Source organism: Bombyx mori, chromosome 5 (assembly GCF_030269925.1).
Source record: "Bombyx mori chromosome 5, ASM3026992v2".
Taxonomy (NCBI): domain Eukaryota; kingdom Metazoa; phylum Arthropoda; class Insecta; order Lepidoptera; family Bombycidae; genus Bombyx; species Bombyx mori.
The window spans coordinates 6,195,609-6,337,063 of NC_085111.1; the positions used below are offsets into that span (position 1 = coordinate 6,195,609).

Consider the following 141,455-nt stretch of genomic DNA (forward strand, 5'->3'; position numbering starts at 1 on the left):
ATAAACGATCTGTATTTTTCTGTCGGAGAGCAATCACACATTACATTCTGAAAGGCAATATCCTGATTCATTTAATCGAGCTGATACCTAAAATTCAAGACGAGATTTATCTTATAGACTCCAAAAATTCCTTAAGCTAAAGCGGGCCAAAGGATCGTCTTCGAATCTAAGCTGATACAAAATCATTAAAACTAACTTAGTTCACGAAGTCTAGTTTTCATAATTCGTATTAAAGTTATTGATATTAGATAATTCGAACGAACATTCAATATTTGAAGCCTAGATTAATCTGCAGAAGTGTTTCGACAGAAACAAACGGATTTCATAACGTATCAATGATCTTTACATGAGTAATTTCCGAAAGCAATATACTTCAATTGAATCATATTAACATCTTTGACCGCACGGTTTCTGTCCCGGAAATTGTAACGAATTGAATTTATTTTTACTAGCTATGCAGTTACAGTGTGCTCATAAAGAAAATGATTCGTTTGAGATACGTTCTTCTATATGATTCATTTACGGAGGACGACGTCCTTAGAAACGCCATACCTCATACAAGACGCACTGAAATCTTATCTATCTATCCTACTCTAACTTGTCAAGCCTTGAATAAGCAAGACCGAAACACAGTACAGTCTGATGACGACTTATACCTCTTTGTTCATTGTGACATGTGATGCTTATAATCAGTTATCTGGGTCAAATGCATGTGCATATCACGCGGTCCGTGTCGTGGGTATTGTTAGAATTTTCACAAGCATATTCATCAGGAATGTTTTTATAGTTTTCCTGTTAAAAAATATATAGAAAAAACCTACTGAAAAATGTTACTCAAAAAGGTTTATCGGCTTAAATGAATTGATAAATGTATGATTATTACTTTTTTATAATACAAATTGATAACCTTTTTAAGAAAACCATATTATTATCATACGAACGGTGCCAACTACAATCAAAGAGTGCGAGCGGAGAGCTGTTGTCGAATCTAATTATTTAAAAATCTAGTGCAGTCACAAATTAAAATCATAAAAATATTATATGTAATATTTTATTAAAAATTACCGATCGAATTTACCGTTGTGTGTCGCGCCATCTTTTTGTTGCAACACAATTTGTCCAATTACTTTCACTAAAGCCGTGTAGCCCGTGTTGAAACACGTCTCGATACTTCTATTGCCTTTGCCTATTTTAGCTTCTTTCAGTTTCTTTGGATTTCATTATTCAAAGGTAGCGGCTTGACTCTGACCCTTTTTTTAACGTAACGAACCGGGTTGTGTCGGACTCCGGCGCCTCTTGAGAGGAAGAGGGGGACGAGGAGGGCCAAGGTAACATTGCTGAAGTCCATGGGCGACGGTAAACACTTACCAGATGGGCCGTATGCTCATCTGCCTATACGGGCAATAAAAAAAAAGAAAAAAACCTTCCACCGCATCATATACGAGTAAATATCAAGGTTGGCAGCCCTAAAACATGAGGCGATCATCCGGTGAGGAGTTATCCATGCAAAGAAAGTAGCTTATAAATCGGTTTACAGAAACATTTCGTCGCTTAAAAACAATGTAATACACACAGAAACGACTTACTCGGTGTTATTAAACTGAAGTGTATGGATAAATGAGGATATTAATCTTCTTTATTCAAATATCCGAGACAATGTATCGTTCCAATTGATATCAATAAACAGCTCTTAGACAAAAAATGCATTTGATATCAGTATCTACTTGCTATATAATCCAAGTATAGCAACTGTATATACCAAGATGTTGTTTTAATAAGAGAGGGTACGCACACGATTTCATACATGCTTTAAAATTGATAAATTCCATTTTTCCAAGCAATTTGTATTCTTTGAATATGTATATTCTTTGAATTTCTTTGAATATGATGATGATGTCATATTCTTTGAATATGATTTAAATTATCAGTGAAAGTGTTTATCTTTGTCTTCAAATCTCGCTATTGAGACGGATTATGTTGACGTTTCGTACTTGCCTTTTGGTAGATAACGGTCATTCGCTTCGAACTTTCTAGAAAACCGCCCAAATCTCTATGGTCGTGGTATGTGTAAAACAAACTTAATTTGACGGTCAATTGAATAGCAATGAGGCATTTCAGCTTTGACTACAAGGAACCTATACAATAGCGGCGTCATGCTGGTTGATTCCGTTGAAAGGTCGACCGTGAATTTTGTTCATTTACAGTTTCCATAGTTACGTGAACAGAATCATTGCAAACAAGTATTTAAAATGGATTTCAATTTGCCTAAGTAAGGATTACAGTTTTAGCATTGACGATCTTATGCAATGTGACGTCTTCGCAGATGAAAGGTTTAAATACATTGTAAACTGCGTCACCGTTTTCCAAGGTATCTCTACCCGATGATATGTAGGCGAAGTAAAATGTCCCTTAGAAATAAGGTGACACTCTACAAAAATTGCATACGCCCCGTCATGACCTATGCAAGTGTAGTGTTCGCTCACGCGGCCCGCATACGCCTAAAAACATTTCAAATTATTCAATCCCGTTTTTGCAGGATAGCCGTCGGAGCCCCGTGGTTCGTCAGGAACGTCGACCTCCATGACGACCTGGACTTAGAGTCCATCAGTAAGTATCTTCAGTCGGCGTCCATGCGCCACTTCGATAAAGCGGCACGACACGAGAACCCTCTCATCGTGGCCGCCGGTAACTACATTCCCGATCCTGCGGACAGAATGGAAAGCAGTCGACGTCGCCCAAAACACGTCATCTCGGATCCTCCTGATCCACTAACGGTGCTTTTAGGTACTTCAAGCACCGGTCACCGTTCTCGTCGAACCCGTCGCTCGCGACGAAGGGCTCGACGAGTAAATTAACTCTCAGACACAGCCCACTGAGTTTCTCGCCGGATCTTCTCAGTGGGTCGCGTTTCCGATCCGGTGGTAGATTCTGCGAAGCACGGCTCTTGCTAGGGTTCGTGTTAGCAACATCGTCAGGTTTGAGCCCCGTGAGCTCACCTACTAAAGTTAGGGTTACGCTGACATAGCCGCTAGGGCTATCAGCTTAGGTAGGAAAAAAAAAAAAAAAACCAAGGTATAGGTAATATTATAAAGAGGAAAGATTTGTTTGTTTGTTTGTATTGAATAGGCTCCGAAACTACTGAACCGATTAGAAAAATTCTTTCACTGTTTGGAAGCTACACTATTCCCGAGTGACATAGGGTATAATCTTTTCTGAAAAAAATTAGGGATCCTTACTAAAACTCTAATAATGTAACCCAAGGTGTAAAAAAAGTTACCTAAAATATTCTTTACATCGCGTGCCCTGCGAAAACTATTGATGATAGAATAAAGTAATGTACTTCGACTTTGTAGAACTTGCCTATGAATGTAGCCTTTGTACATAATTTTCCTATTACTCTGTACTATGTCATCTTTTCTGTGTGTACATAAATAAATAAAATAAATAGAACACATTATTATTTATAAAAGTGTCGCGACAGCATATGTCTAACTATTATAGTATGCCGCAATGAGTGTTCTTTTATTTAAAAAAATAAAACAACGTCAAATATCGTTGAAATTTTTGTTAAAGATCCGAGCGGAGCCGGAGCGGGCCGCTTGTATTTCATAAATGTTATCGGACACACAAGTTCGTCACATTTTTAAATCGTTCAATCTATTTATTTTCCTCATCGCTTTACCGTGCCAACTACTTTCTCAGAAATTTACAATTTGTTTCAAAAACATTTGCGATTTGTATACTCCCGCTTGGATATTGGTAAATACAATGCTTAGTGGTTAATACATTACAGAAGGCAAACGGCACGTGCAACGCAATTACTTATTAGTCACTTTATTTATGGAATGAATAACCGTCGCATTCAAAAGCAGCGTTGTTTTAAATTGCATTGAGAACATTAAAACACGTATACAATTTCCCCCAACACTGTACGAGGGTGTTTAATTTAGAAATCCAAAACACATTTCTTTTCTCGTTCAACTAAGTGTATTTGTAGTTGGTCGAGTTCAGAGACGTGTACTTTATTTCTGGTGGGCGTCCATGGCAATAAGTAATAAGGTAAACATCGAACGAGTGTCGGTTGTCGCGACGCTAAGCACTATGTTTTTTGTTTCATTTTAAATAATTCAATATACTGAATTATTTTTACCCTTTTCTCATCCAAGTCGTCTAAGCAAAACAAGTGAGCGTGAATGGACGTCAATCATTTTGTGAAGACTATGCAATAGGTTGGGGAAAAAGTCGTTTAGCATTATAGTATGTATGAACTTTTAATAAAATCTCTTTGGCTATATTAAATGTATATGGCTGGTTTTGGTATCATTAAAAGTTTAAATATTAAAGAAGATAACTTCAAATTCAAATTAGGAAAATGTGTGACTTTTATTTATTTTTCGTACTGTCAAAATGAGTGAATCTAATGAGGTAATACGATACATTTTAAAATTTTGCTACAAAAAAGGTAAAAATGCAACGCAAGCCGTGAAAAAAATTTGCGATGCTATGGACCTAGTGCAGTGTCTATGAGAGTAGCACAAATTTGGTTTAAGCGTTTTCAATCCGGAAATTTTGATGTCAAAGATGCACGTCGCTCTTGTCGCCCTATTGGGGATAAAATGGATGCCATTTTTGGAAAACTGGAGCAAGATCGGCATATCGGTAGTTAAGACGTAGCTGCAGAACTGGGAATTGACCACAAAACAGTTTTGGCGCATTTGAAAAAAACTGGGTACACAAAAAAGCTGGATATTTAGGTACCTCACGAGCTCACTGAAAGAAACCTAATGAACTGTGTACTCATTTGTGATTCTTTATTACGACGTAATGAAACGGAACCATTTTTGAAGAAGCTGATTACTGGTGATGAAAAGTGGATCACGTACGACAAGAATGTGCGAAAACGGCCGTGGTCAAAGGCCGGTCAGGCTTCACGGACTGGCGAAGCCCGGGTTAACTCGCAACAAGGTGATGCTGTGTGTGTGGTGAGATTGGAAAGGAATTCATTATGAGCTGTTACCACCAGGCAGGACCATCGATTCTGAACTCTACTGCGAACAACTGATGAGATCAAAGCCAGAAGCTGAGAGAAAGCGGCCGGAATTAAACAGAAGGGGTGCGTTTTTTATAATGATAACACTAGACCTCACACATCATTAGCCACTCAGCAAAAATTAAGAGAGCTTGGCTGGGAGGTGTTCATGCATCCGCCGTATAGTCCTGACCTTGCACCTTCAGATTTCCACCTGTTTCGGGCTCTTCAGAATTCTGTAGGCAGTGTCAGGTTAACATCACGAGAGGACTGCCAAAATCAATTATCGCAGTATTTTGATCAGAAGCCCCAACATTTCTATAGCAATGGGATCATGTCCCTACAAGATGGCAAAAAATTATCGAACAAAATGGTACCTACATGCTTTAATTAAATGTAAATAAACTATTTCAAAAAATGTTGTGCATTTTCTTAAAAAATGCGAAGAAACTTTTTCCCCAACCTTATATTATAGATATTTATATACTAGAGATTTTACTGTTAGCATAAATAACTTTAGACAGGTACTTCAATACTGTAATCATTGAAGAGTTAGATGCACAATATAATACGGTAAACAGTATAGGAGATTCACAAGTCTGCTATTATTTTTATTTATTTATTTTTATACTTATTGTACACAAAAGAAAATACAATAAAAACAGATTTAAAGAATTCTAAATACTATGTACAAAGGCGAACTTAACTCATTCATGAGTTTTCTTCCAGCAAACCATTATCAGAGAGAAATACGATGTATAAGAGGGGAATAGTGTACAATATAAGAGCTATTAAAGCATGATTTTTAACTAAGCATTAAAAAAATAATCTAACATTAAATGAAAAATACATATAAATAAAAATTATCTACTTTACTCTCATCAACTTGAGACAACGTCATCAACTTGCTTTCGTCTATTCGGTTATCCTTGTTCTAAGTATGAATACGTCATCAAGTTTGATTTAAAGTAATTTAAATCGAACCATGACTTTCAGAAAGTTTAAGGTCTCACTTTTTGTATCATTTAATGATTTAAAATGAATTACTTAGTGCGTGACCATTATAATTTATGTACAATCAACGCTTAATTATAATGTTATCAAGTTGTTTCCTTTATACCTTGAAAATTCACACAAAACAGTAAGCTATATATCAGATATCCATAATCAGTCATAATCAGTCAGAGGTTATCCTCATAAATAACCAAATAGATTTTTTCAAAGAGCAAAAATATTTCCTTCCTATTTCAATGTATTTTTGTTTGGCGGTAACTCGCTCTATATACATAACAAGCCTATTGTTCTCGTTAATTTGTCAAACGTGTTTACAAGGACTTTTCTGAGAATGTTAACGTCTAAGTTAATTACACTATACAACCAAAAATAGTTCAGATAAGCTCCAAGACAAAGACCGTGAACTTAATAATACTATTCTTTCACCTCAATTTGAGCTTTTTTATAGTTTTGAGGAATAACACAAAAATAAATTAATTTCCCCTTTATACTCCCCTATTAATAGCAAACTTGATAGCTTTAGAACTTTTCTTTTCACATCTTTTTATATTACACATTGTCCAAGTAACCGTGCGTTTTATATCTTTGCTTTTTTCTCTTTGCTCTCATAAAACTCATACACCAGTATATACTTGTATTTATGATGCGCATTGTTTGTGCAACTGCTTAAAGAATGCATCAGACTCTTCATATATACACCATTTATTAGTGATCTAACCTTTTTTGGCGTCAAATATTTGTCGACAGACCCTTTTGTCTAGGCTTTCATTAACTCGTATGACATAACTTTTGACACTTCAACACTTTCCAAGTTAATGTAAACAATGTGTAAACAATAAGAGTGTGATTCTCCTACAAAGTTTCTCCAAGTACTCTAGCATCAGAGAGTAAATAGAATAAGATATCAGCGGCTCGAGGTCGGAGGTGTACAAGTATCTTCTGATTGACAAACTCACCGAGTAAGATCCTTTGGTTCAAATCTGATTATACATATAAACCCTAAAGTAACACGTGGAGATTGATAATATCAGGGCGAAAGGTAATGTAGGTACCAAATAAGTAAATTCCTAAGAGAATGTTTATACAGTTGTCAAAGACTTTAGCTGTGTGTGTTTCTAGATTTGTCGTTGTCCATGGCCGTCAACTAACAATTACTTCGTTTGCGTACTTAAGTAAGAAGGGTTTTGTAATATATGTAGATAGTTGAATAAAACTTGTTTCATCGCGCAGCACTTTATTTTTTTTAACCAAAATACATATATGGTCTTACTTCAATTTATCAAGATGCTTTCTTTAATATTAGAAGTTAGAATATTAGAACTTTGGAAGTTGTTTATTTTATAACTAAGATTTTTTTTCGTGCTTCGCTAATCTTCTGTACAACAGGTAGAAAGAAACCTTGATAATAATACATAAAAAATTGATTATCTAACTAAATAAACAGAATAAAAACTTTTTAAATTGTCGTTTACTTAACGTTTCTTGTGATCTGGTTGCCAGTGACGCGTTTTATATCCATTGTAAATTGGCAAGGGCAATATAAATTGTTAAAACGCTCAGTCGTAATGGAAGTTATCCTTTCCGTATCGCTGACCCGGTGGAAAGTTTTATAACAAAATGCGAACGAAAAACGTATCTTTAAAATAGCAATAAAACAGTTTTAACATTTTTTCCTACCTAATCGCTGGTCGGCTATTTGAATCGGAATCAAAACTAATAAAATTAGCCGCATTCGCATTAATAAAAATTTGAGAATCACCTTTCTCATTTAATTTAATTTCAAACAGTCATACAATAACTTTATCATAGATTTAATATTCAATAAGGCAGTAATTAAGGGATTGCAAGCATGAAAATCAGACGTTTCCGCGTATTCCTTTTATTTCATCAATTTAGTTATCCATAATAATTTAGTTTACCATAGCCATTAAAATTGTTTTTAGTTGGTTTACGTAAAAGGCCAAAAAGATGAAACGGGGCAGAAAAATTATTAAATTATCTATTATATTGCAAAAGCGAAGGGACCAAGGCCATTTAATTTCGTTATGGGGTGAGACTTTGAGGGGTTTTCATCCCCACATTATCACCCTCGCTCGGATATGACCGTGACCTCGATGAAACCTTGAAATACGACGAAATTCAACCATACTGGTATAAGTAATTTTTGTTAGTAAGAATAAGAAAATAACAAACCTTGCTATTTTTATTGATTGTTCACATTACAGATATGTGTAAATTGATTCAACCAACTCGCTTAAGAAATATTTATAAAATTCCGTAATCACATCATGTTATTATTTGTCTACATATGGCATCATACATACATTTATATTATCTATTTCGTCTCGGTACTGTAATAAAATGTCACCTTTCGATGTTAATGAAAAGGATTTTATTTTATTCTGTCATAATTTTACTTTTTTTTTATTTGTTTATAACTACAAATGGCTATATATGTATGTACATATTATATAATACAATAATAGCTCCTTTAAGAAAATTACTTGTAACAAAGTTCCGTTTTTTTGACGAGGCGTCTATTGACAAGACATTTTGTAAGTCGATTTTTTATATTTTTGTCGGTCAATCACAAGATAAATAATACGCAGTTGACATTACATAAAAATATGATTTCACAAAAGAAACTTACAAACTCCTGTTCTACTTCATACATATCTTCAATTTACTATTGCCATACACAATTATAAAAAGAAAATATTCCGTGAGCACTTGGTGCATATTGGCAAATTTCATTTAAAAAAAATAATAATTAGAATTTCGCGAAACTGTTTTATTTAAATCAGCTAGTTCCACTTGCAATAACTATAGAAGAAACCTTGGATCTATAATTTTTATTTTATATAAATTTTATCTTTAAAGCATTAATAAATATATTTTTGCCACGGATAGATAGGAATCTCTAAGTCCTAGAAGGGTCTAACAAAAAGTATATTCTCCCTGTGTTTTCCAGGATCTCTGCAGGATAATAACAATCTCGACTATTTCGTCCCTATTACCTAAAACAAAGTCATCAGACGTTCATATCAAATTTGTTTTTCCAAAAATCATCGCTCTATATAGGGAAATCTCCTCAATATTTCCTGAATGCTAACAAAATGTAGTGTTCTTACTACCACAATAACACATGATCTGGTACTTTATTCTGATAGGAGACCTTTTAAATAGTCTAGTCTTAGTCATCGACTTCGTTTCACGAATGCCGATGACAAATCACGATCTGTGTGCTTAGTACGAGTTTTTTAACGTTCTCGATAGCGTAAAAGTTAAGCCAATTTTGTATGCAGTTGGAACAGCGCCCCTAGCGACAAACGTACGCAAACGATCCCATTCCATACAAATATGAACTAACTTTTACGCTATCGAGAACGTTAAAAAACTCGCACTAAGCACACTGGTCTACGATGACTATAAATATAAATCTTTTGTTTTATTTAGATATTGTACGGTATGCAATTGGATTAATGCTCATTGTTTTCACGCAAAAAAAAAGCAATTTGTACGGCGTTACAAAAATAAATTGTATCATCAGTAGCTAATTTTATTATTACATCTAATTTTACTTTCTGCTACGTTCATTTCCTTCAGCAACTTCCGTTTTATTTTCATTTGGCACGTTCGTTATCACATACATCATCATAGTATAAAACAAAGTCGCTTTCTCTGTCCCTATATCCCTATATATGCTTAAATATTTAAAACTACGCAACGGATTTTGATGCGGTTTTTTTTAAATAGATAGAGTGATTGAATAGGAAGGTTTATATTATGTATAATAACATCCATTAAATAGTGGAAAAATCAATAATAAATTACAGTTTCGGAAGCGAAGCGAGGGCGGGTCAATATATTCAAAAAAATCTCCAATGCGCTTAGGTTATTCATAATAAATTATGTTAAAATGTTAATATTGTAAATCAGTAACACAATTAAAGACTTTCTTTATTTTCAAAATTATAAATAGCATAAAACGTTATAAACAAAAATAAAATTCGAACAAACTGTTTGAATGTATCAAACACTGACAGCCGTCACGAGCATTGACTTACGTAATTGCAGTCTTATTTAGGAGTAATACTTGTACGCGGCTAACCCGCCATAAAATTTATTTTAGTCGATGACGTGGTTGATGGTGAACGACAGATATCTTCATTCAATCGTCATTGGTTCAAGGGCGTTTCGAATCTAAATAAATCGTCCGCAACGTTAGAGAGTTATTTAAATACAGAACGTTTTCAAAAATAAACTGATCATAGCGACGGAGTGATTTCAAATGAAAACAAAGAGAAAAAAAATAGACATGTAAAATTCTAATGCTGTAGGTACATATACTGGTGGTAGGTCCTCTTGTGAGTCCGCGCGGGTGGTTACCACCACCCTGCCTATTTCTGCCGTGAAGCAGTAATGCGTTTCGGTTTAAAGGGTGGGGCAGCCGTTGTAACTATACTTGAGACCTTAGAACTTATATCTCAAGGTGGGTGGCGCATTCGCGTGATTTCTATGGTCTCCAGTAACCACTTAACATCAGGTGGGCTGTGAGCTCTTCCACCCAACTAAGCAATAAAATATATACATATATATATAATATATATTATATGCGTAAAGTAAACAATTTTCAAACGTTAATTTCCGATATGTGTCATCCAAAATCGGAGGAAATATCTATCAACATTATTAGCGGTATGCGAACCATTGACATATTAATTTAAGAAGTCAACCCTATCCGATTACAAAATCGAAATGTCAAAACTATCCGATTACAAAATCGAAATGTCAAGAGAAGTAAGTATATGATAAAAAAAAATACGCACAACAACAACGGAACCAAATAAATATATTGATGGCCTTTTAAATTGTAATCGTTTTAACCTAAATTATTAACAATATAAACAAAATAGGTAAGTATTTATTTCGGTCTTGCCGAGAAGAAGACAACAAAACTATCCTATAAATTAAATCGAATGTTTACACAAAAATTACACTTTTAAAGGCCCTCACTCATATTGTGGATGCCGTAACCAGACACAAAATAAACAAGAAAAAGTACCCAAATCTCGAATGCGACCATCTTAAAGAACGATACTCACCTGACGAAGAATCAAACCCGAATTCTGGGCGGTAAAACTTACATCATTAAGAATAATAAAAGCATTTACAAGTTTATTTAAATGAAGCAGCACACGGTAGTGGGTGACGTCGTCGCGCTAACAATAAATCAGAGAGACCTTTATTTTTAAAGTAACAAAATTTTACATTCAAATCACAGTCACAGAAGGATTTACGTTCGGAGACCAAATCAGCAGTACATGTTATTATAATTTGGCGCCTCGTAATTTATTAGACAAACTGTTTTAAAAACACAAACTGGGCATCCTGATACATTGAAATTATATTATATATTATATGTCATGCAATGAATTATTAAAAAAAAATTGTACCGATTTAATTTTAACAGTGCCCATACTATTTCTGTAGCAAAACTTATGCTTTTTTTATATTCAATATAGTGACTATACGAATAGTATGTGGTTCAATGCTGCTGAGCTTTCGACTTAATGGCTCGAGTTGGTGATGTCTATGGGCTTCAGTAATGGCTCGGACTTTGCTGTCAACACGAAACAATTAAATTCAACCATCGTTTGTCAAATTTTAAAGGTCTTGTGGATTGTAACCACTTTCTGTAATAATATGTAGTTGTCAGTTGACGTAAGGCGACGTCGGATATACTTTGGAAAAATTTGTATTCAAAATAACTAACGCCCTTGAGTCCTGTTGTTTGCAACATAATTAAAGAACAAAACATGACCAAAACGACTGATTTATTACTTACCGTTTTTTTTTTTTTTTTTTTTTCCTACCTATGCTGATAGCCTTGAGAGGCTATTTCAGCTTCACCCTAACGTTTGTAGGTGAGCTCGCGGGGCTCAACCGGAGAGTTGCTAACACTGACCCTAGCAAGAGCAGTGCTTCGCAGAATCTACCACCGGATCGGAAACGCGACCCACTGAGAAGATCCGGCGAGAAACTCAGTGGGCTGTGTCTATGGGTTAGTTCGCTCGTCGAGCCCTTCGTCGCAAGCGACGGGTTCGACGAGGACGGTGACCGGTGCTTGTGGTGCCTAAGAGCACCGTTAATGGATCAGGAGGATCCGTAATGACGTGCTTTGGGCGACGTCGACGGTTTACCATTCGGTCTACTGGGTCGGGTATGTAATTTCCAGCGGCTACGATGAGAGGGTTCTCATGTCGTGCCGCCTTCTCAAAATGGCGCAGCGATGCCGACTGTAGATACTTACTAAATGAGTCGAGCTCCAGGTCATCGTGGAGATCCACATTCCTAAGGAACCATGGCGCTCCGACGGCTATCCTGCAGAATTTTGATTGAATAACCTGAAGGGATTTCAAGTTGGTGCGGGCTGCGTGAGCGAACACTACGCTTGCATACGTCATGACGGGGCGTATACAAGTTTTGTAGAGAGTTACCTTATTACGGAGGGACAGTTTGCTTCGACTACAAAGCATTGGATAGAGTCGTCCTAGAATAAACGCGGCGCGGTCGCGTACCGTTTTTATATGGGGACGGAATGTCATCCCTCTGTCGAGGGTGACGCCTAGATATTTGACCTTCGAGACCCACGGTATGGGCTGGCCAAAGAGAGTGATGGGACTAACGGCGGAGGTGTTTGCGCGCCTACTACGGAGTGGGATGCTCGAAGTGATGTTCGGAGGGCGACCCCTTTTGAAGAGCACCGCTGCGCTTTTCGTGGGGTTGATGTCAATTCGCCACTTCCGGAACCACTGTCCCATGGTGGCTACTGCGATCTGGAGTCGCCGATGAAGCAGCGACATCTTCCTACACGAGTAGTAGATAGCCGTGTCATCGGCGAAGAGCGCTAGATGGGTCTCCGGAGACCGGGGTATATCATTGATATACAAACTAAATAATAACGGGGAGAGCGCGGAGCCTTGCGGGACTCCGGCAGTCAGTTGACGGGGACGAGAACGAGTTCCCTCTACTCGATATCGAAACGAACGGTTCGACAAGAAGTCTCGTATGATGAGCACAAGTCTGTCTGGCACTCCCATGTTGTACAGTTTGTAAATTAAACCGTTGTGCCAGACTTTGTCGAACGCCTTCGCGATGTCGAAGAAGAGGGCGCCGGTCGGGATTTGTTTACGCCTATTTAGTCCTATCAGGATGTGCTCCGTGAGGCGGTGCACTTGTTGTACGCACGAGTGTTTAGAGCGGAATCCGAACTGTTCGTCTATGAGAATTTTGTTCGCGGTAACAAAATCCCAGAGGCGTTTCCTAAGGAGCCGTTCGTAAATTTTTCCTATCGTCGGGAGGAGACTAATCGGACGGTATACTTACCGTTACGTTTGGTTAAGTGACATTGTTTGTCAATGGTATAGGCCACAAAAGACCGTAAGAAAATAGGATTATAAAATACATTCCATCGCCGTTAAATATGTTAACAAAGCTTGGTTTTAGGCGATGCTATTAGGGTGTTTTTTTTTTAGTCTGATCGTTTATCAGACTATTTTAATACTAATTACAATATTATTCTTGTCGTTTACGAGAATTACATTAATTTCATATTTAGATAAATACAGAATCGTTTCAAACTGTGGATTTTTAAAGCAATTAATGTTTTAAATTTTGAAGAGTGATACACTGAAGTTTACATGCCTCACTATAAGTATTTTAAATAAGTGTAAATAATTATATATGTACGTACTACATTTTTTTTCTTCGAAAAATCCTTTTTTATTATGGGATTTTAATTACATTTTTGTATTGGCTTGTTTGATTTTATTGTATTGGCTATCCAAAATGCACAGAAATAAAAATTAAAATTAAAAATCTTAAAATCTTGACATATTCAAGATAAATGAATAAATTCCGAACAAAAAAACACTCGCTTCGTAGAAAATTTCTCTTAAATTGACCTTATCACAACCTTCGGTCGGGCTCACTACTCAGCCCATTAATTGGATGCTACGTTTGCCATTATTGATCACCTTGAGTTCGTACCTACATGCAGTATTTTACAGAATAAATTCATGTAGAAAAATTTCTAATAATCTCAAATGATTAACTAAGGGAGGGAGGGAGGGAGAGGAGAAGAGAGAGAATGAGAGCGAAGAGGCTACACCGAACAACTAACGGCAGTTGCTATTCCATTTCAAACAAAATGTTTGTAGCAATAATTTCGAATTGGACCGAAGATATCTCACGTCCGTTAATTACGCTTTAATGTTCATTCCTATTACGAGTAGGTATAGTTTCGAAGAAACTTATTGTTACTTGCTACTGCGTTGGTTTCACAATATAACATTACATTTAAGGTCGTCGTTTAGCCGTGGAACGAATCGAGAAGAAAACGTTACGGGTATGTGTACCTGGTCTGCTTTTTTAATAAAAAAAAGTTAAAACTGAGATGATCCGAAAACGTCGCCGGCACGTCTAATTTTAAGCCATTACAATTTAATAGTTTATTTCGTGAATTTGACAAGTTTCAAATTACAATTGTATTGAAACCATTTAGCTATTATTCCTTTCGAACTGCACGGTTGCGTCGCGGCAGAAATAGCCGCAGCGATATCTTATAGGGTCGAAACATTTTTTACCACCAATGCTTAGTATAGAAGGCGAATAATTTTAGAACGTAAATTACTGATTTAACGTTCATATTTAGAATTATAATCCTTTGGCTTGACGCTCTTATTCAAGTTTAGAATTGAAAAAGCTCTTACACGGAGGTCCAAAAATGCGTCACTGCCCCCATAGTAATAAATATCCCGTTTGACAATCACAGATCAGAACAGAACCAGTTCATGTCTAACAAATCCAGTATAGTTACGGAAATTGCCTTATGTTTGGTATTTTGTTCATACTAGAAGCGCTTTTTTTTTTCTTTCTGAAATTATTAGACATATATATACCTACAATTTTTTTTTGACAACAAATGTTAGCCTATAACTCTGTATAAAATATTTTATGTATTAATTAATTCCCATCTGTAGCCGGTTTCCATTCTAGAAGAACGTCTATCCAGAAAGTTTTAATGCGTAATGTTTTAGCGATCAGCAACGTTACTACTTTGTATTATGGTTTGTTGGTTTGCCACAGTATGGACAAATAACGATTTTTTTACAGAAACAAACACAACGCCATGTCAAATATTACAAATAGATAATGAAATAAATCGAAGTCGTCGTGGCCTAAAGAATAAGACGTCCGGTGCAGTCGTATGTAGCGATGCAACGGTGTTCGAATCCCGCAGGCGGGTACCAATTTTTCTAATGAATTATAGTACATACTTAACAAATGTTCACGATTGACTTCCACGGTGCAGGAGTAACATCGTGGAATAAAAATCAAACCCGCATAATTATAATTTGCGTAATTACTGGTAGTAGGACCTCTTGTGAGTCCGCACGGGTAGGTACCACCGCCCTAACTATTTCTGCCGTGAAGCAGTAATGCGTTTCGGTTTGAAGGATGGGGCGGCCGTTGTAACTATACTGAGACCTTAGACCTTATATCTCAAGGTGGGTGGCGCATTTACGTTGTAGATGTCTATGGGCTCCAGTAATCACTTAACATCAGGTGGGCTGTGAGGTCGTCGACCCATCTAAGCAATAAAAAAAAGAGTCGGTTACTTTGTTACAAATTCTAATTAGATTACTACAGAAAATGCAATCACAAACATAATATACCCTTTAAGCGGAATCGCCGTTACACAAAACGCTATGTTTAATTTGTCAACATTTGAACACCCCACAGCTACAGTTAACCTAAATAGATCGTTGCTAGCTTTTACTCCATAACCCACGGTAACAAAATGTCACCCTAAAGATTTATGATGCCACGGCATTTAGACACAATGGCCTTTTTACTGATACTATAAAAAAGCCGCGTCCTCCTAAAACACTCAGTTCTTTAATTAGAAAGTTGCCTTTCAAGATGTAGGATATGTTCAGGTTGCATCTACTTTATTTATCATTATTTTTTATTTATAACAAGATCGGATTTTCCGTGTCTGGCCTTACCGCCGTGCGCATACGTCACAAACACGTCGAATGATACTGTTTGAATAAACCCACACTCGATATACCAGTTCTGCAGATCGATTATTAACTGGAACCGACTAGAACATATCTAAGTTACAAGACAGGAAATTATAAAGGGGGCTTGCTTGTGCTGTAGCTATATATACAGAACCCGATGCAATCGAAATGTACCGATGAACCAATCCGTTTACAGGATCTATTAAAACATTAAGTTTGTTTTCAAACTGCGTACACGAACGCACAAAGCGCGTCTCATGTTTCATTGTAAGTTTTGTGTTGGAAGCACGTTCTGTTTTCTGTAGAATTTTCTTGACTAAAAGCATCTAATATGGCTATTACGGTTAACACTGCCCACGTTTGAATTCACTGTTCCAAATATTTATTTGCATAATGCGGCTTGCTCACGAAGCATTGTACTTCCTTTAGACTATTGACGTCAATGGATAGTATTATACGTACTAGGTACTATCCGATAAATACTATTGGTTATCCAAAATATAGGGAGTTCTTAAGTAATCTCCATGATATTCTTCTGATCGATCCAATATATACATAATATGTAGGCTCATTTGATTATTTGTGTTCTATGTGTTATGACTTATATTTATTTTTGTCACCTCACGAAGGTTTCTTGGCATAGTATTATTATCAAGGTACGATTTATATAGTTATAGTATAGTATAATATAGCTATATATATTATACCAAATTTATTAACAAAAACAGCGAAGCGTGGCTGACATAAGCAAGCTATTAACAAAACGTATTCAATATAATTGACTTTACAATGAATAGTTCACTTAACACCTTTAAAGTAAGAACATTTAGCTAGGGATAGCTTCAAGAAAAATTGCAATGAATACGCGGTTTTAAATTTAGACGCAATACCTGAATCGCTTCATCGTTTGTTGTAAATAAAAAGTGTACGTAATTAAAGTACGGCAAACACGACCAGTCTTGTGCCAAAGCAGCTTTAAAACAGGTTTATCTGGTAGATACAGATGCTCCTATCACCTGTGTCCGTACACTTATCATTTCTCATGTTATACTACACGTATTGTACTAACATGTATTAGGTACAAGGACTTTTCATGTGGGTCGAACGACGTAACTATTTTATATGTAAACTAACTGTGAGCATAGTTAAAATAGGGTTTTCATGAGTTCATGCTTACGCAATTCTAGTATGGGTTATTATGTGTAGCAGTTGTGATCGAAGTTAGTTTGAGGAACATTGAAACACAATGATACAATTTAGGTTACTTTTACCTTTAGGTTATTTAAAAAAATATGTAATACAGTTTGGCAAGGCGGATGTGACAATTTTTTTTAAAAGAAACTTAAACATATTCATTTGTGTTAATATCTGTATTAATAGTAGATTTCTAACCGAATCTAATTTCAAACGAAAATAGCTAATGTACATTATTTACATACTAACACTTCGGACTTTTCGATTTTAAATATTGTAATTTATAAATTCAAATAAAAACGCTAGTGACACAGTAGGGCTTACGTTCTCGAAATGTATAGGTACTGCCTGCTCTGTTGTCTTCGTTGAACATTAAAATCAGACTAATTTCAATATATTTTATGGATTAGGAAGTTTTATTAAAACTTTCTAAAATAGTTTGTAAATCTAACATTCGTTCAGCCTTTTTTTTGTGGTCAGGAGGAAATCGCCGGGCTTCCGCCCTCAACTGGGGATGGCGGGCGGGGTATGTCAGAGTCGAACTGACTAAAACCTCCTGTCGCTCAACAACCAACGTCCAAACCTCGCATGAGACAGAACTCATGAAAAGGCAAAGGGGGAAAGTGAAGCGTTTAGTGTGGAGCACATCTCTCCCATCACCCTCCCCCTCGGGAATGCGTTAAGCCTTCCTGATTTTAATAATGAAGAAAACACGGCTTTATAAACATACTGCCAAATTAATATAGGATAACATACAGCCCATAGTTGATAAAACATTTAAGAGAAACAATGAAATTGGATATTCGTTTTTGTCCTTATTGAAGCCAATTTACGTTGAAAATTCCTTCAAACTTCTTAATCCAGCTTAGAAAAATTGTCGCCCGATTCTTCGGAATGTGGGATAGAGAAAGTTTATGACTAAAAGCGTATATTACAACAGCTACAAAGGACAATGCCCAAAAGTGGGCCAACTTTATGTCAAAACTATTTGTACTTGAAAAACTATGCCTTATTTTTTCACGTTGTTTAGTTTATGTATCAACATTTCTTTCAACCTGGCATTGTTTTCCAAAAAAATAAATTACTTAATTGACAACATCCCAAAACTATCCATGCCATAGTTTTTAAATTCGCCAATAGGCAAAGGGCTTAGCCCATACAGCCTTATAGCAAACCTATATGCTGTCAAACGAAAGAGTTGTTTGTGACTTGAACAACAGATTAAAAAAAAATAGCTAATGCTTAAAATTCACAGGCTTCTTAGTAAAAATATCAATGGCCTACCATTACTCTATTCTTATTATATATTATGATCAGAGAGTTTTGGCAGCAACCCGAGTGAAGCGTCACTTGTATTTTTATTTTAAGGTTTTTTTAATAGTTTATTGTGTAATTTGTATTATTTGTATTTGTAATATTGTGTATAAAAGATCTGCGTAAGCTCATGCTCAGTCAATGTGGTATTCGTCGAGTTGACGTCAAAACTCCCAAAAAGCAATAAAAAGAGATACACCGGCTTTTTATTGACATAAAAAATATATAACTTCGACAGACTAGGCTGTATAGGCTACGCTCTTTGCCTGCTTATTGGTGAATTTAAAAACAACAACAATATCGTTGCCGGCTTCCGGATTTTCATTTCATTTTATTATTATTATGAGGATATAATAATAATAAAATGTACGTAAGGGCTTATTTCTAGCAACATTAACCACAATTAACTTATTTAATACTGTAAATAATTATGAGAGCGACTATTGATTTCGAAGAAAACAATTAACATCTTAATTTTAGCTGCAGAAAAAAACAGATTTCTCTTAAACCTGGGTGAGAATGTAAAAATCGTTTTCTGAATATGAAACGATATTTCTTTGTCTATCAAATTAAGTTAAAACCATCATGACAGGACAACTTTTTTTAGGGGCCCAAACGCCCATAGAAAATGGGCATTGTCCTTTCCATATATTTTAAAAGTCTATCATCAATACCGTAAAATGGGGCGATTAGGGACAAATTCCAACTTTATGAGGAATTTTAAGGTAGTTGTTGATGTTTATAATGCTATATCAGGTGTAATCCCTATTTACCCGAAAATTGCGGTTAATTGGGACGAAATGAGAAATTTGCTAGGGTTGGCACTATTTTTATTTTTATATATAGTTTTAATTTATTTATTTATTTAGTTGCACCAACAAAGTGATCATCAATAAAAAAAATTGAAAAACTGACAAAAGTACATGGCAGACATCACCTCAATTATAGGTGCAATCGACAGTGCAGTAACAACAAAATATATATATAATATATATGTATATATATATATATTTACACATATATAGTGGGCTTTCTTAGAAACGGTTTATATTTCTCCGTTCTTGGTAAGTACTTATGGGTTAAGAGATTAGGTGTGTCGGTTATTCCATGGATTAATCAGATGAATACCCCCACTCTGAACAAATATTAAATATTTTATTATGTATTACTTAGACATTTTTGTCCACCTTGAGATTTCATTGATCTTGTTACATGTCTCTGCAAAATTGACTTACTTATATTAAATTGCTTATCTATTTCAACTAAAGACTTATTCCCAATTTCGCTTCGATAAACCAGATTTTTACCAACAAATTAAAAAAATATTGTTATAACTACATAGACAACCCTACAAACCTGTACCTATTTATACTTAGGTCGTTTCCATTTCACGTATTCTCATCCCAATTGACCCCTTTTTCGTTGTTATTTGTACCTAAGACGTCCCCAATATCCCCAAAAACAACAGATTTTTACATGTATTTTTATTTAATCAAATACATTAAAACCAATAACAACTGAGACTTACCTTTAATATATATGCTGGTTCAAACACTAAATAACGTTTATAAATCATAGTCGTCTTCTATTATTATCAAATAAATAAAAGAGAGCAAAGTTTCTAGCACTAAAATAATTACAACCACAGGAAGTTAATTTGAAACGCGATTTTTTATAAGTTAGCAGCTATTATCATGCATATTCAGAGTTGTTTTGTGAACTTTCAACATTCTACTATTAAACTACAAAAAAATGGAAGATTTTGCAACGAATATAAAACTTATATTGAGCGTCGAAAGATTTTCCCGGTTTTTTCCCGATTCGCCTTTCAATCCCTAATCGCCCCATTTTACCGGTACTCTATTTTTTAATTTCAGTATTGAGTTTTTTAAACTAAATGTGGAGAAGTCCCCACCAAGTAACCCACCCTTCAAATCGGAACGCATGACTGCTTAGACACAGAAACAGACTGGGTAGAACAAAATACACTGCGACTATTTTATTGCTAAACCCTAAAAACATCACGAATTATCGTTTTTATGAAGATTTAATAATTTGAATTTACATCTATGCATATGTCTGCGTATGCGTAATAAATACGTAAATATGAAATTACATGTCTAAGCAACATTGAATCTTTTTATCAGTTCTATAAAATTGGAACTGCGATCTCAAAATAAATAACAAAAGGCAACATGAAGCATCCTTTGGCTTTCAAATCCATTGTTTCATACATACAGACGAGCAGAAGTCTCGCGTTCCGTATGCTGTAATGTACACTGCACAAAAGAAAAAAACGACCGAGGCGGAACATTTGCATATTTCATTATTAATTGTAACAATACACTTGACCTGGCCAGGTGGCCGAACGTAATATGATATTGTCGAAAACTCGCTTGATCTCTCGCTAAAATACAGCTGTTTATTATGTGGTTTCAAAGTAGTCGTCTGTATGAATAACAATTATTAAGTCAACATGTTGTCCTAACTAGTTTTTATTTAAGTATCGGCTCATTTATTTGAACATGATTAAAATTAATTATTCACTAACTTCGAACAACAATCACTGAACAATTTCAATAAAGGACATAAAAACATTTTTCTGATATTGATATGAGTTCAAGAATTTGGTACCTAATGGAAATTCACGAAATTTAATCGTAATACCATTAAAAAATAATTTTATTTAAAACCATCATGCCGCCTGATGCGCTCGTATCGAATAATGCTGATGCTCAAATCCTGCAGGAAAGTACCGGTTTTAGGGGAATGTGTACGTACCTCACACGTATTCACTTTTGTGACGGAGGAATAAAACCGCCTAATCAAACCCGTTAAAATATAATCTTTACTCGGAACATTTGACCGTCACGAAATCAATCTGGTTTGATTTTCGTCTATAAAGTACGGCGACAAATTTATTCCAAACTACAAAATCTAACTACTACAATGAAACCACAGAGCACAGGCGGTGGTACACTGCATTTTCCTTATATATATTTATATATAAGGAAAATGCATTCTTTCCCTATATTAGTGATTCTAATTTTGATGATGTTTTGTAGGTTCTTCAAAACGAAACGACCAGTAACAAAGTGTTGATAGGAAGGATTATTCTTCCTATTTCTGTTGCCAACCAAACATTAGTAATCGTTAAGAATGATTATCCTAATAAACTAATATTTTGACAGTGGTGTTCCAATAGATGAGCGCTGATAAATTTTGTATAAAAAAGGAAAATTTTATTTACACTTCATAGAAAGTAAGATATTTTACTTTGTTCAATTTTTTTTGTTTTTTTTTTTTTTTTTTTTAATACGCCACTTTAACTGGTCCCGTGATAATTTCGTAAAGAACTTGTGTTACAGGTACCAGATAACGGATATAAATGTAAGATCCCATAAGGTAAGGATAAGACATCCATAACCCTGGAAAAGACATTTATATTTATCATGCAAATATCTTCCCTTGGCGGGATTCGAACCCGCGACCCCCCTGTGTAGTGACCATGTCACTTACCACTACACCAGACGGCCGTTACTTTTTTTTACCGGTTTCATTTTTTTTTTTTTTTTACTCATTTAATAAGCTTTGATATACATAAATATCACAATACTGTATCTGCTATTTAGCAGCTTAAAAGTGCAGGTCATATTTGAAAAACAAAGGAAATTCAAAAGGAAAACATTTCAAACACTGGACCCAACTAACTACTCTTTTAATAGAAATCAAAAGCCTCAATGACTCACGCCAGTTGAGTAGCCTTATTTGAAGTCGGTTGTAGTTTTCCAGACTGGGTCACACTTCCGTGTCGCAAACCCATTTTATTACCCGAAATTTATAAATAATACGATATCAATGGTGCCAAAATGAAATTAAGTTTTTAATGTATAAATAAAGCCATCTTTTCTGTTCTGGTTATTGAAATAGTCACCTATTTGTCCGGACGTGCGCAATAATCAGATTTTAATGCTTAGGTAGGGTTCCGTATCAGAAATTCTCTATCTTGAGGTACCTGACAGCACGTACATTTCAAAATATATGATCTTATAAGGAGTACGGATACTTATAATGTGTGTGGTCGGACTTTAGACGTCAAAATCGATGCCGAACTAAAATCTGCTTGCCCTTTCCTCACTCTGTGACCCACAAATCAAAACTTTACTGCGAAAGATACAATAGCAAACATAAAATAAATTTTAAATAAAAGATTTACTCATTCACTTAATCGAGGAATGCCTTGAACTGTCTTAACATTGAAAAATAATGACAATATCTATTCAGAAGTCAAGAAAATTACCATAATAACTATCGATTAGTTTCATTAAACTATACTATTTATACGATTTTTTTATAAATTGCCGTTGCAAACTTTACAAAACGAGGCTGATTTCAGTGAGATCATTTGAATAGAAAATATGTGGCGAGCATACATTTTAACGACACAACGACTAGCCACGTATGACATCATACGTTATGACTCTCAAATCTATTGATCTGTAAAGTTTTCAGAAAAGTAATTCTAGTTTAATTGACATTGCTTAAAACTTTACTCTATTTGTGTGATTGTTATTTATTTGTCTCTGATTGCCTTTTGTTATTGCACGTGAAATGATTAGTCTTCCGTTTATATTGAGGTAATATATTGTTATTACTTTTAGGCTCGGTTATAAATTATAATGTTAATTTTAAATCCTACGTCTAGTTAATGAATATGTCTATTGACATAATTACGATGGTGCTTTTGTTTATATAATAAGATCAGCTTCCAGCTATTTAGCAGGTTAATAAATCAATCCATTACTACGTTTTGCAGGGTATACGATATTAATTTTTAAGTTCAAATAATTAGCGATTAAGAAAGCTTTTTTTTCTTCATAATATCAAAACGTCGTATCTCAGTTTCTATTAATAACCAGTTCACTTTCTAACATTGCGAGTACATAAACTCGATTACCTACATAAGTTGCATGCAGAATCTATACCAAAGGAACAACGAGCACATACGGACACGCATTAATCATTTGGCCAGTGACCCGTGCCATCTGGATTCTGTGTGCTTAGTGCGAGTTTTGTAACGTTCTCGATAGCGTAAAAGTTAGCTCATATTTGTATGGAATGGGATCTGTTACACGGCCTTTCTCAAACTTCTTTTAAAAAAAAAAACACAAAAACTTTTCACAACTAAACTGTCTTTTATTAGACTTCACAATTTTACAACACTATTGTTGACTTCTCAAGCTTATGTATGCTCGCGACGGCTTCCAGATTCTAACTCGTTTTCTATACGATTTGATTTTACAAGAAAGCTAAAAATGATGACTCTAATGGAAAAACACAGTGAGCTCGTAAACGAGCTGATTATGGCAAAGCTGCTTTGTAGAGTAGTGTGTAACAGATCGTTTGCGTACGTTTGCCGTCAGGGGCGCTGTTCCAATTGCAATATACAATATTGGCTTAACTTTTACGCTAACGAGAACGTTAAGAAACTCGGACTAAGCACACTGGTCCGTGGGATGGATGTAATGTGCTCTGCGTCAACCCTGTCCCGCCGTTTCAATAGCCCCGACTGGGCTCTGGCCCGGTCCGAGGTAGGGCGCCGGTCGTGAGCGGCAGGAGTTTTTAGTGAGGTTCAACTCCCACATACCCCACCTGCCGCGCGGGTGGGGATCCGGCGATTTTCTCCTGTGGAAAAAAAAAAAAAGCACACTGGTCCACATAGTACTTTGTTTGTACTATGTACATGTATACTTTGATGTATTTATCTGATTACATTGCTACATAATTAAAACTTTTACGCTTTTATCTCTGTGTTTTTTTATTGTCTTCATATCGTTTCCGACTTTTCGAATACGTTACAGTTTTCGTGGTCACGGATGACCGTGATAAATAAATCTCGAGAAAAAGCCGTATAAGTATGTAGTTACGCGAAAACCGAAACAAATACTAGATTTACGTATATTCTGAGTGCCTATGTCTTTTGATAAAATCTAAAAAAATATGTCTAATTCTTGCGATGATTAATCACATTTATCTTAGAAAGTAGAAAACCATCTTATTTTATATGGGAAACAAATTCGTTTTTGTTATATAAACGATAATTGCTCCACCCTGCCTATTTCTGCCGTGAAGCAGTAATGCGTTTCGGTTTGAAGGGGGGGCAGCCGTCGTAACTATACTTGAGACCTTAGAACTTATATCTCAAGGTGGGTAGCGTATTTAAGTTATAGATGTCTATGGGCTCCACTAACCTCTTAATACCAGGTGATCTGTGAGATCGTCCACCTACCTAAGCAATAAAAAAAATTCAGCATGCCAAATTCATTTTTATCTGATAAATTCGTAGTTAAATACTGAAATAATAGTATAGTTTTCGTATGTCGTAATTTTAAGGTGTTTCAAATTATCTAATCGTGATTGCAGTCTGCAGCGCAGGTTTCCTGTCAAGAATGCAATTTCTGTTACTAAACATTCCATTCCAAAATTACTATTTACGTAAAATAGCTTGAAGTGATATGAAATTAATATAAAATAGAATGATCTACGAGTATATCTAATAGATTTCTTTGTTTATTTTCAGATTCCAAAAATCAAGTGTAACCGTTATTGAGTGGCTGAACTGAAGTCAAAGGTATAAAATATATTTTCTTTCTATTTACCCTAGACTCACGTTGTACACTTAACTATACCTCCAACAAGCCGGGTCTGAGGGGTCTGAGCACGTAAATATTCGTGTTGCTATTGGCTTTTATCTCACTTATCGGGACATGTTAATAGATTTGAGTGTATTGTTTACGACTATTGTATTAGATGGTTGGATCTCTTGTGAGTCCGCGAGTACGTACCGCCACCCTGTCTATTTCTGCCGTGAAGCAGTAATGCGTTACGGTATGAAGGGTGGGGCAGCAGTTGTAACTATACTGAGACTTTAGATTTTATATGGTGGGTGGCGCATTTACGTTGTAGATACATATTACTCTTCAATATAATGCATCAGTAATTTGAGGAACTCTACACTCAGTGACATCCAAAGAGAAATTCGATTTGACGCTGGAGTTTATTTGTAGCTTTAACCACAAAAAAAATAGTTTTGGAATCTGACCATGTCGGTAAAGCAGTCTGGTCCTGAACAATGTACGGCAATTCGTGGAAGGACTGTCAATGGTGCACTATTGTTTTTTTTTTTTTTTCAAAAACCAAAACCTCACTGCAAAGATACCGAAGATGTAAAAAGTACACAAAGCAACTAACATAGACAAAACAAATGAGATGCATAAAATTATTGGTAAATCCCCAAAAAACATGTACTATTTGTATAGGTAGTATGAGAATGAGGATAATGAAACATAAAAAAAAGATAATTAAAAAAACGCTGTGAGCAATTCTTACTTTCCTCTAAATCTAATTGTGGACATTATGATAGCAACACAGTTTTAATTACTAGCCGTCATTATAAATATTAACTATAAAATTTTTTTTTGGTGATTGTGAAATAAACGATTATTTCATATTAATTAAGTACTACTCTAAATAATATTCAGAAACAATTATAAACAAATCGAAATTAATATAGGTACCGCTGACCAATTGCTGTATAAGTAATTCTCGGCAAGCAACAGTTTATGAGGTTTTCTGAGAATTACAACATTCAAACTAGCAATTTGAACACGTGCAAGAATCTTTTATAACGGTACTAAGGCGTTTAAATTTAAAAATATTGTGACTATAACATAAATGAGAACAAAACATTAAACACACAAAAAAGTCATAATGAAAGTTCATGTTTAATATTTGAATTTAAATGATATTAAGCAACCCCTTTATATTACTGTATCTCAAATATCATAAAATATTACTGGAGGTAGGTAAGTAAAATTTGTATGAGTGGTTACTACAAGCCTGCCTATTTCTATCGCTATGTTATTACGGTAGACAGCTGCTTGACTGTGCCCCTGGGATTGCTCTGAGGCAACCACTCACTATTAGATAGGCGTATGCTTATAAAAGGCAATAAAAAAGCAGTAACGCATTCTCGGTTTGAATGATGGAATAGTCCTTATACTATACAATTTAGTCTTCAACCTCAAGCCTAAAGATATCTCATTATCTCAAGTCTTTGAGCAGTCTATTCAAGTAACCGCTTAATAACAGACGGGACGCGAATTTGATCTGTCCAACTGTTATACTTTAAGAAAAAAAAACCTTTACTTTTCACGTCAATCCATTTCCTTGGCCTCTATGACTAAAACAACAAGAGATGACATCATCCATATAAGAACACCAATCCACATTAACATATTAGATATTGCAGGTGTTCGTTTGATCACAAACATTTCGTGGTAATTTAGACATAGGTATAATAATATAAATTTTTGTTGATCTCCTTATGATAAAAGCGTATAATTTCGAATCAATTTTAAATAGGCTTAGTGGGTAATTAAAAAGGAGCGTTTGCCGATAAACACAATCCACTTTATCGTCGGATCTTCTAAAGGGATCCCGATTCCGATCCGATGGTAGATTCAACGAAGCGTTGCTCCTGCTGTTTACAAATTATTTCAGGCTTAGCCCCGTGAGCTCCCCCACCACTCAGGCAAGGTGTGGCCAGAATAACCCCTCAAGGTTACTGGCAGATAGTAAAAGAACGCCTTCAAATTTAGAAGATTCTATTACTTAAAAAAAAACAAAAAAAAATGGCTAACCGTATTATTAAAATACATATCCGTTTATAAAACTATAAAAAAAGACTGTTTACTTATTTGAAGTAACTATGTAGAACGACATGAAAATTTATCTAATCTTATCGGCGATTCTTCAATGTAAGCAATACACTAGGAGACAGCATATTATTACATATGATTTCATCTTACCAGTCTGTAAAGGACGCCAAATGTTAAGACGGAACCACAGCATGTTGCTATAGAGCTAGAGTGTGTGTAAAAATGAATAGCTTTTTATGTCTGACCCTCGAAAACAATCAATCGCCAGAAGGTCAATTATTAGATCTCTATTCCACAATCGTTCAGTCAATAAATACCTATATATGAGTCGACTATTATCAAAGCCGGCAATCTGACTTTTGGACAATGATTGGTAAATCAGAAAAACGAATTATTGACTTTGTATTCCATTGGCAGTCACAAAACTCTTCGGAACGACATTTTAGATAAATAACAGGTTAACTATTAACCTTTATTTAATGCAGGTTTTGAACCGTATTCTTTGAAGGAGACGATTATATTCAAATCAATCTGTATTGACATATCAATAAATTTTTTTTGTCCAAATGCACAGATTGCCGCCTTTGGTAATAGACGACTCATATATAAATAATAATTGAAGTCGTCGTGCCCTAAAAGATAAGACGTCTGGTGCATTCGTATATAGCGATGCAACGGTGTTCGAATACCGCAGGCGAGTACCAATTTTTATAATGAAATACGTACTTAACAATTGTTCACGATTGACTTCCACGGTGAAGGAATAACATCGTGTAATAAAAATCAAACCCGCAAAATTATAATTTGCGTAATTACTGGTGGTAAGACCTCTTGTGAGTCCGCACGGGTAGGTACCACCACCCCGCCTATTTCTGCCGTGAAGCAGTAATGCGTTTCGGTTTGAAGGGTGGGGCAGCCGTTGTAACTATATTGAGACCTTAGAACTTATATCTCAAGGTGTGTGGCGCATTTACGTTGTAGATGTCTATGGGTTCCAGTAACTACATAACACCAGGTGGGCTGTGAGCTCGTCCACATATCTAGGCAATAAAAAAAAATGAATATCAATGCCCTTAATCCATCATTATACCAGAGCATGACAGATAAAAATATACAGTAGGCACAATTTTATTTTGTGTCCGTCCGTGACTTCTGTGTATGCTGCACTAAACACAACCACGCAATATAAACCTGAAACAAGCCGTATTACCTTTTGCGCTCTCGGCATATCGGCCGGTAAATATCGGCCCTTCATAGTTCATTCAGTTACCGGCATCCGTGAAGTCGACACGGTCGTGGAGCGCGATCGCATAGTGCCCATTGTCGTAGTGTGAAAGTGCAAAGACTTTCTACAATAAATTATCAACGCAAAGCTATTGTCTAATCCTGTTCAGTGAGTGTGTATTTTGTTTACTGTGTTATTATTTATTGAAGTGTAAAACGACATACGGACTTTGACGATCATAATTACCATGCAAATAAAGAAGGCGTCTGCGCCGATATTGCGAAATAGTTAGAAGGAAAAACCACTGAGTAAGGTCGGATGACAGTAAATATTCATATCAGATAGCGTGGTTTTCATTATAAAGAAAAAAAAAAACGTGGGTTTTTTTAAAATATTTTTTTAGTTAATTGGTTTGTTTGATATTAAACGTTTCATTTAATAATTGATTACGGTTATACTACTGGTGGTAGGACCTCTTGTGAGTCCGCACGGGTAGATACCACCACCCTGCTTATTTCTGCCGTGAAGCAGTAATGCGTTTCGGTTTCAAGGGCGGGGCAGCCGTTGTAACTACATTGAGACTTTAGAACTCATGTCTCAAGGTGGGTGGCTGATTTACGTCGTAGATGTCTATGGGCTCCAGTAACCGCTTAACACCAGGTGGGCTGTGGGCTAGTCCACCCACCTCAGCAATAAAAAAAAAACAAACAATTACCTATGCAACGAATTTACGATGTTCCATAGATATGTAAGCTTTGCTTTTAAATCGATTCCATAATTATATTAATTGTTTTTTTTTCCTATATTCAAAAATATTCCAATACAATTTTAACAAACCAAGAACTCTTGCTATCCGTTTACTGAGGCAGTCAACAAACGGACAGATGGACAATGCTCAGATAAGATTTCACTAGAACAATGCCTGGAACATCTGTTCTCTTTGTCTACATTTTATTGACGAAGATACAATATAGGCAGTGTCATTCATTATACGTGTTGTGGATATTTCCATTTGTAGCGTTGATTTTAAATCGTAATAAATACATACATTCCGTTTTCAAATAATTTGTTTAGATGTTATTTTTTTAAGCTTTCATGCGTTAAACAACTAATTAGTACAGTTCTTATAGCAAAATAAACACTCCAAAAACAAGCCTTTTAAGAACCAACAAATTCGTCAGCCCAGTAGTATTAGTTGAATGATTTCCAAACATACATTAAAGGCCATTAATATAATTGGAAATTTAGAAACCGAAGTCATAATTTTTTTTGGAAGAACATGCCCACTCGATTCTCTTTGGTTGTCGCGTCCAATGATTGATCACAGCACCGCCACTATTCTTGACTGCTGTCAGATAATTTAATAATAGTCAAAGATAAGTATGTATATTTTGTCGGTTGATTAAAATATCCCTTTGTCACGTTTCAGAGTTCGCTACGACATGGGGGCAAGGTCCCGGGAGTTACTACTGCTCCTGGCAGCATGCGCGCTGGTATTCGGCGAATCTATCAATAAAACCGTCAAGAAAGACAAAGACGCCGACAACTTATTGGATCAATATGAGGATTACGAACCCGCGGAATACCAAGAGGTTTTGTACAACGAGGACAGGCCCTGTCCCAGAGACTGCATATGCTCTGTATCTCAGGGATACAGACAAGCCAAGTGCAGCTTCCTCGAAATCGGTACACAAAAGTTCGGCGATGATATCCTTGATCTCGTGGTCGAAAACGCAGATCCCCGCTACCCGATTAATCTAGACGACTTCATGTTCAAAAAACTCGGACTTCACCAGGTTGCTACTGTAAAAATCGTGAACAGCACGATTGGTTATATCGCCCCCAATGCTTTCCATGGTGTCCATGACCTTTACGCAGTCAACCTATCCAACAACAACCTAAAGAGCCTTCATCCTGAGACGTTTGCGAACAATAAGAAGCTGTTACTTCTAACGCTTTCAAACAATCCCCTCAAATTTCCTGCAGCTGGGTCCGAAAATTACTTCTTGAACGCTTCCTCTGTACAAGAGCTTGATGTTTCATACTGTAACATGCAGTACATCACGGCAAATACTTTCAAAAATATGCCTGGTTTGATGTACTTGAATGTTGCCGGTAACAACCTATCCGATATGGATCCAGATACATTCAAAAAATTACTCGATCTCGAAGAGTTAGATCTCCGCAACAATCACATTAAATCGCTCCCCGACGACATTTTCTCGGAAAACACCGAACTAGCAACACTGCATTTACTGAAAAATCCTATTGATACAGTGTATGGCCTCCAAATATCCGATTTGCTTACACTTAATGCGGGACAAACAAACATTAAGTTTGTTGGGCCATCAATGTTCAACGGTATGGGTCTTATTGCTAATCTCAACCTCAGCGGAAATAGTATCGAGAAAATCCATAACCAGGCATTCCACAAATTAGTAGAACTCAATTATTTAGATTTGTCGTATAATAATTTGGATTACATGTCCAGTATTCTTATCAAAGAAAACATCGAACTTGACATCTTCAAAATTTCAAACAACCCACGGCTAAAACATTTACCGGTTGAAGGTTTCACATGCTCATCTGATCAGTTTAATATTTACTTCTTTGGCGCATCTGACTGTGGTCTAGAAGAGATTTACGATAATTCTCTGAAAACATTCTCTGCTCTGTCAATAATTCATCTATCGAATAATAAATTAACTACCATAAACAATACCGTTTTCTCGCACTGCCCTAAATTAATGGAAATCAATCTTGCTTATAATATGCTCACCACTTTAGATCCTAAGCTCTTCGCAAAGAACAATGAACTTGCAAAGCTTAATTTACAAGGTAACCCTCTTAAAGTACTTTCTGCGGAAATTTTTGTCCACACTCCGGCCATGATTTGGCTAGACATGAGTCACGCTGAATTAACCTCTTTGTGGAAAGTAGATAAAAATCACCCACTGACAGTTCTTATCAATTTACTATTCTTGAATGTATCCCACAATAGAATTACGGAAATTAAACAAAACGAATTAGATAATTTGAACAAACTACGTACTTTAGACATTACCAACAATCCGTTGGCCTGCAGCCGAGACTTTGAAAACCTCATGACATGGCTGAACAACCACACAGTGTTGCCTACTGGTAACTCTGCCAACGTCGCCAATATGGCTAGAGATGGAAAAGATGATGATGCCACTTACAGCTGGGATTTCCTGACTATCAAGACTTGTGGAACTACAGTTATTTCCCATCCTGTTGAACCATTATCGGCTGTATCTGACGAAGAAATTTGGGAAAGAATCGACAAGGACACTGAGGGTAATTTCGATTTGAAGAACACCTTAGATGACGGTAAAATTCCTGATGATACCAACGCTTCTGCTGACAGCAAACTAATAATTGATAGCACTGATGAAGAATCAGATGACGTTGATCCCGATGATGATGAAGACGAGGGCGACGATGATGACGACGAAGACGACTCTGGCGAAGATTACGAGAATGATGACATAGATCTTAAATATGAGCTCATCAACAAAACGGACTCGAAATCTGAGAATACAAAGAAATCTGAACAACAGGCCACAGAGAAAGTTAAGATTGACATCAAGCTCTTAGACTTATACGAAAATTCTGAGCCAGACGTCTATGTACGAACATCGACCGAGGAAGAACACGGCCATTACAGCTACTTGTGGCCAATATCCATTGCCATCCTCGGAGCGCTTTTGTTGCTAATCGTTATCGCTAAGGTCGTCATGATGACGTGTAAATCAAGAACCAGGCAGCTCAGATACAACAGTGCCATTATTGCAGCGATGAGTCAACCCGGCCGCACCAAAAAGGACTGCGGCTTGGTATACCAGCAGTTGTCCGAAGACCTCACAGGTCCGGCCACTCCAAAACTAAGCCGATATGCTCCACTTCACAGCGTCACTGTCAATGCATCCAACATGTCCTATGAGAGCAGTCCCTTCCACCACAACAACATCGTGCCAGAAGCAGTGTGAGCCACACGTACAAAATTTAATTTTTAAGAGTTATATCATGAAACTAACAACTGAGCTAACTCTTTTTCAAGCAACAAGTGATAGAATATACGCGCTAGTCACACAATAAATATTTGACACATTTCATATTAGTGCCTTTATGTGTACACTCGAGTAACAATTCGACCAAATTATCTAGCGCTTTTTTTTTGAATTATCAAGTAACAAATCGAAGTCAAATTACTAATTAATTTAAGATTATACATATTATTATATATTATACAAATTAGTTGATAGGTTTATTTTATGTACTTAAAAATATTAAAATTAAATACTAAAATGTGGTTTTTGTTTCATCTACCCAAAAAAAACCAGATTATATCCAATATAAAAATATTTATTTTTGAAATACTATATTTAATTACTAAAACTAATTAGTTCTGTAACGATTTTACAATGGCGAAATATATATTACTAACAAGAATGATGTTTCATTTGAGCAATCACTATCAAATACAATTTACATTAACTTACATTGAAACAATTAGTAAATGGTCAATGATTCCTCCAGCAATTTTGATAAATCCTCTTCAGATTGTGTCACTGGAGCGATTTTTAATAAACGATCCTATAACAATACAAGGACAAGAATCTGTAAAATTTGTAGGCCCTTTCGAATAGTATAGTAATTAATTTAAAAGATTAGAATCAAATATCCTGTACCGATTTCAGTATTTCAACAGACGTCTGAAGAGTACACTATTCAGCAGTGTCAGGCTGATCTGATTAAGCTGTTTCCACAGTTTAATTTAACATTTAACATTTCAATTGGATCAATATGATAAAAAATTATGTAAAAAATTCGAAATTTCCAAATTTTAATAAATAAATTCGAAGCTGGGTTTTCAAATTGAAACAAAGGCAAATCGATATACCTGTAAAACTAAAAAGAACGATGATTTTGAATCTACCAAAAAGTTATTCTTATAACTCCAAACAACCTACCTGAGGTAAAGCACCCTTGACCAAGTCCGGTATGTCGTCATTAGTATATCCTAATGCCTTCAATCCGTTTTCAATCTTCAACTTATCCATATACAAGAGTATGACGTCGGAGAGTATTCTACCGGCGTCTTTTCTCTTAGCGTTGGTGACGTCAGCTCCTAGCAGACTGGCTGCTTCTAGATGTTTCTCAGGGTCACTAGATGCGGTGAATCGGAAAACAGCCGGCGCTGTCATTACAACCGACAGGCCGTGAGGGATTATCGGATTGGAACTGCAAATTGAACAGACAAATCTTTTATATACAATTCAAGCGTAAATCTTCTGACGAATTGGTTAAGCCTTCGGCTTAGTTAAACGGTCTGCATGACTTTTATAAAAAACTAGCGGCCCGCCCCGGCTTCGCTTGGGTAGTAGCGCACGTGATGTAAATAATTTTAGGTTTTTTTTTTACACTGGGTTACATTATTGGAGTTTCAGTAAGGATCCCTAATTTTTTTGAAAATATAATAAATATAGCCTATGTCACCCGTGGATAGCGTAGCTTTCCAACAGTGAAAGAATTTTTTAAATCAGTTCTGTAGTTTCGGAGCCTATTCAATACAAACAAACAAACAAATCTTTCCTCTTTATAATATTAGTATAGACTAAACTATAATATTACCGCCCAATTTGAGACCTGAGTTTAAGTTGCATTAGAATATCAGTTTCCATACCGAACCAAAATAAACGTAAATAAAAATAAATAAACGTAACGTGGGACCGCCCCTTGGCTAGAACGGTGGTCGGCAAGAGGTTAATAAGCAGAGCCGAAGAACCGACTCAATGGTTTTTTTTTTATGATTGAAGGATTACTAGTGGCCCGGAGGCCTTTCCAGTTTCACCAGGACAGGCGGGCGAGGAAAGGCTCAGCCAGAAGGGGTGGGATTTGCTAACAGCTACCTGAGCGCCTCCGAAGGAGACCTAACAACTCAAGAGCAGCTGCTTCGCGAATGAATCTACTACCGGATCGGAATCGCGACCCGCTGAGAAGATCCGGCGAGAAACAGCGATCTTACACATGGGTTAGGTTGCACGGCGAACTCTTTGTCGAGTTCGACGAGTACGGTTACCGGGGTCCCTAAGCCTGCTCCTAGTGTTAGAGCTGAAGGCGTCTAATGCAAAGGTTATTGGATCTGGTGGATCCGTAAGAACGTGTCTAGGGCGTCGACGGTGTCTGGCTCCTGCGTGATCAGGATTAGGGGGCTCAGTGGTATGGATTGGGAGAGGCTATGGCTAGCAGTGGACGACTTTGGGCTGATGATGATGATGATGATTATACCAGACCGAGTACATGTATTGTCATTTTAAATCCACATGTCCTAGCATTGCAATTCAACAGTGTAACGGACATTAAATATTGTAAAGAACGTAGTCGCCGTAAACTGGTTCTGTCCCAACATAAATACAACAAAAATGTTTATTCCATTCTATTAAATCTATTGTATCCTTCTAGCGCCATCTAGTGAATTACTATACACGTTATAAATCTCGTGACTGACTGCACAATGTTGACACTGAAATTATTTGCTCAGTACATTTAAACAAATCATTGGTGTTGAAACGGGATCTTACATGACAATAATGATTTCGACTTTTTACCAGAAGACAGATGGTATCCGCATCCGGTATGGATGTGAGTCCGCAAAGGTAAATACATCTTATGGCTATTTATGTCACGAAGCAATTTTAAGTCACTATCTTTTTTTTTTCTATTTATTGCCAATAATATGAATCATATAAGTCACGGTTCATCTCGTGATAAGTGGTTACCAGAGCCAATATATATCACAACGTGAATACTAGGCTGCACTAAAAGTATCGGGAATGGAATATTTCCACTGTTCCTGTCATATTAAAATCTTTTTAATTGAAAACTCCTTGGTTTAAAAAATCGAATACCATTTATTTATTTAAAAAAAGATTCTCGGTCTTCTCACGAGGTTTTGTCAAACTTGTTAATCGTTGAGAAAATAGAATTGACTCGAGAAAATTCAAGAGCGATGATTTATTATGACTTTCGAAGTGGTTTAACACAAAAACAGTGTGTTGACCGGATGATTTCTACATTTGGTGATGAAGCCCCATCCAAAACCACAGTTTATCGCTGGTTTGCTGAGTTTCAACGTGGACGTGTCAAGCTCAGTGATGATCCCCGTCAAGGTCGTCCAAAAACTGCAGTCACCCAAGAAAACGTTGATTCTGTGCGTAAGCTGATTGAGGAAAATCGACATGTGACATACCGCGAAATTCAGGCAACTTTAGATATTGGCATGAGTCAAATACAAATAATCTTGCATGAACAATTAGGTGTAAAAAAGTTGTTTTCCCGATGAATACCGCATTCGCTCTGTGAAGAGCAAAAAGCGGCTCGCGTTATTTGGTGCGTCAGAACTCTCGAAAGATTCCACGCAGAATCCTCAAATGCTGTATACAACATTGTATCAGGTGACGAATCCTGGATATACGCGTACGAACCCGAAACAAAAAACCAGTCACGAGTTTGGGTGTTCGAAAATGAGTTAAAGCCAACAAAAATTGTTCGCTCACGGAGTGTTGCAAAAAAAATGGTGGCCACGTTTGTCTCCAAAACCGGCCATGTTACGACTATTCCTCTTGAGGGACAAAGAACGGTTAATGCAGAATGATATGCTAGCATTTGTTTGCCACAGGTCGTTTCTGAACTCCGTAAAGAGAACTGCAACCGTCGCATCATCCTCCATCACGACAATGCGAGTTCTCACACCGCGCACAGAACAAGAGTTTTTAGAGCAAGAAAACATAGAATTATTAGACCATCCGCCGTACAGCCCCGACCTAAGCCCTAATGATTTCTATACTTTCCCTAAAATAAAGCATAAATTGCGTGGACAGAGATTTTCATCACCTGAAGAAGCTGTGGACGCCTACAAAATGGCCATTTTGGAGACCCCAACTTCCGAATGGAATGGTTGCTTCAATGATTGGTTCCATCGTATGGAAAAATGTGTCAAATTTCGCGAAGAATACTTCGAAAAGCAATAAATACATTTTTTAATAGTAATGTTGTGTCACTTTGTTAATTCCCGAAATTTTCAGTGCCGCCCTCGTACTATCACCCTTTTCTTTAGGGTCACCCGACAGGGGTCGAACCTAATATGTCGTGTTTCCGCACTCAGGGGTCTCGCAGGGTATATGATTAGCGGTCCGTAAATTTTTGGAATGGACCGCGGCGCCAAGGATATTTTAGAAACCTACGAACCAAACGACTCCCTTTGCATTATCTTATTTGATGTCCGATCTCCGTCCGGGGTCAGAACGCAGGCAGTGTAGGGGGTTTCCCGCGGTCAACACTAACCAAATTCGTTAAGTGCGGTGCGACCACGCAGGTCATCCTCTATGCCATCCATGACCAGGAGACTGCCTCCTCACAGGGACCGAAGCTGGACGAACGCCCTCCTCCGGCCCCTGGCTCGGCAACGACATGACGCCGTGAGGAACGTATAACTGCTTTGCAGTAAAAATAGGCAAGATAGTGGTAGCTATCCTTTAACTAGTTTAATCCATCGACACAACCGAGTTTCAAATATCCGCATTTCAGTGACAAAAAAGAGCTCATAATATACCTTACATTGGTGGTAATTCAACAGAATATTATAAATTTAAGTCTTTGTTTGTATTATTTTTTTACTTCTGTCACGTCGAATTGAAGCAACTTATTGACCAGATTTTTTTCAAGTGATTTTGTTCAAATATTAGTTCAGGAGTTTGAGATAGGCTTTTATCCCGAAAAACATCTCATTCCCACTGAGAGCCGCGAGTAACAAACAGCTATACTACCTATATTTCTATTTCTTTATTTTCTCGATGACAGTTCCTGTGGAAACTTGAACGAGCTTCTTTTTTACATTATGAGTACGCATTATTTAATAAAACTATGACGCTTACGCAGAGTCGGAGAAACTGATAGGGATGAAGATATCGATAAACGTAACACGATAACAGACCGATAATAGTGTACTATACCTATATTTTTAGTATTATAATATTCTATTTTAATTTTACCCATAGTCCTCGGGAACAAAACTCTTAACGTTTCCAGCTATCGGGTACGCTAGCCCGTGACATAAATGTACGCCCGCGTTTCCGATGCCGACGCCCGCCATCGTCGCCGCCAGATGCATGCTCGATCTCGCTTCCACGTCTCCAGAATTGTTCACTGAACGAACGAAATACTTTTGCAGGGTCTAAAATCAATATCAGTTTTTAAATTTAGTTTATAGTTTACAAATTTTCAAAATTAGCGGCATTACGTCAGTTGTTATATCCGAGCTTTCATCTTTTGTGTTCGAAGTATACTTCTTTCTAATACCTTAAGGATATGTGTGCCAATTTTCGACTCTTTAAAGTTGAGACTTCAACAGAATTCAGAGATTAACGACACAAAAAAAAAACCTATTAAAACATGATTTTTCTGATCTGATGAATTGTTTTCAATGGATCCACCCGCCATAAATTTGTTCTAATATATAATAAACCCAATACAGTAATAATATGAATTGCAATCATTCCTAACCTACACAGTTCGCTAATGACACAACGTGATCTTGGATGGAGGTGTTCGCGACCCTCAGACATGAGGTCTATTACGAACTATTAGGTGAGAAGGGTTAGCTAAAAAATTAGGTACTTTTGTTTACCTGCAAACAAAATCGCGCCCAAACATCAGATATGGGATTGCTGCCTTGATATGCTGGTCTGAGAGCCGGATTAGCAGGCGCGGGCCCTCTTTCAGTGAACGGTATCGCTGTGAAGCTTTCCAAAGCGTGGCAAAATATATCGAAACCAGAATAATTTGATACTTTCTCGGGCACTGTCAAAGTGTGAAGCGGATCAATTAACGCTAGTATCGGTCGGAGAGCATTATGAGATATACCGGTTTTAGCGTGGATTTCTTCGTAATCGAAAATGCTGACGCCGGTGGTCTCGCTGCCCGTGCCGCTCGTAGTTGGTACTGTAAATAAATTATAACTAAAACGCTTCTCTAATATTAAATGAAACTTTTGTTTGTAGAGACGAAATATTCTGATTCACAAACATATCATTATAGTTGAAATTTTTTTTTTTAAATATTAACTTATTTTTAATGTTATCTTGTAATATGCATATACCACGTACTTATACTGCCTTTGAAGTCAATCAAAAATATTAATATGTTGAATTAATAAATAAATAGGCTCAGTTCAAATTTAAAAAAAAAAGCAAAAAAAAGTCTTACTGGCAATCATTGGTTTAACCTGTATATTGACAGCTTTGCCTTTGCCAACAGGAGCATTCACATAATCCAAGAACTCAGCATCAGGGTCACTATAGTACAAATTGGCAGCTTTACAAGTATCCATCACTGATCCCCCACCAATAGCAACAAAACTGTCAAAGTTTCCTTCCTTTGCAAAATGAATTGCATCTTTGAAACTGAAAGTGGAGATTCAAGACATTATTATTTTTACTAGATAAATGAACTCCTGTTCAGATCACCATATGTTAATTGTTGACGACTAGAACCCATAGACATCACTATACAAAGTCATTTAACTGACTTTCATGCATAAGATCAAAGTCTCAATTTCATTGTTTAGGGATTGTCTGATATTTCATACCTGAATTGACACATACACAAAACATATTTTTGTAGACAGAAAAAGGATGCACATCATAGGGCTCATAAAATGCATTAATAAAATTTTCGGCATTCACAATAATTTTGTGCGATTTGATAGCTACCGTTACTGGTGTCCAAATATATTCAATCTTCCAGAGCTGGTGATGTTTAAATAAGCAGTGCCATGATAACTGTACTCATTCATGTTTAGTAGCATATAAGCAACAAGCTCATCAGGCATTATTAGAAAAGAATGTTTCAAAAGAAACAAACATTAGTAGCACACTCATTACAACATCATCAATAGTAACCTACCTGCCATCTGTAGGTTCTACTCTCACTTTATCATAAACTTTATAATTTATTCCATTTCTAGTGAGTGAATCCAGAACAGCTTTCATAGGACTCAAAGATGCAACATTAGGGTCTGTCATGACGCATACATTTTTAGCATTTAAATTTACTAAGTCCTGGCCTACTTCACGAGTTACACCTAACCCATATCGAACTGTTGAGCATTTGATCTGCAATAATTAATAAAATGCATGAAACTTGTCATCATTTCATGATTTACAACCCAATCTATACCATGGATCTGATTTAAATTTTTTAGTTAGTCAGTAGTGATAATACTGGTTCTCGTCTTGTATTTGTAGAGAAAGAGAGAAAGAGAATTTGTAGAGAAAACACTTTCTCTGTCCTTAACAAAGGAGAAATCATGACTTCCGACAGTGAAGTATGGAAAGTTTATGTTTGAAAACACAAGCCGACCTATGCATGTCATTTAATATTTGAATTAAAACTACTGCAACTTATTTTCTATTAAGATAATATAAGTGAACATACACACAAATTTTCAATCAAAACTTGTTGAAATTCATCCTGAACATTAACTATACATAGTGAACAAGACCTTACATTAAGCTGAAGAGAATATTGAATTAAATCATATATAATATAATCATATAGTCATAAATCAGTTAATTTATCTTAATTTGAAATCCGCACACAACATTTTGCATTAAAAGCAAAATTAAGCTATAAGTAAAATAAGTGAATTGCTATTTATAATTTGACTAATATTCAATTAAATAATTAAATGGAATTAAAAATACTGTACTGTACCTCAAATGCATAATCTTTTAATGGTGTTGCATTTGAAACTTGAATATTTCCTCTGTAACCGTGCGCAGGACATTGGCAACTGAAAATATGATACTTTTACATCACAAAAGTACTACAATAGATCTACTTTAGAATTTTTTTAATATTTTAAAGCTAATTTAATCAGATCACTAATCTAAAGTCAGTTAAGCCAATAGAATTAGTCATTGCTTGTCATTTATAAATAACTATTTTTTAACGCCATAAACCTAAGAGTTTTTAGGATAAAAGTTTCAAGATATTTTATCGATTTATACTTAAAAAAAGATGTAAATTAATATATAAAAATAAACAGTTTTAATACTTACGATGCAATATTTATCGTTCGCAATAAATCGAAAATTCGTTTTCTTGATGTCATTGTATTTTACGTCTTTTGAACCCAAAGGTTGACATTATTTTGTTAACATTGAATTATCTCAGCATAAGCAGTCAGCTTATCAGCTTAAGATACCGTACGCTGTTCAAAAATAGGTATAGTATCGATAAGTAATTGAAATGTTTCCAACATTTTTGCAATGCTTCTGTGCATAATAAAATTAATTATCAGAACATGATATCAGTAATTCCATGGATGTTTTTTTTAAATTAATTTGAACACCACACTAATAGCATCAGTAAAATCAAAATCATGTTACAGGTTTGTACCTACCCACGAATAAATAATAAGTATTATAAGACTTATTATTTATTCGTAGATACCTACATAATTGTATAATTTGTAACAAATTTCGGACTTTTTTATACCGGTAAAATGGGGCGATTAGGGATTGAAAGGCGAATCGGGAAAAAACCGGGAAAATCTTTCGACGCTCAATATAAGTTTTATATTCGTTGCAAAATCTTCAATTTTTTTGTAGTTTAATAGTAGAATGTTGAAAGTTCACAAAACAACTCTGAATATGCATGATAATAGCTGCTAACTTATAAAAAATCGCGTTTCAAATTAACTTCCTGTGGTGGTAATTATTTTAGTGCTAGAAACTTTGCTCTCTTTTATTTATTTGATAATAATAGAAGACGACTATGATTTATAAACGTTATTTAGTGTTTGAACCAGCATATATATTAAAGGTAAGTCTCAGTTGTTATTGGTTTTAATGTATTTGATTAAATAAAAATACATGTAAAAATCTGTTGTTTTTGGGGATATTGGGGACGTCTTAGGTACAAATAACAACGAAAAAGGGGTCAATTGGGATGAGAATACGTGAAATGGAAACGACCTAAGTATAAATAGGTACAGGTTTGTAGGGTTGTCTATGTAGTTATAACAATATTTTTTAAATTTGTTGGTAAAATCTGGTTTATCGAAGCGAAATTGGGAATAAGTCTTTAGTTGAAATAGATAAGCAATCTAATATCAGTAAGTCGATTTTGCAGAGACATGTAACAAGATCAATGAAATCTCAAGGTGGACAAAAATGTCTAAGTAATAAATACATAATAAAATATTTAATATTTGTTCAGAGTGGGGGTATTCATCTGATTAATCCATGGAATAACCGACACACCTAATATCTTAACCCAGATAGAAATATCAGCCCCTAAGTACTTACCAAGAACGGAGAAATATGAACCGTTTCTAAGAAAGCCCACTATATATGTGTAAATATATATACATATATATATATTTTGTTGTTACTGCACTGTCGATTGCACCTACAATTGAGGTGATGTCTGCCATGTACTTTTGTCAGTTTTTCAATTTTTTTTATTGACGATCACTTTGTTGGTGCAACTAAATAAATAAATAAATTAAAACTATATATAAAAATAAAAGTAGTGCCAACCCTAGCAAATTTCTCATTTCGTCCCAATTAACCGCATATTTTGGGTAAATAGGGATTACACCTATTTTTGCATTTTTTGCTTAAACTGGAATACTAGTTGCATAATTTTAAATTAGACAACAAAGATGCCCCCAAGACTCAATCATTTTGATCCTGATGTAGCATTATATACATCAACAACTACCTTAAAATTGCTCATAAAGTTGGAATTTGTCCCTAATCGCCCCATGTTACGGTAATTAAAACTTTTTTAGATGACAACAACAGTGTTGATGTTTCGTTATGTAAGTATAGTCTATGAATGGATATGCAAAGGAATCGAAGTTCCTGTATAAATTATTTTTTAATAAAACTCTTTTTATTTGGGATGGAGGAATTGGTGATGACCCAGAAAGCTGTGCAGCTTCATCAGGACAGCTGGGCGAGCGTAGGCTCAGCCAACAGGGTGGAATTTGCTAACAGCTGTCCGAGCGCCTCTTTAGAAGACCAAACAGCCCAAGGGCAGCTGTTTTTCCTATGTATCTACTTACCAGTTCGGAATTGTGACCCGCTCAAAAACTTAAGGGGCTGATGCCATGAGCGATATGTACGGTTACTGGGGGACCTATGACTGAACTTAGTGTTAAAGCCAAGAGGTCTAAAACAGACCCACTAACATCCGTAAGAATTTTATTAGGGCGTCGCCGGGACTGGTTCTTCAATGAACTAATACGCCGCTCCTAGGTAGCGCTTCACCAAGGATTTCAATTATTTCTGAATGAGTTTCAAATCCAAATCGTCTTGACTATCAACAACCCTCACGCACTACGGATGTAATAAAGGTCGAGGCCACAGGCGCTTGTGGTAGGCAGCGGCTTGGCTCTGCCCCTGGCATTGCTGAAGTCCACGGGCGACAGTAACCACTCACCATCAGGTGGGCCATATGCTCGTCTGCCTACAAGGGCAATAAAAAAATGAAATTGTTTTTTTTTTATTGCTTAGATGGGTGGACGAGCTCACAGCCCACCTGGTGTTAAGTGGTTACTGGAGCCCATAGACATTCACAACGTAAACGCGCCACCCATCTTGAGATATAAGTTCTAAGCTCTCAAGTATAGTTACAACGGCTGCCCCACCCTTCAAACCGAAACGCATTACAGCATTTACAGCTTCACGGAAGAAATAGGCAGGGTGGTGGTACCCATCCGCGCGGACTCACAAGAGGTCCTACCACCAGTTTCGAGTTCGACTACCCAATAGACACAACCCACTGAGTTTCTCACCGAATCTTTTAAATACCTTTGCGAGTAGTTACACCTTGTGATAATTGAGTTACCGGGTCCAAAGGTAGCATTGTGTTTACTGGCATACGGGTATTATTTGGTGCGAAAACCGAGCGTCTGATCATTTATTTAACTGTATCCGTATATTTACAGTACGGATAAATTTATACAACGTGTATAAAAAAATTGCAAAATGTAGACTTTTATGGTGATGTTTTAATAAATTCATACATAATTTTTTTCACAAATTACAGAATAGAAAAAAAAACATGTTTAAATACAAAATATAACTTTCTTAAAACATTACTTATGCGCTATAGCTTCGTTTGGTTAAAATGATTTAACTTTCCTAGGTAAAGGCTGGCTAAAATGGCATTAAAATTATTTCATCACATTTATTCTTTAAAATAATAAGTTAAAATTATTTAAAAAGAATAAAGATCCTGGTGTTTTTTATTATAAACACAAAATTAATGTACTCTCCTATTTCAAAATGTAAACTATATTATATTTATACATAATATTAGTCTCTCAGAAACTGCAATAGGAGTATTTTTTTATTTATGGCAATACATGCTTCTAATGAAACAGGATTTTCTTGAAGTGTTTTAAACACTAAAGTAAATACAATTAAAAAAACCTTTTTGTGACGACAGTCTCAAAATTCATTGTAAAATAACGTAGCAATTTTAGTGAAGCCATTTCTTTAAGACACCCGCATCTTAATGGTAGCCCGGTCATGACGTCATAGAACACTATGAACATTTCTTGTCATTTGGCTATAACCCCAAATATACAGACATAATATATTCCACTTTATTTTGGATGAAACTACTATTTAATAAATAAAAACGTTGAGCAAAAATATTTCGAATGAATAAATGTATGGTTTTAACGTTTATGTGCAAAATGGTTGCTGTACTATTATCATTATCCTTCAAGCCATCGTATCAAAGCAAACAGATGACTTTTAATAAATGGGAATGGCCTATGACCATTTAAAAAATAAGACACATAATATTAGGAATATTAAAATATGTATTCAATATTTTTCGTATGGCAACACGCGCAATAAACTAGGTAACTGTTACATTATAACTGACACGCTATAATTACAAACTATATTTACGAAACTAAATATACAAAAACATTACAACATTACATACAAGGGAATGTGTTTGGTAGCAATTAATATTAGTGAAATATAATACAGGCTTCTTAGATATTTTATTATTTTTTGTAACAAATATACAATGTCGCCTGCTGGGGTAAGCGACTACTACAAATATTCTGAACACTTAAGAAACTGTATAAAAAATATCCAGTAAATAGGTATTAAATTATTCACAAAATTATTATTTACAGTTTATAAAAGATCATTTTAAAGTTTACATATTTTGATCATTATCATTTAATAAAATGGGTAATTTATTTTAGGAACACTGAACAAAATTGAAATTGAGTTAAAATATAAATACTAATACTATAAATACCTATTACTTATAAAATTTTAAAAATATTACTAGACCGATATTAAATAGAAAGCATATAAAGGGACAGTGTTTACTGTTTTTTTTTCCGATTTTTTTCATGGGTTTTCAGATTTGTAGGACATTAACTTGCCCTGCCGGCTACATTGTATATTGTTACTTTTTTTAGTGTAGATTTAGAATTTGATTTAACAATTAACAATCTTAATTCAGCTATGACGTTATACAAAACAATTTTATTTGCCTTTATGCAGATGTTCTCTTCAGAATAATATACATTTTCAATTTATGAGCGAGACTTGATTCCAATAAATTTTAATATCTTTGGTCCGAATTGTGTGATTCCAATATTTGTAATATAGTTAGTTACTATTAAAACGAGATTTACGAATTACGAAATTCACACACTAGTTTAAAAAAAAATGTAAAAACAAACCAAATACAGGTGGTTAGTTAAAGAAACGTCGAGAAATTCATTTCACACGATACGATACAAAATTGTGACTTAAATCTTGTTTCGACCCGCGAAAAACATTTTAATTTAATTAAAAATCTAGAGTGCAAGGGAACCGCTACCGAATGATATTAACATAGTTGAACTGTATAGAATTCATTTACTTTACTAAGCTTTATATTTGTGACGGCCATAATATAAAACTTCTGATATCCTATTAAGAATTAAAACTTTATTATTTAATTTTATTGATAAGCCGCAATACACAGCGCACAAAATTTGTCCTTCAAATGTCATTCACTCATTTAACGGGGCGGCTGAAGGATGTTTCATGCGCTTTACATTGCCTCATCGCATTTTAAATATACTAACCGCGCAGTTAAAACCTGGAGCAGTTCCCTCAACTGAAAATATTCAGATTGGCTAGTTTTATTTAATCCCCCATATCAAAACAACAAAGATGGCGATTTGAAATGAGTAGTGAAATGATTATACAATGAAAACCAGTCCCGCTAGACTACCGAAATCTAGAAAGCATGCACCAACGGTCTAAGACACAGCAATACCAAGCTACACGAACAAACTATACAAGAAACACTGGTCCGACAAGAGTTCACAGCTGAATATATTATACTATACCTCTATATCTCCAAACTACAGATCACATATTTATTTTTGGCAAATCACTATTAATTTGAACTGTACAATAAATTATGTTCTATGTTTCAATTCAATTTTTGAAGAAAATGTTGCCAATTTTAAAATTTCAAATGTTTAATCCGGATCAAATTTATCAAAATGGATTGCTTGTTCATAATGTAATTACAATTGTTTTTTTTTTATTGCCTTTGTAGGCAGGCGAGCATACGGCCCACCTGATGGTGAGTGGTTACCGTCGCCCATGGACTTCAGCAATGCCAGGGGCAGAGCCAAGCCGCTGCCTACCGCTTAATACTCTCCACAAGCCTCGTTTGAAGAAGGACATGTCATTTAGAAGATGAATATGCAACAATAAGTCTTTTTAAATTAAATTGAAACATGACATCATAAGCGTTATTCGCCTGCGACTGAATCAATGGTTCTACCATAACCATAAGTATACATAACTACGTCGCTTCTTTCTTTTACTAAATCGTATTGATTCAATCATAACACTTTCTACATATTAAACTTTTAATTTTAATACTTTAAATGCTCAACCGTTAATTTAAAAAAAATATTCAAAAACGCATACCGTATACCGTAAACAAAAATGTTCTCTTGAGGGCTTTTTTATTGCCCTTTTATTTGCTCCTTATGAATTATATTACAAAGTAGTACAAAAAATTGGTTCGCAAATCTATAGGCTTTACAGCACACGTAAAAAAACAGTTCGTCCTTTATCGATAAGTGATACCTCAAATACATAAAATTACTGTATAAAGTTTAAAAAAGAAAAGTATAAAATCCCATTTAGGACGGCCAATGCACAATCTTTTAATGATATTATTGGTGTCATTTTTTTTTTAATAATAATGAAATTTCTTTACTGAGATTAAAATAGTACTTTATTTATTATTGACATTGATCGGCAGTCAAGGTATTGACGAATTGTAAATTCTTAGTAAAAAATAAATTTTCTTAGCGCCTTTTTCAAAGAGGTCTCAGCTTTAGCTTTGGTCAACTAATTAAGGATTATCAGTTGTCAATTTTTGCTTGCGAATTAAACAGTTAAGATTTTAACTATTTTATTATATTTTAATGGTGATAGGATGGTAGGTTGTATACAATTACCGTCTATTCTTTTCACGAATCAGTAAACAGTTCCAGTAGCTACTTAAAATCAATTAAATAAATTAGTTTATATTTATTTTCTAAATTCTACCTTCACATCATGAGTACACATCATGTAGTGTTTTAATTTGCGTAATTAATGCCATGTTTTAATTTAACTAAGTCATAAATGGTTAATTTAAAAACAATTTGAAGGGGTTGCAAATACTGATCTTTGACTTAACTTTTGATTGGAATTACCTAGTTAAGCCTGCAAAATAAGAATGACGTCAAATTACAAGAGCAAACTTGGATCCGACGCAAGAGCTAAAGCAGAGTTCGCTGACCAGAATTTATGCTTTACTTGGAAAATCATATGAAATTGTCTCGCCTTTATTATTTCTGACGCTTCAATAAATACTTTATAATTTCCGTTGTCGTGGACAACTGACGAGACACGAGATATTAAATCGTAAAAATAATTTCGATTATCTTGACGAGTTGCAAAACCGAATAATATCAGTCAGCATTCTAATATATATTTAAAAAAAAATTGATGTTTTAGTTTATGTTGACATTAGAATCAATTGGAACTGAAAACCAATGCTTAGGCCTTTACGAAAGTTTTATTACAAAGTTCATAGTATTTTATGGACTATTTAGTAAAATGTTTTTATGGTGTTCATTATTTTTTAGTGATAAGCAGATTAGACATTCAAATACACTTACATTAATAGCAGAATATTAATACAAGGTTACATTTAGACGAACGTAATTTTCGTACGTTTGTGTTACAGAGCATAGGTGTTGAGTTACTTCAGTCTCCTCACTACCGTGGTTTTCGCTTTGACCGACTTAAAAAACGGGAGCTTCTCAATTCGAGGCGTATGTTATGTTCGGTGTGTGTGTGTACCACGATCACGCCGCCGAAACTGAACTGTTCATTCTCGACGCGTTCATCTATCACTAGTCGGGTAGCATGTGAACGAAAGAGACGGGGAACATCCCTCGCCTGCTCGTGCCCTCGACTTGACCTTCCATCCAGTTGTCGTCCTCGGTGCGTTCGTTGATGACCACGATCACTTCGCCCTCGCGGAACGACAGCTCGTCTTCGTTGTCCGCCGAACAATCGTACAGAGCCCGACACCGTCTGACGCCGCCCATCTGCCATTCAAATTCAAAATTAATCAGTCATTTTATCGTCACAAATGTTTTGTTAATATCTATTTTGTAGGGGGTTCGTTTGATTTTTTTTTTTTTGAAGTGAAACTTCTTTAGGCGCGTTGAGAGTAATATTTAACGCGCGACAGATTCGTTACGGCTAGAGAGAAAAGATACAATTTAGGAAGAGTGAGAATGAGAAAATAAACAGGGCGTCTCGCGAACCACTCGACTATGAACAGAGGGAAAAGACAAAGCGAGCTAGGGCGTTTTTTCCTATACACAACATTCCTATTACAAGAGAAATTTCATACTACAGACCGCCAAAAGAAGTTTCACTTCTTTCACCTGCACCAAGTCGCCAGCGCACCAATTTTTTTCTTATCTTTAAATCTCGACTTCAACGTTATATTTTAGTAGAAATCGATCTGTATTTTTGTCAATATACTTAATGGCATGTAGTGGCCTTATGGAGTTTCTCCTACCATAGTGATAGAGGCAGACGGCGATCTGGAGTGCACGCTGGACGTGTCGGAGACGTCGAGCGACCGACTGTCGCTGCGCCTGGATCGGTCCCTGGACCGCGAGCTGTCGCACGACATGGCCGAATGCAACCGACTCTCGTCCAAGCACGAATCCGTTATATCGCACAACTCTAATGACGAGTCTTGACTAGAACATTCCTGAAAGGCAACGTATTATTTTAAAAATTAGTAATAATAATTATCCCCAGTAATTTATTATAATTTATTGGAGTTTCATCAGTCAACTAATCACAATTTTTTTTTATCGAAATTTATATTGAGGCATTTGAAGAGTTCCAAATTAACTAAAAGCAAATAGGATTGATATATAATCGAAAATGTTTCATAAGAATTTTAATATTAAAAGTGACAGAATTTTGTATTCTCTGTCTGTGATTTACATAAATATATAACTATTTCGTTTTTTACAGTAACTTTCAATCATGCGTATTAAAAATATTCACACAAACCACAACTGTTAGAACAAAAACGATCAAGACTGAATATTTTTGAATATTTTTTTTACAATTCATTTTACAAGTCACGTTTTATTTGTGTTTTCAATTCGTTTTGATTGATAGTATTTGCAGTATTTCACTTATCAAAGCTTCTAAATGGGGATATAATTATTTGTCACGGGGATAAAGTTGTTATTTAAAAATGCCTCTGTATTAAATTCCCATCATCAATAGGAAATAATAACGCTAATAAGTACACTACAAGCATCATAAGATTGCTAGAAAGAGTAGATATGACAAAAGAGTCATTGAGGCGATGCGGCAGCATTATTAGGCAAGAGCTTTATGCTTGGATTAAAAAAAATGTTACATCACTTAAATGTTTCTAACCGGTTCATAAATTATTGTTGATATAAAATAAAATAATGCCTGTAATGAAATCAAAAATCCGTTTCGGGGTGACCAGTATCATCAGAACTTAGTAGATAGATAGATAAAACTCTTTTTTATTGTTATTTTTTAAGTGATTTTTTCATGTAATAATTACTATACTATAATTACAGGTCCAAAGGTTATAAGAACACCATATATACAATAATTGAATCAAAATCCGTGACTGCAATAGGATATTGCCGGCCAATTCTAGAAGCTCCAGATAAAAAAAAAACTATAAGCCAGAAAATGCGATAGGATTATGGAAAAATACACAAATTTATTTCACAGTGCAGTACCGTATTCAAGTTAAATTATTATAGGACATTATACAAGTGCTATTCTTTGAAAAAAAATACAGTATTAATAAGGGGCGTAAAACAAACAAGGGTAAGCTTTTTAAATACACTAATTTCTCATTTCTGTTAATCTTTACCCTTTTGAGTTTCGCTTTCGCAGCCATTTCCAGGTGTAATCTATTTTTCTTCTGAAGCAAAAACAAACATAAACTCGTACTTCTTCTTTATATATATAATGTGTCGTTACTATTATCGATCTAACAATTCATACCGATACATTTATTTACAGTCTCCGATTGAGATTTACTATAAATAGGCATTCGTACACAAAGATCGGTGTACTCTTAACACGAATTTAAAAATGGGCTTTTAATATGGAATATTAATTAAATTAAAGTAATCCGATTACTGTTTTTTTTGCGTAATATCCATGACACTCATTATATGTAAAACGAATACTAATCTATTAATATTGTGGCCACATCTATGGCAATTTTTTTAAGTTGCAACACTTCGCAGTTCCTTTTTCTTTTTTCAAATATTTCGATGACTATTCGTTGTGAATTAATTTAATATAATTTAGATGTTGTCAGAGTATGTATTTGAGTCACGTCATACCTTCCTGGGAGGTGGCGTCGGTTCGTCGCGGTGAAACGCGCCGTTGTGCAGCGAGGAGACGGTCGGCGGCGGGGTGGGGGGAGGCTGCTGGGGACGATGCTTCACACCCGAAGCTGTGCTGATAACTGAAATTAAATGTTTTACTTCAGTTATATGTACATGTTTAGAACTAGTTGGGCTATAATAGCACAGTTATGACTTATGTAAATAGGTTTCTCTTGTTGGATCCTCCGACCCTCAGTGCTTTTGGGCTCTTCACGCGTCGGTCACCGTCCTCGTCGAACTGATTCGGTACTTCGACGAGTGAACTAAACTTATAGAGACAAAGCCCACTGAGCTAAGTGGGTTTTTTACTGGTAGTAGGACGTTTTGTGAGTCCGCACAGGTAGGTACCATCACCCCGCTCATTTCTGCCGCGAAGTAGTAATGCGTTTCCGTTTGACAGGGCAGGGCAGCCGTTGTACTGTTAAAAGTGAGATCTTACAACTCAGGTCTCAAAGTGGGTGGCGGCATTTACTTTGTAGGTGTCTCTGGGCTCCGGTAACCACTTAACATCAGATGGACCGTGGGTTCGTCCACCCAATAAAGCAATAAAAATAAATAAAAAAGGAGTCGCGATTCCGCGGTAGATTTTGCGAAGCACTGCATTTACTAGGGCTAGTGTTAGTAAACTCTCTCAGGTTGAGCTTGTGAGCTCACCTGCGAGTCCGTCAGTAGTTCCTCAGTCCATCAGGTAGGAAAAAATAAGTAAGTCAGTTCTGAATTAATTTGCATACTTTAGTTGGTTAAGTGTTTCCCGTACCGTGAAGTGAACGTGTGGTGTCGGCGGAGGGCGAGGGAGTAGAGCGGGGGTGCGGCGGGGGGTGGGACAGCGCCACGGCGGGGGGCAGGGGCGCCGCTCGCTTCTTTAAGCTGCCTATGTTATCTGAAATCAACATTCAACAACATACAATCACCGTGAGTGCTGACCACTATAAATTCTCGCTGAATGCTATGAAATAAAATGCTGTTTCTTCTTATAATTAATAAAAATAGGTTAATAGAAAGAAACAGAACGATAGCAATCAACCTGGGTTTACGATACTACAAAAAAGGTGAGCTAATATCAGCCCCTAGTGAAAGTATTGTGAAAATCGATTTAAATTAGTTATATTACATTATTATTTCAATTAGTTATGAGACTTCTTAGGAAAACGATGATTTAACATACGGGTGCTGGATTCAGCGCATTACTGACAGAGGAATTTATATATAATATAATAAATCGTCGTGGCCTAAAGGATAAGACGTCCGGTGCACTTGTCTCTAGCGATGCACCGGTGTTCGAATTCCGCAGGCGGGTACCAATTTTTTAAATGAAATACGTACTTAACAAATGTTCACGATTGACTTCCACGGTGAAGGAAAAACATCGTGAAATAAAAATCAAACCCGCCATATTACAATTTGCGTAATTACTGGTGGTAGGACATCTTGTGAGTCCGCACGGGTAGGAACCACCACCACCCCGCCTATATCTGCCGTGAAGCAGTAATGCGTTTCGGTTTGAAGGGTGGGGCAGCCGTCGTGACTATATTGAGACCTTAGAACCAATATCTCAAGGTGAGTGGCGGCATTTACATTGTAGATGTCTATGGGCTTCAGTAACCACTTAACACAAGGTGGGCTGTTAGCTCCTCAACACATGTCAGCAATAAAAAAATTAAAAAAATACGAATGCCAATGCACATTTCGCCTCCATTCTCCATATTCTCCTTGCCTCGCCATATTTGATAAGAACGGGATTTTCGTTCAATCATAGAGAATTTATCATCATTTCATTTAATTTATCCACTTCGATTAATCTTCAAAAAGCGCACACAGCATATATCGGTTTGACAATAACAATTAGTTAATTTTTATTATTTATTTATTTATTAAAATCGATCACGCCCGTTAACTGGTCCCGAGCTAAGTTCGTAAAGAACTTGTGTTACAGGTACCAGATAACGGAAATGAATGTAAATTTTTTATTATACACATACATATATTTAATATACATCCACAACCCTGGAACAGACATTTTATATTTATCATACAAATATCTTTCCTTGACGGGATTCGAACCCGCGACCTCCTTGTGTAGTGACCATGTCACTTACCACTACACCAGACGGCCGTTTAATTATAAAGAAGTTGAATTATTGTTTACTGGTGAACCTTAGACCTTAGAACTTATATCTCAAGGTGAGTGGCGCATTTAAGTTGTAGATGTCTATGTGCTCCAGCAACCACACCAGGTGGGCTGTGAGCTCGTCCACACATGTAAGCCATTAAAAGAAAAATATGAACAAAGCCTCCATTCTTCGCATTCTCTCTGGCTCGCCAATTTTGACTTATTGCATTTTACTCACAGACGTTAGGTTTCCTTGGCAGCGTAGTTGGCGTCGGGGGGGCGTGGTGTAACGAATCGCAGGTCGACGAGCGGGACCGCAGCACGGGGGAGTCGCCGCCGGCGCTGCCCGCGGGCGCCGCGCCCGGACCCACCGACCCACCCGCGTACGACGGTGGCCGGGAACGGGGACACTTCTTCTCCGGAGTAACGCTACCGTTTTGCTGAACAAATATAAAAATGAACATCGCATGTTATGTGGAATTAGGATCGTGGCACATAAAATAAAATTGTGGTATGACATAAAGGGATGTGTAATAACGATCTATCCAAAATGTGTATCCGATTTTGTGCTTGAAATGTCAAGAGGATAGTCATTGATATTGACGCCCTGTAGAGGCTGTCGAGCGAGTCATTCAGTTAGCACGGAATAAATGAGAAAATATAAAAAAAAAAAAAGAAACCATTCGAAATATACAGGGTGATACTTTTTGTTTTTATTGATATCGATTTAATCAATGCTTTTACTATTCACACGTTTCATCTTTATATATTTAAGCAAACTGTCTTGTAAAGGGTAAGTTATTTATTAGTTAACGACACTCACTCTTTCGTCGATAACAGTGTCGTCATCCGAGAAGTCAGTTGAGCCGTCGTCGTGCGATAAGTTCCAGTCTATATTTATGTTCTCGAATATGTTTTTATCTCTCTTATCCACACTCTCCAACTGTAACAATAATATTTATATATATATTAATACTTTATTACTGATTTTTTTTTAAAACCTTAACATTTTGTTAGTAATAATTACTTATAATCTATGTTAGCAACTTAAAAAATCTACCACATAACTATCATTATATACATTTTATACAATTAAATTTTTTAAATTTTTTTTCTCCTTCCAAGTGCCTACTGCAAAGGCTATTGATCAGCAGTCCCTCCATCTTGCTCGATATGATTCTCAAAATTATTCAAAAAATATTACATATTTAGTTTTTAAGTTTCGTACAAAATTAACACTGAGGTTTTTTATCATTTCCTTATTTACATCTGATAAAGTTTTCCTGTCTTTTACCTATAATTGGTATTTAATCGCCAGGCTAATTGAAATGAAATGACCGTCGTTTACAAGACTTGTTTGTTTGCTATTTATAGAAATTTTAAAGGTCCACCTCATCGGAAGTAGTCATCGTTATTAATCTATATCAGTAATACCAGGATAACAGGTAAATCAGACTGGCGTTGAAGCATATTGTAAAACCTCACAGGTAGACACTAAAAGTCAGCTTATATCTGCAGCAAAGATGTAATATGTTCCGGTTTGAACGGTGGAATATAAAATAAATAATAAAATTCTTAAGCTAGCAGATCCCAATAACTCATAATATCAGAAATATTGAGTATGTCTTATTAGCTAGCTCACACAAATATACACCAATCCTTTCAATTTCTGCCGCTCGCGCCCCGATTTAATAAATAGCATACCCATTATTCTAAAGAGATTTATACTCAGACTAGTGTTTCAATACGAACAACTGTATCACTGTTGTCAAGACCATTTTTTTTTCCTACCTAAGCTGATAGCCTTGAGAGGCTATTTCAGCGTAACCTTAGCTAGTAGGTGAGCTCACGGGGCTCAAGCCGGAGTGATGCTAACACTGACCCTAGCAAGAGCCGTGCTTCGCGGAATCTACCACCGGATCGGATACGCGACCCACTAAGATCCGGCGAGACACTCAGTGGGTTGTGTCTGTGGGACTAGACTATGATCGCCTTAAGCCAATATCAGAAGGGCTGTCAGTTCGTTCACGATTCGTCCTGGTGGTTATAACATAAAAAAAATAATCTTACCAATTCCTGACATCCATGATGGCCCAGCTGCCTCGCTATCTGCAAGGGCGTCCGACCGCTGCCGTCCCTGACCGACGAATCGGCGCCGGCTTTGAGAAGCAACTTCATCGGTTCCGTTCGATCGGTCGCCGCGCACAGATGCAGAGCCGTCATGCCGGTCGAGGTCGCCTTGTCTAACAGTTGAGAACCACCGTTCTGGACTAGAAAATCGACTATGTGCAAGCAGGAACCGTCGCCCAGTTCCCGCGATATGGCCAAGTGGAGGGCTGTCTCGCCGCAGTCCTGTAAATGGACGTACCGAGATTCGATTCAATTTAATACGAATTTAATGTACTGAAAGATAAACGGATTTGAAAAATAACAAAAATTAAAACAGCAACGAATATGTGGTTTATTTAAAGGGACATAGAGCCCTCAATCGAATTTTAATCGAATTTATAATCTATTTATTTTAATAGTTAATTTTAAAATACGACTATTTGTCGTGTATCTAACTAAAAAATCAAAGTGTTTTCTAGAGGTATCCACAATAAGCACCTAATGTTGACACAAGATATAGTCCAAAGATTTGAAAAAAAAATTCGGTTAATTTTTTACTGCAATCATTAATTAGGCATACGTTTTTATGTCATTGAAATTAGAACGGTGACCAATTGATTCACTGGCGAATGGGCAGCAGCATTCTCCGAGTGAAATCGCCAACCGACATTTACGCGCGGATAGGGACCACCATCATGTCATTTGTACGCCGGAAAATTGACGTAACTGCAACTTTGACCTCATGTCTCAAGGTGGGTGTCGGCACTCAATTTGTGATGTCCATCCGGTAACCACTTTAGGTAGGGTGAACTCGTTTACCATTTAGACAAGAAAATAAACGAACATACATATTATTATGTATATCATTAAAGCGGAAGCTCATAGTGCATTGGTTGAGTTTTGATATTCCTATGAACGGGTCCCTTCACTGTAGCGAGGGAATGTATACTAATTTTTTAAATATTAAACACGTGGATTTCGATTTATACATAGCGTTAATAATTGACGCTCCATCTGACCGAATACTCACTCTAATGGTCATATAAACAAAACACACGACATCAGCGTGTCAGTATTGCCTTTTGCGAATGAATATATTTAATAGAAAGTCCTAATACCTATTTACTTTTAATTCTAAAGTAAGCACACTCATGTTCAAATTATGTAATCATTATTTCCCTAGGGCGCGTGTGTGACGGGGTGCCTTCAAGACAATACAGCAGAAGAGAGAAGCAATGTGCCTTTTCTATTGATGTTTTGATGACGTCACTTGTCAGTACTCGCTCTCGCTGTACCGCAGGGGTTCCCAAACTTATTTTGTCTACTGCCCACTTTGAGAATAAATTATTTTTTAGCGCCCCCCTTTTTTCACCTACTTAAAAACCACTAGCGAAAGCTCAATCGGTGTCTAAGAGTCCTCCTAGATAAAAATTAGAAATCGCCTCCCAAACCTCTACACAACGCCCCCATTTTTTTCTGGGCATCATACCGCCCCCCTTTAGGCCTGCAGCAAACACAAGAGAGCGTTATCGCTCACTTTGGGAAAGGCTGCTGTACCGTTAGAAGGCTTACCGAACAAGGAAGCGTCGCAGCCAGATCGGCGCCTTCAGCGTACGCCTGCAACAGGTTCTGCAAGTGTCCGTTGTTGACTGCGTGCTCGACTTCGGAGAGACGCTCGGCCGCGTCGCGACACGTGCGCGCCGCCCACGCTCTGTACACGTACTTCTCGCGTATGAACCTGAGACGCTCTTCCCTGGAACATTTATCATAAGTTTTTTGTATGTAATAACTAGCTTTTGCCCGCGACTTCGTCCGCGTGGAATAATTACTTTGGCATAACGCTAAATTTTACCCGCGACTTCATTTACAGCACTCAGGATTGGAACTTCATTACTGAACCGGTAGATGGCGTTGAAGACGCTAGATTTTGAGATTTTTTGACAATTTTTTTTTAATTTTTCGTAAAAAAATTGTTTTTTTTTTTAATAAAAAGTATCCTATGTTACTTCTAATACCTCCAAGAATATGTGTACAAAGTTTCATGATGATCGGTTGAGTAATTTTCGCGTGAAAGCGTAACAAACAAACTTACATTCACATTTATATATTAGTAGGGATTGGTTTCTTTTACTGGGGTTAGGACCACCGCCCTGCCTATCGCAGTAATGCATTTCGGTTTGAAATACTCTTAAAACGGAGACTTAGAACTCATGTCTCAAGGTGAGTGGCGGCATTTACGTTGTAGATGTCTATGGGCTGCGGTAACCACTTAACAACAGTTGGCCCGTGAGCTCGTCCACCCATCTAAGTAATAAAAATAAATATAGAAATGCAACACTGAATCAGTCTTATTAATATAAACTTACATCGTACTCTCGGGCGTGAGTTTGTCTCTATCATCGAGCGTGTTCTCCATGACTTCATTGAACATCTGATTTCCCATGTTCCTGGCCAGTAATAGCTGCGAAGTGCTCAGTCTATCTAAAGTCAAAGATTGAATCCTCGATATATGAACGCCGAGTTCTCGGTGACTTCCAGAACATTCGATACAAACTATTATACCGAAATTTGTCGATAGCCATGTCGGATCTAAAAAAATAATAATCTTATAAATATCCAAGTGATATAAATATCCTCAGTGAGAGCATTTAGGATACAAAAAAAAAATGTTACTAAACAAAAAACGTAATACACAGTAATCTTAAATGAAATGTTTAGAAAACGCCATCATACCATTTGTCGAACCGCAATCAGCGCAAACTTGATTTCCGGGCATTGATCTAACGGCGCGTATAATAGATCTCTGTAGATCTAGCAGTGAATGACCGGAGTCACTACTCTCGCCTACTTGCTGGTGGAACGCTCTCATCAGGGCCCCCTCCTTGCAGTTCACCAGAACTGATGTCCAAGCCCTTTGCTCGGCCTCGTCTTCGGCTTGGAAGTGATAGGTACGGTTGTCTGCCAAGCAATACATTCGTTTGTTTATGAAGAATGTAATGTTGTCGCCGGGGCGGTCGCAAAATGTACCTTAAAACTGAGTTCTTGTACAAAAATGGTCCTAGAGTTTTATGCGAATTTATACATTATCAACTTATTATTACTAGTGGTCCCGGAGTAGTCAAAATTCGACTATAATTAATTGAAATTATAAATTTGAACATTATTAAGGTTCTATTGTCAAAGACTAATAATACTTCTACAATCACAGATTTCGACAAAATTACACTATAGACAAATAATATTAAAGATAAACAATATTAACCTATTCTCAATTTGACCACAGACTTTAAGCAATAACAAAGTTTGACAATAAACAAATAGTATGTATACATGCGTGTGTGTCAAATACATGATAGTGTGTGTAATATTTTCTTTATTGATTTAATGTATGTTTTATGCATTATTTTAAAAAAATATTAGCATTGGGCACTGTTTCTCTATATTCTCTATAAGTGTGGGAAATTTTATACTCCTCCGTCCGCGCAATTTTCGTAAAAAGGGGTACAAAGTTTTTGATTCACGTATTAATATATAGATGTCTCAATTTACTTACATGAGACTAGATCGAACGCCCTCTTATCGTCTGCGGCTACTTTGATTTGGCACGTTAATAGATTAACTCTAGCTGGAGTCTTGTTTTCATCGGCATGGAATATATCCAGAAAACCTTCAGCGGCGACCCGACAGCGACGTTTTTGCCAAACACGTCTTACTTTACCTTCGGACTTTTTTAAAAGGTAACCACTTCTGGTCACCCCGTGTTGTTTATCGCCTTGCAGTTGGTGGAGAGAATAGCCTCCCACCGAAGAGGCTACCTAGAAAAATTTACATTACAACCTTCAGTAATTGTTCATTGAACGATCACATCAATGCGTTTTGTGCGAAATGAAAAGTATAAAAATATTTTTTTATAGAAAAATAGACGGTAGTTAGCAAAATATTTATATGTCGAAGAATAACACCTTAGGCGTTCGTATCTACGAATTCTGTAACGTATTCAAAACGTCGGAAATAATATAGTGACATTAAAAAACGCGAGAGTAAGCCGTAAAAAATACTAGATAATGGTCACCTCTCGATCCTGTGGCGCTGCTGCCCTCAACATGTTCCTCAATTCTAGGAGCCCCCTTCTCTCGTCGTCTTGTTGCTGTCTAATTTTCTGTAGCTGGACACTCAGATCAGCTACATAAACACCGAAATGTTCGATTGTCTTCAAGCCGTCTTGAAAATAATTTGTCTGCGCGTGATAGTACTCAACTAAATGCTGAAGCAACTCGATTCCTTTTTTGGTTTTTATTTCATTGAACTTGATCAGGTACTGCAACAATATAACGGACAATTTAAAAAAAAAAAAAACATTCGGGAAGTGGAATTGCGCCAGTTTTGCGGTAGACAGAGTGTCGCCAGAAGTCGCGTGGGCACGTCTCTCCTTATTATTTCATCAACAAGTTACGACCGTGGAAAATGAAACACGTCGCGACAAACGAGTGCGCTACCCGTACTGTAGAAGCAGACCAATATTATACCGCGTGCCCTTCCGCAAGCTAAAACTGTATTTGATGACGCACGCGCAAGCAGATCTACGCTATAGTAAATCCAGATTAGTGTTACCGAATTGTGCAATAATTATAACGAACAGCGCGACCTTGCATCGTTTTCTTGGCTTGGCAACCGGTACATTAATATAAAGTAATGTATTTCTTACTTGAATCATAGCGGTTCTTTACTAACACAGTCGAATGAAAAGCATAGGAGACCGGTACCGCAGTCTGTGTAGTTTGTCGGAGGTATTTGCATCGGGTGCTGAGTGAGACGTGAAACAAAGCGAGGGTCACATCGTCGCCGGCTTGCGCGGCGCAAGGCCGGTCGACGACCTGACGCGCGCCTCTGCGGTGCGGTACCGACCATAGTGCTTCTAGGTTTCCTTTTTTAGCACTCAACAAAGCGCTTTTGTGCTGCACACTGATGACTTAACTCGTAACTAAAACCAGCTAAATTGTTCACTGCGTGAAGAGGCCGTCATGACCTAATGAGTATGACGACCAGTGTACTCTTATCGGGTGAAGGGACTACCTACTAAAATGTACAGCGCAAATAAAATTTTGTGTGATTACTGCCAAGCCAAGTGTATGGGGAGTCTGGATGGATAGTTACCACAATTCTGCCAATTACTACCGCGAAGCCATCATGTTTTCCGGTTTGCTCTAATAGCAGGGGATAATCGTTGTACAATTCAGTTGAGACTAAGCTCATGCCAGCTTGGCGGACGAGACGGCTGCAATAATGTATTTTATAATTGTAATATTGGGTCTTTAACCTCATCTTTTAAGATTGTGATGCGTCCTCAGTAATCACTTAACATCAGAAGGACATGACCTCTTCTGACATACTCAAATAATAGAAATACAATAGAGCCCACCTCTGTTTTATCTAAATAGTTATTATCTCAATTCTCAAGTCATATGCTATGACATGACAATAAATAACGAGGGCTGTTTAATTTAGACATATATGTACACTTTATAAGCATTTTCATTTTTATTGGAGTCGAAGGTATCAGAAATAACGACCCACTAAATCTACATGATCAGCAACGCACATGGACATTGATTATACCAAGGGTAGAGGAGAGTTACAGCAGCAGCATAGCTAAGCCACTGCCTACCGCTAAGTCATACCTATAGGTATACCTACAGCCTACAGATTAACGCTAACAGGCGTACGCCATTTTGTTTTATAATTAAAACAAATTACTGTCTTTTTGTGATTTTCATTGAAAAAATATAAGCTTCAGAAACACTTAGTTTTGTACATAGCATTGCTCGAAAAGTGAGAGTATCCGTGAACATCAACTAATCGGTCTAACTTACGCAATACCCTTGAACCCTAAAACCCTGCCATTTGGCAGACACAAATGTACCATTAGGGCCAAAAATATTGCGTTATTAAATAAACCGTTTGGCATTACATCCCGAATTGCAGATAGACGCATCTATTTACAGCAGACTTATTTGCCAACAACTAAGAAGCAATGCCTAAAGTTAAAATAAATGTTTCACAATGAAATTTGATCATTTACGTTTATATTATACTTTGGTCATTAGTAGAATCTCGAATTGCACGTAGAAATGGATGATTTGATTGTGGGAAAGAATTGGACGCGTCTAGCCTAGACCGTAAATTGGACTCTTATAGATGAGACCCACACTCAGCAAACTGTAACTTAAGGATGAAGATTAGTATAGCAGATGTATTTATGATGATGTCTCAGAAGTAATAGTTTTATGGACATGAAACAAAGAAATTGGATCCTTAAAAAAATACGTCAATCGTTTCATTTAAAAATATGTACACAGAATTCATGACCACTCAAAGTGTTTAAATGTGACCCACTCTACGCCGCAGCGGAGTCAACGCAGCATCAATCGCGTTTGAGTGGCAGCCGCTTGGCAGGAGAAGGCCTAGTCGCCCTGTACATACTTGGCGACGCACCGTGGAGAGTAAGATGAGGACTGCCAACGTGACCCGGAGTGATGTCAACGAGCAAGCGCAAGACAGGGTCAAGTGGAGACAACTTGTACCAGTACTTGGGCCCTATGTACCAGTGGGGTACCCTAGGCCTACAACAACAACAAAAGTATTTAAACCTTAGTAAAGGAGCCATTTTTGAAATGTATTATTATAGTATATCTATACTAATTCTATACTAATATATAAATCTACAGTGGTTTTTACGGATGTTCCGTTATAATTACTGAACCATGCATCCGATTGACTTGAAACTTGGTATCCATGTAGAAAATACATGTACTTAATGGATAGGCCATATTTATATGAATATTGGACTCCCTAATAATAATGACAATAAATAATGATGTTAATTTTAAATGCGCAGCGAAGCGGGCGAGTACGGCTATATATCCATAAAGATATCCACAAAAGCCAGATCGCGGAACTTGACCCTCATCGCCATGATCCAATTTACGTAAAGTATTTAACGGTCACAATCCTGCCAGTTCAAGTACATTACCCAAATAACACAAGTGTCATTGCCAATGCACTGCGACCTTTTTAGTTTAGGTCGACATCTCATAACGGCATTATAGTCGGCCACAATTATATCTATTGTGTAAATTGCAGAGATAACAGAAACAGTGCAAACGACTGTCACCGACAGATGTAATTAATGTTATTCATGCACTATTAATTTCAGACCGGGAACAATGCGATTTGTTTTGCAAATGCTGGAACGTATTAAACTTATATATTTTAAGAATATTATGCAAATGCAATTACACGGGGAATCTTAATGTATAGAATATTAGAATAGTTCTATTTTCATAATAAATCACAAACCAGTCACGTCACTATTCATCTTAAAATATAATAAATAATTAAAAATGTTTACTCTTTTAAAGGAAGAAACAACTTGAAATATACAATTATAGGATGATAGTGTACAACAGACCCTCTGGTATGCAATGTAATTATTAATAGCTAGTTTTCGCCCAAACTCGACCATAATCACTGACGACTCAAGATTTATATTAATATTATATGTATAATTAAATAAATGAATTTCCTCAAATTAACAATCCCGTTTCCTTTTGTTCGACCTTCCGTAATGGAATCCTTGTACCTCATTAGGACACCCAAAACTAGTATAATGAAAGTTAATTAGTGGCGTTAAAACGGATCGGTTCAACGAACTTTACAATCAGTTAGTTTTGTCTGTAATCATTTGGTTCACTATGAATCATTCTCGTAATGTTAATGCATAACGATAAGTGAGCCCGACGTATTATCGATATATTCATTATAAGCGATCATGTAACGCGTTTGATTTATAAGTATATTTGTTGATTTGTTCGGAACCAAGAAACTTTAAAATGAAAAGTTCAGCGGTTTTTTTTTAAAAGACTGTAGATTGGACTTCTCCAGAGCTAGATACTTGAAATTTTGATATTTATAATGATTACTTGATAATGCTGTAAAGTGCGCAGAAAGATGGGTTTTTATCTCTATTTAAAAAATCTAAGATTGGCAGACGAGGTCTATTGCTAAAATGTTACCGTCACAAAAATATTAAGTCGCTCGCTTGTAATGTTGTACTTTGGGAGGTGTTAAAGGAAAACGTCTTCTTGCGTGTATTCCATGTTTAATAATCATCTTAATCTTAGTTTACAATTATGAAGAAGCCTATGTTTCTGGGTGGTCCGCCTTATTAGGGGGACATACGAGAATACACCTATTAATTATGTTATATACTAAATGCTATGCTAATACTATGCTATGTTATGCTATGCTATAATATATAAGTATACACACTTCAAGCTGTTACTAATTATATTACAATTTCACTTCATCTGGTATGTTTCTAAGTATTTATTATTGATTGGTTTTCACAAATGACAAACTAGCGAATTATAGCAAAGGCTTTAAACGTAGTTAGCGACTCGGATTTAAAGCAAACTCATACTACTTATAGGGGTGATCGATAAATCAAACAATGCGAACGACTCTTGAGTTATTACATATTTTTATCAACCAAATACCTCTTATGAATCTTATTTACCAACCGTAAACGTTCATAGCAAGGAAATCCCCGTCCGGGCGTATCTGGAATAGCTCCTTAGGCTACCAAAGAATAGGTAGGGGCATTCAAAATTTCATGCACATGCGATCGTACGAAATTTGTTCCTATGTAACAAGCCGCTAAACAGTACCACAATAAATCATCAATTAAACGCAACCACTCTTACTTTAATCATGTAACTTTAATTGAATTACGACTACAGTTAATCAACGTGGTAAATTGTTTATTACACTGCTGACAGTGCTAGGAAGCATTAGTTAATTTTAAATCAATATTTTAACAAATGTTCGTAACGTTTTCGATTCAGTATAGTTTTCCTCGCGTATATACCTTTAAACGAGCAATTCTTGTATATAAATATATATACTATAATCTGAATCTCGGAAACGGCTCCAACGATTTTCATAAAATTTAGTATACAACAGCGGATTTCGGGGGCGATAAATCAATCTAGCTACGATTTATTTTCAGAAAATGTTGTTTTATTCGTGTTTTCAATTATCGTCTTTATCGATAATCAACTTTATGACTCTTCCCGACATCTATTGGCGAATAATAATACTATTTTTACTGCTTTAAAGACACAACAAGATGGCGTTATAAAAAAAAATAAGCGGTCATCATCTAGTTAAATATAATATAATATTATTGCTACGTGTTTTGACCATATAGAGAAGACTCAGAAGCCAAATGCATGTGCAATACTATGTGAGCGAATATAACTTTCGAATGAGAGAGAAATTAGTTTTACTTCGCATCGAAAAGAAAAAAGAAAAGCTTTCACTGGCACTAATAAAAGTTAACGCCAGTGAGTCCACTAGAACTTTCTGAGTTGTGTAGTTTTACCTGTGGATTAATCGAACAGCCAATATAATGTTACTATCTCATTTCTTTGAATGATAAATTTGTTAATAGTACAGGATCCCTGGTACACTTTTCATAATTTATTACTAACAAGCTGATTTTGATTTATTCGTAAAAAGCAAAAATCGATTAGTAATAAATTTTTAAAATTCGTGATATCAACATATTTTATCCTTGCTACCCCTAGTAAGCTACCATTTACCAACGTTACTGTAAGGAAAAAAGTTGGGCGTCTAGTCAAAAGGAAGCTACTCACGAAAAATCAGCTTGTTAGTAATAAATAATGAAAAGCGTACCAGGGATCCTGTACTATTAGTATTAACGTCATTTAAATAATTCAACACAAACACATATTTTTTAGTTACTAGTGATATTGTGTGCTCGCACAACGAAGTATTTCCATCTTTATCTCTAATGCGAGGCATGCATGAATCTAATTTAATAGATAGCACGGACGTCAAAATATAATTGATACTTCCACGTAATACTTCAAGACGGGCGACAACATTCACATCTCAAATAATATTTACCGAATAAATAAACGAAAAGCAACTTGCCGATACAAATCAGTTATTCAATTTCCGAAGTGAAATTACCAAACAAGTGGCCCGATAATGGAGACTTATTAAAACGTACACTAACCAACAGGTGACCACGGGGCAGGGGTGCGAACGAAGCCACAAATCCCCCACAAAGCCCAATGACAATTATTAATTATCCACCTTTCGGCTCAGTCGCCCTCGTTCGAAAGTCAAGTATAGATTTATAACAGCTCGTCCATTGGTAATAGCATTTAATTGCTGTTTTTGTACTAAATGAATGTAACTGTTGGGGAATTATGTCCACGTCAATCTGCGTTTGTAATTTGTGATCACGAAGGTTATATTTTTTTATCGCCTTATTCTTATGTGTCACACCTGATGAGTGGTCATCGATGCTCATGAACAAGCAATAAGACTATATAGAAGCATAGCTGCGCTACTTCCTTTAAGAGTGTAAATTCGTTTTTTTTAAAGCTTAGTTGGGTGTATGAACTCACGGCCCATATGGTGTTAAGTGGTTACCGGAACCCATAGACATCTACAGCGTAAATGCCGCCACCCACCTTGAGATATTGGTTCTAAGGTCTCAATATAGTCACGAAGGCTGCCCCACCCTTCAAACCGAAACGCATTACTGCGTCACGGCAGACATAGGCAGGGCGGTGGTACCTATCCACGGAATAGATAAATAGATAAATAATAATACCTTATTTATCTATTCCGTGTACCTACCCGTGCTGACTCACAAGACGTCCTAACACCAGTAAAAGAAACCAGTGAATATATACAAGAAACCTATGAAAAATGTTCCAGGGAAGAGCGTCTCAGGTTCATACGCGGAGTCTAACGGCAGAAATATGCAGCGAAGTGGTACCAACCCGTGCGGGTTACTTCAATTAAAACGTTTGAATCCGTTTCGGTTTGAAGGGTGGGGCAGCCGTTGTAACTATACTGAGACCTTAGAACTTATATCTCAAGGTGGGTGGCGCATTTACGTTGTAGATGTTTATGAGCTCCAGTAACCACTTAACACCAGGTGGGCTGTGAGCTCATCCACCCAACTAAGCAATAAAAAAAAAGAAAATAAAAAAACGACATCAAGTTTATTTCATTAAAAGTAATCAAATAAACCTGATTGAATTGTGTAACTAAATTAGTTTTTAGATTAAGTTCATTTAGCCAACACAACAGCACACTAATTATTCTTCATTACACGAACGCTCCTCTATTAAATGTTATATTTACGTCAAATAAATGTTATACTTATATTTACGTATCGCAGCACCAGCTGATATTATGTGGTTACCAAAGCCCTCAGATATAGTGTGAATGCCTCCACCCACTTTGAACCAAGATATTTAAGTTTTAATTGTATTTTAGAACGAGTGTCCCATTACCAGAATACACGTTTACTTGGCAGCAGAAGCAGACATAATGATGACATTACTAACGTATGCGGGCCTGCAACACGCTCTACCATTACTACGAATAATTAACGAAATTAAAAATTTTACTGGCTTTATTTTTATTCAATGACATAATATGTAATGCCTTCAACGTGCAAATAGTTCTTGTGCACACACGTCGGGTATGTGTCTGTATAGAAATATATGTCGTAATTTGTTGAAAGTCGTCATAGTCGCATCATTTTAAACGAATGGCCAACTATCACAGCTCATCATAATTCAAAGTTGTAATCGTAATTTAACCTAGATACTGACCGGCATTATGTTATTTACAACTTACTAACAAATATTTGGAAAGTTTTAAACACAATCAGTGGTAATCAATTGGCATGTTGCAATATTGTATGAATTTAGCTCAGTATAATAAGTTCTTAGTTGTTACCTGTTGTACCTAGTTCTTAGTTGGTTATTAGCGACTAGCTCTAACCCACTTTTTCTATTTATTTTTATTACGTTACGGTTTTCCATTAAACCCTTATCACACAAGCGCTTTCTGAACTGTATCGAGATGCTAATGCAGAAAGTACAAGCTTTGAACGTCAGTCGTCACCGCACCCGTTGATAAAAATCCGAACCGACGATTCCGAAACAGCGGCCATGTGCGTAATGATATTGAGCAGTATTGAATCTATGATAAACGGTTAAAATTAGAAGACCTCATACCAACAGCATATGCATATGTTATAGATTGGTCACGGTGCTATCGTGTCCTTTCGTGCACTAAGCAACGTTACTAGCTGTTGTAAAAATTGATTATTCGAACATACATAACGAACTTTTCATCGTACTGTCAAAATACACGAACTTAATGTAAAATATAATTACATACATCGTTTTTGCAACATAAATAGATGAATGCAACATATTATACCTACTACTTCTTTAAACAATTCCTTAAGAGGCATCTGTATTACAACGGTAAACTTTTCCTCAGTTCTTTGCAGCGCACACAAGGTTTAATAGTGAACGCGTGAACACCAAAAGCCTTTTGAGTTGAAAACTTCTACAGACGATCGGTCGATATAAAGACACAAGTTTGCGCGTTCACTGCGAAGAAGGACCCCTTTGTCATGGCGCCGCAATTCCAAGGAGTATTCCTGCAACCTTCCGAGAGTATTGGGATACTTGGGGTCGACATTTCGAGCGATGTCCAGTTTCGGAGTCATTTGGAAGTCACTTGGGTTTGCCTTCTTGTTGCCACGCCATCTTGTTGTGTCTTTAAAGCGGTTAGTTGCCCTCAATTAAGTAAAATAGTATTATTATTCGCCAATAGATGTCGGGAAGCATTGATTATTGAAAACACGAATATAACAACATTTTCTGAAAATAAATCGTAGCTAGATTGATTTATCGCCCCCGAAATCCCCTGTACACTAAATTTTATGAAAATCGTTGGAGCCGTTTCCGAGATATATTCCGATATATATTAATATACAATAATTGCTCGTTTAAAGGTATAAGATAATATTATTGTAAATTAAATTATTATTTCCTTTCTAAATTTTATTGTAGCACATTAATAATGATGTGTTTCGTCAGATGCCTAAACAAAACAAATTGAATTGAAATAAAAACGTTACCAGTAGGTATTTGAGTAACGTGATGTTAGTAAAAAGTAATAAAACTGCCACATTGAGGGTGAACTGCAGTCGTTTAACTTTAAACACGTAAACAAACGTACTATATTTATTTAGAAAAAACACGCATCGGTGTTGAATACTTTAAATATGTTTGTTTCTTAGAACGAGTCGTAAATGGTGCTTACGATGCGATAGATACATTCCGTTGCACATTGTTATCTCAAGGATTCAAGTGAGTACTCATAATATTTTATAACTTTATTTATTTATTTATTTTTTACTGCTTAGATGTGTGGACGAGCTCACAGCCCACCTGGAGTTAAATAGTTACTGGAGCCCATAGACATCTACAACGTAAATGCGCCACACACCTTGAGATATAAGTTCTAAGGTCTCAGTATAGTTACAACGGCTGCCCCACCCTTCAAACCGAAACGCATTACTACTTCACGGCAGAAATAGGCGGGGTGGTGGTACCTGGCCGTGCGGACTCACAAGAGGTTCTACCACCAGTAAAAGTAACTCAGTAAACATAGTATGTAAATAGTTTCATTACGTTTTTCATTGCCAAGCCGGGCAGATGAACTCTTAGCCCAAGTGAATATCATCACCGATCTTGACACGCGAGGTCATAGGTTTATTTTTTATTTACTTATTGCGTTAATGAATGAACGAGCTAACGGCTCAGTTCGTTTAAACCGTCGTGGCCAACGAAGCTCGTATAATCGCGAATGTCACCCCAGTTAAAACAAGAGGTAAAAGTTTCAATGGAGGGGCGTAAGCTGTCCCAACTTTTTTTTTTTTTTTTTTTTTTTTTATTGCCTTTGTAGGCAGACGGGCATACGGCCCACCTGATGGTGAGTGGTTACCGTCGCCCATGGACTTCAACAATGCCAGGGGCAGAGCCAAGCCGCTGCCTACCGCTTAATACTCTCCATAAGCCTCGTTTGAAGAAGGACATGTCATAGCGCTCGGGAAACACCGTGGAGGGGAGCTCATTCCATAGCCGGATGGTACGTGGCAAAAAAGATCTCTGGAAACGCACTGTGGATGACCGCAGTGGCTCCAGGTAGTATGGATGAACTCTACTCCGGTGGCGGGCGGTGCGATGGTAAAAACGAGATGCTGGTATCATCTCGAACAATTCCTCAGAGCACTCCCCATGGAACATACGGTACAAAATACAGAGGGAACCGAAGTCCCTCCGTAGACCCAGAGGCTCCAAACGATCCGAGAGAATGGGATTATCGACAATCCGAACGGCCCTCCTCTGTATGGAGTCAAATGGAAGAAGCTGGTATTTGGGAGCCCCGGCCCAGAGATGGGAGCAGTACTCCATGCGAGGCCGGACTTGTGCTTTATAAAGCAAAAGTCTTTGTCCAGGCGTGAAGTACCGCTTCGCTCTGTTGAGGACTCCCAGCATTTTGGACGCCAACTTGGCTTTGCCTTCCAAATGACTCCGAAACTGGACATCGCTCGAAATGTCGACCCCAAGTATCCCGATACTCTCGGATGGTTGCAGGGATACTCCTTGGAATTGCGGCGCCATGACAAAGGGGTCCTTCTTCGCAGTGAACGCGCAAACTTGTGTCTTTATCGGGTTGAATTGAACCAAGTTCAATTCACCCCATTCGGAGACTCGCCCCAGAGAGTTCTCCACTTCAGACACAAGTTTTGATCGTCTCTCTTGCACCACGCTCCGAGAGAGACTCTGATGGCCGATATATCGCGCATCCCCCGTGCTATCATCTGCATAGCAATGCATGCCATCAATAGACAGCATGTCATTGATATACAGGATGAAAAGCGTGGGGGAGAGCACCGAACCTTGTGGAACGCCAGCGTTAATGGTCATGGTATCAGAACAGTCACCGTCTACAACGACCATGATGCTCCGCCCATCCAAAAAGCTAGCGATCCACTTGCAGAGACCCTCGGGGATTCCGTAAGATGGTAACTTCGATAGAAGTGCCCTATGCCAGACCCTGTCGAAGGCCTTCGCGATATCAAGGCTCACAGCAAGAGCCTCGCCCTTGCTCTCCAAGGCTTCAGCCCACCTGTGAGTAAGGTATACAAGAAGATCGCCAGCTGAGCGACCGTGACGGAAACCGTACTGTCGGTCACTGATCAGCTGGCGATCTTCAAGATACTTCAGGAGTTGTGTATTTATAATTCGCTCCATCACCTTGGAAAGCAAGGAAGTTATCGCGATAGGCCTGTAGCTCGATGGGTCCGACCGGTCACCCTTCTTGGGGATAGGGTGGACGTGGGCGGTCTTCCATGAAGACGGAACCCTGTTAGTGCAATAAGAGAGGCGATACAAACGCGTTAGCGCAGGTGTCAGCTCAGGGGCGCACGTTTTCAAAACCACTGCGGGGATGCCGTCTGGCCCACTCGACTTATGGACGTCCAGGAGTCGGAGCTCCCGCCTGACTGCACACTGTGTGAAGCAGATATCCGGCAGGGAGCTATCACACCGGGGGATGTTCGGTGGTGTGGCACCCCCGTCGTCCACAGTCGAGTTCGAGGCGAAGAGTTTGACCAGAAGGTCAGCCTTCTCTTTCGCGCTGTGGGCCAGATTGTCATCGGACTTGCGCAGTGGTGGGAGACTAGACCTGCAGAAGTTTCCTTCTGCAGCTTTGGCGAGCGACCAAAAAGCACGGCTCCCGGAGGGATAGCTCTTCAATCGCTCGCCAACTCTAGCGACGTGCTCCGACTTCGCCTTGGCAATTACCTTCTTGTAGGACCTGGAAGCGGCGTTATATTTCCGCCTTTCCCCTGAGATGTTAGGATCCCGACGTCTCCTGGCATTATCCCATGCCACGTATGCAGACCGCTTGAGGTGTGCAGCATCCCTGCTGGCATTGTTATACCAGGGTCTGCTGCGACCCCCAACGGGCACTTCAGAGGAGGGAATAAACAATTCCATCCCCTGGAGCACCACGTCTTTAAGACGGTCCGCACAGACGTCAGGATCAGCAGAGGAGAAGCAGAACCGCCCCCAAGGGTAGGATGCGTAAAATTCACGCAATCCATCCCAATCTGCTGACATATACCGCCAAACTCTTCGATACCTGGTCGTCGTTCGACGATCAGGACGAGAGAGTGGTACGGCAGCACGAATAAGGCAGTGATCAGACGATCCAAGCGGAGCGTCGACCACCACACTGTATCCGGCCGGATCTGTGGTCAGCAGAAGGTCCAACAAAGAAGGCTCGTGCCCCTCGATATCTGGGACACGGGTGGGCTGTGTCACCAGCTGGGAGAAGCCGTAGGCCAAGGCGAAATCGTAGGCAGTCCGACCCGGGAGGTCAGTGGTTCTGGACCCCAACCACTCTTGGTGGTGAGCGTTAAAGTCTCCAAGAACCACCACCTCCGCAGATGGGTACTGCTCAAGCACGCGGTTAGTCCCCTCTTGCACATGCTCAAACAGAGCTGAACCTGCATCACTGCTGTGGGACCTGTACAGGCACGCGTAGATTCGGCTACGGCCCCCGTGATCTACGCGCAGCCACAAGAGGGACAGGTCCCGTTGTTCGAGGCCCCGAAGACGGCGACAACAGACATCAGCCCGGACGAATACGCACACCCCGGCTTTACGCAGGAAGTTGTGCTCCAATACGTAGCCGGGGTATTCAAGGTATGAGGTATCATCCGGAGCAGATATCTGCGTCTCCGTTAAAAAAAGCAGGGCAGGCTGCGCCGTCTCAAGGTGGTGGTGTACGGCGTCAAGGTTGCTATGTAGGCCCCTGACATTGCTGAAATCCACATTAAATGTGGAATGGGGGACCGCCTGTGAAACCCTTTTCTTTTTTTTTGTCGTCTTCATGATTCTTAAGTTTACGGAGAGTAGGATTAGGAGAGGTAGGATGTTGGAGGTGAGATCGAGGCAACACCTGAATGAAGCGCGGAACATAGTACGTGCTCGACCACGGGTTGCGTGAGAGACTGACGCAGGGCATGGAAGGGCCCCCAGTCCACTCTGCGTGCGATCGCCGGGATCCACTCCGGTCTCCGACTCCGGCACGACGACCGCACGACAGGATTTTACACCGGTTGGCGGGACAGCTTCCCGGGGCGGAGTTTAGTAGAGACACCCGGGTTCAGGTCCCCTACTGACCGGCGGGCGGCAGCGGTTACCGTTTCACTGGGTCTCCCTATACCCCCGTCAAACAATCACGCCCCGTGAGTTCGCACGCACGTCTGCTCCGCAAGTTCCAGGCGTCACCAAGACTCAACCCCAACAAGGAAGGGGAAAGGGAAAGGATAGAACTGGCTCTCCAACCCACACGCCGGAACACAGCTAGGCTATTTGGCGGCGGACTCTAGTTGGAGGGTGGTCGCCAGCCAGTCGGACTAGGTCCTACCACCGATTATGTTTTCGGCTCCCGTTTAGCACCACCCAGGGGTCACTTGTAGGGAATCGCGGGTTAAACCTACGGAAGCGGGAAGCACCAACTTCAAATCGAACGGCATGAAATAGGCAGCATACTGACATCCAGCCCTGTGGACCCTGCAGCCAGTAAAAGTAGTAAATAAGTATAAATCATTTACAACATTTTCTCCTGCCGTCATCACTACATAGTATAAAACAAAGTCGCTTTCTCTGTCCATATGTATGGTTAAATCTTTAAAACTACACAACGGATTTTGATGCGGTTTTTTTTTAATAGATAGAGTGATTAAAGAGGAAGATTTATATGTATAATAACATCCATTAAATAGTGGAGAAATCAATAATAAATTACAGTTTCCGAAGCGAAGCGAGGGCGGGTCGCTAGTTTGTAATATTCCTACACAATATTATTTTTCTTTGGTTTTTGAAAATATCGATTGTAAATTTACCTCGCACATCTGTAGTTGAAAAAGTCTCCTTTCTTTTTCCATTTCATCGGCTATTTCAGCGGACGTAACTTCGCTACGTATGAGGCCAGCCTCTTTTGCTTGCGATTTTTTCTCTTTCTCGATTTTCAAATATTTAGACTCGTAATCTTTGGAAGCTTTGTCGAAAGGCCTTTTTAGATCACCTTTGACACCACGCAGATCTCCTTTTAGAAGGCTATCGACCGGAAACATCACTATGTTGTTAATGTTTTGCATCTGTGAACAAAAAGCAAACTTAAAATTCCGCAATTATATTAAAAATTACATTTATAATAAAGTTATACTAAAGACGATTTTTTTAATTTAACAGTACAACGAGATTTTATCGAAGATACGTTTTTAGATTCTAATAACATCATTCCATTTTGTTATGGTTTGTCATTTTGTTATCTCCCAAATTGCTCTGGCATTGCAAAACATTTGCATACTGAATGCACTAATTCGTTTTCGCCGAGGTTGTTGTTTCAAATATAATACCTACCGTCATTTTGAGTGGCAGACTAAACTGTGCAATGAAAACACCACACAGACACAGACATCAGACATTGTTGCAACATTTACGTGCATTGAATAATGATCTCTCATATCTTTCGTCGTACAACATTTTTTCGTATACTACAAAATTGAGTGATCAATGAACATCACTACGTATCTTACTCATACTAACCAGCAGGGGTTGCCAACCCCTGCATAGAGCAAAACTGTCAAAAAAACTGTAGAAAATTAAATGTAAATATCAAATTAAAAAACAGAACAGGGAGAACATTAGAAACAAGAAAAATCGTGTAATTATCAAAGTTTTAATCTAATTAAATGTCAAAATCAAAAGTTTTAAAGTTGCAATTATTCCAGTGCCTGCATGTTAGATACTTAGATAGTATTACTAGCTACTATTTCATTTTCAGTCTGTAAGTCTTCTTGATTTTCATCTTTACTTTTGTTGAAATCGTACATATTTTTATTGAATTTTTTGGAATGGTCATTTGTCACATTGAACTCGAAACAATTTTTGATTTCTGACTTTGTGTGCAAGGTATCTTTAATTGTGGTCGTAGAAAGTTTATTTCTTAGTATCGTTTTCTAATAAAATAAATTCGAAGTCTAAACTGAAAACCAAGAGAATTTCCGAAAAACTGTAGATCTACAGTTAAAACTGTAGGGTTGGCAACAGTGCTAGCCAGTAAGTCATATTTCAATTAATTGATCGACGAACGCGCGTCCTCGAATTAACCGATCATTGGTCGTTCAGCTAGATAAAGTAATTAGTAGACACGAGGGAGCACAAAAAGTCAACACGCTACACACCGGTATCCAATATCCATTCACGAAGACACGATTAGTGATTCAATGGAGTGAATACAAACGGGCCAAACGAAAAGGGTTCGAGAACTTAATGAAACCTTTCCTAAACGTTCGTTAGGCACTTCACTAATTACACAAGGGTTAATTTTCGGTACATTGCTGTTAAACTTTAAGTGACTCCAAATCTATATTGTAATACTTATTAATCCTCGACTATTAACAAATTAGAGGTATTTTCGGTAATTATGTATTCAGTTAAAACGCGTGACACAATTGTAGACAACGAACACATCGGAAGAGCTCTCCCGATCCATTAACGGTGCTTGTTTTTAGGTACCACAAGCACCGGTCACCGTCCTCGTCGAACCCGTCGCTTACGACGAAGGGCTCGACAAGAGCCCACTGAGTTTCTCGCCGGATCTTCTCAGTGGGTCGCATTTCCGATCCGGTGGTAGATTCTGCAAAGTACTGCTCTTGCTAGGGCCAGTGTTAGCAACACTTCCGGTTTGAGCTTCGTGAGCTCACCTACACGTCAAGGAGAAGCTGATATAGCCTCTCAAGGCTATCAGCATAGGTAGGAAAAAAAGAAGAACTCACTGATAACTTTGGCCCACTCGCTATATTACAAAACAAATTAAATCACTCTTCGTGAAGACAATGCAACGGTTTAGAAGCATAACGATAACGCAATAAATGTTACACAATAATACAGTTTTAATATTACTATCATCGAACATGTTCGGTAGTACAATCAACTAACCGTAAAACCGATCAGAGGACCGAGCATTTACCACGAAAAATGTCTCATTCTCTGAATCAACGCTAATTGTAATGTATGTAACTATATTTGAGACCTTAGAACTTATATCTCAAGGTGGGTGGTGCATTTACGTTGTAGATGGGCTCCAATAAGACTTTTTCAAAATCATTTAACTACTAAAACGAGAATACTAAATGCATAAGCCTCAATAACAAACATGGTCAGTACCATATACGAATATCAAAATGATACAAACAACCAAATGATTAAATAATCAAAATATCATTATGATGCAGTTCTACCGCGATTACTAATAAAAACGCGGTAAATAATATAACACAAAGAAATAATTCGTAAACACCACTCATGTGTTAAAACGATCTCCGTGCTAAGTGAATGTTTCTGAGTAATGTTGATGTAACAATGATCATTGTTTTAATCAAGAGCACGTGCGATCTTTACATGCAACTATTGTATGTAAATTTTCAGTCGCACGCTAAAGTACTGGCATACTTTACACTTAAATCTGATTAGATGATTGTAAATTGTCAGTAATACGATACGTGTTATTATTGCAGACAAAAATTACTCATAACATTTTAATCATGTTACTTTTCGTATATTAAAGTTTTGCAAATTGACAGCAACAACAAAGCAATTAGAACTTTAGCTAATCTTAACATAGGTACACTAAGCAGAAGTGTTAAAGTATGTTAATCTATATTAAGATACAATAGCTTACTGAAATCTGATTTACTTTAAACAATACGTTAGGAAGTATAAAATTTTCTTCGCTTTTCGCGAGCCGTTAACATATTAAATCTACTTTTACTATTTCTAATCTCGAGTTTATTTTTTTAATTATTTTATCTTCAGTCCATTTATACAAAACAATATCCTAAGCAATAATAATATTTTAATAGAGAAAATGATTGGCGCTTATCTAAATCCGGGTAGCTTGTGGATCCTGGTACTTTGTGGATCATTTTATCATAAGGTAAAAACTAAGGTCTAACAAAGTACCAGAACTCAAGATACTATGTTTTCTACAAGTAATGAAAAGTAAATGTTAATTTATAATTTTATAGAGAACTAGCGGCCCGCTCCGACTCCGCTCGGGTCTTTAACAAAAATTTCAACGATAGTTGTTTTATTTTTTAAAATAATAGAACGCTTATTGCGGCATAACTATAATAGTTAGACATATGCTGTCACGACACTTTTTGTAAATAATAATGTGTTCACCAAAGTCATAGTACATTATTTTATTCTATCATCAATAGTTTTCGCAGGGCAAGCGATGTAAAGAATATATTAAATAGGTATTTTTTTTACACCTTGGGCTACATTATTGGAGTGCCTATGTCACTCGGGAACAGTGTAGCTTCCAAACAGTGAAAGAATTCAAATCGGTTCAGTAGTTTCGGAGCCTATTCAATACAAACAAACAAACAAACCTTTCCTCTTTATCATATTAGTATACAAGTATGGATTAAACAAAAGTCGACGAATAACACCATAGTCGTGACCACGAAACATGTAAAATATTTGCAACGTCGGAAATAAAAACTTGAAAATAATAAACGCGAGACTGAAACCGTAAATGTAGTTTTAATTAAGCATACAATTTGCATACATTATCATCAGATAACAACAATCGTCGCGTCGTCTAGAATCATAACCAGCATTACATTTTTACTTTGTTGCCACAACACAACGGAAGTTTTTGGAAGGGGAAATGTAAAAACGGCAGGTTACTTCAAGCGAGACGCAGCAACTTGGCCGACTCACTGATGAGTAATCTCACGGAACATAATACCTACTTAGCACTGCAGCTTTTTCGCTACACATAAAAATCGTCTGACAAAGATGCTTCGGAGAAGGGACCGAGATACAAAAAACAATATCGATATTATTATGCGTTTATTAAATCTAAGCAAATTTAATATTTCTGACTTACATTGATGTTATAACTCCTATGGGTTTAACGTTGCGCAATTGATGCCACTTTTTTCATTATTTTGTTACGAAAGGGGGGCGTTCATTATCATTGTAACATCAACGTACGATGATTTAACGAATGGGTGTTTTTGTATGTTTGGCTATATGTATAGGGATCTTCTGTACTCTCAATACATTCAGTGATAGTCATAGTCCCCTATGACTATCCGTAGCCGGATTTCACTACTATTCTATGAAATATGCTCATTACATTATCTAACGGTAAAAAACAAACAAGTTCTTTAGCGTATAACATGAGATATTTTTTTTTGAGAAATGTGTTTCTATTTAAAATCATTGGTACTTTACCTACGAAATTGCCGTTTAGTATACACAAAGATAGTGGTTTTTTTTCTTTATACCAATCTAAACATGTACTCACGGTATTGATGCATCTTTGCCAGCGCAGTGGTAGTTTTTCAATGCCCTTTTAGAAGAAATCAGGTGTACGGCAGCCAGTAAACTTATTTAAGACATTTTGAACTGCCTCACGAGTTCTGAATTTTTTTGGTGTCAAGAAGTTGTCGAAACTTGAGAAAATCTGGTAATCGCGGTGGAAGCAAAACTTCCCATTTAGATCTTGTTCTTAAGGGCCGCTGTTGTGCCGTATAAGGTCGAGCGTTGTCGTGTTAGATCAGCGAGGACGAGTGATTAACCAAGACTAGCCAGAGATTCACGAGGTCTCCATCATTGTGTTCAGTTACATGCAGTAATGGCACATTGGCAATAATGGTGATGCTACATGATAAGAAACTGTGATGTAAGAGCAGCGAGGACGAGTGAATAACCAAGACTAGCCAGAGATTCACGAGGTCTCCATCATTGTGTCCAGTTACATGCAGTACACATTCGCAATAATGGTGATGCTACATGATAAGAAACTATGATGAATTATACCAACATGCGTCCATGATTTTTAAGGGTAAGTTCTCGTTTAGGGCATAACTTAAGCGCTGAACCAGGGTTTCATCAACTTGATGACCGTTTACGATTAACAAAAAGAATCAATTTATCGATATTATTACGATTATCGAAAAGATAAAAACACTAATCAATAAACAAAATACTGAATTCGAAAATAGTTCGAAATATTTCAAATAAATTTCATTTGAACTTAGAATTTATTGCCAGCCATAAATAAATTACGTTTCAAAAGGCTAGTATACAACGGCAACTTCATAGGTAAAGACCTATATCACCCGACAGGCCAGCTTATCAAAAGCAACACATACCTAAATCCAATTACGGGTCGCCGCCTAAGGTTTTTGGACAAGGACAAAGGATTGCAAGAGTAGGTCAAGGACGGGCCAAGGATTCTGCGCAGTACCTCACAATTCCGACAACTCCCTTGTGCGGAAACCTTCAATTGGAGAGGAAGTTAGGATTGTTAATACGTCATAAGCTTCAATAGACTTAAAACAAGCTGAAGGTAAAGTTTTGTCACATGTCAAACTTTCCCTACTAGTCCCGTTCAAGTTAAATTACGTATGCGAAGAAAACTAAATAGATTAATATTTGTGCAAGAGCGCTACGGGTAATACAACAGCTAAGGCCTGGCTATCTACTTTTAAGGCACCTATAGAACTTGTTTTTGGAAATAGATTCATGAGCATTTAAAAATGAGTTTTGCCCCGGTTTAGCAATCTTAACGTATATCATATTTGATGGTGTTTCTGAAGTGGTATTCATAATATGAATTATGAGGGGTTTTATTGAAACAATCGAATTTGACTCAATAAAACAACCGTTTTAACTCTTAAACCCTTAATTTTTAAATACGATTCATAAAATAATATGTTCTCATTAGTAAAGATTTGAAGCTTATAAAACGCTGAAGTTTAATTTAGGTACAAATTTTCATCAATATATTATTTTCTCCAAATCTCCTGTCCAATTTTTTTTCTCTACCTACTGGAATTTTTCAAAGTTATGTAATTTAGTTAGTTATGTAATATCTTCACTATCTAGATAAAACTGAACTCAGATAAACTATCTTAGAAAATAATTAAATATGATAAACCTTGTCTTTCATTTTATGACTAAACAGTGAATGCAAAAATAGTTTTTGTTTAAGAGTACAAGTGGCTTATGTTGTAGGTACATGATATTTTCTGTCTTTTGTACGCTGTGAAGCTAATAATAGATATATATATAAGTAAGTATTGCATAGTTATAGGATTTTGAGAATTTAATAGAGTTAAGCAGTAACACAGTGTACACAAAACATGCTATCGTAACAATTTTTAAAATCGAAATTAAATTTTGTTGACCTACAACAAAACGTATTTATCGATTACGTGCGCAGTCGGGTTTTATTATTTTGACATTGTTTGCTTGTTTATAAATAGTATTCTGAGGGGCTTTTTTTCTTACAATGTGTTTTGATATTTGATTTGCTTTAAGCCAGTTTTGAAATGATATTGTTTGTTTTTTTAAGAATCAATCTGAATGTATTTTTTTTTATTGCTTAGATGGGTGGATGAGCTTCACAGCCCACCTGGTGTTAAGTGGTTACTGGAGCCCATAGACATCTACAACGTAAATGCACCACCCATCTTGAGATATAAGACCTAAGGTCTCAAGTATAGTTACAACGGCTGTCCCACCCCTCAAACCGAAACGCATTACTGCTTCACGGAAGAAATATGCAGGGTGGTGGTACCTACCCGTGCGAACTCATAAGAGGTCCTACCACCAGTAAACAATAAGTGTATTTTTCAATCGAATTTATGAGGCCCTTTATGTTACTGAGGTGAGTTCGATTATATTTAAGGATAAAAAAGAACCTAAACATAAAACAGGCTCGACAAAGGAGACAAGTTTCAACGAGAACCTCATACCGGTTGTAGTGATTCAGCCATGGCGACTTTCAATTTCAAAGAAAGTATAAACACGTACATTAAATATCGATATTACACGTTAATTAATTAATAACCGGTTCTCCATCGGGTATCATGTTGGATCTATTGTTTGATGTAGTTTCAGCGGAGATGCGTGACATCGTCGCGTCACCCCGACCCATTTACAAAACAAATCAGTGGCTGCGCCCACGCAACGCGACTACGTCAATCGCGAGTCAACGCCCATACCATACAACAAGATTTAACCTTCGATTTCTAAGAAGGACGCACAAACTGTAAAATCATTAAGATCCTCCTAATAGGAATTTATCGGCGTTTATGAATCATAAAAACGGTATCGCCTTGGTCTAAGGAAACTTTACATGCAGGTATCGATAAAATACTTGCATTAAGATATTTACTTGCGTTGAGGTCTACTGGCGGGAGGACCTCTTGTGAGTCCGCACGGGTAGCTACCACCACCCCGCCTATTTCTGCCGTGAAGCAGTAATGCGTTTCGGTTTGAAGCGTGGGGCAACCGTTGTAACTATACTTGCGACCTTAGATTTTATATCTCAAGATGGGTGGCGCTTTTACGTGGTAGATGCCTATGGGCTCTAGTAACCATTTAACACCAGGTGGGCTGTGAGCTCGTCCACCCATCTAAGCAATAAAAAAAAATTAATGACATGTCATCTATCTAGAGTCGTAATAAAAGCAAAAGCTTCGCAGTAGTTTCGTAGTTTCTCATTTCATGATATGAAATTGTATTTTCATACGTATATGAAACAACACGGTTATAGCTTATACTAACATATAGGTACCTATAATATCAACTTAAGATCCAATTACTTAAGAGTACACAATAAATATGCAGTATATTATTATGACGTGTAGACAGAATCGAAATTTTTCGTTAAATAAATTTTATCGCGTAAATACTGTCCCATAGATCCTTGAGATAATCGTAGTTTCCCTGTAATGTAAATTCTATTAGTACCTGCCTACTCCTTGCCACTCCGAAATTCAAAAGGAATTGGTAGAGTGGTCGTCGTTAATGATGATGGTGCGTTTTCATTAGATAAATTCACTCGCAGAAAGAATTAAAGTTTTTATTTATTTATTTTTATTGCTTAGATGGATGGACGAGCTCACCTGATGTTAAGTGGTTACTCGAGCCCATAGACATCTACAACGTAAATGCGCCACCCATCTTGAGATATAAGTTCTAAGGTCTCAGTATAGTTACAACGGCTACCCCACCCTTCGAACCGAAACGCTTTACTGCTTCACGGCGGAAATAGGCGGGGTGGTGGTACCTACCCGTGCGGACTCCCAAGAGGTCCTACCACCAGTGAATAACAGGGAAATAACATAAAACTAAAGTAAAGAAAGTTGTGAAAGAAAGAATACGACTCATTCAATGATAACATATTGCTGGTACCAAGCGCCGATATAATAATATGCAAATGCATACGATATATGATTGACCTTATCATCAAGAAAGATTAGACGATGCTTTTTAATTTACAACGGCTAATAAATAGCGTGGCAACGTGTATATCTGAACGTATACGTAAACTGTTATTAAATTAATTCATTCTATCGTATCGATACACACATGCGCGTAAATTTACAGGTTTGTGTGTCGACCGATGGCCGTTTTAGTTACCGTTTCGCGCAAACAGGCCCAAAGTAGGACAATTGCCAAAGCTACTAGTTTTCACTAGTCAACATTTTAAACGGCACCTGTCTGAACTTCATTAATATATCTGTACTGAGCCGGCAGACTTCGTAGTGCCTCAATCGGTAAATAAAAGACCCAAACTTTTGTATAAAATAAACATAAAACAAACAAAAGAAATCCGTCCGACGGGAGACACATTCAAGGAAAAACAAAATTGTTATTTTTATTTAATTCCGAGCATTTTCATATTTATCTACCTTTTAAACCTTCCCTGGACTTCCACAAATAATTCAAGACCAAAGTTAGCCAAATCGGTCCAGCCGTTCTAGAGTTTTAGCGAGACTAACGAACAGCAATTCATTTTTTATATATATAGGTATCTGTATCTTTTTTTTAATTCTCATTGTTTATCCTTTTATATTGTTTTTGAACACCTCCGAAAATAGTTCACAGTGAGTATTATTACTTCACTTATCTTTTTTTTTGTTGTTGCTGTATGTTTGTGGACGAGATCAAGGCTCACGTGTTGTTAAGTGGTTTCCAGGGTTTGTGGATATGAATATCGCCACGTAACGTGATATATGATGTTGCAGTTTCAATTATTTTTGTTTTCTGGTTTTTCTATCCTACAAAGTGGAACGCATGTTTCGCGGCAGAAGCAAACTAGGTGATGCGGGATAGATCGTTCGTTCATCCAACTATTAAAACAGTGAGCTTCTGTTTACAACGCGACGAGATGGTTAACGTGGCCGTGTTTGGAATATCGTAATTTACTCACCAGAGTCTTCATAAGTGCCGATAGTTCCTTTGTGACGACAGCGAACTTGAAGAAGGCTGCTCCAATATCTGGCTCGGAATCTTTGCTAAGAGCGTTCCCAGCGAGCCGCTCCAGTGTTCGTGAAAGATACATCTCGTTGTCCACGTGGGCTAGAAACAATGAACTAGATAAATTATCTTTGTACTCGCGATAATTTTAGCAAAAACAAAAAACTTAGTTCTACTTATAAGTAGAATAATGTAACTTTTATCAACAGGCAAAGTTAAAGATTCCGAGTAAAATACGTCCACTGTTTTGGTTTAATTCAATAAAAGTTTAATACAAAGTTTAAAAGACATGTTTTTATTTTTTTTTATTGCGTAGATGTGTGGACGAGCTCACAGCCCACCTGGTGTTAAGTGGTTACTGGAGCCCATAGACATCTACAACGTAAATGCGCCACCCACCTTGAGATATAAGTTCTAAGGTCTCAAGTATAGTTACAACGGCTGCCCCACCCTTCAAACCGAAACGTATTACTGCTTCACGGCAGAAATAAGCAAGGCGGTGGTACCTACCCGCGCAGACTCACAAGAGGTCCTACCACCAGTAATTACGCAAATTATAATTTTGCGGGTTTGATTTTTATTACACGATGTTATTCCTTCACCGTAGAAGTCAATCGTGAACATTTGTTAAGTACATATTTCATTAATTTATCAGTTTCAACTTACTTCATCTGAGCTGCCGGACATAATTAGTTAGCCAGGCGGATTAACTTAAGGCGACAGGAGTCGTTGCAAAAAACTCTCCGACGTTGGATTATTGCAAATATAGCAATTAAGTATATTATGAAATCAAAAATCAAGTAGGTACATGAAAAAATACACATAAAGTTGAATTGTAAATCTACAATGATGTGCATATAATAATATTTGTAATCAAAAGATCAAATTTAGAAAAATCTGTCACGTCCAAAATTTGTTTAGCTTACGAATTTGATACTTTTGAAGAGATATACCTATCACATTATTGTGTATTGAAAGATGTACTGGTTTAAGAATCTTTGGGGGATCCGTGTCACGACCCACATTTACTTAGTTCAATCCCGCCGACGCTTTCTGAATATTAAATGGCAAAACAGAAGCCTTTCAATTCCTCTACTAGCGTTCATTTTGTATTCTACGAAGTTTTCATCGGGATAAGTTAACAAATAAATGACGCTACAACTTTTAGGGTTTCCATCAAAAACATTTTTCTTTAAATTATAATATGTAGCTAAAAATTATATTCCAACTATGTACTGTATAATAAGGATTCGTTGGAGTAGCTTTTTATGGGCATACAATAATATTAACCTAAAAATAAATAGTTATATGGATAAAAAAATATATTCATTCCGTACTGTTTGAAAGTTTTCGATTTGGAAAATTCCACAAGTAAACGTAACGTGCCTACAATACAAACGTACCTGCGGCAATGTTCAGTTAATAAGCTAACTGTATTTTCGTTACTCATATGTTGTTAAACACGAAATCATCATTTAGGAATGTTTGTGAGTTGGTTTTTGCGTTCGAGAAGTGCGCGCGCGACCTTGCCCACTACGGGCGCGCAATCTGAACCCGCGCGACCAGTTCCGAGCGCAAACCAAGCTCGAGCCGCTGTAAACAAGCTTACATAGCACGCGACGAAATAAAAAAATAAAAAATCGGTTGTCTGTAAAGTCGGTTTACTGACGATAGTTGAACGTGACAACGTCATAAGAAAATACTAAAGCAATGGTTTCATTTTTCAAAAGAAAATTTTAATTTTATTTGTTTGATAGATATTTTGTATGGATATAGAGAAGGAGGTAAATGAAAATCACTATTGAATTGATCAAGTTACATTTATATGTACGCATAAATACAAATACATATGTCAATTTTTTTTTTACAATGTACATAGTTTTTTTACAATTATGAATGTGCTTTGAATTGTATTATTGTATAGCAGCTGTTCACGCGGATGCATCGTTCACTCAAGTAGGAGAGAGACAGATGTCGAAGGATGCCAAACGCGAAGGCCGATTGTGCCTCTTTGTCGCTCGTTGCGCGCTCTCGCTTGCACTTCAAGCCTTAAATGAAACGCCTCAGAGCGAGGTAACGCCGCATGAGTCATGTTTTTTCGTGCGTGCAGCCGGCTCCATCGAATTATAAGACGTTGTCACGTCAAAAGCATTTTAGTATCGATCAAACCTACACGTCTGTCGTTTTTAAATTTAAAGACTTCTCTCTGCGTCATGTTTCTGTGAGCAAACTGATGTGTGTGGCGAATTTCAAATTATAATTTGTAACACCCGTATATTTCAAAGTCAAATGTGTATTTTAGTAGATAATAGAAAATTTGCATTAAGTTCATGTAGTGAGTGTATTCTTTCAATTACAATTTTTAAACAAAAGTAAAAACCATTTATCAACGATAAACGTGGCTGTATATTGAAAGTCAGTCAAAATAAACACCGACATAATTATTTTTTTGCTTACGTACTGCTTGAGCGAACCTGTTCATATATTATATTTATAGCTATAGCGTATTGATCAAAACAGAATCGAGTTTTAAAAGAAATAGTGCTAATAATTTACACACGTTTCTATTTTAATGGTTACAGTTCGTTCGGTGTCTAGCCGAATTCTAAACTAGATTCTGAACTAGATTTATGGGCAAATATAAAATATGTGCATCTTAAAACATATGTATTCAACTTGTATCATAAAGTAGACATGTAAAATGATAAGATCGAATAAACGATCCCGTCGCAAGAGATTAACATTGACGGATTCAATTCAGAGTGCACAGATATAAGAATCATATTAAATCATTCGTTGATGGGGCATGTAATGTTGCTTTAGAAAGCTACCGTATGCATCATGTTTCAAGGACTATTGAAAATCTGTCTTTTTTTTCTGGGTAGCCCGTGCCTTTTTACTCATCCTAGTGAAGCTACGTAGATCTCTGCACCACAAGCAATTCCTAAATAGTAGAAGAAAGTTAGAATGTTTTTCTTGCCTGTCCATATATTCTCAATTTTTTTCTAAATTTTCCACATTTATTGGAATATTTATTTTGTTTACGAGTGTACCTAAGTAAATAGTAAATTACTAACAATATATTTTAATAATAAATTATTAATAGTAAATTACTAAGAGCACAGGCAAATTTATTGACAATGATAATTTCCAATAAAATAAATACATAGGTAAAAATAAAATTTTTTTTTTTAGAGTTTGGTCTGGTTCTAAAATTAATGTAATACATAGTTGAATAGTTTTTGCGTACAGAGACTCGTTAGTTTCGTGGAGCCTACATGTAATATATATGTATTTAATGTAAGCATGTTTCTTACATTCAACTTCAAATTCAAAATCAGATGTGAACTATACTATCTGTATCTACGAAATATAATGAGTTTCGTTTTTTTTTTTTATTACAGATTTAACATAGCAAAAAAGCAGCGAGCGTATAGTAAATTCTAAATTAATACCTACCTACATAAAAGAATAATAATAAATACTGTACGCTCTATTCATTATCTCTTTCCACGCGAAACCAGAATGTCGATCCACTTTCCTTGACAAGTCAGACATAAAGGGAAATTCATATCAACTTCCATAGATGACTGCTGCTTATATTGAGTTTTAATTTACTTAAATTATACGTTCACATAATAATTATATTCTAAAACAAGTAGGTAGAGCAAGATAATTAATGAACAGGCAAAGTCAAAACAGGTAAGTACCATTTTCTCCTTTTTGTTAAACGATTCTCCCGTCAGTTTCTTTTCCAGTGTATCAATAATTAAATAAAATAAATTATGCATCGTTTTAGGATTTCACAATTGAATTTCGCAATTTATGGTGAACGTAATAATAATATTATTGTTCTTAATGATTTTAAAAAGTTATGCGCTCCAAATATAAAAGACGATACGATTAAATCATTGATATACGCATCTCTATTATTAAAATTATAAATAGGCTTGAAGTATAATTTTGCCGTTTTAGCATAACGCCACTCCATAATACGAAACCACAAATTACTCGAAATATCGTTTTAACATCAAAAGGTCTGCAGAAGCTATAGTTAGGTCGTCGCTACTCGCCAGACCTAGTCTCAATCGATATGCAATTTTTAACTATTCATTGGGGAAATAAAAATATTACTTAATGCCCAAGACGCGATACAATTTGTCAGAACTTAATAGATTTATAGTAACTTTGTAACATTGTAACGTTGTAAAACTGGAAAGGCCTCCGGGCCACCAGTAACTTCTCAAGCATAAAAAAAAAAAAAAAAAAAAGTTGGAAAATAATGTAGGTAGGTACATGCAATCGCGTAAACGAGATGGTCATATGACACTCGATGTCTTGAACATAAATACACGTACAACGATTGGCATTAACAAAATATGTATATGTATATTTATGGGCAGTATTTGTTGCGATATTTAGGTCATTCTAGTTCATCGGGTTGAACGGCCTTTCGTCCTAGGAAGCCGGTTTTCTGTTCAGGGTAACCTATGCTCTTTGTGGAACATTAAGTGTTCAAAGAAATATATGTATGGATCCTGAATGCATTGTTACTAACCCATTGAAATTAAGTCATGTTCCGGAGCACTAAATACATTCTTTTGATTTTTCCTTATAAAATTTTAGACATTTGAGTCGACTATTATCAAAGCCGGCAATCTGACTTTTGGACAATTATTGGTAAATCAAAAAAACGAATTATTGACTTTGTATTCCATTGGTAGTCACAAAACTCTTCGGAACGACATCTTAGATAAATAAAAGGTTAACTATTAACCTTTATTTAATGCAGGTTTTGAACCGTATTCTTTGAAGGAGACGATTATATCTGTCTGTATGATTAATCTGTATTGACATATCAATAATTTTTTTTTGTCCAAATGCACAGATTGCCACCTTTGATAATAGACGACTCATTTAATGGAAAATTTGAGAAATACGAAAGCTCAAATACAGAATAAATTATATTACTCCATAAAACTAATGTTTCACGATAAACTAAACTTACTAATGATACGGTGAAGAAACAATAACGTTCTGTCGCCATAAATAAACACAATTAAGACTTTAAAACAAAAAAATGCATCGGATATTTCTGTCGGTAAAATCTATTCATACGGTAACTTCCTCTGCAACTATTTTTAGTCGGGAGCTCGTTCCCGCCCCAAGTCGCGTGGTCGACAAATCGGTTAGTGAGACGGGAATACAAAACAACTCGAGCATTTTGTTATTATCTCATATTCTACACTGCTCAAACGAATTTCACTCAATTGAAACAGTTTCAGGGCCACAGTCATGTCGTCAAAACGCCGTTAAAATTATTTTATTATCATCCCGAGTACCAATTACGCGATTACGAATATTAAATTACATATGTTCAATTGTTAAAAGAATGCAAAAGTCTCAATGGTATATTGAGATATATAGATCTATAACATTTAGATCATGGTCATTATAACATTTAGATTTTTTACTGGTGGTAGGACCTCTTGTGAGTCCGCACGGGTAGGTACCACCACCCTGCCTATTTTCTGCCGTGAAGCAGTAATGCGTTTCGGTTTGAAGGGCGGGGCAGCCGTTGTAACTATAATTGAGACCTTAGAACTTATATCTCAAGGTGGGTGGCGCATTTACGTTGTAGATGTCTATGGGCTCCAGTAACCACTTAACACCAGGTGGGCTGTGAGCTCGTCCACTCATCTAAGCAATAAAATAAAAAAATCTATACTCCTAGGTTTAGTAAGTGATAATCGTATATAATTCCTATTCACGATACGTAAGTAAATTCTTTGTTACACTAACATAAAATATTATTGAATTGGTAGCTGATTACAGAATCACTTTAAGCTATGTTTACGACAGAGTTGACATTTAGCATCCTACCAATTGGTAATGATTTTATTAGAAATACTACGTAGGTGTATTTCGAATGTTACATACCATTTCCGGAATTGTGTATGGCTTTTATCGCCTTCTTCAGTTTCGTTAGGCCATCGCGGTCGTAATCCAGTGTCTGTAACAACAACAAAAAAAACTTAATTGCATACAAATTTGCCTTTATTTTGGTGACAGATTAGTTAGTGGTTTTCCTTGAACGTTTTTATCAAGTAGTAAATAATAGTTTAAAAAAACTAACAAAATACGCTTTTAAAAATAGTGAAAGAAAAAATGATTTTATTGTAAAAAAAGCGTGGGGCGTAAGCGTTATCAAAATAACCCTTCTCCTCATATCGATCATCATCGCGCTTTTTTTACAATACTTAATATAATTTTTTCTTACACTATTTTTAATTCAAATTTATTAAATTTTATTTTCTGTTTTTTAGTTGGATTTTCTATAAAAGCGTATTTTGTTAGTCTTTTTAAACTATGTATTATTTATTTTTCATTTTTTAGTTGAATTTCAATTTTTTCAATATATTTCTTCTATTTTTTTTAAATATTGAATTGTCATCGGTCCTTAATAAGTATACCAAATTTCGAGTTAATCCGACGTTTTGAAGGGGGTCAAAATCATGTTCGAACATTCCGTTACAAACATACATACGTCTGAAGATGCGTCTGAAGCTAATAAAAGCGTATTAAAAACGTTAACTATTTATGTTATTGTCAAAATTCGTTCATTGGTAGGGGAACGCGTCGCGCTTCACCCGAAGGTCGTCGGGTGATCACAAAGCAGCGGGCACAATAGCGGGCACGAGCCACTCGGAGGCGCATTCGACATCTGTCGCTTCAGCTGGTTAATAATCAATGCACCCTCGTTATGCAACCGTCCGAAATAAATCTCGTAAGCCCTCATTCGCACGGGCGTTTTAAAAACGTTGCGTTAAAACTCGGCGTTGGCGCTTTTATAACGTTCTCGCTGTGACGTGTGTCTGTAATCTGTAGCGTCCAACGCTTAGCGCTCAAAATGCAACACTGCCCAATAAAAAAGTGTCGCGTTTTAAAAACGCTGACGTATGAACATATACTAGGAAATGCATCTGTTCTATTTGAACGCTTTTCTAAAGCGCGCTAAAAAAACTCCCGTGCGCTTGAGGCGTAAAAGATCCCGTTCGGAGCACGTTTGCTTGATACAATACCGATGCTTGTATGTATACCAAACTATAAATTCTTCTTGATGATTTTGCGTGTGTATTCGAGAAATTCACATTTAAAACTTTAAAAGTAATTTTCTGCTATTCTGGTGAAAATTTTAAGTCACTTGCTGGACTACTGACGCTGCTGGATTTCTCACGGGCTTTTGATACAATTAACACTGCCTTACTCTTAGCAAAATTAACTCACTATGGGTTCTCTGATAATGCTGTGCAATGGTTTAGCAGTTATATGTCGAGTAGAACGCAATTTGTACAGATACGGAAAGAAGATGGAACTAAACTAACCTCTACTTCTAAGCCGATTACTAGAGGCGTTCCCCAAGGTTCTGTCCTGGGACCATTGTTGTTTATTTTGTACAGTGCAGATATCACTCAGTGTTTCAAGAATTGTAAATACCATGTTTATGCTGACGATGTACAATTATACCACTCTTTTGATGTTGGAGATACCCCTTCTGCTGTCAGTTTTATCAATGAGGATCTGCAGAGGATTGTCTCTTGGTCTGAACAGAATTCCTTAGTATTGAACCCCTCTAAGTCTAAATACATGATACTAGGCAGTAAATCTCAGATAGCAAAGATTTTATCACTCGATCCTAAGGTGACTGTTTCGGGTAAGGAAATTGATCGGGTGGAGTTAGCATGCAGTTTGGGTTTGACAATTGATCCCGAATTGCGATTCGAGGCCCATATTACAAAGAATTTAAGAACTTGTTTTTACAGACTGAAGATTCTGTACTCGTTTAGACAGTACGTCAGTGTACCCATTAGGAAGTTGCTTATCGATAGTCTAGTTTTGTCGAAATTAAATTACTGTGATACTGTTTATGGTCCCTGTTTACTCTCGAGAACTGAAAAATTAATACAACGCATTCAAAATGCCTGTGCCAGGTATTGCTTTGACATTCCTGTAAGAGGACACATAACGCCCTATTTAAATGATCACAATATATTGAAAATGGCAGCTAGAAGAAGGTTGCACTTAGCAGTCTTACTGTTTGGAGTGATTTCGACACATGAACCTAGGTACTTGTACGAGAAGTTAGATTGGAGAAGCACTCAGTACAGGTATGGCTCACGACCTGCTGTTAAGCCATTGTTGACGCCCAAATATAAAACAGCTGCTTTTCGGGGAGCGTTTAAATACGCAGCTACGCATTGCTGGAACGATCTCCCACCACCTATTCGTCACATTGTAACAAAGCATGGCTTTATTAATCGTTTAAAATCATTTCTATTGGATTCACAAAAACTAATTTAATTTATAGTATTTATAGGAACTAGTTTATCCTTGCTTGTGAAAACTTCCTTTTATTAAAGTTAATTTTTATTTATTTTTAATGTACAAGTGTAAATATTGTGCTGCTTGCCAGTATTAGTAATAGTATTATCGTGCTTTATTTTATTTTATTTGTTGTTTCGTTGTGGGCTGCCTACGGGGTGTTGTTACTGTGTGCTTATTATGTTATATATGTATGTATTCGGGTTCACAATTTAATTTGATTTTTGTTTTGTTTTTTTTCTTAAATTTTTATTATTTACTAGATTTATTAATTTATACCATTTTCTAAGTATGTACACACGTAATTAGCCTTCATTCCCGCTAAGAACCAAAGGGAAACGGGGGTGACTGAAAATCAGCGCTGTTCGATTTATCAACCTCGAACAGCAATAGCTGAGCCACCTCCTTTTGCCTTTTTCTCTTTTTATTTTCTTTTCTTTATTTGTATTTCATTTTATTTTCTATGATGTGAAAGGCAATAAATGATTTTTATTATTATTATTATTATTATTATTACTTGATTTGTGAAACTCATCATTTAAGTGGCCTGAAAATAAAACTTAACATGATGTTTAATTAAATGGATTATCTTGTTAGTATATCTTTCAAATTGTTAATAAAATTTAGAGCTGACGTACGAATCAGCAACCCATCTAATATTTATGAGCTACATATATCTTTGTGGTAAAATAATAAAGCGGTTCTATTGGATGCTATACGCATTACGGCTGGAACTAACCATACAAGTATAAGCATAGGTAAACGATAAGATTTATTACTGTATAAATCTTACGATATACTACATCGCTAGAGTGTTTAATATGATGTGTGGAAGTCGGTAGTTTGCGTATGTAAAGCCCGTTTTATTACGTGGTCGATGTAGTGACCGCAGTACCATATACGTAGCATTCAATGTCTGCAAAATGTGTATGGGTTTCGGTCAAGGTGTTCGTTCGTTCACTCAATTATTGTTATACGAATTTACGAGACAATTCATCGACGCTCTTTTAAGCATTTTTAAATGGACTCTCAAATGACAATTCTCGTATTTTAAGTCGTCGTGGTCTAAAGGATAAGACGTCCGGTGCATTCGTATGTAGCGATGCACTGATGTTCGAATCCCGCCGGCAAGGTACCAATTTATTCCAATGAAAAACTTACTTGACAAATGTTCACGATTGACTTGTACTGACGTTGTAGATGTTTATGGGCTTCGGTAACACTTAAAATCGGGTGGACTGTGAGATCGTCATAAAAAAATAATAATCATATCAAGTCTCGTCAAAAAAATTTGATTAGCAAGTCAAATCATTGACTTATAAAAAAAACAGATGAAGTAATATGTACTTATCTATCACGAAATATAATAAATACATATTACTCGTAGTATTATCACGCAAAAAAAACCGTTTCCTTTATCAACTAATTCCAACTTCAATTGTGTTTGACAGAAAAATAAACATGAAATAATTGTTTCAGATAAGCGGTACACGATAAAAATAGTCGAATAAGTACATTTAAACCTGCATAATTCACTTGTAACTGAACCTTGAAATATTGTGCAGTGAATAGCTTTATCTAAACTGACACAATCTGCACTAAAGATAAGATAAGATAGAATACAATACGAACAGATTCGCTTTCTTACTTGTGGCCAACTACGCATGTAAACGAGATGGAACTGAGCAATTAATTATTTATATTCATAAATCTAAAACCGAGCAAATGTGTCTCGATAAAAAGCATTGTAAAGTTATGTAGTCAGGATGTGATTTCACGATGTTAAAATTATTATTTATAATTAACAATAAAATTAAAAAGCAGTCACTCGCGGCTGCGCCCGTGTGGCCAACGAAAAGTGTTAATCTAGTTTCCTGTGGGAATTAGATTTTCTTTTCGGGATAAACGGTAGCCTGTGTCACGCTCCTGATTTAATACTATCACTTTAAAAGAAATCATGTCAGCTATTTCATCGATTCGACGTAAAAGGAGGACAAAGAAACACAAAAACCAACAAACAAGCATACTTTCACATGTAAATATATTTATAAGTATGGAAGTATGTATATGGAAATATCGATGCTTTTTTCTCCTAAATTTTTTTTTAGCGAAACTTATCTAGTATCTGAGCTCACGGGGCTCAAACCGGAGTGATGCTAACACTGACCCTAGCAAGAGCAGTGCTTCGCAGAATCTACCACCGGATCGGAAACGCGACCCACTGAGAAGATCCGGCGAGGAACTCGGTGGGCTGTGTCTATGGGTTAAAGCATTTTCGTACAATGAACCTCTACTCAGAAAACGAAAGTACAAGTTTGTAAGCGATATAAAAAAAACAGCTGTTGAATATAGGGCAAGCGATTAGTGTCAACAGATGTTTTATTTTATCGACATTAAAACTTAATGCCATCTTAAATGTATAAGTGTTTTAACACGCTTCATGTTGCGAAATATTGTATCAACTAATTGAATATACGCCTTCAACATCAAACCATCGTTATTAACAGTAAGCGTTTAGTTTCTAAGCTTTATTTTAGCCACCTTTATTGTGAATAACAAAATAAATATGTAACATGTTTTTTTTTTTTAAATAAATAAATATTTACTAACAATCACGCCACGTTAACTGGTCCCGTGATAAGTTCGTAAAGAACTTGTGTTACAGGTACCAGATAACGGATATAAATGTAAGATTTTTATTATACACATACATATATTTAATATACATCCATAACCCTGGAAAAGACATTTTATATTTATCATACAAATATCTTCCCTTGGCGGGATTCGAACCCGCGACCCCCTTGTGTAGTGACCATGTCACTTACCACTACACCAGACGGCCGTTTGAAGTTCTGTAGAAATTTTACCAAGAACTATTCAGCGGGCACATTTACTCATGAGAATATAATGTGTGCTAATAAATGTCGGTTACGCGTTCACGCTATTATCTCAAATATACTAGATGCTCTCATTTATTAAAACATCTCGCATATCACGTATTGTAATTTTTTTTATTGCTTATATGCTGATGTTAAGTGGTTACTGGTGCTCATAGACATCTACAACGTAAATGCGCCACCCATCTTGAGATATAAGTTTTAAGGTCTCAAGTATAGTTACAACGGCTGCCCCACGCTTCAAGCCGAAACGCATTACTGCTTCACGGCAGAAATAGGCAGAGTGGTGGTGCCTACCCGCGCGGACTCTCAAGAGGTCCTACCACCAGTAATAGATAATATAACAGAAACCCGCCCTAAAGTGCTAAAACTATGCATAATCAACTCAAACGGATAAACGATGCACAATGCAACAGCTATACGTGGCCTATTGAATAAGACACCAATCGTAATTGTATTTCTGCCGCGTATAGCAGTCATGCGTACGAAGAGTCGGTTGACTATTATAATACTATTGAAGTTTCGACTTCATGTATGGCGGTATTCACGTTACGATGTCTATGGGATCGGGTAACTACTTAACATCGAGTGGGCCATGAGCTCGATTGGGTCGATGGGTATCTATGCAACAAAATTAAAACATTAACATGATTGATTGATAATGTGATTTTCAGCGATTCTCAACCTCTGTGCTCCGTCACTTTTGTGTACCACGAACTTTGGCATTCAAAATTATTATCAAATTATTCTACAGTGGTAAAGCATATTAAAAGGTAAGTAAACGACTTGTAAACTTATTTTTTTCTCTGTGTGCCGTCAAATTTCGTAAACGTTAAAAGTGTGCCGCGATAAAAAAAAATGCTTGAGAGCCACTAGATTATTAACCAATATGGCGTCCCAAACTAATCTGCAACTACGGCCATTAAAGCGTCTTCAATTCCATACTTAAGCAAAACTACGTAATAAAAGGAACGAGGGCTCACTTTACGACGTAACTTAATCTCAACACGACGACATCAAAAAGAAGTCTCTGAAAGACGCTAAAGCTTTGTTCCGAAATACGGACTTTCTCTTATGCTCGTGTCTGCATAGGAATAGATTGCGGTTATGCCACGTGCTGTTTAGCACAAACAAGCCATTGTGTTGTTTCGTTGGATATAAAAACATAAGTGTGTATTTTTTTTTTGCACATAAGTAAATGTTGTAACCTGTAACTATAATCCTGTTGTAACCTGTAACTATAATCCTGTTGTAACCTGTAACTATAATAACAGGAAGCTGTGATTTATCAAATACAAATCACCCATTATAAATTTAGGCATCTTATGTAGATATTAATTCACTCGATTATAATTTATTGAGCTGGCTGTTTCGGCTGCATTATACATATACTTAAGGTAATTTATTTAGCTTCGAACCATTCTGTTAGGGCTATCTAACGCATAAAAGTTTTTTTTTTTAATCAGACTAGCGTTACTGGATATATGTATTTAAACACAAGCCCGTGAGTATTGTAATAAAAATAATTGTAATAACAGAAAAAAATCATCCAAATTGCAAACAGCGTAACAAAAAAATATTCTCAACGGTCGCTTAGGTCAAGTTATGAAATACACTATCAAACTTTCATCTGTAATTTTCTAGGCCTAGTAATTTTGTATGGGCGTTGATGTAATTGCTAGTCAGAACATGGGATTTGTAAATATTGGATATGACGTGAGGTGAGAAGTTGTATCAAAACTTTGTTTGATTTAAATTTGGAATACAGTTGTACCAAAATGTCAGAAAGAAGACGGTCGCGGTAATAACATAAAGTCGTTACGTCCGATTTTTGAATTTGAAACGAGAATTTTTTGAAATTCCGAGAAGTAAAAAAAGAGGTTTGTGTTTTGTTTATTGTGCTATCTAACGATTTCGTCTGTGTTCAAGCTTCGAAGACCGTAAATGGAATGACTGACCTTGTACGGTTAGGCCGCCAGCGGTCTTCAAAACATTGCGAATGGGAATTCGACGAAATCGAAACGAGAACAGAGACATTTTCTGAACGTTTGAAAATAATGATGGTCATTAAAGCCGGGATGGTTTTGTTACGGCGCTATGTGGTCTACCTCCTGAACCCTTTAGTTTGCACATCAGTCGCAGCTAAGTGGGTAGGTCTCGGGTAGGACAATATCCTACGACGGGTATCCACGTTTTTTTTTTTAAATTGATGGTTAAATGAACTCACAGTCCACCAACTATAGGATTATCGGAGCCTATAAAAGACATCATAACTTGAATTTCATTACCCATCCACCTTAAAAATTGAGGTCGAAATCTCAACTATATTGTACTGTCTCACCCTCACCACAAAAATAGGCAAGTTCCACCTACCTATCTACCCATACCGGCTTACAATATACAAATCTTTATGACAGCATTATTTCTTAATCGTGGCAGTCTCAAACACTAATAAATATATCGTCCTTGCCACAATAACAGCGCTCTGGCAACAACCACCTAGACTTAACACCGGACATTCAAGTTCCTGTGAGAGGTCCGACAGTTACTGACATTTAACATACTCCTAGAAAAATAACCTAATACAAACTCAATTGTGATACTAAGACTGAGCCTGTGAGATAGATCGTTTATGCTGCCAATTATTAGAAAGTTATTTACTAATTATTTATAGAAGTAAGTGTGTGCGTACTTTCGAATTCATCAACATTCGATCTTATGCTTATCTAATCATGTTTACTAACATGTGTACGTAATTTCAAATAAGAATCGAGTATCACGTACCATCCGGCTATGATTGCCACGTACCATCCGGCTATGGAATGAGCTCCCCTCCACGGTGTTTCCCGAGCGCTATGACATATCCTTCTTCAAACGAGGCTTGTGGAGAGTATATATAATAAAGGTCGAGGCCACAGGCGCTTGTGGTAGGCAGCGGCTTGGCTCTGCCCCTGGCATTGCTGAAGTCCATGGGCAACGGTAACCACTCACCATCAGGTGGGCCGTATGCTCGTCTGCCTACAAGGGCAATCGCACACAGTTATACATATATGATTTAAGATAGATAAAACGGTGATTATTGATCGTAAAGGAAAAAGTTCAGAACTGATATGGTTCTATTTTTTATTGCTTAGTTGGGTGGACGAGCTCACAGCCCACCTGGTGTTAAGTGGTTACTGGAGCCCATGGACATCTACAACGTAAATGCGCCACCCACCTTGAGATATAAGTTCTAAGATCTCAGTATAGTTACAACGGCACCCTTCAAACCGAAACGCATTACTGCTTCACGGCAAAAATAGGCAATAGGTTCTATAGTTATAATGTTAAATTCTAAAAGTGTATGCTTCAGGTCGTGCAGTACGTTAGCTCGGGCTTGTACCCTCAGTTCCGCTCACTTGACGATAAGATTACGGCCACTTGAGCACGCCCTGTTAAACGCTAGGGACTGAAACGAGCTGCATGCAGGCAACGCGCCCGATTTATGGGAAGCCGTATTTTTAACCGACGGCCCAAAAGAAGGAAAATCCGTACTAATATTATCCACGTTTTAATATTGTAAACTAGCTGACCCGGCAGACTTCGTAGTGCCTCAATCGATAAATAAAAGACCTAAGCTTTTGTATAAAATAAACTTAAAACAAACAAAAGGAATCCGTCCGCAAAATTGTTATTTTTATTTAATTTCAAGCATTTTCATATTTATCTACCTTTTAAACCTTCTCTGGACTTCGACAAATAATTCAAGACCAAAATCAGCCAAATCGGTCCAGCCGTTCTCGAGTTTTAGCGAGACTAACGAACAGCAATTCATTTTGATATATAAAGAAGAAGAAGATAGAAGATAGATTGTGTTTGTTTGTCCGTATTTCACGTCGAAACGAAACAAACGGATTGACATGATTTTTTTAAGTAATAGTTTTTGGTCAGGAGAGTTACAGAAATAAACTTTTATTCCGAAAAAAAATTATCTTAATCGCACGAGATAAGGCTTCATTAACTTTAGGAAAATTATGTGTCACTCGAAAGAATAATCTACCCTTTTCTTTGAACACGCGGGCGAAGCCGCGTATAAAGGCTAGTAATTATAAATCTGCTAATTTAAACTTCCAAAAATATCACAAAATCAGATTATTTCTGCATTTGTGTTACTTGTTGTTTATGTTATAAAACAATTAGGTAAAAGAACAATTCACATTTTCAGTATGCGGAAAATATGTTATACGGAGTGTTACAAATTGTTGAATGGATGATCGTTTTCATCCCAAAATAACATGCCTTATGACGATTTTGACGTTAATATCAAATTATAGTGTGAAAACTTAATTTCGACACGATATTTGTTATCGTTGAAGTAAATGGAGATGATTTTGTATTCTATTATATATTAATCATGACTTTTAGATGTTTATTAACTTCAATAGGCATTCGTAAGGAATGATTCATCGGATGAGGCTTTATCTTGCTGCATCTACGATGGCCCCAAATTTTCAATGTTCATTTAGAAACGCATTGAATATGACTCATTGGTTGTTGACCTTTAAATTGTCGCATAGAAATAATTTTAATGCCCCATACAGTTTATTTATTTAGATTACACAATGAAATGACCGCAGGATAGGAGGCGTTTACGAAAACAAACACCACAATAATACAATTTTATTGGTTTGTCGATATTCGTTCTTGATTTACACGCATTTGCAATGTGTATTCATTTCCAATGCGACTGTGCATTTTCTCCGAACTACCTGGATATCTGACAGTGATAAAGTATCCAATTCGTTCGTTCAATTCTCGAGCTGTGTTTTTCTTGGAACTCTGCCAATATTTAAATCGAGGATTCACTTAAGCTTAATTGAAAAATCATTAGGTTTCGGAACTTATAATAATTTTTCTTTTAATGTACAGTTAGTCAAAGGCAAACGGGTCTAACTACTTTATTTTCAAACAATGAACGCCATGTTATATTCATATTACTAGTGGATCCCCGGTAGTCGTAATTCGACTATAATTAATTGAAATTCGAAAGTTTGTATAAACACTATTATGATTTTATGGTCAAAGACTACTCTACTTCTTCACAGATTTCGCTAATTAGATAAATAATAACAAAAACAAACGATATTTAATCTATTCTCAATTTGACCACAGACTAAAAGCAATAAGAAAAGTTTGACAATAAACAAATAGTATACATGCGTGTATGTATCATATACATGGTAGTGTGTGTGTAATGTTTTTTTATTGATTTAATGTATTTTTTATGCATAATTTACAAAAATATTAACATTCTGCACTCCTCTATATTCTCTACTAATATTATAAAGAGGAAAGATTTGTTTGTTTGTTTCGAATAGGCTCCGAAACTACTGGACCGATTTGAAAAATTCTTTTTCCATTAGAAGCCGACATTGTCCCTGATGAACATAGGCTACTTTTTTTATTATTTTTTTTATTTTTATTTTTTGGTTTCATGTGTGTTTTAATGTTTCCGAAGCGAAGCGAGGGCGGGTCGCTAGTTCTCTATAAGTGAGGGAAATTTCATACTCCTCCGTCCGCACAATTTTCGTAAAAAGGGATACAAAGTTTTCGCTTCACGTATTAATTATATAGATAAGAACCAAATACCAGAGAAAACGATTCAACCGGAAAAAATGGGAGAAACTATAATAGAAAATCTACTTAGATGGCTGTCGTCTAAACGACATCACCATTCACTAAGCGTCCGGGTGATTTCTTGAACCATGATAATTCACTTTCGTCGTGTCCGAGTTCGTTTACGAATACGGTAGAGTGTCACACGCATGGCAGTGTTCACATCGTGTAATTTAAATAAAGGCCATAATTTACACTTAGGATCTCTAGTTTCTGTTTAGAACAGCGGTCGGTTTTTTAATTATTACCCCAAAATATTTTTGTGTAAGGTGATATACCCCATGGCGAAGAAAAAAAAACGAAATCGCTTGTTTTTAGCATCTTTCATATTTATTATAGCACCCAAGATAACTTTGAAAAAAAAAAAAAAAAATTTTTCGTTTTGTTTCATTTCGTTTCATCGAGTTTGAAATCACAACGATTCTAAAGAAGTTTCACTTCAATATATACCTTTTACTCACAAAAGTTTCCTTTTTACCCCCCAAAATTTCATTTTACCCCAGTAATTTACCCCGGTTCCCCGACCGCTGGTTTAGAGCGTGGACTGTATCTTAGTGCTACCATCAATAACTAGATTGTATTTTTAACTGCCGCTAAGTGTGTTGCCATACTTATTAGTGTGTTTCTACATTTAAAAACAATCATATAAAATTTTATGTTTAGGCTTGCCCTAAATCGCAATAATAATACGTTGCTTTAAGACGGTGAATCAATATTTGGTCGCATGTTCTAGAACATATTTATATCGAGATTGATATAAGCTTAATTAAGTCAAATTTGATTCAGCGCGTCATCACGGTCAGGGCTAGCAGAGGTTACCGCACCATCTCCTTTGAGATAACATTCGTGTTAGCGGGGAGAAGCTGCCCTGGAGGGTTTCTTTGCCGATTATTTATCAGTGGTAAGCCGAACACCATGGTTCGTGTGTGGTGCATCCCCACTCTAGTGTTAACCGGGTGTGGAAAGTCCAATGACGGCAACCCGCGCTGGAAAACTGGCCGATAAATCTGCCGACCTGCCACTAGCTAAGACATCTTGTCTCTCGCCTGTTTCAGTTGAGTTGTCTTAGATTTCTGTCTGAGATTTGGACACGGGTTGTTGATCGAATGTGGGTTTAGTCGGTTCAACTCCAATGCCCGACTCACCGCCCTCAACGCATACGCGGAAGTGCGGTGATTTCACAGTGACCGAAAAAAAATCATTATTATACAACCATAACGATTAAATGTCTTCAAGTTTTCAACTTACTTCTTATTGAACTTGATTATCAAATGACATTTTCTGAAGATTATAAAAATAATATCCGCGAAGAGAGTTTTCATTTCCCAATTAACATTCTCGTTTCAATTTAGCTTACCGACTTTCCATTCAGGATTAGAATCTACAATTTCCATTTAATGGTGAATCGCTTTAGTGACCTAGTAACCTGCGCATGCCCATACTAGGTACCTTTCTATCACTTTGTTTTATTCGTTAGCGGATACAAGCTTCGCCACGAACCTCGTTTTGATGTACCTACCGTGATCAACTCTCACACAGGAAATTGAAACACGATACGAACGCATCTAATTTGTTAAAAACCTTTCTATACCATGCTTTCTTATAATTAAGTCATAATACTATTTTAAATTAAACATTGAAGTAGTTTATTACATTATATTTGATTAGAAAAATAAACTTTGAAATAAAAAATTCAGTTAAGTAATAAGGTATAAAAATAGATAGGATTATTTACTTTCAATCATAGCTTGCAAATTATATGAAAATATCAATAAAAATTCCTTTACCCAGTATCAACATAAGATAAAAAGAGTTAAGAAGAGTGAGTGCATAAAACTGCATAGTAAATACGGCTCAGAAACTCTCCCCTTTATTTTTGACAAGTGCGTCAAAGATTTGAAAGTTTTCTTACATAGTATGGCTGTATTTGTTTTGATGAGACGCATAAGTCATACGACGCATGCAATTTGTACTAAATACCTCTCGGCTTGATGATTCTTATACTGGTGTATTGTAGGGTCGCACGAGTGAGTGCACGAGTACTGCTGCTATCTTTTTTATGTTGGCAGTGAAATGTTATGCGATCCAGTTTAAGGGGTGGGATAGGCGTTATAAAATACAATTGAGACTTCGGCCTCAAGTATCAAGGTTGGTGGCTGCATTCGCTTTATAATGTATTACGTAGGCTATGAACTTCATTGAACACCAGCCAGTGCGCGAGCTTCCATTTCCAATACAGACGAGAATTTTCGGATTTACAATACTCTAAGGCTAAACGAAATATTTTGAACACTATTAAACATCTTTATGTTAGATTTTAGTAATTTTTTTTATGAAATATAATACAAAACCATCACTATTATGATGATTCTAAAATTATTTTCATAACTTTTTTTCAGTAAAAATACTGTATGTACAAATGTAATTATAATGTATGGTAATTTATGTAGCAAGGCTAACCTAGATCTAGCCCTTCGCGTTCAAGAAAATGACTTTAGCGCACGCAGACAGCCGCCGCCTTATTACGTATTCACAATCGAAAGAATAGTATTGATTTATCAATTTTCATAGCGTTATTCTGTTACCGTCTGATAAGTAGACGTTATAGATTTCAATACGCATAATTAATTAAAACCTAATGTATTATCTTGATTACATTTGAAATAATGCTTTGGATATTACTCGGAAATAAGAGAGTTAGGAAAAGAAAGGTGCGAATACTTTACCATATTAGTATATAATGAAATACAGCAATAGATGGAAAAAGCCTTTTTATTTGTTGCCCTTGTAGGCAGACGAGCAGACAGTCCAGCCGACGGTGAGTAGTTACCATCGCTCATAGACGTTACCGATGCCAGGAGCAGAGCCAAGCCGCTGCCTACTGTTAAGGACTCTCCGCGAGCTTCGTTTGAATAAGGACATGTCATACGTTCGGGAAGTACCGTAGTGGGGAGCTTATTCCAGAGCCGGATGCTACGTGGCAGAAAACATCTCAGGAAACGCGAAAAAAAAACACTGTGGATAAACGCAGTAGTCCTAGGTAGTATGGACAACCTTTACTCTGGGTAAAGCCTCAGATAAACTACCTGTCATTTGTTAACATCAACAAGGTCTTACTACATATCTATTAACTTCATACTATATTTGCGAATTGTACTACTAAATACAAAAGAATCATATATCAGGGGTTTGGCTTGTTCGTGTTGTTTGTGTTCTCGTCAAATTTTTCAGATTGAGTTGAAATTTTGTACTTTCATCAACGTACGTCACACTTTAAAATAACAATAACATTGTAGCCATTGGTGAACACGAAAACTGTAAAGTATTCGATACTTTGAATATAATAAATGCGAGATTAAGCAGCTAATTTAATAATGTTTCCTAAACTTTTTAATTGCTATTTATATTCATATGTTTTAAACAATGCGTCGCTACTAAAAATTAATGAAGTTTATTTTGATCAAATTAGCACGTCGATTTATACGGCTATGCCAATAACGCTGTCAACCAAAATTCTAATTTTATGAAAACGATAGCAACCCTATTTGTTAGTTAAGTTTTGACACTCAATTCAGTGAAACAATTTTACGGAATTCTATACGGAAATAGTCCTAGGAAAGAACATAGGCTACTTTTCATTCCACTGCTGACTACGAGTCTCCGCCCACGACGGCAAGGCTGAAGGCAAAGAGTAAGAAGCCAACACTCACTAATCATTGACGCAACAACGCCATTTTCGTAAGCACAACAATGTAAATATGATCAACTTATTATTTAGATTTGATTTAGTTTTTGTTTTAATTTAAATACTAAAATTACAACTCTGTAAATTATCATATCATTATTTGCTAACAACAAGGGGGCGTAATGGACGCTGGCAAGGTCGAAATTCGCCCACACTATTCCAGACTCCTCATAATACGTCCGCATCCTCGTCAATATAATATTTTCTATTGAATACATGTTTATTGTAATTTAATCATGAATTTCAAATATAAAATGGGTCTTTAAATATTTACAAAAGAAATATTTTGATTACTTAAATTATAATTTTATTATTTGATTACTTAATTACTTAAATTGATATATTTTTTTATATGTACAAGATTTTTAACCTGTTTTATTTATGCAGTGTAGTGAATCTAAATTTCATCCTCTAGATTTTTGATTATGAATATCATTTTATAATGAATTATATTAAAATTTTTGGTTATTATAATTTTGGTCAACAACAATCCTATTAGGACTATTTTTTTGTTGTTTTTAAATTAAATAATACTTTCACAGTAGGCAGCGGCTTGGCTTTGCCCCTGTCATTGGTGGGCCGTATGCTTGTGTGCCTACAAGGGCAATAAAAAACCCCATCTGATGCCCAAACTCACGTGAATATGCCACTGGACTATATTAAAAGAGATTCATCAGCTGAACATAAAAACAAATACATTTTACCATAAATGTGCAAAATATAATATAAAATAAAATAAAACATAGTATTCTAAATAAAACACAATTAAATGTATCCCATTATTTCACCATACTCCATATTTTGTCCCTATTATAAGTTTTGTTTAATTGTTTATATTATAATCACAATTAAAACTAAAACATTTTAAACCCACATGTCCTATATTACATGCTAATATATTTTGTACAAAGGCTACTTGTTAAGTAAAAAGGAAAGTCATTTAAAATGAATAATAATAACTATAATTTAATAATGCATTGATTAGATTAAAATTACAATTATTTTACTGATAAACTCCGATGAATGATTGGCAAATAAGCAGGATAAAGTTTTATGCATTAGGCTCACATACCATCCAAATATGTTGGTATTGACTATTCAGGCTTTGCCCAAGAAGGAGAGTGATAAAAATAAGTACAGGCTTTAACATGCATTTCAAAACTTACATCCAAAATAAAACAGGATAGATTCAACATATTGTAACCACCGAACATTGAATTGAGGCTCATAGGCCATCTGATATAACTGATAAATATTGCTAAAAAACACATGATGCCGCTACTTAACTTAAAATATAACATTGAAGTGCCTACTGTGTTGCTACAACAGCTGGCCAACAGTCAAACCACAATACATGATTGCTTTGCTGCAGAAAAAGGAGGAACCCGGGAGGTTCCAACGTCCTCTACAATCAGTTACGTTACATTTATTTTCCAGTATTCAGAATATTTTTCCATCTAATGTTTTAAAATGTTCGTTGAATGGAATAGTTTTTTTTTAATATTAAAATTTATCAAAACAGGTATATAGTTATTTTGTGATTACCTCTTCTAGAGCGTTGATTGTTTGACGACATTGTGGAATTCGTGACACGAACGTAGATGTAGTCGGTGAACTGTAATCCTCTCGAGTTTCCTCAATGAATTCACCAATACCAATAAGACCCGGCATTGTTACTGATATCACTATTTTGCCACCAGAGTCCAATTAACAGCCGTTTTGAAGGCAAAATTAAACCACTAGTCAATGTCAAGAGAAAGATTTAACAACCGCATTGTCACTAACAAACACGCAAATAAAAACAATAATCGCAAAAGCTCCGAATCTCACGATACACCCATTCTCTACAACGTTGAATGAAATTACTAAATTGATTGATGAATGCATAGAACGATGTGGTTTGTTTTTGAACCATAGTGACGAAAAGAATGGGAACGATTTTAGTAAATGATTGGTCCTGTGGCTTTTCTTTTTTGTCTCGTCTTCTTCTGAATTCTTCTCGTCACTAATAAAGGTTGTATGGATCAGCCGTTTACTTTACTCTAGAATAGTGTAAGTTGTAGCAGGTTTGTCTCACGTACTTAGAAGCATTGAAATTTATTCTTTCCAGTTTCGATTTTGATGAAATATCAAATCGCTCAGTTCAAGATACATTTCGACTTCTATGGTAAAATCCAAAGAGTAAAGAAAAAAATTGGGCTTAGTCTATGACAATGACTGAGCTGTCACGAGGTTTGTGCAATTTTGTAATATTTTTTGATAATATTACTAAATTTAATAGATAATTTAGGTGTAGTGTTCATAAGTAAGGAAAGTGTTGAACTTTGTTAATCTGCAGTTGGGCGTTTTATTTATTTTTAAAGAGAATATTTAAAATAGCTATAACGCCTATAAGTTGTCAAGTTGTAATCAAGTTAAAATCGTCCTCTTACAGAAATTGGCGAAATTTGGTCAAGATTATTCGACCACCGTCCATTTCTGAATGGAGAGATAAAGTATATGCTGAAAGAGTTTGAGGTCTGTAGTACATAGTATTTATAAAATGAATAATTTGTAACAATCAACCAACACATAATTATTCAATTTGAGTTTTATAGGAAAAGAGAGGCGATCGAGAAGTTGAAAACCTATTTAAAATCTTAGAAAAAATTACTGAAATCAAAGATAATGAATCAGAACGTATTAGAAAAAGTGGCCATAATGCATTACCAGTACTGAGTGAAAAACTTGAACAGGCCTTGAATTTATGTGAAGAATTGGAAAAAGATTATCTTGAAACACAAAAGGTACGTTCATAAATTATATTTTTTAAAATGCTACCACAATACTTGTATTTAAAGAAAGCCATATTTGCACCAGATTCTAATTCATCAGTGGCTACCAAGAATTTATGAAACCTAACTACTACCAGAATATGCTATTGTCTGGCTCATTCTTTTATTTTTCTGTACTGGATTCCTTCTACTCCTTTTCAATTCTGTAAACTGAAACATTTGTATTCCTGATACCCACTTCCTACTGGTACACCTGGTAATCATTCATTTTGGAGGACTATCTTGAAAACAATGTTAGTATTCACTTTAAAAATATGAAGCCTAGGGATTATAGGATTTAAATGCAAACATAGTTGCTTCTCAAGTATATACAAGTAAAGTAAGTAAGTATCAAGTAAAAGCTAATACTGAAGGGATTTAATAATAAATATATATCAGAAAGCTAAAATGGATGTCATGTAGACATCAACTTGATGCTACCTCTATAAGTTGAGTATTTTTTACCTGATAATAAAGATTACTCAATTTGTTGGTTGTCCAAAGAGCAAAAATGACAGGCCTATAATTTAAAAATTGCAACAGGTTCTCAAAGAAGGCTGCACTTTAGTATTATTATTTTTGAATTTCCAACATTTTCAATATTTAAAAGTTCCTGGTCATGGATGTTTGTCAGTCGCTAAACTGTAAATGTTGTTTTGATTAAATTTCGTTTTCAGGTTTGCCAGAAGCAAATAAAAAGTAACCAAGAATTGAGAAAAAGAGAATGGGACAAGTTTATTGATGATATGAACTTTAAGTGCCAAAGGATCGATAACGCTTTTGAGGAAAAAGAAGAAGAATTGAGAGATCTGTATGCTGACCTAAAACACAAATTAAATATTGCTGACATTTAAATTATGGATCTTAAAGGTTCATTAGTTGATACAAATGTTAGGATTTATCCAACAAATGGCTTTTTGGAATATATTAAAGAAATCAAAGATGACAAAGTACCAGAAAACATATTGAAATTAAAAAATGGAAGTGACTATGAAACAAAATGTGATGTAAAAGATTTTGATTATTTTGCTAAGACTGTGAACTTAACCAATGAAGATATTGAACTACTAAGGACTATAAAGAAAACAATATCAAGAGGTTCTGCTGTGAAAATAAATAAAACAGAAATAGAGCCTGAGTTTGTTGAACATGATAAAATAAAAACAAATAAAACTAAATCAATTTCAAAAAACGTCACTGACAATTATGAGAAGCTCACAGATAAAAAAGAAAGTATTGAAAATTCTAAATCAAGTAATAATACAATAGGTAATGATAGTGAAGCTGATAAAAATAAAGGAACATATTTAACAACTTCAGATGTCTATTGGTTATATCAGCATCTTCAACAAAGGAGGATTAATGGGGAAACTGTTCCATACCTACATGAACTTTTAGAAGGAGCTACAATTGAAATGCCTGGAAATAAAGTACTTAAGAGAAATCCTGTTTTAGAAGCAAGATGTGTGAAACTTAGAGCTCAGCAGGAAGCAAGAGAATACAGAAAAATGACTAAAGGAGTAGATAATGTTAGAATGAGATTTCCAGAAGACAGTATTTCCTATCAATGTAAGTCTTTGACCATGCTTTGTGAATACTTTGATTCTGTGCTTATAGTTTATACTAATGATAATTTAAAACACTTTCAGTGAAACAGGTAAATCGACAATTGATTGCTATTGGACAGTTCATTATTTCAATATTTGCTGGATTTCTCTTTGGGTTCAAAGGTGTTGAATGGATGATTGGCAGTTTAGATTTTGGATTTCGCCTTCTTCTCGGTGTTATGTGTGCATTAGTAATAGCACTAGCAGAAATATATTTCTTAGCTAAAAAACTTAATGAAGAACTGAATATACCTGAAACTGTTCAATTAGGTGGACCTCCAAAGTTTGTGGATGCAAAGAAAAATGAATATTTAGTCAAAGAGCCAAAAAAATCGACAGATAAGGAACATCAAGAGTAATAGCACAAATAATAATAATGTTGTAGTACAGAATTGGAAACAAAAATACTTTACTTTCAGACTAGGAATTAATTTTTGTTGTTTAATTATTAATCCATAAATATGTAAATGTAGCAACCTAATCTTATGTTCATGTATTGAAGCAAGTACAATGTTATTTAGTTTACTTTAGTTATATAGATTAAGAGAATATATTGTTTCTTGACACATATTGCCTTTTTGCATTAAAAGTGTACAATTTCCAAAAATATTTTTTTTTTATAAATTACCTATGTTCTGACTACTATTAACAAAATTAATACATAATTTTATCTTAATTTGAAAGTCTGATAATGTAACTGGTAAAAAATCAGAAATAAATGTTGGAAATATGATTAATATTAACAATGTTACATAACCTTTAAAACACTCTTCTGTAAAATTAGTAAGTTCTGATGCTGGAACCACACTGCGCTATGCGCTATTCGTTATGTGACTACGCCGTATTCGCCAAAATATTTGTTATGCGCGCAAACAACAAACATGCCATCCACACTTCGAACTTGTGCGCTGAATTATGCCAAATAAGGCAAGTATGTGTGTACTGTTGTTTGCGTGGAGCGATGGACGTGTTGAGAGTTGCCGTAATTTATTATTTCCTAAATGCTTCTTACCAGTACTTGTTAAACAAGTACAAATTACTAAACAATTACTAAAATATCGAAAAGAAAACGCTGGTGGATGATTGCAGGTCATAAGACAGGTCTATACACCACCGCCGCAAGCGAGCGAATGACTCACCGAAGTGTGGGCAGTCGATGCGCATATAATATATTCGCCTTATTCGTGCCCTTTGAAGTGTGTCAAAAAACCGACAAGTCGACGGATACACGTATTTGCTATTCGTCCTTATGTGTTATGCGTACGAATAAAGCGAATATTGGCGAATATACTCTCCACACTTCGCCGTATGCGCGTGAATAGCTCGCATAACGAATAGCGAATAGCGCAGTTTTAATGCGAGAAGTCGATTTATTACTCTTTTTTTTATGAAATCATTACATTATTGCGTATTGATCTACAGAACTATTTTGTCTACTGCCCACTTTGAGGATAAATTTTTAGCGCCCCCATTTTTTCACCTACAAACCACGATATCTTCAAATTAAATTAATTATTACGAACTGTATGTATTAGCATAGATTATACACTTAATATATTCGAGATATATTAGTGGAGATTAAACATTCATTCTAAACGAGACTTTTACTGTAACTCGCATGAGTTAACTTGATACCTGAGGCGTGGTTAATAAAATTGTACGAAAGTGTAGTTTACTGCAGTGCTCCCGGTCACCGTCCTCCCCGATCCCGTCGACGAAGGGCTCGACGAGTAAATTAACCCATAGACACAGCCCACTGATTTTCTCGCCGGTTGCGTTTCCGATCTGGTGGCAGATTCTGCGAAGCACTGCTTTTGCTAGAGCCAGTGTTAGCAACACTCCCAGTTTGAACACCGTGAGCTCACCTACAAGCTCGGTGGATCTAGAATAACCCCTCGAGGTTACTAGAATATGCAGGAACAAAACATGATGCGCGTGCACAACGCAGGAAGCTAACCACAAGTGACGACATGTGACTCGACGTGGGAAGATTCAACCACGTAGGTAATCATTATGGCCGGCGCCGCTTCCGTTTTTTTTATGGGTTAGATGGGTTGTCGAGCTCACAGCCCACCTGGTGTTAAGTGTTTACTGGAGCACATAGACATCTACAACGTAAATGCGCCACCCACCTTGAGATATAAGTTCAAAGGTCTCAAGTATAGTTACAACGGCTACCCCACCCTTCAAACCGAAACGCATTACTGCTTCACGGCAGAAATAGGCAGGGCGGTGGTACCTACCCACGCGGACTCACAAGATGTCCTACCACCAGTAATAAACGTTCTTGCCTCGTTCCCCAAACAGACCCAAAAAATGGACTTTTGCGCATGTCAAGGTAAGAGATCAGGACTCGTGCCGATTACTATAGTTTAGAGGACTGTTTTTAAAATCTTTCCACAAAATAAAAATCAAACTCTCAAAATTATAATTTGCGTAGTTATTGGCGGTAGGACGTCTTGTGAGTTCGCACGTTTAGGTATCACCACCCTGTCTATTCAGTTTGAAGGGTGGGGCATCCGTTGTACTGTACTTGAGACCTTAGAACTCATATCTCAAGGTGGGTGGTAGCATTTATGTACTGCGTCTATATTTCACCCCATTCTTCTTTGTTCGTTTAATTTCATTCCAATTGAATACGGAATTTTATCTCATTTCGCTGGCATGGCATTGCCAGAGACTGAGCAAGTATCAAGTAATGATATTAGTAATCACTAATCACTACGTGGCTTTTTTTAAGAGATATTATGACCTGGTAACTAAGACCTTGAAGTCATGTCTTATTTTAATTTGTGTTCATATTTTTATGAAAAATGATGATATGGAGTGAAATGAAATGAAACGAAGACAATTAATTTGTGACATTAATCAACTGGGATGAAATTAAATGAGATGCGATGAGATGATATGGAATGAAATATAATCTCAATAAAATGGTGGTCATTTATTGAGATTTTTTCAGTGGACTTTTTGGAGGATCCTGAGAAGTTACATCCAGCGGCTTTGTTTCAGTTTCCTCCATTTGTGCACTTTCACACATATTAAACAATTAATAAATCACCGTTATTACACATTTAAACCCGAAGAAACACTAAATTGACAAAATAAAACAAATTACACAACTTCACTTGCGTTCCCGCAAAAAGTCTCAATAAGTAGATTTTATTAGGGATTTTATGACCTGGTAACTGAGACTTTTAAGTCATGTCTTATTTTAATTTGTGTTCATATTTTTATGAAAAATGATGATATGGAGTGAAATGAAATGAAACGAAGACAATTAATTTGTGACATTAATCAACTGGGATGAAATTAAATGAGATGCGATGAGATGATATGGAATGAAATATAATCTCAATAAAATGGTGGTCATTTATTGAGATTTTTTCAGTGGACTTTTTGGAGGATCCCGAGAAGTTACATCCAGTGGCTTTGTTTCATTTTCCCCCATTTGTGCACTTTCACACATATTAAACAATTAATAAATCACCGTTATTACACATTTAAACCCGAAGAAACACTAAATTGACAAAATAAAACAAATTACACAACTTCACTTGCGTTCCCGCAAAAAGTCTCAATAAGTAGATTTTATTAGGGATTTTATGACCTGGTAACTGAGACCTTTAAGTCATATCTTATTTTAATTTATATTCATATTTTTATGAAAAATGATATTCAGTGAAATGAAATGAAGATGATTAATTTGAGACATTAATCAGCTGGGATGAAATGAAATTAAATGAAATGAGATGATATGGGATGAAATATAATCTCAGTAAAATGGTGGTCATTTACTTACTAAGATTTTTTCAGTGGACTTTTTGGAGGATCTCGAGAAGTTACGTCCAGCGGCTTTGTTTCATTTTCCCACATTTGTGCACTTTCACAGATAGGTCCTAAGCAGTGAACAAACCACCGCTATTAGGTACACATTGAAACTGAAGAAGAAGTGAAAAACACTAAATAGACGTCCGGTGCATTCGTGTTGAGCGATGCACCGGGGTTCGAATCTCAGCTGGGTACCAATTTTTCTAATGAAATACGTATTCAACAAATGTTCACGATTGACTTCCATGGTGAAGGAATAACATCGTGTATTAAAAATCAAATCCCCAAAATTATAATTTTCGTTATAACTGGTGGTTACAGTGGGACCACTCGTGAGTCCACGCGGGTGGGTACCACCACCCTGCCTATCTCTGCCGCGAAGTAGTAATGCGTTTCGGTTTGAAGGATGGGGTAGCTGTTGTAACTATACTTGAGACCTTAGAACTTATATCTCAAGGTGGGTGGCGCATATACGTTGTGGATGTCTATGGGCTCTAGTAACCAGTTAACACCAGGTGGGCTGTAAGCTCGTCCACCCATCTAAGCAATAAAAAAAAATCACACAACTTCATTTCTTGCGCTCCCGCCAAAAAGTCCACTGAAAAAGTCTCAGTAAATGACCACCATTTTACTGAGATTATATTTCATCCCATGTCATCTCATCTCATTTAATTTCATTTCATTTCATGCCATGTTTCATATTAATCAACTTCATTTCACTTCCTGTTATCATTTTTCGTAGAGTGCAGTTTTCATTAAAATTAAAATAAGACTTGACCTAAAGATCTTAGTTACCAGGTCATAATATCCCTTTAAAAAAGTCAGCTGTATTGCACAACAAAATATTGTTTTTCTGTATCGTTCTCTAACATTCGAAAATACGTGAATCATAATTCATAGTGCTTGCATAAAAGTATATAAAAAGTAATTCAAAGCCTCAAGAACACCATTAATTAGTTGTAACGCCGGTATTAATACGTGTTATTTGTGTCATTTTACGGCCAGTGCATTTATATAAATCAGTAAGTTAAGCTATTGGATACAATTGTTTTAATTATATAAACAACAAGAATAATATATCTAAAGCCAACAAAATCAGGCTTTATTGAACAAAATGGCCTATCATTTTGCGCATGCGGACCAAAGTTAAAAAAATTGATGCTGCAGCGATAACACTAACATTTAATGTTTATTGAACTTTTTTCACTTGTAAACCTTTTTAAAAACAATAGTTAAAATCTTTGCGTTTTTGTGTTTCCGTTTAATAGTGTTCGCCCAGTGGTCATAATTTTACTAAAATTACTGATTCACCTTTGAATTAGATTGATTTATTGGATTACATTACAGTTTTCTTCTATAGACGGAAACAAAAAAAATACGGTTTCCGAATTTTTATATAAACTTTGGAAGTAAAGACCAACAGAAGGGAAAAACGCTACTGTTCAACAGAACTGCTTTATCTTTGCTTCTTTATACATAGATCTTACACCTGATACTTACAGTTTTCTATAGGTGCATCTTCAACTATGTATTTATTTCAATTCTATTTTTGCTGCAGTCCTTTAATGCATAATATCTTATATATTTGATTTTAGAAAATGGAGGACCAAGTTCCATTTAAAGTTTATGCATTTTTTGAGGAGAATGCTCAGCCAGAAGTAAGGAGATTTGGTGTTGAGAAAACTGTTGTGAGCAGTTTTCATTATTTGAATGCGAAACTGCAAGAAGTCTACCCAAAGCTGCGGAACAAGATTTATAAAGTATCATGGAAAGGTGATCAATTTTTTGTTTTTATTCTACTATGTAAATAAATACAGTTTCTCTAAGTTTAAGTTGATTAACAATTATGGTTTAAATATGGTTATTTTCAGATGAGGAAGGTGATGACATTATAATTTCATCAGATGATGAAATGATGACTGCACTAGTGTCTTTGGAGAGTGGGCTGATTAAGCTCAACGTTCACTGCAAGAATCCAGATATTAGAGATGATGACTGTGAAATAGAGATAACTGCGACTACAATGTTCCCAGAAAACACGGATGGTAAGTTTTTTCTGATTATTTAATCACAGAGTAGAATTATGTTTTCTGTTATTTAAATAATGTTGGTGAGGCATTAGAAGCGTCTATGGCATTATTAGTAAAATAAATTCTATCAGTTACAAATTTTTATATCTGACACGTGTTAATGAATGACTTCAGTGATGAAGGTATACCTGCTGAAACAACAAGTATTTATGTTTTCGAAGGTATTGATTAGCTTATCTATTGTTTATTGTTATCTGTGTATCCAATAAGACATTTGTTGATACCGGTTCCCGATGTGAATACTAAACTCGAAAATATTTAATTACAGTTCTACAAATATATAATTCTATCAATAAAATATTCAAATAATATAATTTATATAACAAATATTTCTTCATGCAAATAGCAATGTAATAGAATTGATTTCAATTGCCTAGATGCCTTAACATCTAACGTTCTAACTTAAACTGGCATTGTCAGTGAATGCCTTATAATGTATTTTGTTTTTATCGTGTAGAATGGTAAATGCCTCATGGTGCACTTGGGATAAAGTTGTTACTGGAGCCTATAGATATCAGTGTGAAGAGCCATGAGATGTAGTCTCAATTGTATTGTGTAATAACTATCCCACCCTTCAAATCCGATCGTATAAATTGCGTCAAGGCAGATAGATATAGGCAGAATGGTGCTACCCGTCCACGCAGGTAACACCTACAACTAGGAATTACGTATACTATAAAATAGGGCATCACTTTGACAGGTGGGCGAGCTCACGGGGCTTAGTCTGAGAGGATTGACTAACATTCCCTTCTCCAGACACATGCCGCTTTGTTATACTGTCGTCACGGCCCTTACCCTGCTTGTTTTTGATTATAGACTAAACAATGTGTTATCTTTAAATAACAATTATTACAATCTATTAATAGGAGACTAGTTGTTCTTCAGGGCAGTACCATCTTTTAATACTGGCGTAACTGGGCTTACTCTGTACGCTTTTGATTCTAGTTAAGACATTTTAACGTTTAAATAAAAACGAACTCAGTGTCTTAATATTACAACTGTTTATGAATTATTTAGAAAGAAGTATCCTTATCGTACAAGTCTTTCGTGAACACGTGTTAAGTACCTATTATTTACTTTGGTATTGGTTTGTGGAATTTGAACACCGGTATAGTCGCATTGCTTGATACAAGTACGCCGAGCAACTTACTCTTTACTCTTTAGATCACTACGACTTCAAAGCTCTAATAAATAAATATGTTGATAGCCTGACAAGCCCAACTGCCAATTTATATTTCCCGCTTCGAAATGTTTGTTTTGTGTTCGTAGTTTCCTCGTGGTGATTATCGTGGAAAAACAATAAGGTTTTGGGTGGCATGCATCGTTACGTAGATATCGGCTAGATTTTAGCCTCAAACGTAAGCTTTTGAGTCCCATGAATATTCCGTAAGTTCGGAAGTTTCCCGAAATCGATATCACACTTTATGCGCACCCTATTTTGCACATGGGTGGGGGGAAATCATACTCCCATTTCCCAATAAAATGCTCCCCGTCCCGCCAACCTTATGAGGCACAGCTATTCCCGCCTCCTCCTTTGTTACCGGTACCTCTCGTATTGATTGCTGCATGCGCAGATACGATCTGAGTTGACATCGGAGGATACTCGATTGCATAACATCGTTTGGGTTTACATCGGAGTGCGATTCTAAACGATAATCAGAACTTTTAAATTGCAATAAAACCCGCAAACTATTTTGTGATGGTGTTCCCGTTAAAAGTTTTTAGACATCGTTCGCGTAAGTTTTGTACTTTTCGTAATATTTTGTTATTGTTGCCCGCTGTCCGCATTTACTTGAGTTACTCATCTTCATTGTTTGTGCTGACTAATTATAATGCAGTACGTTAGCAATAGACGGATTAAAATTTAAAATTTAAAGTAATTACTGCCATACACAATATACAAAAAAGTATCAACATATTTATGTATTACGTATGTGAGTCAAGGTAAACGTTTACCGGAAGACTTGCAGTTATTGCATTAACTAACGCGTTATATAGTAGCAGTACAATGGTATTATAATTTTAATTAAATTTGAAAACTTGTCTTTTCGACTTACTCGTTGGCACGATTCAACATTCCACCGGACAGTCATTCGTAGGACAAACTGGTTTGTTTAGTGCTTTTATTTATTTATTTAACTTTATGTGCGAGAGTCCAGTGGCCGAATTAATTCTTAATTATCTACCAGTAAATCAAGAGTGGTGTAAAGAGTGCTGTGGTAGGTATTCCCATAAAACTGGGAGTCGTAGTTTGGAGCAAGGTGACCTTGTGATTTATCTCCTGTTTTAGTTTATACTTGAATTGCCGACTTGCAAAAACTCTTTTATTTGACGTAATTAAAACTACTTTTACGGATTAATCTCGCTTTTTATTGTCTTTATACCGTAAAAAAAACTATAAAAATATTCGAAACAAAATTTAAAAAGTATTGACTTTTTATAGTGTAATAAATGTAATTAAGTAAAAAATGTGTTTAAAATGTGTTTACTGGTGGTAGGACCTCTTGTGAGTCCGCGCGAGTAGGTACCACCGCCCTGCCTATTTCTGCAGTGAAGCAGTGATGCGTTTCTGTTTGAAGGGTGGGGCAGCCGTTGTAACTATACTGAGATCTTAGAACTTATATCTCAAGGTGGGTGGCGCATTTACGTTGTAGATGTCCATGGGCTTCAGTAGCCACTTCACACCAGGTGGGCTGTGAGCTCGTCCACCCACCTAAGCAGGAAAAAAAAATGCTATATCGAAAATAAACAAATCGCAACTTAAATCGTAAAGGTGGTTTATTTGTTTTGTCTAAGCTATATACATATGTATATAATGCTGACTGTTCTCAGAATTGACCTTTTAAAGAAAACATTTTGTCGTGCAGGTAACACGGCAGTTCATAGCGGAGTCGTTTGCAATGTATGCAACTCTCCAGTTGTGGGTTTCCGTTACAAGTGCGCAATTTGTCATGACTACGACTTGTGCTCCAAGTGCGAGGCCGCCGGGAATCACAATGAACACTGCATGGTCCGTCTCCCCACACCGGACATGTCGGTAAGTACTCGTCTCTAACGTGACCGGGGAAATGTATAGATACACACATGTATACATGTAGCTACACACACACGTCCTGCTGAGTTAAATTTTCGAATACACAATGACCAAAGAATATCTTGTAATTCCGCAGTCAAACAATATCAATCAGCCTTTGTTTGTATTTGAAAATGTATTGATTACATATGTACCTATATAATAAATACATTTTATTTCTTGATAAGGAGTGTGAGTAATTCGTGCGTTATTTAGAACAACGCGTGACTTTACGAAGCAAACAATAAGAATGTAGACCGAAAAAGTGGGACGGGGTTCGACACTGTTATAAATTTAGGTATAGATAAGCCTTTAATTTAAATATTCGTAGGACGCTATTGAATACCCACAAGAGTGGGTGTATACCCAATCCTATCAATTTTTGTAGCAAAGCACATGTGCTGAGAGATCGTACATTTATTTGTTGCTTACCTAAAAATATTTTCGCGAAGATACCTTTTGCCGTTAATGACGTCACTATTATCTACAATAGAATACGTTATAAAACCATCTACTGTAATTAATATTATTATTCGGAATTCAAATTTTGAGATACGCATAAAGGAAGCATTACGTTTAAAGTACAAAATGATTACTTACATGTTCGATTTGATTCAGACAATCAACGTAATTATGACTATTTTCTAAAGATTACGATTAATACAGTTTGTAGTTTATTGGATTAGTAGGTACTTTTACATATAGGGTTCAATTAAGAGTACATAAGTCGAGTACAATGAATTAATTTTACAGCGCACCTTGATCAAGGCGGCAATTAAGAGATCCCGTCATATTTTCAAATCGGTTGCTACCCACGTCGACCAATGCCCTTACAAAAAGAATAGACGTGAACGTAGCGGGGACGCAAAACGCCGTGAAGAAACTAATGGGGTTAAAGCGGAAAGGTCAGAGCGTGAACACCAGCGTCGCTCTCGGCCGAGCTGGCTGGACACCTTCACCACATACATGAACGAGTTTACCAACCTCGTTGGAGATATTGGTCTCGATATGGATATTTCCACCGAGCACCCTCCTCCGAAGACTCCCAAGCCAACTTCCGAGTACCAAAGTACTTCTCAGGAAGTTCCTCATCCTCAAAATACTGATCAAGCTTCCGAGACACCAAAGGCTTCTGAGGCAGCCTCACTGAACCGAAATCCTTCCCAGCAGACCCCTCAATCCCAGAATGCCTCACAGAAATGCCCTCCAAACACAACTGCCACTGCTCCGCTATTCGATAATGGGGGAACTTCAGGACCCAAAATTCAATTCGATGTTAATCAAGAACCTGATCCTAAAGTGCTGGATGATCTGCAAAAGGTACTTAACATAATACGCACTAAGTATATCGAACCCCACAACAATGCCAAGTTACAAAACCCGTCTACCTCTGCTAATGATCAGCCTCAAGCATCAGGCGAGGATTCCGACAAGCCCGCTACTAGCCAAGCTCAGGGAGGAGAGGGAGACGCTAATATTGCGATCGATGTGGATAAAACTGATGCGAAATCTGTAAACTCGGACAGTTCTGATTCTTCTGGGCAAGACAAAGAGGCTTCCTCCGACAAGGTTGACGATTGGACTATGGTGAACAAAGGTAAAGGTGATTATTTTTTGTATAAAAAAAATATTGCCTTCAAATGTACAAAATAGTACTAATAGTAGTTCATAATATTTTATAGATTTGATGGATTCGAGTGCTAACGAGCACATCATGGATGTACCAGTGGCTCCGATTGGATTTAATCTGCCCAAAGAGTTCCAGCAGCGGGTCACTATTGGACAACTTCTGTACCCGCAACTTAATACCGCTACAGCTGGTAATTATCACCACCATCGTCATCATCATCAGCTCACGTCAGTGGTCTATTGTTGAACATAGGCCACTCCCAAATCTACACCACTGATTATACACGGGTCAACACCAAATTTGACTTTGATTGCAAAGTATAAAATTTTGATATTTTAATTTTATACGTAATTAGACGAAAAAAAAAAAATACATGGCATGAAACAGTTTGCTTTTGAACTTTAATAAATTGACCGCATACGAAACAAAATGCATCAGCATCGTATTTACACATTCGTGACATTTCAAGTTTTTCTGGGCTTGTACAAAACACCCGATCATTGTTTATGACTCGAATGCCATCTAGTGGCACTGTGTAAACGTAAGCACCCCACTCTCATAGCGCGGTTTTTTTGAAAGTATTAAAATTAATTAAAATTTATATAATAAAAAAAATGATAAAATGAGTATTATTACTGTAACTATCACCAAAGCAAACTTTATACCAAAAAAAGGTATTTTATTATCGTTTTTGTGAATAATTAACCGGAACAACCTAGTATAAACTTTAGGACAAAAAACGTTTTTTTTTTGTAGAGTTGTGAATTATTATCATAAGCAATATTCAAAATTCAATTGTTCATTTTATTCAGTTCATTGTTGTGTCATATCATTTAGAAATCACACAAACAAATTTAACATTTAGTGCTGAAACCTAAAGAAGTGGAGCGTCCCAAGGAGTTCCAACCAGTCGCTGCCCAGAGACAAGACAACCAGCAGTCGACTCAGAAGCCAGCAACTGCTCCCCCAAATCCAGCAACTGCTCCTCCAAAGTCGGCGACACCTCAACCCACACCAATGCAGCAACAAGTGACTCCGCCACGATTCCACCACGCTAGTAAATATTTCCTGCTTTTATTAGCACTACTTATGTTATCTCAGTCCATAAACACAACGTTTGTCAGCAGATGCTCGTATAGTGACATGAGATGAGTCTTTAATTTCACGGGGATAAGAACTATTTCACCCTTGAAATCGGGTGTACGTACTGTTTTATAGGTAGAACGGCGGTACCTTCTAGTACGGGCGATGGTATATCGGTAGATTGTAATTGGTAAGTATATATATTAATATGTGAAGCAAAAACTTTGTATCATTTTGTGAAGTGTGTGAGTTGTGAAGAGTGTGAAATTTCCCACACTTATAGAGAATTTGGAGAAGAAGTGCAGAATGCTAATTTAGTTTTTCATTTTTGCATAAAAAATACATTAATCAATAACAAAAAACATTACATACACTTCCATGTATTTGACACAACACACATATATTATATAAACTCTGTTTATTTTCAAACTTTTGTTATTGTTTTAAGTCTGTAGCCAAATTGAGAATAGTAGCATATTGTTTGTCTTTAATATTATTTGTATATATTGTAGTCTTGGCGAAATCTGTGATTAAAGAAGTATACATAATTTTAGACAATGGAACCAATAATAATGTTCAAACATATAATTTCAATCAATTACAGCCGAAATTCGACTACTGGGGGACCACTAGTTATATTAAAAACGAATAAAATTAAACGAAGAAAAATGACACGACTGAAGTTCGTAACCGCTATGTCTATGTCTTTGTAATACGATTTTTTTATTTCATTAATAATACTTCTTCTTCTTCGTCGCTTCCTCATTATTGAGGGTCGTGACCCCACCTTGGTCTAGTTTTTGCACCAGCTTCCTCCAATGTTGCCTGCATTCGGCCTGCTTAATGGCGCCCGGGACGCCATTACTACACACATACTAATAATAACATTTTAAAGATGCTCTGCTAAAGTTTACATCACTTAACCTATGACACTATTTCAGAGCCACATATCGATGAGGCACTGCGTCAAATGCTGGCGATGGGCTTCACTAACCAGGGGGGCTGGCTGGTCGAGCTCCTGGAGAAGAAGGACGGCAACATCGCTGCTGTACTCGACTTACTCACTCCGGTTAATCCCAAGATTTAAAGAATCATTTCCATACTATATATCTATACTTGATAATCGACATTAAGTAACAATAGCTATGAAACAATCATTTTTGAATCAGTACAATTATTAACTTCAGTTTCAGCTATGTATGTAACACATTATCATATCTAAGTTGTTTCAAGTAAAAAATAATTTAACAGTGGCATTTGACTTTTGTTTAACAATAACTATTATTGTTTTTTCATTAATAGTAGAGATGTGATTAATATTCATATAGTAATGCGTAATAAAAAAGATACTTATTAAGCACCGACATTGGTACTGCCGATGTTTCATGATCGACAGTGCCCACTTTACGTCAGGCAGGCGTACTTGTCTGCCTCTTGGGACAAAAATATAAAACTTGTCCATCTGGATAAATCTGCTAAATGCAGAATAAATTTTAATTATACCAATAAAAAAACATTTACTCAAAAGAAGTCTGCAAACAGTACTTTAAAATTAGAATTTCGTGTTTTACTATTTGAGTAGACTGGTCTGTTGTTAATGAATTACCAACATCTCTATGACATCACTATGACAGTTTGCAGCATGCAAATATTTTTGTTAAAATTTACTTGAACCTGACCTGAGTAATATCAAGCTAAGGAAACAAAAGTAAAACGTGGTTGCTCTAAACTGTTTCTCTGTTCCTTTCTAATTGATATGAATGATAAATTTTTTAGATATATTTGTAGATGAAATGGGAATGATCTGTGATGGAAAATGGAAATCTTATTGAAACATGCTAAAATCAATCGACATTGATGTCGATGTTAGCAGTTTTCAAAGAATGTTAATGATTTTATGTACTGTATGTACTTTGAAAAGAATGATGTTCTGTGATGGTTAGAGTAAGTGATTTCAAATATGTGTAATCTGTTTTGAAACAATTTTTCTTATAATATCTGGTGTTGGTTAGCAGTACCTTATTAGTGGTTTAGTAACATATTAATACATATTTACATTTTAAACTTTGCATATTATGAGGAGGACCATTCATTGTGGCGTACTACAGGAGACGCCTACATCCAGCAGTGGAAAAATACAGCCTGATGATGATACTATTAAGAAAAAAATATTAATGTTGAAATTATTTTCTATCTTCTGTGGGGATGGATATCTGGGCGACTACAATTTTCTCAATAGTTTCGAATTGATTGATGAGTTTGTCTTTTGTTTTTTAAGATAAAAAAATTAAGAGCGCGGAAACACATTACACTTAAAGCTATAATCATGAACTGAAAATATTACCAATATTAGTGTTTTAATATCCACATGTTGAGGTCATATACAAAGTGGGATTAGAAAATCGGCATGTGCTTTAATTACCATACAAGATTGTTGAGCTCTGTGTATTCCATTCCATTTGCCGTAATTCTTCACATATCAAACACTTTTTTTTTTTTTTTTTTATTGCTTGGATGGGTGGACGAGCTCACAGCCCACTTGATGTTAAGTGGTTACTGGAGCCCATAGACATCTACAACGTAAATGCGCCACCCACCTTGAGATATAAGTTGTAAGGTCTCAGTATAGTTACAACGGCTGCCCCACCCTTCAAACCGAAACGCATTACTGCTTCACGGCAGAAATAGGCAGGGCGGTGGTACCTACCCGCGCGGACTCACAACAGGTCCTACCACCAGTAAAAATATCTAATAACTTCAATATTAACCCCAAAATTTATTGTGATATGATTTTATTTTTAATTTACTTTATAAGTTTCATATTATACTCGTAATTATAATTATATTACTATGTATTTGATGTGGTTATAAATAAATAAAATTGGGAAAAAATGTTTTTTTAGTGTTTATTTAAGAAATCCATATGAATTTTTCATTGAGTTGACATTTTCTCGTCGTTCACGCAGTAAGGCTTGTCCTAATGAATCATCTAGTACCTTTGCAGCAATGCTGTAAATAATATAACATAATACTATAGCTATATTATTATTATACTAAATATTTTATTGGTGTTTATTAAGGTTTAAGGATTTCCAAACTCTTTCATATAAACATTCGATTCATGAGCAACCTCTTTAGCAAACGTGTTTCTTCTGCCACAGTCGCTGTGAATGTTTTTGTTTAGAAATAGTATCTATAACTAGGAGCATTCTGAATAAAAAACGAGACAATAATGAAACCTTAAAAGAGTATAGTTACTAATCTCTTGCGACTAATAATTAGCTGTAGCATTATGTTCTGAGTTCACTCAATACGAGCCTATTAAAATAAAGGTTTTATTCGTAATAAATAAAATAAAAATACTTATTGAAGGTTAAAAGCTAAGGGTTACAAGTGATCGAAGACTACAACGTTTTGATAAAAATAGATGATATTAATGGACATAATTCATAATGACCTATCGAAGCTTTGTAAGTCCGTTATAAGAAGACTTATGTCATTTATATACTATTTGTTATTGATATTGATATATTGTTTGATTTTCAGAATTTACACACTTAAAAAATTCGCTTAATATGATTCAATTGATTATCGTAACCAGGGTTGCAATCATCGGAAAGTAAAATCCGAGGCAATCGGCAGACTAAAATTAAAAACTATAAACTAAAAAAAAATAGAAAAAAAAATTATGTTACTTACATGCCCTGGTGAATTGCATTCTTTAATGTCTTTGGTGCTAAACTGCCTGGTCCGTTCATACTGATTGTACTACATTTAATGTCAACATCAGTTATGTTAGAAGCTCCTTTATCTGCACAGTAAGATTTGCTGTTTCCCGTAATTCCAACTATCAATGATATTACACTGCAGCTTTCTTCTTCAGCTGAGGGATCTACCACGCATTTTTCTCCTATTTTACATAGCGTTACCTAAAATTAAAATTCGTATTTTAGTACAAGCATCAATGCAGTGGCGTAGCGTGATTGTCTTCCGCCCGGGTCGAAGACAAATTTGCCGCCCTTTTATTTCGGTATTTCACTTTGATCATCAACCACTACACGTAGGTACTTATTTGCACAAAAATTATAGTTTTAAAGCGTAACATACATTACGATACGTCAATGTGAAATGGATAACTGACAATCAATCAATAAAACTTTCTTTGAATTGTCAAAGCATCACGTCCTTCCTTACTATTATAAAATTCGGGGAATCCCCGCAGGTCAGTATAGACGGTGTTGCCAGTTCAATCGGTCCAAATTAGTAGTTGCAATAAAAATATGAAATGGTTCAAATATTTTTATTATTTATTGAGAAATTTTGCCGCCCCCTAAAAAGTGCCGCTCGAGACGGGCGCCCCCCCCCCGCCTCCAACACACTGCATCAATGTTGAAATTGGAAAGATAAACATCAGGTTTTCAAGAAAAAAAGTGTATGTGACCATAGTAATTTCTAGCTATTGCTTGAATGGTTCTGAACTCAGCCATTATACCAAAATATATTCCCAAAGCAATTATGAATTCTGATCTAAAGGGTATATTTAAAAATATCAGATAGTCATAGTGAAGCATAACATCATTAGTAATAATATATTATAAATGGTATATTTTTGACCCACATCTTTGTCTAAATGGGCCACAAAATAATATTAACTTACCAACAAAGGTGCAGAACCAACATCTAGAAATTTGAAATCATAAGGATCATCTGAGAGTTGTAAATCAACATTTCCTCCATCCATCAACAAGGCTTTTACTAATGGTATCCTTGTGTTAAACAGAGCTGCTTTGGTTGCTAATGAAACTGCATCAAACAAATTACCCCCACATTCCAAGATCTGAAATAACATTGCATATGCCATTATAGTACAGAATCCCTGGTACACTTTTCATCATTTATTACTAACAAGCTGATTTTTCGTGAGTACATAGGCGGCACTGAAAATTTCGGGAATTAACGAAGTGACACAACATTACTATTTAAAAATGTATTTATTGCTTTTCGAAGTATTCTCCGCGAAATTTGACACATTTTTCCATACGATGGAACCAATCATTGAAGCAACCATTCCATTCGGAAGTTGGGGTCTCCAAAATAGCCGTTTTGTAGGCGTCCACACTGTCCACAGCTTCTTCAGGTGATGAAAATCTCTGTCCACGCAATTTATTCTTTATTTTAGGGAAAGTATAGAAATCATTAGGGCTTAGGTCGGGGCTGTACGGCGGATGGTCTAATAATTCTATGTTTTCTTGCTCTAAAAACTCTTTTGTTCTGTGCGCGGTGTGAGAACTCGCATTGTCGTGATGGAGGATGATGCGGCGGCTGCAGTTCTCTTTACGGAGTTCAGAAACGACCTGTGGCAAACAAATGCTAGCATACCATTCTGCATTAACCGTTCTTTGTCCCTCAAGAGGAATAGTCGTAACATGGCCGGTTTTGGAGACAAACGTGGCCACCATTTTTTTTGCAACACTCCGTGAACGAACAATTTTTGTTGGCTTTAACTCATTTTCGAAGACCCAAACTCGTGACTGGTTTCTTGTTTCGGGTTCGTACGCGTATATCCAGGATTCGTCACCTGATACAATGTTGTATACAGCATTTGAGGATCCTGCGTGTCTGAGAATCTTTCGAGAGTTCTGACGCACCAAGTAACGCGAGCCGCTTTTTGCTCTTCACAGAGCGAATGCGGTATCCATCGGGAAAACAACTTTTTTACACCTAATTGTTCATGCAAGATTATTTGTATTTGACTCATGCCAATATCTAAAGTTGCCTGAATTTCGCGGTATGTCACATGTCGATCTTCCTCAATCAGCTTACGCACAGCATCAACGTTTTCTTGGGTGACTGCAGTTTTTGGACGACCTTGACGGGGATCATCACTGAGCTTGACACGTCCACGTTGAAACTCAGCAAACCAGCGATAAATTGTGGTTTTGGATGGGGCTTCATCACCAAATGCAGAAATCATCCGGTCAACACACTGTTTTTGTGTTAAGCCACTTCGGAAGTCATAATAAATCATCGCTATTGAATTTTCTCGAGTCAATTCCATTTTCTCAACGACTAAACAAGTTTGACAAAACCTCGTGACAAGACCGAGAATCTTTTTTTAAATAAATAAATGGTATTCGATTTTTAAAACCAAGGAGTTTTCAATTAAAAAGATTTTAATATGACAGGAACAGTGGAAATATTCCATTCCCGATACTTTTAGTGCAGCCCTCGTGGCTTCCTTTTGACTAGACGCCTAACTTTTTTCATTACAGTAACGTTGGTAAATGGTAGCTTACTAGATGGTAGAGGTAGCAAGAATAAAATATGTTAACAAAAAAAAATCAGATTGTTAGTAATAAATGATGAAAAGTGTATCAGGGATCCTGTATTATTGATCAGGGAATCAGATCATTTGAGATTTTTGACAAGATTTCAAGACACTGAAAAAATTACTCTATATCAATCAGATTAATGATTTTTTATAAACAACAACTTAGGGGAGCATCTTGTGGTGTAAGGAATGATAGAGACTACAAGACTGCGCATGCAGAAGTTCGCTGTTACAATGTACTGACCTAAATGGTCCCATCAATGAGTGCCCAATAAGGGCCATGGTATGTGAGAAATGGCAACGTCTTGTGAAGCTTACCACCACCCAAATTGATGACCATGACCACTATACCAAGATTGCAAGTGACTAAGAAGAAATATACAACAAACTTGAAAGCAAACATTGTGTAATTTTTTTTTTTTATTCTCTATATCTAATTGCTGGTAACTTAAGGGATTATTTCAGCGACACTAAGACTTGAAATAAATAAAAATAAAAATCAGATACCACAAATAATTGTAAAATGAAGATTTTTAATTGCTATTCTTGATTACAGGTAGATAGCACTTCATATCTATTTCTGTCGTAAAGTAATCAGGGAGACTAGTAGGCTAAGCTCAGCTTTGCTTTTTTATAACATACCAATATATCAACATAAAGTTTCCAGCACTGTTTGCCTTCTACAATGCATAGTTGCTTCAAATCAAAGGCTTGTGATGAGTGATATGCTCTTTGCATTGTGTTTGAAATGCTGCTAGCTAAATTTTCTCCACCACGCCCTTCGAATTCCGGTGTGGCATTTGCTGAGCTAGAAATATGAATAAAATTTCATTATGTCACCCACATTTTACTTTCAAGAAATTATTTTTATGACTATAGCTACATAGCAATTTTGTTCCATTTCCTCATTTATTTATTTCTCTTTATACCTTATCTTGCAGAGACTTATGACCATCATGTTAGGTACACTGTTTTTGTATCATTTAATTTTGATATTTCAAGGGAATGTATGGTCCCAAAGGAAAGCGGTGTTTACCAATTGCATTCAGTTTACTTGGCACAATTCAGATATTTTTATACTTTGTTTAGGTAATTAATATTGTTCTCCATTAATGATGGGTTAGTCATTTGAGTCGTCTATTATCAAAGGCGGCAATCTGTACATTTGGACAAAAAAATTTTATTGATATGTCAATACAGATTGATTTGAATATAATCGTCTCCTTCAAAGAATACGGTTCAAAACCTGCATTAAATAAAGGTTAATAGTTAACCTGTTATTTATCTAAGATGTCGTTCCGAAGAGTTTTGTGACTGCCAATGGAATACAAAGTCAATAATTCGTTTTTCTGATTTACCAATCATTGTCCAAAAGTCAGATTGCCGGCTTTGATAATAGTCGACTCATTTCATCCCTTAAGACTTTGGAAATAGTTTGTTTATCCCTGTATAATTTTATTGAAACTATGTAATCTAGGTCTTTATTTACCAATCAACAAAAAACTCAATTTTTCCCATATCTGGTTTGTCTGGCTTTGGTGTATCTATTTCTGTTTTAATGCCAACTAAAATGTCTGTGTTTGCTAGACGAAGCCGCGCTGAGCCACTTGCGTGGCTCACTACATCTGTTTCTAGTTCCATGGGCCTATAGTCAATGTTTGATCGGCCATCGGAACGAAAGTCCTCCTGAAAACAGAATTCCAAACTGTAGTTAAACGTATTAAAAATAATAATAATTTTTCACTAATAGTGTAATAGAGGATCGATTTTAAAAAAAGATATAAGTTCAATTATTGGACAAAAATAACCAAGGATTACAAATGAGGCCCTCAGTTCCTACCAAACTTATTAGTCTTCCAGTTAATTTTTATTTCACGAATAAAAACATTTATAGTGAATACACTTATACTAGAAATCAGCAAATTGTCCAGTACTTTTGCAAGATTTTAGTATTAATATTCTTATAACCTAAAAATGTTAATCTCAAATTTGACTTACTTGTACACCGTGAACAATAAAAACTTTTTCTGTAGAACTTAATAACAGTCCTGCCATGTTTATTGTTTCTGTTTATTTACGAAAGTAACGAAAGTTTTATCATTTATGTTCACTAAAAATTCGCCTAAGTTACCCGCTACTCCGCTACCCGCACCAGTTGACAGTTGATTGTAAATAAATAAGTATTTATGTTTTTCATGGACAGGCAAAGGAGGCTGAGTTTATACGTGTAATTTTTTTGTAAAAAGGCTGAAACAACGACTTGTATGAAAATGAAATTAATTTTGAAATAAAATTTCATGAAATGATAACTAATTGAGGTGACTTAAGACAACGCTTTAGGTGCTAAATGAGGTGATATGAAATAATCGCTCAGTAAAAAAAAGGAATTTCCAAAAGTTGACTGGACTTTTGTAAGAACTCGAGAAACCACATCTAGCTATTTTGTTCCATTTACCCATTCATGAACATTTCTATACATATTTCTGTCCAACATAGTTCTGTCAAGGGGAGTAAATAAACAGATTTCTTATAATAGTGAAATTTAATTACTGCTTTTTTATGAAATAAAAATGTACCTACTAATTTAATATACGTACTAATATAATATATTACAACAATAACATAGTAATATATAATACATAAATAAGTAATACATATCGTATATATAATGTGCAACGCTCAAAAAATAAAAAAAGACAACGCGCCAATGAAATAATCAAATGAATTAACGCTAATGAAATCAATTTCTAATGAAATACGAACTCAACAAATGTTCACGATGGACTTCCACGGTGAAGGAATAACATCGTGTAATAAAAATAAAACCCGCTAAATTATAATTTGCGTAATTACTGGTGGTAGGACCTCTTGTGAGTCCGCGCGGGTAGGTACCACCACCGCCGTGAAACAGTAATGCGTTTCGGTTTGAAGGTTGGGGCAGCCCTTGTAACTATACTGAGACCTTATAACTGATATCTTAAGGTGGGTGGCGCATTTACGTCGTAGATGTCTATGGGCCCCAGTAACGCTTACCACCAGGTGGGCTATGAGCTCGTCCACCCATTAAGCAATAAGAAAAAGCACGCAGCATCGAAAATAATTTTGCAATATCCTCGGACCATCTTTATCACGTTGACTGAATACTGGCCTTCATGGACTGCTGAGCTGTTGTACTGTTTTAGGAATTCCAGGCACCAGTAGCGTCAAACTCGTCGAAGGTAACGAAGAGTTCGACGTGCAACTTAACCAATAGATAATCTAGTGAGTTTCTATCAAACCTACAACCAAAATATTATGAAAACCTTTCGACATATTATTATGATACTTTGATAAGCTTAAGTAGCGATGCAGTTGTTTTTAAATATTTTTATCAACATTCTATCTTGAAGTTGTAACTTGAATCTTTTTCGATACTCTACATGTTCATTATTTAATGTTACATTATAGAGAAGCGTCATTTTCTAGGAGTAGATCCAGTCAGGGAATCTTAATTCTCACGTCTACTAGTGGTAGTAGTATCTACTGAAGATATGAATTAGAAATGTAGAAGATCAGGTCAAGAAATATACATCCTTAATTCTAAAGTTATAAGGGACAGTAGGTCGAGTAGATCCTGAGGCGGCAGTCGCATATTAGTGTGAAAACAATTTTCAACTGAATTTATTTTTAAATTGACAAAATCTTGAATCTTGTTCGGCACTCTACAGATTCATTATTTAAAGTTACAATAAAGAGAAGCGTCATTTCCGGTCCAGTCAGGGAATCTTAATTTTCACGTCTACTAGTAGTAGTAGTATCTACTGAAGAATGACTTAGAAATGTAGAAGATCAGGTCAAGAAAATACATCCTTAATTCTAAAGCTATAAAGGACAGTAGGTCGAGTAGATCCTGAGGCGGTAGTCGCATTTAGTGTGAAAACAATTTTCAACTGAATTTATTTTTAAATTGACCTTCTAACAGGTTGTTGTTTATTCAGATCCCGATTCACTTCTAGCTGCTCGAGGGGGATCTCGCAACATCCTCTTTAAAATTGCGATTTATCCTAATTGTTTCATTGAAGCCGATTCAATTTCTAACCGTGCACTGTCGCGTTGGGTGCTCACCGAGTACCGCCGACTTTGGATATGATAGTGTAAAAAGTAATTTGGACAAAATGAATGAAATCAATGGGAATGTGGAGGATATTGTAATTCAAATGCGAAGGTTCACATGGGTGGACTATGTAGTGTTTGTGTTCATGTTGGCCATAAGTGCGGTTGTCGGAGTATATTGGGGATTCATGAAGAAACAAACAACGCAGACTGATTATCTTCTGGGCGGGAGGAATATGAAAGTAGTACCGGTTTCCATGTCGCTCGTTGCAAGGTTCGATTCTGATTTAAAAACTTATCTTATCAACTTGTTCATCTAATTTACCTTTCGAAAATTTTCAAGTGACAAATTTAGACTTCATAAAATCATAATGCATATAAAATAAAAAATAAAATATATTTTTTATTTTATATTATATGCATGTCTCATAAAAATGAGTCAAATCGAATTAAATTCAAAGCCTACAACTTTTTAAACGTAATGTGACATAAATATTAGTGTTAACTTTAATTCTCTTTTATCTTTAACTTGTTAAGTGATTGCAGAAGCCGGAAATCATAAAAAATGTGAAAGCCGCCGCCGCTCTTAAGACATAACGTTTGAATAGCATCGTAATAGTAATACAAGTTAATAATAGAAATTAAGAGTTTAATCTGGGTGGGATTACACGCCCTATCAGTAGTAAAATTTAGGAGAACTTAGGAACACGGGTCAGGCACAAAGGATCAGTCGTTACGATGGACAACTAAAGGGAATGTAGAAGTGGTAGTTAGTGGTTGCGAAGGTCCAGTACCCATATTCTTGCATCAATACCCGGATAGCCTACTATCATTGTTGGATCCTCTGGCCAAAAATTTTGTGAATGGAGAAGTCGTATTAATGATACTGCCTGTAAGGTTTCATATGGGCATTGTTTTAATTCCATATGCATGTTTGTATTAGGTCAGATAATTATTATAGTGACCGGTTACAATCAAGTACAATTTGAAGTCGTCATGGCCTAAAGGATAAGACGTCCGGTGCATTCGTATCTAGCGATGCAACGGTGTTCGTATCCGGCAGGCGGGTACCAATTTTTCTAATGAAATGCGTACTTAACAAAATTTTCTCGATTGAGTTTCACGGTGAAGGAATAACATCGTGTAATAAAAATCAAACCCGCAAAATTATAATTTGCGTAATTACTGGTGGTAGGACCTCTTGTGATTCCGCACGGGTAGGTACCGCCGCCCTGCCTATTTCTGCCGTGAGGCAGCAATGCGTTTCGGTTTGAAGGGTGGGGCAGCCGTTGTAACTATACTGAGACCTTAGAACTTATAGCTCAAGTTACGTTGTAGATCTCTATGGGCTCCAGTAACCACTTAACACCAGGTCTGCTGTGGGATCGTCCACCCATCTAAGCAATAAAAAAAAGTGGGTTCTAGATTGAAGCACAAGAAGTTTAAAAAATGACACTAGTAGAGCTGTGTCAGCTCAGTCAAGAACACATTTTATTTGTAAATTATAAAATTAGGTAATGCTTTTTTTTGCACAGTTTTGTATCCGGCATAACCTTGCTTGGGTCCCCAACGGAAGTGTACATGTACGGAACTCAGTACGCATATATCATCGGTGCGATATTCCTTATGTCCGTGATAATGACACAAGTTTACCTACCTGTTTTTCATCAGCTCAAGCTCACATCTAATTATGAGGTAACTTTTTATAATGATTGTCATAAATTTTGTTCTAAGCAATTTGCGTATCGTCAGGAGCATAGCTATAAGACATAATAATATCATAAACGTGAATGCCGCTACCGTCTCAGAGAAATTTTCCTCCCGAATGATTAAGGGTGCTTTTAGGTACCACTCGACGAGTGAATTGACCCATATCTTCTTAGTGGGTCAGGTTTCCGAACCGGCAGTAGATTCTGCGAAGCACTGCTCTTGCTAGGGCCCGTGAGCTCACCTACACGTCAAGGAGAAGCTGATATAGCCTCTCAAGGCTATCAGCATAGGTAGGAAAAGAAAAAGAGAATTGATCTTGTAGTCTCATTTATTGTGTTGTACGACATTAAATCTTTCCAATCCCTTCCATATTCCACCCTTTAGACGGCAACTCATGGAAGCTTGACAACATAACTACATAAGTATATGGTACGCAATCGCGCAGGAGCACAACAGGCGCTAAGTAAATCTAATGCTTAAAGTCTTATAGATTTTTTCATGTAGTAAAACAATATACCAACTTTCTATTAATTTATTTTTCAGTATCTTTCAATAAGATTCGATAACCGAGTTCGACTATTTGGATCGATCTTATTTGCTTTTACATTGGTAAGTCCATTTCCTTTAATAATCCAAAATTTTAGTATTTTCGTAACGATCATTATTTCTTTTTTATTGCCTTTTAGGCAGACGAGCATACGGCCCACCTGACGGTGAGTGGTTACCGTCGCCCATGGACGGCAGCAATGACGTACTCTCCGCAAGCCTCGTTTGAAGAAGGACATGTCATAACGCTCGGGAAACACCGTAAAGGGGAGCTTATTCCAAAGCCGGATGGTACGTGGCAAAAAAGATCTCTGGAAACGCATATATAATAATATATATTTTACCTTTTATGACTTTTTTGTTGATACCTCAATTTTGATTTAGATAGGATGGTTGCCCATTGTTATCTACGTGCCAGCATTAGCATTTAATCAAGGTAATTATTTTAACGAATTAATTCCCTTTGATCAGTATTTACAGTGTCTCAATTTGGATTTTATTGTCTTTGCAGTGACTGGAATCGGCATACATGTTATAACTCCGATAGTGTGCTTAGTTTGCATATTTTACACGAGTGCTGTAAGTGACTTTTAAATATAAATAAATATTTACTAACAATCACGCCACGTTAACTGGTCCCGTGCTAAGTTCGTAAAGCACTTGTGTTACAGGTACCAGATAACGGAAATAAATGTAAGATTTTTATTATACACATACATATATTTAATATACATCCATAACCCTGGAAAATACATTTATATTTGTCATACAAATATCTTCCCTTGGCGGGATTCGAACCCGCGACCCCCTTGTGTAGTGACCATGTCACTTACCACTACACCAGACGGCCGTTAACTGTGTGTTAGTACTTATTAACTGTGTGTACAATAAAGAATTACACTATTATATACGTAGTTGTTAATTATAAATGTTAGTCAACAAATTAGATGAAACAGCGTTTTCATAACATTGGTGTTTTTCATCAAGTGCTATGAGATATTTTCAAATATATAGCTATTTTTATTAAACTCATCTAAATGGCAACACAAAAAATCTTGATCGAGTTTCTCCAATATTCTTTTTTTTTTTTTTTATTGCTTCTGTAGGCAGACGAGCATACGGCCCACCTGATGGTGAGTGGTTACCGTCGCCCATGGACTTCAGCAATGCCAGGGGCCGAGCCAAGCCGCTGCCTACCGCTTAATACTCTCCACAAGCCTCGTTTGAAGAAGGACATGTCATAGCGCTCGGGAAACACCGTGGAGGGGAGCTCATTCCATAGCCGGATGGTACGTGGCAAAAAAGACCTCTGGAAACGCACTGTGGATGACGGCAGTGGCTCCAGGTAGTATGGATGAACTCTACTCCGGTGGCGGTTCGTTTCACACAAAGCATTAAAACAAAACTGAGTTGATTTGTTCAAACAGGGAGGTCTGCAAGCCGTCGTTTGGACTGACGTTATTCAAATAACGGCAATGTTCGGTGCAATGGCAATTGTCGCTGTAAAAGGTACTATGGATGTTGGCGGTATTGGCGTTGTTTGGCAAAGGAATATGGACAGCGGAAGGATCGAAGCTCCCGAGTAAGACAATAGGATTTAAGAAGTAACATTTATGTAATGTTTAGATAGTTTAAGATTTCCCGTGTCGCTTACTGATTATTTACCCTGAAACAGTTATTAAATAATAAAATATATAAAAAAAATAATAATAATAAATTAAATATACTTTGCATAACAATTTTATTACTTATAATGCAAACTTTACAATTATTTTGTTACTATCAGTGAAATATATTTGTTGAGTAAAATCTTCTCTAATGCACTTTAATTACTATGCAGAAGAGTTACAAGATTGATATTTAAAAACGCGAAAAAAAAAAACAAAAGTTACGATGCAACAAAACACTACAACGCTTAGGCATAATAAAATTTCAGTAATAATCACATTAATGTCATGTTCAAAACGTGGAAGAAATTTTATTTTTTATTATAAATAATAGATATACGCGCATACGACCCACCGGATGTTCACCGATGCTTATTAACATCCGCAATGCAAATCTAAGCCGATGTCTACTGATTTCTGTGCACTCTACAATATAAGTTTATCCTTCGTTATTTTATATACTCCCTTTTACAATCAGACAAGGGTAATTTGTAGGGTATCGTGGGTAGCTTACCAAAACGCGTACTAGGACTAGAGATGTTTAGCATGTACCTATACATATAAAGAAAACTGAGACACTTTTCATGCATTTTCCAGCAAAGGACGTGCATATTAATAGCTAGGACTTAACTTTGACTACACCGATATGCGAGTTATTTCTTGTGGTCTAATGTTTGATACAAATCGTTTGTATATTGTTAAGGAATTTTAGTTCGTAAGAAATAACAATTAAGGCTTAAATTGTTAAATTTTTAGTCGAATTTTTGTTTATTTACCCAAGCCTATGAACATCACAGCGAAAACGTCCTTTCTTAGTTTGAGATCGTACGGTATTCTATTTACGCCCGTTCTTACTTTTGTATACTTTATGTTTTCTCTTAAGCTTTATGTTGTAAATCTATGAAATATTGACTAACCAGATTTTTAATTAAAATTTTGTTGTTGTATTCCATAACAGCTGGGACCCCAATCCCCTAACGCGACATACAATATGGTCTTTAATCATGGGAGGGGTCATTTATTGGCTCCAAGCAAATGCTGTTAATCAGACTATGGTACAAAGATACCTCTCTCTGCCTACACTGCGTGGTGCTAAATGGTACGTTTTATTTTGGTTACAAATTATACAAAAAATAATAATAGTAATAAAAAAAAATTCACTAATATCTCAATTTGAAATTTAACAGCTTGCAATTAATTTCAAAAACATTCTTCTTGCTGTTACGAGTATACCAATTTTTTTTTTATTTTTTTTATTGCCGTTGTAGGCAGACGAGCATACGGCCCACCTGATGGTGAGTGGTTACCGTCGCCCATGGACTTCAGCAATGCCAGGGGCAGAGCCAAGCTGCTGCCTACCGAAAGTAGGTAGGTAGGTAGTAGTATACCTTATGTGGTATAATACCCATATATGGGATCGGCGGTCCAACAAAGTTCCTTAAACGCCTTTTACGAGACCTGCGGGAAGATATAGGTCGATCTAATTATAACTCGGAAACCGTCCGTTTATTAGAATTACAATTTTTTAACCCAAATCTCCAATCCCATTATCAACAATATCGAATTGTGTAATTGCACAGAAAATAAAGTGGATTAAAAGTTTTTGTTTTTTGTTGCATTTGGTTCGTAGTCTAGCTACGGCATGGTCTAGCACGGCCCACCGTACGTTAAGCAGTAGTAAGTAGGTATAGATAATGTGAATGACGTCACCCATTCGAGACATGGGTTGAAGTCTGCCTCACGTTACATAGTTACCTGTAAAAAAATTAACTTCACTGTTTAATAAGTCTCTGATTTTCAATTTCTTACAGGGCAGTCTTCTTGTTTTGCATCGGTATATCACTACTGTACTGTTTCTGTCTTTACTGCGGTTTGTTAATCTACGCAAGATTTCACGATTGTGATCCTCTTCAAACTAAGGTGATTCATTTAAATTTGTAACCTATTAAGATTCTTTAAAGATAAAGATATTCAATTGATTTGGTTCCTTCTAATTTTAATGCTTTTGTTAGTTTTCATTATAAATAAAAGCTTTCGAGTGATCAATGGCGTAAAGAGACCGTTTACAATGCTAAAACGTGAATAAATTAATTTTTTAGCGCGAACAGACAATGATAATTTACTAGCTTTAACATTCCAATCAATTCAAATTTTCTGACAATTATTAGTAATGCGAAAGCACCTTGCGAATATTCTCTGTTTTTTCTCGAGAACATAGAAACTATTTGTATATGTACATTGCTTGGTATAATAAATGAAATAAAAAAAATTTAATAAAATTTTATTAGTACTTTTTTAACTTGATTGATTTAGTATTGTCTTGTTCGGAATCATCCCATTGCAAATTGGTTTTCGTGTTTTTATTTAATCTTTTTATACACCCTGTATGTCGAATTCAGATAAACGGTTCAGTCCAACGTCCTTCATCTAGAAACTTTTTAAGGTTAGGTGGTTACCGGAGCCAATAGACATTAACAAAGTAAATGCCGTTTACCACCTTAAGAAAAGAGTTCTAAGTCTCAACTTTATAGTTTCCCGACTATAAGTCTCAACTTTATAGTTTCCCGACTACTCCACCCTTCAAACCGAAGCGCATTACTGCTTTAAGCAGGCATAGACAAGTTGATGGTACCGTGCGGGTTCAAGAAATGCCCTATCGCCAATAGTAATTCTTCTTGTTGTGCAATTTTAGTTGGCGAAGGCAAAGGATCAGTTATTGCCTTTGTTGGTCATGGACGTTCTTGGTGATATCCCTGGCTTACCAGGAGTGTTTGTTGCTGGCATATTCAGTGCAGCATTGAGGTAAATCTACCATTCTTGTAAAAATTTCAGAATAACTTCACATTCACGGTTTTTCGTAGCCGATTTAAGAAAAAGTATAATGTTTATTTATTTAGTTTGGGCTTTAAGATAAACCTTCACATCAGTTTGTTTGTTGGGTTTCCATATTTTATACAATACAATTTAGAGTTTTGCCTCAAGACTCAGGATGAGTGGTGGTATACACAATGTGATTTCTATGGCCTCTATTGCGACCCTAAAATTCGACATGGGATGTAATCATGTATAAACCGTACCTTGCTTACACAGATAAAAAAAATCTTGATAATTTCGGAGTAAATATTATATTTTTCATTTCGTTATATTTTAGTTCTTTGTCGACAAGTCTGAATTCAATGTCTGCTGTGGTATTGGAAGACTTCTATAAGCCTTTTTATAGCAAGGAACTTTCGGATAGACAAACAGCTTGGCTAATGAGAGGAGTGGTGATACTTCTGGGCGCGTTATGTGTAGGTAAATAGTGTCCTATTTACTTTAAATCATAGTATTACACTAGTAGATTATTTTACTTTCAACACATTACTATTTAACGGGCTTTTACCACGATTTTCACATTAAAGAGCTCTGCGATATTTCAGTGCTGTTTTAAGAGCCATGATCATGGGTAGTCCACCCATTAAACAATAATGTGTGCAATGTAGATGAAAAAAATTCAGGGAAAAGTCACACATGGTCATATAGCGCTAAATTAAGATTCCCTTTACTATGGGAGTCATAGATATAGACACTTATTCTTTTAAATCTGTATATAGGCATATACATAGATATTAAGCACCCAGACATTTTTGATGAGTGTTTAAAACTCTTGCAAACAAATTTATCACACGAATGTCTGATCGATGCCGGAATTTGGTCCACATCCTTCGGCCCAGCAGTTAGGGTTGGAAAGTAGTGCATAAGTCAGATCTTCTGTCAGTAAGGTCTTCTGTATTTAAGCTCCTCATAGTTCATCAGACCATTTTAAATACCCTTCATTTCGTTCAGATCCCCTCACTATGTGAATGAAGCACCGATATTATCTATATATTTTAATGCACCTTGTTCTATGTATATAATTTGTTTTCGTTTTTTTCTTCACAGCTCTAGTTTTCATTGTCGAAAAAATGGGGACAATATTACAGCTCACAATGACTCTAGAATCAATGACAATGGGCCCACAGCTTGGGGTTTTTACTATGGGAATACTGATGCCATGGGTCGATGCTACGGTATTGGGTTTTTTGTTGCAAATATAAGTTCGAATTTTATTGTTAGTTAATAGTTATTAGACTAATGTACTTATTTAAGATTTAAATAGATCAACATTAGATTAAGCTAATTTAGAAAATTTTCTATTTTTCTTGATAATTAATGATGATAATTAGATGTAAAATGTTTATTTATGAAAAATTATGAATCTCTTTAAAGTTATTAAGACGATGTTACGACCCGCTTATGTCATATGTCGCAGAACCGATAACCGTTGGGGTAGACGTGTTCTGGAGTGGAGACCGCGAACCGGCAAACGTAGTGTAGGACGCCCTCCTGCTAGATAGAGCGACGACCTGTGCAAGGCAGCTGGCAGTAACTGGATGCGTAGAACCGAAGATCGGGTTCAGTGGCGAGATTTGGGGGAGGCCTATGTCCAGCAGTGGACTGCCGCAGGCTGATGATGATGATGATGATGGCGACCCGTTTGTTATTAATTGGCTACTGAATTCTATTTTACTTTTACTTTTAATTCTATTACCGGTCTCAATGAAACAAAGGAAAGGCGAACTGATAGGTATTTGTCATGTGGGTAGACATGAAAATACAGATAGGAACAAAAAATACAAAAGCATCGAATCCGAGTCATGCCATTTGAGTAGCAATTATAATAACTAAGTCAACGAGGTGAACAAAGTCTGCCTATTTCCACAATACTATTTCCAGTCGACAAATTGTTGGTAAAATTGGAGGATTTGGTGACGGTTCCGATGAAATCATGTGAATTAAAATTACAGGGGGCCCTGGTAGGTGGAGTCAGTGGACTCATGATAATGTCATGGTGGTGTCTCACAGCACAGCTATCGATCGCTCGTGGAGAAATAACACATGCTCATAAACCTTTAACTACCCTCGGATGTCATTATAACTACACAGTATTGGAAACAGTCGCTGTAAATGTTGGCTTGGGGTAAATATGAATTCTTGAATTTTTATTGCAATAGTAGGGGTCGAAGCTTGTAATGAGCTTCCGCACAGCAAAAAGCACAGTGCAGACACTACCTACCGTAAAATCCTCTGCGGCTAAAACACAAGGTTTTAAAGTCGTCGTGGCTTAATAGTCTAGTCGACAAGTTGAAAATGGTACAAAATAGAGATACTGCTCTTAAAATTATGTGCGATAGCTCATTGGATCCGGAATAACGCATAGAAAAATGTGCTAAAAGCGTGTATTAGCACATAAAAAATCGCAAAAGTTATAAACAATTAAAGATGAAAAAAAAATAGCATTTCGTTTTTTGCCAATATTATTACTTGAACAAAAACTTAAAAATCCAAGTAATGTTATTAAAGTAAAAAAAATGTTATAAACAAAGTATACATATTTTTTTAACTTTTATGGCACGATCTTGTTAAGTACGTATGTAAGAAAGGCTCTACGAAGCGAAAATTTTTTACGACCATTATTTAAACATTTTTTATCACTTACAATTAAGACGGTAGTTCGACAAAATTTTGTTAGTTAACAATTGTTTAACTTGTTGAAAAATTAACTTTAAGTAAAATTTCCAACTGGAATAAATTATTTACAGTGTTCAGAACACACCATATTTTTTTGAAATTAAAAAAAAATATATTCAATACCTTAAATAAATTAATTAAGGTACCGTACTCGCTTTTGACGCCACGCGCGCACCCTAAAAATGTCGCGCGCGGACCTATTTTCAGCGTTAAATTAAAATTATAAATAATGGAGATAGATTTCCGAGAGTTATGAATTTTTTATTGGAAATTTCCTCCTCTTTCAGAACCTTTTTTTTTTAATTTCTTAAATATGAATAGTTCAAGAATGTTTGGCAAAAAACGAAATGCTATTTTTTTTTTCATCTTTAATTGTTTATAACTTTTGCAATTTTTTATGTGCTAATACCCGCTTTTAGCATCTTTTTCTAGGCGTCATTCCGGATGCAATGAGCTATCGCACATAATTTTAAGAGCAGTATCTCTATTTTGTACTATTTTCAACTGTTCGACTAGACTATAAAGGGTAAGACGTCTCGCTCGACAGAATGCACCGGTGTTCGAATCTCGCAGGCGGGTACAAATTTTTCTAATGAAATACGTATTTAAAAATTGTTCACGATTGACTTCCACGGTGAAGGTATAGAAGAATCCCGTAATATAATACAATACAATACATATTCCTCAGAATCTGCAAAAAATCCTTTAAGAACTCTAAGACATGCTCAGGAAAGCAAAACTGAGAGTGGCGGTAGGATTCCCACTGGGCCTTTGGCCGGTCATTGTCATCTGTGGGCTGATAGATAGATAATGGTTAGGGAATATCGCAAGGTCTACGATGATTCTTTAATATTTTAACGCAAGCTAAGGAAAATCCATAGCGTAATGTTCTCGGACCGAGATGTAGTTGATTTTTTATCAAAACATTTTAGCGAACAAGTAAATCCTGTGCTTCGAGTTTCCTACATGTGGTATACTCTAGCTGGGGCAGTTGTCACGATGTGTGTCGGAGCCGCTGTGTCCCGAGTCAATAGAGCACGTGGGAAGCCTCATTTACCACCGGCTCCAAACCTGCTCGCTCCACAAATAAGAAGACTTCATAAGGAGCCTCCGCACCCTACTGAAGATCCATTCATCCAAGCATATGGAAATAGCAAGGTATATTAAGTACTCGTACAATTTAACTATCATATATCGTCTTGTCGCGTTAAAACTTTATAATCTCAAAAGTTACTAATTTTACAGGAAAGTGTTTTAAAGGTTTAACATGTGATATTTTTAATATTAATCATCTTTGCAACATTATTTTTTTTTTTTTTACCAGTTACATTATCTGTCTTTTAAAGTAAGATAAAATTATGTATTAATTTTGTTAATAATAGTAATAACATAGGTAAGCTAAAAAAAAAACTAAAACTAAATTACGCTCTTTTGACAGTATTTATTAGAAAAATACTGGTGATATCAAATGATTCCATATTAACTCAATTTCGAATATTTTTGGAAATTGTACACTTTTAATGCGAAAAGACGATATGTAACGCAAGATGTAGGATTTTGAAGTATAATGAAATGCTTAGTTAATAGGTTGCTGTCTTATAAGTTGAACAGTAAAATCTGGAATATCTAATTTATTACTACTACTACACTATTCTATTTTCAGGAAACCTGTCTCATTAACACTACCTCAATCAACATGAAGGCTATCAAAGAAACTGCAGAGAACCGTTGATATGTTTTTTCTAATGTTTATTACTAAATTATGCTTTTTCTCACAAATAAAATATGTTTATTTTGTTTCTTATGTAATAAATTCGTGTTTGACGGTACGAACGGATAATTATTTAATTTAATTTAAAAACAAATAATGTAAACTAGAGGTCCCGCAGTAGTCGAAATTCGACTATAATTAATTGGAATTGTAAGTTTGTACAGTATTATGATTGTATTTTATACTTCTATAATCACAAATTTCGCCAAAACTACACTATAAAAAATATTAACAAAGCAAACCATATTCTATTCTCAATTTGACAATAGACGTCAAGAACAAAAGTTTGACAATAAATAGTACCTATGCATGCGTGTGTGCATCAAATACATGGTATGTAGTGTGTGTAATGTTTTGTCTGTGGATTTAATGTATCTTTTATTCCTTTTTTTTAATAAAATATTAGCATTGTGCACTTCTTCTCTATATTCTCTATAAGTGTGGAAAATTTCATACTCCTCCGTCTGCGCAATTTTCTTAAAAAGGGATACAAAGTTTTTGCTTCACGTATTAATATATACAAATCACAGTTGGTTGTGGCTTCCGCATCAAATAAAAATTTTTATACGTGATAACAACGTCTTATTGACGATGAACACCGGTTGCGCGCAGGAAAAGTGCAACGTTCCTCCTGAGTTTGAGCATGCAAGCGAGAGTGCGGAACAAGCGATATAGAGGCACGATCGGCCCAAGTGTTAATTTA

General features: G+C 36.2%; 8 protein-coding genes and 1 long non-coding RNA gene across 21 annotated transcripts; 6 read left to right on the top strand and 3 right to left on the bottom strand.

Annotated features, from left to right (window-relative positions):
- Positions 1–30,029: 30,029 nt before the first annotated feature.
- LOC119628334 (uncharacterized) lies at positions 30,030–32,916 on the top strand. Its single transcript, XM_038011275.2, has one exon. The coding sequence runs from the start codon at positions 30,030–30,032 to the stop codon at positions 32,595–32,597; it is 2,568 nt and encodes an 855-aa protein (XP_037867203.1). The 3' UTR covers positions 32,598–32,916.
- A 36-nt stretch (positions 32,917–32,952) lies between these two features.
- On the bottom strand, positions 32,953–41,170 carry LOC101738633 (probable hydroxyacid-oxoacid transhydrogenase, mitochondrial). Of its 4 annotated transcripts, none has more exons than XM_062668580.1 (9): positions 41,079–41,169; positions 40,731–40,882; positions 40,384–40,462; positions 39,574–39,782; positions 38,875–39,071; positions 38,297–38,610; positions 37,662–37,843; positions 33,582–33,852; positions 32,953–33,204 (listed from the first exon to the last, which is right to left on the bottom strand). In XM_062668580.1, the coding sequence occupies exons 2-9, from the start codon at positions 40,781–40,783 to the stop codon at positions 33,121–33,123; spliced, it is 1,389 nt and encodes a 462-aa protein (XP_062524564.1). In that variant the 5' UTR covers positions 40,784–40,882; positions 41,079–41,169; the 3' UTR covers positions 32,953–33,120. The 4 variants fall into 4 exon arrangements, with proteins under 4 accessions (XP_062524564.1, XP_062524563.1, XP_062524561.1 ...); XM_062668579.1 differs by having other exon boundaries at positions 41,129–41,164; XM_062668577.1 differs by having other exon boundaries at positions 40,731–40,946; positions 41,129–41,163.
- LOC134198894 (uncharacterized) lies at positions 33,849–36,660 on the top strand. Its single transcript, XR_009973166.1, has 2 exons — positions 33,849–35,267; positions 36,290–36,660. It is a non-coding gene; the product is annotated as an uncharacterized LOC134198894 (long non-coding RNA).
- A 3,327-nt stretch (positions 41,171–44,497) lies between the features above and the next one.
- LOC101737319 (arfGAP with SH3 domain, ANK repeat and PH domain-containing protein) lies at positions 44,498–104,865 on the bottom strand. Its single transcript, XM_038010867.2, has 16 exons — positions 104,504–104,865; positions 88,217–88,289; positions 82,230–82,378; positions 72,823–73,077; positions 59,002–59,247; positions 58,483–58,744; positions 57,663–57,887; positions 57,296–57,518; positions 56,502–56,682; positions 54,891–55,172; positions 53,644–53,763; positions 53,059–53,260; positions 51,468–51,590; positions 50,666–50,790; positions 48,820–49,017; positions 44,498–48,337 (listed from the first exon to the last, which is right to left on the bottom strand). Exons 1-16 carry the CDS (start codon positions 104,627–104,629, stop codon positions 48,140–48,142), a joined length of 2,988 nt encoding a protein of 995 aa, XP_037866795.1. The 5' UTR covers positions 104,630–104,865; the 3' UTR covers positions 44,498–48,139.
- On the top strand, positions 102,773–107,985 carry LOC101737171 (biogenesis of lysosome-related organelles complex 1 subunit 5). Of its 4 annotated transcripts, none has more exons than XM_062668584.1 (5): positions 102,773–102,965; positions 105,069–105,190; positions 105,393–105,475; positions 105,556–105,744; positions 106,449–107,985. In XM_062668584.1, the coding sequence occupies exons 2-5, from the start codon at positions 105,166–105,168 to the stop codon at positions 106,623–106,625; spliced, it is 474 nt and encodes a 157-aa protein (XP_062524568.1). In that variant the 5' UTR covers positions 102,773–102,965; positions 105,069–105,165; the 3' UTR covers positions 106,626–107,985. The 4 variants fall into 4 exon arrangements, with proteins under 4 accessions (XP_062524568.1, XP_062524566.1, XP_062524567.1 ...); XM_062668582.1 differs by lacking the exon at positions 102,773–102,965 and adding an exon at positions 104,906–104,972; XM_062668583.1 differs by lacking the exon at positions 102,773–102,965 and having other exon boundaries at positions 104,912–105,190.
- LOC134198645 (transmembrane protein 199) lies at positions 106,629–107,985 on the top strand. The gene is made up of 2 exons (XM_062668581.1): positions 106,629–107,340; positions 107,421–107,985. Exons 1-2 carry the CDS (start codon positions 106,629–106,631, stop codon positions 107,735–107,737), a joined length of 1,029 nt encoding a protein of 342 aa, XP_062524565.1. The 3' UTR covers positions 107,738–107,985.
- Positions 107,986–111,951: 3,966 nt separating this feature from the next.
- LOC101736823 (sequestosome-1) lies at positions 111,952–120,339 on the top strand. Of its 7 annotated transcripts, none has more exons than XM_062668588.1 (9): positions 112,011–112,231; positions 112,805–112,982; positions 113,081–113,254; positions 116,167–116,336; positions 117,126–117,692; positions 117,777–117,975; positions 118,055–118,192; positions 118,868–119,059; positions 120,027–120,339. In XM_062668588.1, the coding sequence occupies exons 2-9, from the start codon at positions 112,808–112,810 to the stop codon at positions 120,170–120,172; spliced, it is 1,761 nt and encodes a 586-aa protein (XP_062524572.1). In that variant the 5' UTR covers positions 112,011–112,231; positions 112,805–112,807; the 3' UTR covers positions 120,173–120,339. The 7 variants fall into 7 exon arrangements, with proteins under 7 accessions (XP_004932348.1, XP_004932349.1, XP_062524572.1 ...); XM_062668589.1 differs by having other exon boundaries at positions 117,777–117,969; XM_004932291.5 differs by having other exon boundaries at positions 111,952–112,231; positions 117,126–117,975.
- Positions 120,340–122,528: 2,189 nt separating this feature from the next.
- LOC733040 (exosc7 protein) lies at positions 122,529–127,559 on the bottom strand (the record flags this gene model as incomplete). Its single annotated transcript, NM_001047032.1, is given in 5 exon segments — positions 122,529–123,014; positions 123,743–123,922; positions 126,059–126,224; positions 126,906–127,102; positions 127,415–127,559. Coding segments are annotated over 5 exon segments (834 nt in total). The 3' UTR covers positions 122,529–122,780.
- A 1,734-nt stretch (positions 127,560–129,293) lies between these two features.
- On the top strand, positions 129,294–140,809 carry LOC101738232 (sodium-coupled monocarboxylate transporter 1). Its single transcript, XM_038011298.2, has 14 exons — positions 129,294–129,782; positions 131,044–131,203; positions 131,762–131,827; positions 132,149–132,200; positions 132,276–132,343; positions 133,192–133,346; positions 134,390–134,530; positions 135,243–135,351; positions 136,124–136,233; positions 136,583–136,725; positions 137,353–137,480; positions 138,258–138,430; positions 139,914–140,139; positions 140,645–140,809. Exons 1-14 carry the CDS (start codon positions 129,571–129,573, stop codon positions 140,711–140,713), a joined length of 1,812 nt encoding a protein of 603 aa, XP_037867226.1. The 5' UTR covers positions 129,294–129,570; the 3' UTR covers positions 140,714–140,809.
- Positions 140,810–141,455: the final 646 nt, after the last annotated feature.

Bases quoted from the DNA above. Each gene is read 5' to 3' on its own strand.
- LOC101737171 (XM_062668584.1), top strand. From the start codon at position 105,166: ATGACAATGACTGAGCTGTCACGAG. The intron at 105,476-105,555 runs GTCTGTAGTACA...TGAGTTTTATAG, and splicing joins ATATGCTGAAAGAGTTTGAG to GAAAAGAGAGGCGATCGAGA. The intron at 105,745-106,448 runs GTACGTTCATAA...TTTCGTTTTCAG, and splicing joins ATTATCTTGAAACACAAAAG to GTTTGCCAGAAGCAAATAAA.
- LOC101737319 (XM_038010867.2), bottom strand. From the start codon at position 104,629: ATGCCGGGTCTTATTGGTATTGGTGAATTCATTGAGGAAACTCGAGAG. The intron at 88,290-104,503 runs GTAATCACAAAA...TTGTTGTTACAG, and splicing joins CAATCAACGCTCTAGAAGAG to ACACTGGATTACGACCGCGA. The intron at 53,764-54,890 runs GTAAGATTATTT...TTATTGTTACAG, and splicing joins ATCATGGATGTCAGGAATTG to TTGGAGAGTGTGGATAAGAG.
- LOC101736823 (XM_004932291.5), top strand. From the start codon at position 112,808: ATGGAGGACCAAGTTCCATTTAAAGTTTATGCATTTTTTGAGGAGAAT. The intron at 113,255-116,166 runs GTAAGTTTTTTC...TTTGTCGTGCAG, and splicing joins GTTCCCAGAAAACACGGATG to GTAACACGGCAGTTCATAGC. The intron at 119,060-120,026 runs GTAAATATTTCC...ACACTATTTCAG, and splicing joins GCCACGATTCCACCACGCTA to AGCCACATATCGATGAGGCA.
- LOC119628334 (XM_038011275.2), top strand. From the start codon at position 30,030: ATGGGGGCAAGGTCCCGGGAGTTACTACTGCTCCTGGCAGCATGCGCG.
- LOC134198645 (XM_062668581.1), top strand. From the start codon at position 106,629: ATGGATCTTAAAGGTTCATTAGTTGATACAAATGTTAGGATTTATCCA. The intron at 107,341-107,420 runs GTAAGTCTTTGA...AAACACTTTCAG, and splicing joins AGACAGTATTTCCTATCAAT to TGAAACAGGTAAATCGACAA.
- LOC101738633 (XM_038011278.2), bottom strand. From the start codon at position 40,783: ATGACATCAAGAAAACGAATTTTCGATTTATTGCGAACGATAAATATT. The intron at 39,783-40,383 runs GTACAGTACAGT...TAATTATTGCAG, and splicing joins TAAAAGATTATGCATTTGAG to ATCAAATGCTCAACAGTTCG. The intron at 37,844-38,296 runs GTAAACAAAAGT...TATTGATTTTAG, and splicing joins GGGCGCGATTTTGTTTGCAG to ACCCTGCAAAAGTATTTCGT.
- LOC101738232 (XM_038011298.2), top strand. From the start codon at position 129,571: ATGAATGAAATCAATGGGAATGTGGAGGATATTGTAATTCAAATGCGA. The intron at 132,201-132,275 runs GTAATTATTTTA...TTGTCTTTGCAG, and splicing joins AGCATTAGCATTTAATCAAG to TGACTGGAATCGGCATACAT. The intron at 134,531-135,242 runs GTACGTTTTATT...AATTTCTTACAG, and splicing joins ACACTGCGTGGTGCTAAATG to GGCAGTCTTCTTGTTTTGCA.